Source organism: Magnolia sinica, chromosome 14, assembly GCF_029962835.1.
Source record: "Magnolia sinica isolate HGM2019 chromosome 14, MsV1, whole genome shotgun sequence".
NCBI classification, from domain to species: domain Eukaryota; kingdom Viridiplantae; phylum Streptophyta; class Magnoliopsida; order Magnoliales; family Magnoliaceae; genus Magnolia; species Magnolia sinica.
Window position 1 is genome coordinate 74,033,088 of NC_080586.1, and position 144,179 is coordinate 74,177,266.

At 40.2% G+C, this 144,179-nt stretch overlaps 6 protein-coding genes and 1 long non-coding RNA gene across 22 annotated transcripts in view; 4 read left to right on the forward strand and 3 right to left on the reverse strand.

Annotated features, from left to right (window-relative positions):
- LOC131226194 (protein DMR6-LIKE OXYGENASE 2-like) overlaps nt 1–5,575 on the reverse strand; it is a 10,040-nt gene extending 4,465 nt beyond the window's left edge. The window contains exons 1-3 of the mRNA XM_058221953.1: nt 5,305–5,575; nt 3,419–3,666; nt 983–1,301 (exon numbers count right to left, since the gene is read on the reverse strand). Coding sequence (XP_058077936.1) covers nt 983–1,301; nt 3,419–3,666; nt 5,305–5,574 — 837 coding nt within the window. The 5' untranslated portion in view covers nt 5,575. The remainder of the gene's footprint in view (nt 1–982; nt 1,302–3,418; nt 3,667–5,304) is intronic.
- Nucleotides 5,576–15,774: 10,199 nt separating this feature from the next.
- Nucleotides 15,775–19,866, reverse strand: LOC131226195 (protein DMR6-LIKE OXYGENASE 1-like). The gene is made up of 4 exons (XM_058221954.1): nt 19,672–19,866; nt 18,648–18,886; nt 16,961–17,279; nt 15,775–16,017 (listed from the first exon to the last, which is right to left on the reverse strand). Exons 1-4 carry the CDS (start codon nt 19,864–19,866, stop codon nt 15,775–15,777), a joined length of 996 nt encoding a protein of 331 aa, XP_058077937.1.
- Nucleotides 19,867–21,701: 1,835 nt separating this feature from the next.
- On the forward strand, nt 21,702–27,949 carry LOC131226198 (uncharacterized). Its single transcript, XR_009161674.1, has 3 exons — nt 21,702–22,573; nt 27,023–27,254; nt 27,491–27,949. It is a non-coding gene; the product is annotated as an uncharacterized LOC131226198 (long non-coding RNA).
- On the reverse strand, nt 27,534–51,005 carry LOC131226197 (protein DMR6-LIKE OXYGENASE 1-like). Its single transcript, XM_058221955.1, has 4 exons — nt 50,811–51,005; nt 49,429–49,667; nt 47,784–48,102; nt 27,534–27,692 (listed from the first exon to the last, which is right to left on the reverse strand). The coding sequence occupies exons 1-4, from the start codon at nt 51,003–51,005 to the stop codon at nt 27,534–27,536; spliced, it is 912 nt and encodes a 303-aa protein (XP_058077938.1).
- A 3,931-nt stretch (nt 51,006–54,936) lies between these two features.
- On the forward strand, nt 54,937–81,911 carry LOC131226200 (SUPPRESSOR OF ABI3-5-like). 14 transcript variants are annotated; one of them, XR_009161678.1, is made up of 5 exons: nt 59,774–60,380; nt 60,804–61,003; nt 64,237–64,436; nt 76,647–76,746; nt 80,115–81,911. XR_009161678.1 is itself a non-coding variant. In XM_058221962.1 (4 exons), the coding sequence occupies exons 2-4, from the start codon at nt 76,744–76,746 to the stop codon at nt 81,659–81,661; spliced, it is 330 nt and encodes a 109-aa protein (XP_058077945.1). In that variant the 5' UTR covers nt 54,957–54,977; nt 76,647–76,743; the 3' UTR covers nt 81,662–81,911. The 14 variants fall into 14 exon arrangements, 5 of the variants coding, with proteins under 5 accessions (XP_058077945.1, XP_058077943.1, XP_058077940.1 ...); XM_058221962.1 differs by lacking the exons at nt 59,774–60,380; nt 60,804–61,003; nt 64,237–64,436 and adding an exon at nt 54,957–54,977 and having other exon boundaries at nt 80,143–80,364; nt 81,557–81,911; XM_058221960.1 differs by lacking the exons at nt 59,774–60,380; nt 60,804–61,003; nt 64,237–64,436 and adding an exon at nt 54,959–54,977 and having other exon boundaries at nt 80,140–80,364; nt 81,557–81,911.
- On the forward strand, nt 54,984–58,468 carry LOC131226199 (pentatricopeptide repeat-containing protein At5g40400). The gene is made up of 2 exons (XM_058221956.1): nt 54,984–57,081; nt 57,505–58,468. Exon 1 carries the CDS (start codon nt 55,132–55,134, stop codon nt 56,989–56,991), a length of 1,860 nt encoding a protein of 619 aa, XP_058077939.1. The 5' UTR covers nt 54,984–55,131; the 3' UTR covers nt 56,992–57,081; nt 57,505–58,468.
- Nucleotides 81,912–84,443: 2,532 nt separating the features above from the next.
- LOC131226201 (uncharacterized) lies at nt 84,444–109,937 on the forward strand. 3 transcript variants are annotated; one of them, XM_058221963.1, is made up of 8 exons: nt 84,447–84,596; nt 85,785–85,879; nt 88,709–88,828; nt 88,930–89,008; nt 100,859–100,945; nt 102,918–102,980; nt 109,480–109,577; nt 109,732–109,937. In XM_058221963.1, exons 2-7 carry the CDS (start codon nt 85,824–85,826, stop codon nt 109,555–109,557), a joined length of 483 nt encoding a protein of 160 aa, XP_058077946.1. In that variant the 5' UTR covers nt 84,447–84,596; nt 85,785–85,823; the 3' UTR covers nt 109,558–109,577; nt 109,732–109,937. The 3 variants fall into 3 exon arrangements, with proteins under 3 accessions (XP_058077949.1, XP_058077946.1, XP_058077948.1); XM_058221965.1 differs by having other exon boundaries at nt 109,753–109,937; XM_058221966.1 differs by lacking the exon at nt 100,859–100,945 and having other exon boundaries at nt 84,444–84,596.
- Nucleotides 109,938–144,179: the final 34,242 nt, after the last annotated feature.

A 144,179-nucleotide genomic window follows, 5' to 3' on the forward strand; every position in this document is an offset into this window, starting at 1 on the left:
CCGCAAGAGGTCTCTCCAAGATATCCTTCAACATATTGCTTCAGAAATTTTCCACTGAGGAATGTTCTATGAATTATACAGGTAGGTTGGGAACCACACCATGTTCCGTCTATAGAAATTACAGGATCTACGACAGCGTTTAAATTGTAAGTTACTTTACGTAAGCTACTTATACCTAAGGTAATTTCATCTTAATTTATACTTATTCAGATAAATATATTAAATTTCTACTCTTAACATTTTGAATTAGCCCAAGTTTGTATTTTTTAAACTTTCCAGCTATGACATGGACCAATATAAGACCCACTTCAAAAGGTTTGCCAAATCATGGATGGACCACCCTAATTTTTATATAGATGATCATAAGCCCTCAGAAAAAGAGCCTCATATTTTTTGTCTATGGATTGAATTGCTGGAATTATTTGTAGATGCTGGCACTATTTCCATGGTTTATACATGGTGGGCCTACCTCAATTTCAGTCCTAGGCAATACCAAGTTGGGCCCGTGATGGACCAAAAGATTCCTGGATGTCTTGGCTAGTTATTATCAAAATGCAAGAAGCAAATGAATTCCTGAAGAAATCAAGGAAATTGTTGGGATCCCTGTGAGATCAATTCGTTCTTTTTTCTTTGACAGATGGGCAGAACCTCATCTGAGATCGAAGGGCTCTTAGCTATAGCCTGAGCTTGGCTTGGAATAAACAGGCTAAGATTTTAGGCTTGGATATATTCCATAGGCCTAACATTTCAGACCAAGCCAGCCCAAAAACCCAGCAGCCCATCAGTGAGTCCTTCTATGGTGCATAAAAGGATGGACCCAACAGCAAATAACATGGGTGTTTTGTTTTGTATTGAACCTCCCCACATGATATCGATCCAACTGAAGATTTTGATTCCTGTTCACTAACCATGTAATTTAGATTGAGAGAGAGAGAGAGAGAGAGAGAGAGAGAGAGAGAGAGAATAAAAGTAGTAAAAGTACCTGCATCTGTTGGCCTAAATTCACCACAAAAGCATTGGGAAGAGCCTCCACAGCCATCCATTCCCCATCCTTGAAGACTTGGAGGCCACATACTTCACCTTGAAGAAGAAGGGTGATGACATTTGGATCACAATGCTTTGGAAGACCCAAAGTCAAGGTTGGATCTGGGCATTTTGGGTAATGGTTTATCGACATCAATTGCGTGCTACCAAGTCCATTGCTGAAGTAGTCCCTTTCAAGTCCCAATCCTTCACATATTAGCTCTAAAATCCTCAAAGCCAGTCCTCTTACCTCTACACTATATGTTCCAATCACATCCCTGGAAAAAAAAATGATGGTTGAACAATCTTAACATCTAATTCATCCATGCTTGTCCTTTGAAATACGGCCATTGGGTATTTTTCATTTTTAACAATCCAGTAAGGAGGTGTTTGGATCGTAAGTTACTTAAACTACTTATATATGACTTAAGTAGCTTATCTTGATTTCTTCTTATTAAACTAAAGTGATCAACTAACTTCTTCTTTTTTTTTTTAAGCTACTTATAATTGATCATAAACTGAACTTATTTATATCAAATAAGTCACGTATCTACTCTTGTAAGTGGAAAAAAGGTGGCATCCAAATGGGCCTTAAAGGGGTGTTTGGATGTTAAGTTACTTAAGATAAGCTACTTATCCCTCGAGTAGCTTATCTTGATTTTTACTTACTGAAGTGATTAAGTAACTTTAAATAAAAAAGCTATTTATAATTTATCATAAGCCAAATTTATTTATCTCAAATAAGTTACTTATCTACTGCTATACGTTTGAATTTTTATTTTTTTATTTTTATTTTTTTAAGTAACTTATTTGGTGGTATCCAAACAGACCGTCTTCCAAGTTAATAGTGAGGTAATCAAATAAGCATAATTTATAATACATACATCAAACTACTACACATAATTTGGACAGTTTAATTTAAATTACCTGTCTGACATGTATATGAATCTTAACTAATGTCAAAGTGCCTGTGTATCATCCATCACACGTGGGTAGAGGGTCAAAGCTTTTCTCCTAATGTAGGCTATCATGCTTGGGTTCATCCAGGAGGGAAAAAAGAAAAAGAAGTTCAAAATCACCCAAGCTGGAGGATTTTTAGTCCATGAGTGGTCCATCTTGGGTTCATGATACAGAAATATTTTGATACTCCGGCAGAGTGTGATGGATGATGATACGCAGGCAGTTATATATTACAGAGAAATCCACTCTGTCCATCAGTTTTAGAACCTCACAATATTTTAGAAGAAGTTCAAATATGAGGCAGATCAAACACTCAGGTAGGCCACATTGAGAGGAAACATTGAGAATGGAAATGCGCATTGTTGAAACCTTCCTAGAGCCCACCATGATGTTTATATACCATCCAAACCGTTCATAGAGTTACTACCACTCGAAAGAAATATAAGTACACATTATCCTGATCCAAAACTTTTGTGGCCCCACAAAGTGTCCAACGGTGAGCATTTAGTCCCTAGTTTTTTGTGTTCCATGGTCCATTAGTTTCAAATCTGCCTCATTTTTTGGACTCTTATTTTATTGTGAGCTGGGAAACTGATGAATGGAGTGGATTTCCCGTGGGCATCTCAGTCAGCCCCACATAGCTTCTCCATATTGACATGGAGAAAATACATTTTAAACAAAAAGTAACTTATTTCCATTGATATTACTTGTTAGAGATTTCCTGTTGAAAAATATTTTCCATAAATAGGTAAATCGAAAATAATCAGGACAGACTGAAGCACGTATAAGCATGCTGTCCTTAAAAACATTATTTGCCTCTATTTAAATACATTGGGTATGCTGAAAGGTTCCAGGCAAATAGCTTTTAGGATACGACGAGCTTGGTATGGATCTACGTTCAGCAAAAACGAGGATCCACTAATGGAACTCTTCTATACAAATTTCTAGTAGAAATTAAAAAAAGAAAAATCTCGTAATCAAAAAGAGAAAAGAGGTTATAGACCACAACACGGTCTATTCTTCTGGATAAGGTTCAGATGAATAGTTTTAGACCACAATAGTATGTTTTTCAAGCTAAGGTTCGGATGAACCTTGCTAACTTGCTAGAGTCACTTGTTACTATTCTTCTTTGTGATTCATATGAGTACGATTGAGTGTGTTGGTGATGGATTACAAACACATCTGGCACTGTTTATATAGGCTAGGATGGTTGACAGTTTTGGCCCAGAGCCATTAACCCATATGCTCGAGCCACAGTGCACGCAAGCCCGATACACCAGGGACTAAGCATATAAAACATAAAGGTACTCCACCTTTATCATATAAACTCCAAAATTTCCTCAGCTTTTATATAATATGTATATATTTTTTAATATTAAAATATATTTAAAATCGACGTTTTTACAACATTTCCTCGGCTTGGATGAAGGATTACCGATATCTACTTGGCTTTTCAGGCCATAAATGCACGAATTTCTCAAGAGGATGGCAAGGGTGCCGCAGATTTTCCCTCCAAAAATGCACATCTTCATTGTTGTAGTCGATGCTAGTATTAACTCTCACGATCTGGTTTCGATCATCTGAGTATAGCTTTGCTCTTTCCTCAACCGGCATCTCGAAAAATTCCTCAGCAACGCTCATCACGTCGTGGATGGTCTTTTCAGGGACTCCATGATTAACTAGCTGCATTAGAAGAACAGGTACATTTTTTTATTTTTTTATTTTTGTGTATTAATTTAGATTTCAAAATCAATGCTCTTGGGTTACTTTCCTAAGCAACTTTCATGAGATCCACACCATCCATCAGGTATGCTGTCTTACTATAACCATCTAGAATTCATGATAATTTAAAACTTGGATAGGCACACCACAGGGAGACAGTTGGGATGGGACACCGGCCTTAAGTTTTGTGAAGGGCTGTCTGTGGTGTTTATATGCCATCCAATTCATACATCTGATTTGCCTCATCAGGATGAAAGAATTAATTAGAAAAAAAAAAAAAATCAGAGTATTCCAAAACTCAGGTGGGCCATGTCACGTGAATTTAGAAGTTTTCGGTCTCAGTTTTTGGGGTGGCCCATCTGCGTATTTAATCAGCCTGAGGTTTTGGATGTAGCCAAACAAGGGTTGCTGTACCCGATGGACGGCGTGGATTTCATGCACGTTAAGTCATTCCTACCACGTTATTGAAAGTAACCCCTACCTACTCACTACGCTTAGTGTACTGAGTAAGCTCTGTGAGGTCCACCATGATTTATGTATTTTATCCGCACCGTCCATCCATTTTAATAGATGATTTTAGGTATTGAACCCAAAAATGAAGTACATATAATGTTCAAATGGACCACACCACAGGAAATAGTTGAATTGAACATCTAACGTTGAAAAAAATATTGGGGGCCACAGAAGTTTTGGATTAAACTTATATTTGCATTTTACCTTCATCCATATATGTATGATCTTATAAACAGGTTGGATGAAAAATTAACATCGCTGTGGCGCCTAGCAAGGTTTCAACGGTGGAAATCATTATCCCCACTGTTTCCTGTGGTATGATCCACTTGATATTTGGATATACTTCAATTTTGAGCTCAGCCCCTTAAATTAGATCGAAAAACACATACATTCAAGGTGGGCTCAACTGAGTTTACTCAGTACGATCACTGAATAGGCCCACGAGGACTCTCAGGCCTAAAAGAAAATTTTGAACGGCTCAGCTTGGCCGATTTCGCTGGACCAACTCAAATCTTGGCTTTTTCTTAGACCAACCAGACCCTCCCCAGCCTAGATCAGGCCAATGATGTGAGCGCGGCTTTCGGTGGATCTCCAACTGTGGGGCCAGCTTTGATGTATGTATCCACACCATCCATCCGTTTTGACGGCTCATTTTGGGGCATGATCCAAAAAATGAAACAGATCCAAATCTTAGGTGGACCACACCACGGGAACGGTGGTGATTAAATACCAACCAATAAAAACTTCTTAGGGGCCACCGGAATGTTTATTTGCCATCCATCCTACTGATAAGGTAATAAAGACCTGGATGGTTGAAGGAACAACACAAATATCATCTTGATCCAAAACTTTTGTGGCCCATAATAAGTTTTTAATGGTCAATCAACACTGTTTCCTGTGGTGTGGTCCATCTGAGATTTGGATCCACTTCATTTTTTTGGATCATGTCTTAAAATGAGCTTTCAAAACGAATGGATGGTGTGGATGTAAGGCACATAGATCTTGGTAGGCCCCACAGAGAGAGAGAGAGAGAGAGAGAGAGAGAGAGAGAGAGAGAGAGAGAGCTAAAAATGGAAAGTAGAGGACCTGAAAGAAACCAAATTCTTCACTAGCTCTCAAAATTTGGTTGATTACTTGAGCCTGATCGCACCCGCGGCAGTGGACCCCACCCAGATCAACGACCGGGATCTTGTTGGATGTAGGAACAGCCACATCGCTAGGCCGTTTTTCCAGTGGAAATATGTAAGATTCCGGCACTGACTGATTGTTGACCCAGGAGGAAATGAGCTTCTCCATCTTCAAACGGCTAATACACCTCAATGACATGTGATTTGTTGAATTTATAAGGGAAAGCATATTAAAATAGCTCTTGAGGTTGCTTGTAGCTTCACTTGATTTATCAGTATAAGCAAACATGCATTAAAATATATTCTAGTGGGCCCATTCTAATATGGTATTTGGTATAATAGTGTAATTGTTTCATTTAATTCCAAAGAATACTCTTATGGATAGGTCTTATTAGCATAGGACAAGATGATCCTCATCACAATCAATGAAAATAGATTCCAAGATGCATGAACATAGAGCTTAGCCCAAGTTCAGATAAGTATTGAATAATGCACTTTAATAGGTGCATATATTCACATGTGCCTTGAAGGTGTACATGCATGTTGGGGTAAAAATAGCAACAGTCACCTAACTAATTGTCTCACTTACAAGGCTACCCTAAATGGTAAGACACGAACTCATGTCTTTAACTGATCACGGGCACCTTTATTATTTTTAATTATTTTATTTTTTTACACACATCCCACATACCTCACATGAGCACTCAAACACATGACCTCAATTTTGAAACGCAGCGTCTACCATTGACCCATACATTGAGTGGGGTGAGGCCACTCGAACCCATGACCTCAATGTTGAAACTTGCACACACCTCTAAGCATTAGCGTGAGGCCATTTCTTGCAAGCACGGGACATTGCCCAAGTCCACTCCGCACACTAATGAGAATTGGCACAGGCGGTGAGGCATGATGCAGGGGAGGATGTGTTGAGGTTGAGCACCCTCTTCCTCGGAGGGATAACTATTCCGAATCCACGGAACTTCTCTAGATATACCTCAAATCCACGAGGCAAAGAAGAAAATAAAAGATAATTTATAGAAATTCCAAAATAATTGATTAATGCTAAAAAAAATTTAAAAAAAATTTTAAAAAAAAAAAGAAGAAGAAAAAAATGAGTTTACATCCCTTTAAATAATGTTATAAACCCTAGGGAGAAGTTTCAGAATCAAACTACAACTAAAACTCTCATAAATCATGACTTACTATAAATAGTAAACTTAATATAGCAAATTTGTCGTGGGCAACCCTACGTAGTGGGTTGGGTGTCTAAAGTAGCTTCTCCTACCCCAAAATTATAAATGGCACGTCCAATAACTCATTCCGATTTGCGAGTTATGCCCGTTTTAAGGTTCTGACGGTCGGTTCATTTCTGTCACTGACCGAGTCTTTTTTAGTCTATCTTGGCCATGAAATTGTCTGCGACCGGCTCTACATCAGTCTCCTCCACTTCAAAAGAACTTGTCCTCGAGTTTTCGTCTTACTTTGGTTCGTGATACTTGGTCAAGTCCGTAATGTTGAAAGTACGTGAGATCCCCATCTCATCTGCAAGATCAACAATTTAAGCGTTGTCATTGATCTTACGGAGCATCGATATCGGTCCAATCTTTTTATTCTTCAACTTATTGTACGTCCTGGTTGGAAATCTCTCCTTACATAGATAGACTATAACTTGGTCGCCCACCTTAAACACTTTTTGTCGCTGATGCTCGTCAGCTTGTTCCTTGCACTTGTCGTTCGAGGCATGTAATTTGTTTTGTACCTACGCATGAATACCCATGATTCTGTTCGCCATATGTTTTGCTCCAACGCTCATGCTTGGGAGCTTGAGTAAAGGGACTAAGTCAAGTATGTGGCAAGGCACTCGACCACAAATAACCTGAAACGGGGACTTCCTTGTCGAATGGTTCACCATGTTATTGAATGCAAACTCCATTTGAGATAAGGTCAAATCCTACCACTTCAATTTTTCTCTTGAAAATACATTGAAGGAGGTTCCCCAACGTGCAATTCATAACTTCAGTTTACCCATCGATCTATGGGTGGTAGGCACTGAATCCATGCCACGTTGTATTCGTAGGAGACCCAGCACGAAGTCCATAAATAAGTCCTCCCAAGGGTCCTTGAGTACAAGTAACAAGATGTAGAGACCCGTATTCTGAATTGCCCGTTAGAGACCTAGCAAACATGACAATGCTGCACTGTTTTACCCACGTCACGTGCTGACTGCAGCTAGTAGTATCGTTCTTCAATAAGAGCTCGCAACTTATTCCGTCCAAGGTATCCACTAAGGCCACCTCCATATATCTCTTGGATGATATGCTCCCTCAGTGAGCTTTTGAGAATGCACAGTCGATTCCTTTTGAAAAGGAACTCGTCTTGTATATGTAAGTCATTGGGGTGACTTTCTTGGCATCTAACCCATGCGTCCTTAAAGTCATTGTCATCAGCATTTATATCCTTGAGGCACTCGAATCTGACAACCTCATTACTCATAATGACCAACAAAATTACACGGCAGCTTAGCGCATCAGCCACTTTGCTCTGCTGCCCAGACTTATATTTCAGCACAAATGTGAATTATTGCCAAAATGAAATCCACCTAGCATGCATACGATTCATGTTAAATTTTCTATTAATGAATTTGAGAGCTTGATGGTTTGTGTAAAGAATGAACTCTCTTTGAATTAATTAGTAATGTCGCCAATGTTGCAGTGCCTGGACCACTGCATACAATTCGACCTCATAGGTTGACTAGTTTTTACATGCATCAATAAGTTTTTCATTGCAGAAGGCTACCAGCCTACCTTATTGAGACAAAACTCCCCCAATTTTGACATATGAGACATCACATTTAACTTCAAATAGTTTATCGAAGTTGGAAAGTATAAGAATCGAGGTTGTGGACAACCTATGCTTAATTTTGGTAATGCTCCTGTCGACTTCGTTAGTCCACTGAAATTGTCGCTTATTCATACAGTATGTAATTGGTGACACAATGGTGCTAAAATTCTTCACAAACTGACAATATAATGTCATCAATCTATGAAAACTTCGTACCTCATGGATGTTTGTTGGAACCAGCCATTTTTCGATGGCTCTCACATTTTCATCTTCCACTCGAATACCCGTGGACGTTACAACAAAGACCAAAAACAACAAGCTATCGATCAAAAGACTACATTTTTTTAAATTGATATATAACTTATTTTCAGTGAGCACTTACAGGACCTTCTTGAAGTATGCCATATGGCTTGCTTTGTCATGACTATATATCAAAATATCATCGAAGTAAAGCACGACGAACCGCTGAATAAACGGTTTCAGAACTTGTTTCATTAACTTCATGAATGTGCTAGGCGCATTTGAAAAACTGAAGGGCATGACCATCCATTTATATAACTCTTCCTTGGTCTTAAACTCCGTTTTCTACTCATCACTCGGCTGTATTCGAATCTGATGGTAGTTGATCCTTAAATTCAATTTAGAAAATAATTTCGCACCTCAAACATGTCCAACATGTCATCCAGCCATGGTATGAGAAATTTGTACTTTATGGTAATCTTGTTAATGGCACGGCAGTCGACACATATGCGTATACTCTCATCTTTCTTAGGAGTTAATAGAGCCGATAGGATGCATGAGCTCATGCTTTCTCGAATAAGACCCTTACAGATCAGTTCCTTCACTTGCCCTTGCAAAATATTGCACTCCTTCGAACTCGTCCGATAGTGAGGAACTCATACCGCTTCAACAGCTACTTCCTTAGTGGTTTGTTCATCTTCATAAGATTCAAAGTCATGTCAATGCAAAGGTTTTGTAGCTCACAAGAAGATTTTTAATAGTCAATCACCATTGCTTCACGTACTATTGTCCATCTGGAATTTGGAACTGCTTCATTTTTGGATCATGCGCTAAAATTAGCTTTCACTACAGATTAATGGCTTGGATGTAGTCATATACATAACAGTGGGCCCCACATTCAAGGTCCCACCCACCTCAGTCGGTCCTGAATCTCACCTAATCCGCTCTAGAAGCGGATTGGCTAGTGTACCTCACACCACCTGGTGTGCTAACATCACCAAGTTTTGTGGGTCTCATCCTGAAGTATGTGTTATATACTTTGCATATTTGACGAGCTCCTCCTAAGGCTTGAGCCAAAAAAAAAAAAAAAAAACAAATCCAAAAATCAAGTAAACCACACTGCTTTAGCAATGGGGGATTGAACGTATACCATTAAAACCCTTTTGAGGGTAACAGAAGTATTAGATTAATATGATATTTTCTTTTCCTCTTCATCCAGGTCTATATGACATTATGAACAGATTGGATGGAAAATAAATGTTATGGTTGGCCCTATGAATATTTTAACAATGAGAATCATTGTCCCATTGTTATCTGTGGTGTGGTTTACTTGAGCTTTAGATATGGCTTATTTTTGGGCTCATGCACTAAAATAATCTTTTCTTGGCCTGTTTCATTATATTCTTTTTACTGAGAGAATCCAATCCTTACTGTCTTCCACATGCTGGAAAACATATATATTTACCACTTAATCAAGGCATCAAGAGTGCCTCCCAAAGTGTGTTCAACATCATCTTCAAGACTGAAAAACTCGTCGTCCTCATCGATCACTTCAATCATACTACAAGCCATCATCTTTTCTATTGAATCCTCAATGTATACAGCTACTGAGTTCATCAAGGCCACTCCTACAAGCATCACCTCTACCTCGTCGTTGATTGTTAAGACAATGTCGGCACCTATTGAGGTGGTGTACACGTAACACATGAGATGTGTTTCCTTATATATATGGAAGATGAATTGAGATGTAATTCGATACCCCTTATGGAGGTGCACTGTCTCTATTTATAAGTTGTTATAAGAGATATACATAGTAATTAAATATTGTTAGGCTAATTACAATTGTGTACAGTTGGAGCAAGCTTATCTATAGACACCAGGGTAGGCACGATCACTAGTTGCCTTATGGGGTGGATCCATGAGATATTCTCCATGCATGCTATCTTCTCTAACACCCCCCACAAGTGAGACGGTTCGGAAAGAACCAAGAGCTTGGACTTGAGAAGAGTGAAACGAGCTGAACTTAACGGTTTAGTGAGAACATCAGCAAGTTGGTCTTCCGTGAAGACGAATCGGACATCAAAGGCTCCTTTGGCCACATGATCACGGACAAAATGTACGTCGATCTTAACATGTTTAGATCAAGTGTGACAGGCTGGATTGACCGATAAGTAAGTTGCTCCAAGGTTATCATAGAGCACTATAGGAGTGGATGGGGGAGTCCTAACTCACGAAGGAGAGACTGAAGCTAGAGAACTTCGGCGGCTACATTGGCAACTCTCTGGTATTCGGCCTCGGTGGTGGATCGTGCCACTGTAGTTTGTTTCTTTGAACTTCAAGAGATAGGATTTTTGCCAAGAAAAACACGGTACCCATTAGTGGATTTTCGATCATCAATAGATCCAGCCCAGTCCGCATCAATGTAGGTGGTGAAACCTAATGTGGATTGAGTGGAGTAATAAAGACCATGCGTAATAGTAGATTTGAAATAACGGAGAATCCTCTTGACTGAGCACCAGTGATCCTCTATAGGAGATTGCATGAACTGGGCAACCTTATTGATGGAGAAGGCAATGTCTGGTTAAGTAAAACTAAGGTATTGGAGGGCCTCAATGGTACTCCGAAAGAGGAAAGATCTGGCAAAGGAGTACCTCCAAACTTCGATAGCTTGCAGGACATGGCCATGGGAGAGTTTACAGGCTTCACACCATCCATCTTGAGTTTGAGTAAGAGATCACAATATACTTCTATTGAGATGAGAACATACCAACTGGAGTATGGTGACACTCAACTCCCAGGAAATAGTGAAATGGGCCCAAGTCTTTTAAGGAAAACTCCAGGACAAGATCCCTGATGAGATGATCTACTGAGTCGGAGTTATCCCCTATGATGACAATGTCGTCCACATAGATGAGAATCAGTAGGAGATTGGGCCCAGACTGTCGGATAAATAGAGAAGTATCGAACTTGGATCTCACGAAGCCCATGTGAACTAAGTAACTGCTGAGACGAGAGAATCAGGCCCACGGGGCCTGTTTAAGGCCATAAATGATGCGATGGAGTATATGGTTGGGCCGAGCCCGGTCGACAAACCCTAAAGGTTGTGCTATATAGTCGACGATCTCTGCAAGAAATTCCTATAGAAAAGCATTATTAACATCGAGTTTGTGCAAAGGCCAGCCTTTGGACACGGCAAGGCTGCAGACAATTCTGATGGTGGTTGGTTTGATGACAGGGTTGAACGTTTCTCCATAGTCAAGTCTCGATTTTTGCTGAAACCCCTTGGCCACAAGATGCACCTTATACTTGTCCACAGAACCATCCGGGTTGTGTTTCAACTTAAAGACCCACTTGGCAACCGACGAGGTTCATATCAGGATGGAGGGAACAAGAGACCAGGTACCATTCTGGAGAAGAGCATTTATCTCGGTGTCCATGGCCTGACGCCACCAAGGATCATGGTTTTCCTGTGTGAAACAAGTGGGTTCGATGGGCGAGGTGTGCAGATCAATCATGAGACAGGTGGGCAGTGGGTACCGGGTGGCAAGCCCAACCTTAGGTATTCTGGTGTTATCCTGTGACCATTTGATGAGTTCGGATGAGAGGCGGACTAGTAGGAACCACGGGGGAGGGAGATACTGAGGAGGGAGTATTATCGGATGGGGCATCATGACATGGGGTAGGAGATGGAGGGGACAAACTGGTGATAACAAGATTAGGAAGGGACTGGTGCGGAGGAGAGACATAGGGATCAACAGGACTGATAGAGGGCGCTAGTGCTGGAGACTGAATGGAGACCGAGATAGGCAGTGGACCAATGGAAGTTGGAATCGGTGAGTAGGATGGGGACAATGGAGAAGAGAGTTTGGTCTTGAGGTCGAGGAATGGGAAAGAGCGTTCATCAAATACAACATCCCGGGAGATGTACACATGCCTAGTGGGGATATGTAAACACTGGTAACCTTTGTGGGATGTGGAGTACCCCAAGAAGACACATTGCACAGAGCGGAAGTTAAATTTATGTGTATTGTAGGGGTGAAGATGAGGGTAGCAAGCACAGCCAAACACCCTCAAGGAGAGGTAGTCAGGTGATTTCTGAAACAATTTTTGGAAAGGAAAAAAGTTGTGCAGGACGGTGGTTGGTAGTCAGTTAATAAGGAAAGATGTTGTCTGAAAAGCATATGGCCAATAAGAGAAAGGGACATGGGACCGAACAAGGAGGGTCAAGTCAGTCTCAACGAGATGGCGATGCTTCCGTTCCACGGTCTCATTTTGGGTACTAGTGTGCGGGCAGGAAACACGATGAACAATACCATGAGAAGAAAGAAAGGATTTAAATTTTAGGAACTCGCCACCACCATCAGTCTGCAGGACCTTAATTGAACGGCCTAAGAATTTTTTAATATAATTTTTTAAAGTGACAAATACCGAAAAGGTCTCGCCTTTATTTATTAATGGGTAAAGCCAAACATATTTGCTATAGTAGTTAACAAAGCTAACGTGGTAGCGATGACCACTTATAGAAGGTACATGAGATGGACTCCAGAGATCTGAATGAATAAGTTCTAGAAGAGCAGTAGCAACCGAAGATGAAGGGGAAAAAGGTAGATGATGACTCTTCCCTTGCTGACAGGCGGCACAAACCGAAGGACCCCCACAGTCATGAAGAGAGGGCAACTTATGCTGAGAGAGTAAACTGGAGACGACACGATTAGTAGGATGACCAAGGCACTCGTGCCACACCGAGGAAGAGACATGTTCACCAAGAAGAGCCTGAGGAGAAGCAGCAAGACTCTTATCCCCTAGAGAGAAGGCATGTAGACCATTCTTAAGGTGTCTTTGCAGTAGAGTCCAGGTGGAGAGATCCTTGACAAGATAAAAGTCAGGATGAAATTCAAGTAAGACTTTATTATCAGTAGTGAAACGACTAACAGAGAGAAGATTTTTAATGATATTGGGAACGAACAAGAGGTTATATAACGTAAATGAGGAAGATGGAGAACTCAAAATAGAATAACCAGTAGAATGAATAGGTAGACCTGTCCCATTACCCACGCGAATATTGTTAGGGCCATGATACTTAATTTGAATTGCCAAGTTTGCCATATCAGTGGTTAGGTGATGTGTAGCACCAGAGTTAATTAACATACCAGTTAGGATCGAAGGAGCTGCTGCTACCGGCCGAGTGCAGGAGAGCAGTCGGGTTGGAAGGTAGGGTAGCTTCATCATAGCGGTTGTAGCAATGGTTGGCGTAATGCTCGTACCAGTCGCAGATCTAGCACTGTGGGCGACCACCAACTGTCTGATACGGGGGGCCACCCGAGGTCTAATGTAAAGAGGGGAACCGACCACGCTCACGACTGTGCTCCAACCTTGACCTCGACCATGCCCACGAAAGGAAGATGAAGGCGAGGCGGAGTAGAACCTCGGAGTCCGGGAAGATGTGTGAACCGCAGGGGCAGGAAAGATGAGGCTAGTGGAGTGCCAGTGGAGTCAGAGGTTGGGAGGGAACGCCCACGATGTATCTCCTGACTGAGCATGAAGCCGATCAGTTCTTCAGAGGAAATAGGGTCGACTCGTGTGTTGACGGAGGTGACGAACGAGTTATATTCAGGAGACGGGCCACTGAGGAGGGTGGACACGAGGACGGAGTCGGTGATGGGATTTGCCATGGCCGCTAGTTTTTTTTTTTTTTTTGACTTGTTAGTACACCCACTGTCAATTCACACTTCACTACTATAGCCGCTAGGTTGTCCACAATAGACTTTATAAACTGGATGTATTTAGACATAGGGGTAGCACCCATTTTGATAGTGTGCAACTGATACTTGAGTTTTTGTACACGAGCTCGGGAGGACGACGCAAAGATTCTTTCCAGAGCACACCACACATCACGAGATGTGGTGAGGCCGACAACATGGGCTAGGACCGGTTCAATGAGGGAGGAGATGAGCCAGCAGAGGAGCATTTGGTCTATTTTGGTCCATCTGGTGTAGTCAGGATTGAGGGTAGGCAAGGTATCCTTCTCAGTTGAAGGGAGGAAATGATCTAGACATGGAGAGGTGCCATTGACAAGGCCTTCAAGATCATGGAGTTTTAGTATGGGTAGGAATTGGGAACGCCATACTAAAAAATTGCATTTGTCAAGTTTGATGTTGAAGAAGTAAGTGATGTTAGAGACAAATGACGACAAGGAGGAAGATGAAGTGCTCGACATGGTGGATGCCCTCGTAATAGCTTTGATACCAAGATGAATTGAGATGTAATTTGATACCTCTTATGAAGGTGCACGATCTCTATTTATAAGTTGTTACAAGAGATATACATAGTAATTGAATATTGTTAGGCTAATTACAACTATGTACAGTTGGAGCAGGCTTATCTATAGACACCAGAATATGCACAATCACGAGTTGTCTTACAGGGTGGATCCATGAGATATTCTCCATGCATGCCATCTTCTCTAATAATGGATACCATTGGAGTGATGAAGTCCCTTGATATACATTGATACACCACACTCTGACAGCTTAAGCTTTTATTGTAAATGGTTGTTTAACATGATATTAGATTGGAAAATCCCATGTTCGAATCTCGAGAGCAACCAATATGCATCGCTAATATATTATTCTCCCACAGGGTCAGAAACAATCAAGCATCATCTCATATGGATCATCTCATATGGCGGAAGAATAAGAGAGAGAAGCCTTGCATTTTTTATTACTTTTTATTTTACCGAAGAAGTACCTTCATATTGTTGCCCAGCCCTTAGACATGCATGTATGCCTAACCACGTAATTTTTGTGCCTTCTATCTTTTGTTTTTCTATTTGCGTTTTGGTTTTGGCTTTTAGCTTGAATCTTTTCTTTATGATTTTGCTTTACTTGCATTAATAATACGGGTGTTTTTTCTGTACATTGCCATGCAGGCATCTTTGCATCTTCTCCATTTCTCCTGTTCCAAAGCTGTTACATGAAGTGACAATGACGTTCCACAACAACATAAAGAAACCTTTCCTCATAGCATGGAATAGAGTAAATGTCATCTATGACATCTTTGCACGCTTCTAAAGCCACTTCACTGACACCATCACATCACCCTTCAATTCATTTTAACACTTCACCAAGGCAAGCATACCAACAGACGAGGCCATGAGTGTGGAGATGCTGCCACATGCTTCCACACTAAAATCAATTGTAATAAGAGTTGCTAAGCTACTTCAGATCAATAGCTTATATATGCAAAAATACCTTCTACTTCTACAAGCCCTTATAATGTTCGTGCATACATAATAATAAGCATTATTTGCTTTTAAAATAGTATTAAAAAGATATTGTTATCTTTAATTTTAAAGCTTAAAAGATTCGAGTGTGCTGGCTTTGTTGCCAGATTTATCCAAATAAGTGTTAAGGAACTCTTGGAATCTGAAGGGTCGGTAGAGCGGCAGGCTTTGTACATTGACCAGTGTTGGCGCAGGCTCCATGATGCTGTCCATGTCAGGATAGATGAAGGTCACGACGGTTGTTCTAGCCACGGTGGAGTTGGTAACGGCGCGGTGCTCGACACTCTTCAACTGCCCATTACTGATAATCTAAATCACAAATAAAAGAAAAACATTAATATAATTCAATGAAACTAAACTGTAGAAACAAACTACATTTTAAATGGGATAGCAGTAGGTAGACAAAAATGTAACTTTATATATAAATGCCTTCGAAATTCGTCTCCTCTTTTTGTTTGTTTGTTTGTTTTTCCTCATAATAAATGCATCCTATAAGCATTAGGAGGGGTGAGCTCCCTCCTCCCATTTTTTCGGTTTGTTTAACAGTTGTGAAGGGTTCCGTGGTCTTGAGATCTTGGGGTGTTTAGTTGTATATGGTTCATACAATAGGTGGGTTTAATGCATGCATCCATTTTTATATAGGGGTTGTTTGGATTTGAGCAAAGTTATGTCATGACAAATAGTTTTTTTTTTTTAACTGCCTGTGTATTCATTCTTTGGGAGAAAACTTACATGGCGGATACAATATTTCGGGTTTCTTGTGAGCGCAAAAAGACCTCTAGGGCCACCTATCATAAAACTTATACATATTCCAATTCTCTAATGGCACCAGAGAGTCCCAAGCCCGCCACATAACAATTATAAATGACCATGGCTCGAGCCCTGCAGGAGTCTAAGCACAGCCGCGCACTTTTGTGTAAGATTTGGATTGCTTATTAAGTATGCATCTCACCATGCATGATATATGACCAAAAAAAAAAGGGGGGGGCCTTTGAAACCCAAAACGACAGCTGATGGGATCTTAGACATAGCCTGAGCTTGGCTTGAAATAAACAGGCTTATATTTTAGGCCCTGATCTAGTCCATGTGGCGCCAACTTTCCATTCCAAGCTGAGCCTAAAAACCCAACGTCCCATCTCGGCTCATTGACAATCCTAGTGGAAATGGCTCATGTCCAAAATTTCACTAACCATGTCATTATATTGAGAGAGAGAGAGAGAGAGAGAGAGAGAGAGAGAGAGAGTAAATGTACCTCCATCTGATGCCCTAAATTCACCACAAAGGCATTGGGAAGAGCCTCCACAGCCATCCATTCCTTATCCTTGAAGACTTGGAGGCCACATACTTCACCTTGAAGAAGAAGGGTGATGACATTTGGGTCACAATGCTTTGGAAGACCCAAAGTCAAGGTTGGGTCTGGGCATTTTGGGTAATGGTTTATCGACATCAATTGCGTGCTACTAAGTCCATTGCTGAAGTAGTCCCTTTCAAGTCCCAATCCTTCACATATTAGCTCTAAAATCCTCAAAGCCAGTCCTCTTACCTCTACACTATATGTTCCAACCACATCCCTGGAAAAAAAAAATGATGGTTGAACAATCTTTACACGACCGCATTGGGTAATTTTCATTTTTAACCATTCAAAAAATATTTATCAATGTAATAGTAAGATAATCAAATATAATTTTTAATATATGATATGCCAAAACTGCAAAACATAATTAATTTTAACGGTACTCTCACACGTCATGTGTACGATTTTTAAGTATTCTCTAAGTGTCAATTTATCATCCATCATGCTCTACTAGAGTATCAAAGTTTTTCTTGTAAGGTCTACAAGCTTAAATTTTGGTGTGGCATCTAATGGTTGAGTGAATTTCATATAATCATTGCGGTGGGCCTATAAAAGTCAAGGGTGGATGTGCCTCTCCTAACTTCTTACTTTGACCCATTTGAATCACAAGTCAACTTTTTTTTCCCGAGACTAACATGGAATTACACAAACGAAAAGATCTCACATACACACAAGATGGATCCTTCAAAAACCAAGGGTGGGTGTCACTAAAAATTCCCTCACACCACCCTTGATTTTTTTCAAGGCCCACCATGATGTGTATGTGAAATTCATTCCAACTATTAGATATGTGATCCTATGTTAGGTCTAAGGCCAAAACATTAGGCTGACCTGTTATTCAAGTGGGGCCACACTAAAGGAAATGATTGAGAGAGATGTCCACTCTTGATTTCTACTAGCTCACCGTGGTGTATGAAATTCGCTCCAACCATTAAATGTCATACCAAAATTTATGCCTGAACACCAAGTTCATTCATGATTTAGGTGTGCCATACCAAGGAAAATAATTTGTTGGGTGACGATTACCTGCACACTGTTTTCAATCATGTATTCCACCCAAATCAAGGATGCGGCTAAATTTTTTGCCCTGGACCTAACATGGGGTGATGCACAAGGTTGGGGTAGATTTCACATGAACATCACTCCTTTGCTTGCATGGCCGACCCAACTTCCCTTGAACAAATCTAATCCAAAGTTACTCTAATGATAAGTTGGACATTTTATTGAAAAATAATAACAATTGAGAAAGGTACTGGAATATAAATCCTGTATTAAGTTAGTAGATTTTATATGGAAAACAATCAAATTTCATGAATTCCCGCTGTGTTGATCATGGAATCCCACGTTTTCATGGGGTGCCATGGATTCATTGCTTGAGCTACCTGCAGTATTTTTGTTTCTTTTTAGCCATCCGTACGAGTCGCCACAACTACCCACATCTTAAGATGAGCTAATGTTGGACAGTCCCAATTGCCCAATGGTTCGGTTCCACCACTGGCAACTTTGATATGGATGGTTTGATATTTAAATGTTCATGCATGCATGAATACCTCAGAAACACGTAATACTATGGATGAAGGGTTACCTATATCTACTCGGCTTTTCGGGCCATAAATGCATGAATTTTTCAACAGGATGGCATGGGTGCCGCAGATTATCCCTCCAACAATGCACATCTTCATTATCATAGTCGAAGCTTGTATGAACTCTCACAATCTGGCTGCGATCGTCTGAGTACAGCTTTGCCATATCCTCCACCGGCATCTCGAAGAATTCCTTGGCAACGCTCATCATGTTGTCGACAGGGACTCCATGATTAACTAGCTGCGTTAGAACAGATATATTTATTTTTTAAATCAACTCATTTCATATTAATGGGCCAACTGCTCTTGGGTTACCTTTGTAAACGGATTTCATGAGATCCACACCATCCATCAGGTATGCTGCCTCATTTTAACCATTGAAGCCAAAATTCATGATAAACTAAATCTCGGATAGGCCACACCACAGGGAGACATTTGGGATGGAACACCACTATTAGTTTTGTGGACCCATCATGGTGTTTACATGCCATCCAATTCATTCATCTGATTTGCCTCATTAGGATGAAAGAACATGGGAAAAACCAGTCATTGCAAAACTTAGGTGGGCTATACCAAGTGAATTTAGAAGTTTTAGGTCTTAATTTTCTGAGGTGGCCCATCTGAGTGTTAAATCAGACTGAATTTTTGCATCAAAGACAAACAAGGGATAATGTACCTGATGGACGGTGTGGATTTTATGCAGGTTAATTCATTTCTCCTATGTCATTGAAAGTAACCCCACTAGGTCGGTAATAGGCCTCAGGACTCTCAGGTTGATGTCCAGCCTATTGTCCGGCTGACAATACAAAATTTGAACGGCTTAGGTCCGCCTATTTCGCTGGGTCAATTCAAATCTTGGCTTTTTCTTAGACCAATAGGTCCATTGCCAACCTAAATCAGGCCAATGATGATGTGGTTACTGATATGATTCAACCAATGTTATTTTTGAGATGTGGCCCACCTAACGAAGAAAGAAAAGGAGATTTATACAGAGAGCGAAAAATGTTTAAGGGAAAGGAGGAGGACATGAAAGAAACCGAATTCTTCGCTAGCTCTCAAAATTTGCTTGATTACTTCAGCCTGATCACCTCCAGCCAGATCAATGATCGGGATTGTGTTGCAAGTACGTACGGCGACATCGCCAGGACGATTTTCCGGTGGAAATACATAAGATTTCAGCACTGATTGATTATTGACCCGGGAAGAAATGAGCTTCTCCATCTTCAAACCACTAATCTACCACATTGATAGTGATTTTGTAGAATTTATAATGAGCCACAACCCCCAACCAGTGATAGAAAGTGACAAGATGGACGTGATCCTCAAGATGCGAAATTGCATTAAAATAACTCTTGGGTTGCTTGTAGCTTCACTTGATGTGTCAGTATAAGCGAACTTGCATTAAAATAGTTTTTAATGGGATAAGAAGAAGTTCCATCATTCCATATTAAATTGATATGGAATTTGGGATAATAGTATAATTGTTTCATTCTCAAAAGAATTTTCTTATAGATAGGTCTTATTAGCAAAGGACAAAATGATTCTCATAAGAATCAACGAAAATAGATTCCAAGATGGAAGAAAATTGTGCTTGGTCCAAATTTAGATGAGTAAGAGCTGAATAATGCATTTTATGTGAGTACATTCATGTATAGGCATGCTGTCTACCCTTTAGGTTATTTGCCAAAAATCACTTACTTTGAAATTATTTTTATATAATTGGATGCCTTTTTACGATATGGACACTCAGTTATCTGTGTTGAGTTTGATTAACTGACAATTCAAAAAATAATAATTGAATGCAAATGTTTAGAGTACTTTTGTGCTTGGATAATCATCAGTTTTAGCCTTTAGGATTGGGAATCGGTTCTCAGCTATGCGTATGCTTTGGCAAGATATCTGCCCTTGGATTTGTTAGCATGTTTGGACAGCAATGTTGAATGGGATGGAATAATATTAGATGGAATTAACATCATTTATTGTGCAATGATTACATGTCTGGTAATACCATGGTATTTTCACCTTCCAAAATCATACTTGGGATCTAACTCTTCCCTTGGGAAATACACTATATTATGTGAAGTCTGTGTTTGGTGGACCATGGAACTGTAATTAGAGTTGTGCATGAGTCGAGCTTGGCACAACTTAGCTTGGCTCAGCCAACAGCTAACCCCAACTCGAACTCGGCTCAACTTGATCCTCGAGCTTGACTAGCCAACTCGGGTCAGTTCAATCAACAGCTCGGGCCAACTCAAGTCGAGTTCGAGCCTATGCAATATTTTCTTAGACGCAAAGATTACAACTTCAATTTCCCACAGTTTGAATGCAAAATTAGTAAGAGCACTTTGCAGGCATTTTATCAAACACTCAGTGAGCAGTATCAAGATCAATATATGAAGGCAATCCTATAATATAAATTTTTCTTCTTTGTGGGGGTTTATTTCTTTAATTTTCCCTCGAATATCAATTTCGAGAATACCCTAATATAAGGGCAGTCCAAGAAACAACACTTCATTTAAGCATTTTATCAAATACTCAGCGAACAACATCAAGATAAAAAATAATCGAGTCACTGAGTTGATTCGAATTGGGGTTTGAGCTGAGTTGAGTCAAGCTCAGGCAAGCTCGAACTCAATTCAAAAAACTTTCCAGCTTCAAAAACCGACTCAACTTGGTTTGAATCCAATTTCCAGCCAAGGTGAGTCGAACTTTTTCGAGTTGAGTGAGCTAACTCAACTCGTGTGTTGCTCTAATTGTAATCAACAAACCACATTTCACAACTGAGTTTGGTCACTTGTGCGTATATGCAACTTGAATATGACGTGTAGAAGGCATGTATGGATGGATGGCTTGGATAAAATAAAATACACATGTCAACATGCGGTCCACAACTGTAGTGAATTTCAAAATCCACTGAAAATCCCACTGGATCCACCACTGGCATTGGAACATGTGATACAATCATTCATGTTATTATCAAGAATCTGCACAGGGCCAAATGCAATTCCATACCACCGAATCTCATCTAATACAATGCACACCAAACAGGGAGGCTCCAACGCAAGGTCTGTGGCCCACCCAAGCGGGTCAAAATCTTGAGTGGGTGCTGAACCCCTCAGTGTATGTGGTGCTGAACATGCTTTGGTTGAAAATGTTCAAACCGAGTGGTGGACCCACTTTTTATGTTGAACATAGTCCACTGTCTTTTGTTTTCAAGCCTTCTGTTCTTCTCATACATGTAGCCCTCCAGAAGCGGGTACCGGCCTGAATTTTGGCCTAGTTCTAGCACACGTATGACAGGATGGTGTGTGCTGTGATACCTCCCTTCTGTCTCTCACAGGTTACAACTGTGATGGTAGCAGAGTTCAACTTAGGCAGACATTGGATGAAACTGTTAGGCAGCTGTTTGATCGAATGCTAGATCGGGATTTGTTCTCTTGGAATGTTATGATCGATGGGCTTGCAAAATGTGGGCTGGTTGTTGATGCACGGACGTTGTTTGACGAAATGCCTGTGAGAGATATCGTGTCGTGGAATAGTATGATTTCTGGGTATGCTAGATGTGGGAGTGTGAGAGTGGCGAGGGAGCTGTTTGATGAGATGTCACTGAGGGATGCAATTGCGTGGAGTGCTATGATTGTTCCCTACATAAAGCATGGTGATATGGGAATTACTCATTGCTTGTTTGAGAAAATGCCTCATAAGATTTCGATCAGTTGGAACTCTATGATCAATGGGTATGCCAAGTGCTCATGCTTAAAGAGCTGATGCTGCAGAAGAACTTGACCTTGTGGAAGGCTTTATGCTTATGCTAAATGTGAGAGAATAGAAGATGCACGTGAATTGTTTGATGAAATGCAATTTCAGGATATTTTCTCTTCGAATATTATGATTGATGGATACGCAAGAGTTGGGTGCATGAGACCTAGTAAGTTGAAGATTTTCACTTGGAATATAACTATGGGTGTGGAATTTAAAAGCCATTCGTAGATTGGATTGTTTTATGTTCTTAGCATGAATTTAAAAATAACAATAGTTGGATTGTGGATTGAATGCAGTGGATATATGGCACCAGAATATATCATGCATGGGCAGTTTTCAACTAAATCAAATGCTTTTAGCTTTGGCGTTTTAGTTCTTTAGATTGTAGCTGGGCAAAGAAATACAGGTTTTCCTGAGTCTGGACCTGTGGACCTTTTTAAGCTATGTAAGTGTGATTTGACAATATAATTTTCTTTAGTGTGATTAGAGGTTTAGTAATCCCATAAGTATATGAACTACCTCTACATGTGCACAAATTTAAATGTGCAAATGTGTCATGTGCGGAACATCTAAGGTGTCAATTCAGCGGGCCCAAACCATGTAGATTTGCTGGCCAAAACATACGAAGGTCCAGCATTCATGTAACAAATAAATGGTGAAATCAAGAAGGTTTTAGCTACACGTTTTTTGTAGTGTTGCCCATTTGATGAGTAAACTAGCCTGTTTGGCGGGCCAGGGCATCTACATTGTAAGGTCCACCTAATGCACGATCCTTATATTCTAACTGTGCGCCATGTTGGGACATGTGGAGGCATGTTAGAAAGGTTATTATACTAGTATATTTCTATCTTTTAAATCATGGAACTTACCTTGTGCATGTTATTTCAAACTCTCATCTAAGTTTGGAGTTTAGAAAGTCACTATTGTCTGTTTTTTGGCTTGTTGTATGCAAATACTATGGAACTTCTATAAAATCGCGTCAGTATAAGCTTCAATATGTACTTCAGGTTTGAAATGTGTATTTATTGCATATCCGCACTAGGATTGTCAAATAACATTATATGTGTCTACAAGCATTCCTTCAGATATAAGGGAACTGTTGTGCTCGCACATGTCAGAGATTTCGCTTTACATGTGAATATTTTGTTGGAAATTTTTTATTTGTATGAAGTTAACTTAGACATGTTAGTTCAGTCATGGATTTCTCCTGTGCTTGTTACATTTTTAAGTTGGTGATAGTACATTCTGCTAAAAGAATCCATCTTTTGCAAGACAAAGGTGCTCTTCTCACCACGTTTGCTTGATTTGGGGCATTTGTCCATTGGTGTGAAGATGTCCTAGATCAAAAAATCGGTCAGGTCTATGCATACAGTTCTGTGCCAGTGCATTAATAATGGAAGATGTATCGCTGAAGAAAGGGTGGTGAAAGATATCTTCGAATGCGAGTGCGATTTTGTTAGCATTGAACCCATAGTATCGACACGTGGTGACTTCTCACTAGTCCACGTCAGCGAGCCAAAAATGGGTGTAAACAGTACCATATGCCATCATCTTTGCCATTAAATCCTCAATGTATGTAGCTTGTAAGGTCATCAAGGTCGCTCCTACAAGCATCACCTTCGCCTCATATACATGTATAACCATGTAGAGAACTCTATTGTCTCGTGAATCATACCAAGTTGCATAGTATGGCTACACCGAAGTATGTATAACCAGAACCAAAATCTAACCATTTGCACATACTTTCATATTGTTTTCATCTCAACAAATAGGTGATCTTCCTAATTAAAAATCCTATGTTACTATGTAGATTATTTTCATTTGATTATTTCCTGTGTATGGTAGATTGGACTTATTCGATTATTGTTATGAGTTGTAGATTGATTTCACTTGATTAATTGCTATGTATTATGGATTTAATTTATTTGATTATTGTTATGAGTTGTTGATTGATTTCATTTGATTATTGTTATGCACTATACCTTGAATTTAATTTATTACCGTTATAAGTTTAGATTGAATTTATTTCATTATCGTTACATGTTGTAGAATGGATTTAAGTTGTGGGTGATCTGCCTAGGGTCATTCTGGAAGGATGTTTATTTTGTGCCACACTTGTGAAATTTAGCATTTGTGAACATTCAATTCTTGGTCCATGTTCTAGGACGTGTGTTGTATATGAATATTCAATCCACGATACATGTTCTAGGATGTAAGTCATATTTTCTTTATGTAAGATTAAGTGAATATACACGAGTGCTCTGCCCGGACTTCCTAAAATGTTGTATGCATTGTGCCCTACCCTGGGAGATCCAAAATGGTTGTACACATGGTGCTCTGCCCTAGGTTCTCTTCCCTAAAATAGTATACATGGGTGGTCTGCCCTAACTCCCTAAAATGGGTGCACAAGTGCTCTGCCATGAAATAACCCAAAAAGGGTTGGAAGATTGATTTTATTTTAGTTTATTTCATTATTTTAATTATAATTGATGTTATGGAAATGTTGACAATAATTTATTGCTCCCCTATATTTGAGATTGTAGATGCATAAATATAATGTAGGTATACAAATTCGTAGGCCACGGTCTCCAATAGGTATTGGACTATTTAACATCAAGAGTCTATCATCCTATAATCACTTCGTATGTAAGTATAGGACTAATGTGGGTTGTGGACCTTGGTGTGAGGTCCATATCAGCCCATGATACTACAAACTACAACTCGAACCTTCATTATTTATTCTTTACTCATTTTATCGAGCTATATCTGATGCCAGCGTAGTGTTTTTAATTTTGGGAATGATGTGACCATACGAGCCGTCGTGCTCACACCCATTATTTTACAGGATTGGGGTATGAAGAGCAAGTTGGACAATATTGAAGAATTACCTTCTGTTATTTTAGGATTAGTTTGAATTGAAATTTATTTTGTAATTATGCTAGTGATGTGGACATCTGAGCATCATACTTGAGGAGGAGGGCTGGGGCAGTCTCCTTATGGCTAGACGACCATTACATGGGGTCTACTTGGCCCAATTCACATTCCTAGCCATGTTGAAGGCCCCATGTGCATGTTCGTGCATCTTTGAATACCCCCACATTGGGAAGATGCACGTGAGTTGCATATAGGAGCTTGATGGACACATCAGATTGTTGGATTGGGTGGACACAATGATTGGACCGTTAGATTATCATAGGACATCTTGATCGTGGACCCCATGGGCAATGAAATAGTTTAGTTGTTTAGATTGTTTACATGCTTCATTAATTTTTGTATACCTTATATTTGTGTTGAGATTAAGGAGTTATGAACAACTTTTAATTTATTTAGCGTCTTTATGTTGAGAATCTATTTGAGAGCGTCTTATTATAGAAGGTCTTTTCTAAGACTATAAAAGAGAAAGATGGGTATGTGAAACCCTAATGTTATTATTTTGCAAAGAAAAAAAATATATATAGCAGTGTTTTCTCTTCTTCATGTGATTTGAAGAATACTCCATGTAATTTGGAGCTTGGGTGTGGTGTGATTCCATTCCCCATTCAACGGAGGTACGAGGTTTCCATCTATCATCTTCCTTCTCTTCCTTTCTATCCAAAAGATGTATTTTTTCAAAAAAATTTCTCTCTTCTTCCCTTTCTATCCAAGACCATTCAAATCATCATTTTCTTCAACTTTCAATCATTCAACTTCAACTCCAACCGAAATCAACCATTGAGGACCAAAAAAATCCTAGCCAACGACCCACACATGCAAGCCCCTAGGCTGACCGTATGGACAACCGCTCAATCATTTGATTTCCCCTTGCTTCCCCCATCAAAACCCCTTGATTACTCATCCATAACCCTACCATAAATCCTCAATTTTCTATTTTTTCCGATTTCTAAAAACTTTAATTCCAAAATCCTCAATTCCCATAAACCTTAATTTTTCAAATTTCAGATTTTCACATTCCTAACCTTAATTATAAAACCGACAAATCTGTCCCTTGAGTGTGGAATGTGCATATGCTAAATTGAAAGTTCTATCCTTCCATCGAACCTAGTTTTATTGATTTATGTGATTTCTTAGCATGCGTGCATGTGCTTTAAGTTAAATCAGATTTTATTGTCTATTGTTTATTCTTGATTACTTGATAGGTTAGCATCTTTTGCTAATTGAATTACTTTATGGACTCTTTCATAATCTCCACGTCGTATGCTAGCATTAAATCTTGTGTCCTGCATCAACTAGTTTATTTTGAATTTCATTATAACAATGAGAATTAGTAAAAGTTGAGAATGGATTCATAAGCACTTTTATTTATGAATAATTTCAGTTGTTCCCTATAGGCTCTATTTGCCCATGAAATTGAATGGAAACTATATGATCACACGACTTCGGAAAATCATAACTAATTGTGAGATTTCTTGTATAGTGAAAGAATGAGACAGAGAGGTAAGCCTTGCATCTTTTATTACTTTTATTTTATTGAAGACAGATGTTCATCTTGTTGCCCATGTAGACATATGTATATACGTATATTGCCGCACCACATAATTTTTCTCTTTCTCCTGTTTCTCTTTGCATTGCTTGCATTAATTGTGTCGGTGTTTTTTTTCTCTATATTGTCATGCAGACATCTTTGTATCTTCTCCTCTTCTCCCACTCTAAAGCTGGCACATGAAGTGACTATGGGGGTCCACAACAAAACAAACAAACCCTTCCTCACAGCATGGGGCAGATTAAACATCATCTGTGACATTTTTGCGTGCTTCAAAAGCCACGTCCCTGACACCATCACATCAACACCCTTCAATTCATTTTAACACTTCACCAAGGCAAGAATACAAACAAACAGACGGCCATGGGTATGGATATGCTGCCACACATATTTTACACTAAATCAACTATATAACAAGAGTTGCTAAGCCCATGTTATTTCGGATCAATAGCTTATGCAAAAATAACTTCTACAAGCCCTTATATATAATGTTTGAGCACACATAATAATGAACATTATTTGCTTTTAAAATAGTAGTAAAAAGATATCATTATTTTTAATTTTAAAGCTTAAAAGATTCAAGCGGGCTTGCTTCCTTCTCAGATTCATGCACATAAGTGTTAAGGAACTTTTGGAATCGGAAGGGTCAGTAGAGCGGTGGGCTTTGCACATTGACCAGTGTTGGCGCAGGCTCCATGATGTTGTCCATGTCAGGATAGATGAAGGTCACAACAGTTGTTCTAGCGGCGGTGGACTTGGTAACGGCGCAGTGCTCGACGCTCTTCAACTGCCCATTACTGATAACCTAAATGACAAATTAAAGAAAAACATTGATATAATTCAATGAAACTATATTGTAGAAACAAACTACATTTTAAATGGGATAGCAATAGGTTGACAAAATTTAACTTCATATATAAATGCCTTCTAAATTAGTTTCCTCTTTGTTTCTTTGTCTGTTTGTTTGATGATGTCAGCAAACTCTAGTGTTTATTTTACGGGGGTTGTTTAGATTTGAGCAAAATTATGTCATGATAAGCAATTGGAACAACTGCATGCACATGTTCATAGTTTGTCAGCCCCATATGCACAGCAACCAGTGAACTTTTGTACAATTAGTCGCAAATATATAACTGTTCGACTACCATTAGGGGTCGTTTGGCACCATGGATTTGGGGGGTTTGAGGGGATTTCAAATCCCCTGGTATGTTTGGCACCGTAAAGTAACACAGGGGGTGGCAGCCCTTTTTTTAAGCAGCTGCTCACTCTCCTTGAATCATATATATCGTCTAAGTGGGAGTCACCTAATGAACGAGTTTGATGCTATATAAACATCACGGCGGGCTAGGAAGGTTTTAAGAGTGTCTATATCCCTATTATTTCCCATGGTTTGATACGACTCACTTGAGTTTTAAACCTGCCTTGTTTTTTCGCTCATGTATTGTAATGAGCTAACAAAATGGATGTACAGAGTGAATATAACACAGTATGTGTCTCTCGGAACTTAAGATTATAAGGAAGCGACAACCCTTTTAGTATATAAACCATACGATATTTTTCCATTTTCTCAAGATGGGGAGTTGACTAAGGCTTGTTTGGCAACATGGAATTGGAGTGATTTGTGGGGATTTGCTGTGGTTTTTTTTTTTTTTTTTTCCCTTCTTCTTTTGATAGCTAGGAATCAGGGGGATTTGAATTTGAGAAGAAATATTCAAATCCTCCAAACGATCTCTTTTTAAACTCCCACCTCAAAACTCAGTACAAATATACTCCATTCCGTATGGACTAAAATTCACTTGAATTTACATGAGTTCAAACGTAAGCTGCCGAACCAGCTACTTTCTCAAAATGTTGTGCCTCACACTACTGACCTCCCTGGTATGTTGACGTCATCAGGTTTTGTGAGCTCTACCGTGATGTATAAATTATATCCACACCATTCATTCATCTTGCAAGATTATTTAATGCATGTGACAAAAAATGAGGAAGATACAAAGCTCAAGTGCACCCACCATGGAATGTATTGGGGATTGAACACCTACCATTGAAAACTTCTTAGATCACAAAAGTTTTGAATGAAGCTGATATTTGATATCTTTGTTTTCCATTCATCCAGGTCTATATGACCTTATGAATAGATTAGATGGCAAGTAAACATCATGATGGGCCCAAAAATAATGTTTCAGCTTTATGTGGTGTAGTCTACTTAAGCTTTGGATCTGCATTATTTTTGGCCCATGACATAAAATGATCTCCCAAAATGGATGGATGGTGTACTATAACACATACAACTTGGTGGGTGTTACCCTAACCGTGCGAGGCCCGCCTTGATGTATTTTTTGTATGTCCACGCCGTCCATCTATTTTTCTCAATTTAAAACCTCAAGAAGATCCAAATCTCAGGTCAACGATACCTTTAGAAATGGTTATAAATAGCCATTAAAAACCTTTTGTGGGCCACAATATTTTTTGATCAAATTGATATTTACATTTTCACTTCATCCAAGTCTTCTTGACTTTAACAACAGGTTGGATGTTAAATACACATTATGAAAACCTTATGATGGGCCCTTTGGAATTTTTAATGGTGAGGCATTTAGTCCACCTAAGATTTGGATCTGCTTAATTTTTGGGATCATGTTTTAAAATAAGCTGGAGAAAATGGACGCAGTGGATATACAACACATCATTAAGGCGGGCCCCATCGTAAGGTTAACACCCACTAAGGTGTTATACGAGTTAATGGTGGCAATTAAATCCTATCATAGAAAAATACTAAGGCCCACTGTAATTCTTTTCTTGCCATCCAACCTAATCATTAGGTGATGTGGACCTAAATTAAAGGGCCACTATAATTCTTTTTTGCCATCCAATATGCTTAGGCCCTGAGAAGTTATCAAGGCTAGGTGTTCAATCCCTTCCATTTCTTATGGTATGGTTCACTTGAGATTTGAATTTGCCCCATGTTTAAAATTACCTTGCAACATGGATGGATCGTGTGGCTGTACCACATACATCATAATGGGGCCACAACGTTTTGAAACCTCAATGGAGAATGCGGTGCTAGAGGAGCACCACTTGAGCGGTGATCGCGGAACAATGGGTGTGGATTTCTTGTGGTGGAAAAAAAAAAAATGAGTTAGATCCAAGACTTAAGTGGGTCACACAACAAGAAAACAGTGGTGATGGAATGGCCACCATTAAAAACTTCCTAAAGCCCGCTATAACATTTATTTTCCATCCAAAACTTTTGTGCCCCTAGGAAGTTTTTAATGGTGGGATTCAATCACCACTGTTTCCTATGTTGTGGTCCACTTGAGATTTGAATCTGCCTCATTTTTGGGCTCGTTCCATAAAATGGTTTAGAAAAATGGATGGACAACGTGGATAAAACACATGCATTATGGTGGAGCCCACATAGCATTGTCCAATAGCTACTTGCTACTTACAGCATTGGCGGGCAATCCACATCCCAATCTGCATCCTTCCAGAACTAGCGATGTGGGTGGGACGTGATTGTAGGCCCCACCTTGATGTATGCACTATATATCCATGTGATAGTGTGGCCCTTGGAAGGTTTCATGGATGGGTGGTGGTGTGGCCTTAGAAAGGTTTCACCTGTGGGTGTCATTATCCCCCACTTTCCTAGGACGGAGTGAGAGGGAGGGAGCCTTGGGACTAAGGTGAGATCATGGGAGGAAGGGAAAGGGAGAGGGAGATAGGGTGGCAAGCTTGGTGCATTCAGGCGTTCAGGCATGAGAGAGGGAGCACAAGACAGCCTAGACGTGGTTTTTTTTTTTTTTTTTTTTTCCAATGGTAAAAATGTAAAACTATCTTTTAAAAAAATATAGCATTCCTATGTAAACGATATAAGACGGTAGGCATTTTTTTGGCAAACGACGGAAACCTTAGATGGGTTTTAAGAAAAAGTTTACAGAAAATCTTATTTTGAAATTCAACCAAAACATAGGTGTCTGTATAGCATTGTCTCTTTTATGTTTGGGAGAATTTTTCATGGAAAGTTCTACTTATATATATATATATATATATGCGCATCCACACCTTACACACCCACACACTCACACCACAATGGCTTTTCATCACAACGGGTACTTGAACCAATGACCTCATGTTAAAACTCTTGTGACTCTACCATTGAGGCATCAGTAAGGACCCAAGGTCCCACTTGCTCGAACCCATAATCTGGTGTTCATGGAAGGTCCCACTTATTGAATGGGTTGTAACTTAACAAACGCCCAATTGGCAAATGTTCGCACAAGTCATCTTTTTAGGACATGAACTCACCTTCGGTGGTGACCCCTCTGGGTTACCGGTCGGTGTTGATAAAGCTCTTTGGGCCTGTCATGATGTATGTATCTTATCATGCGGTTCATTCATTATGCCAGCTCATTTTATGGCATAAGCTCAAAAATTAGGCAGATCTAAATCTCAGGTGGACCACACCATAGGAAGCGGTGGTGATTGAATACTTACCGTTGTAAACTTCCCAGTGCCTACTGTAATGTTTATTTACCATCCAACCTGTTGATTAGTTCACACAGACCTGGGTGAAGGGAAAACACAAATATTATCTTTTCATATTAGCATTAATTAGAGCACTTAAACTAAAGAGTTTTAAAATTTTATTTATCTCTTCACAACACTCACTTGTATGTTAAGAGTAGTAATTTTGCTTCGCATATGAAGCACGTGCATAGATATTTATGGCATAGGCTCTATAAATAGGGATTTAGCCATTAGCTTACGGCATGAAGTGAGAGTGTGGGTCCAGTAGAGTTTGAGTGTGGGCCCACCCTTAGAATCATAACAATAGTTGATGTGTGCATGGTGCATGTGTGAATAAATCAAGACTCGATTTTAGAAACTGTGTACATTGAGTGTATACGTCAGGTGTTGACTGCATAAGGTTTGGCCCACTATTTCAAATCAAGTAGGTGATCTTAATTTGAAGTTTAAAATTTTTGAGTTAATTGTTATATTATTTTATTACAAAATTTAATAGTAATATTGCTTAAATTAATTATTAATGTAGTTGATCTTTTTATTTAAAATTTATTTAATTATTTAGCTTAATTATTAAAATTTTGAAATGTAACTTGAAACAATTGTTGAATTAAATCGGTTTGGTTTATAGTAAAATTTTATTTTAATATTCAAATTATATATATATATATATATATATATATATATATATATATATATATATATATATATTAATATTATTAAATTATTCACGGCCCTTACAACCTTCATTGATGATAATATGTTTGATCATGCTTCTTGGACGTAAATATTAGCCATTAAAACTTTACTTTTTAATGCTCCATATCCATCTCCATACACAAGCATCTCTTTAGCAAATGTTTCTTCAGATGGCCCCTGTAGCCTAGAATTTGGATTCAAATGATAAATAAATCCTTAAATTATAAAAATACTTTATATAAATTTATTAAATTTTAATTTAATATTAGAATTATATATATATATATATATATATGTTAAGTTTATGTGATAATTAAAATAAATTTTAAAATTTAGAATTTAGTGAATAAAAATAATAAATATTTTTATGCTAATATTTAATATTATTTAAGTAAAAATATTTTGATTTTAATTAAAGTTAGAATTTAAAATAAAATTTCTTATTTATTATTAAATCTCAGTAATTCTTAAAAATAATATTTTATTTAAATATATTAATCATTAAAGTTTCAATGAAATTATATCTAAAATTATTAATTAGAAATAAAAATTTATAGTTGATATTTTTAATTGCGAAACAATAATTTATTTTACATGCATGTATAACATTCATTAAGCATCAATATTAATATGTTGGATATAACGTAAACAAGTAGGGCGATCATGTCCCTTGGGTGCAAGACCCTAAAGCCAATAAGTAGGGCGATTGTGTCATTTAGGTGAAAGACCCTATAATCCATTGGATCCTTTAGAGTCTCCTTTATGTACGACGTATGAGTACAATTGTATGCGCGGACATACGTTGAAGGTACAACTGGAGCAATAGTCTGACCAGCTAACGTATAAACGGGTCTCTCACCACGAGGTACCCGTGCGTGAGCATTAATGCAACTTGGTCATCCACTTTGGTACGGTGTTGTAAGAGATGATATATATAATTTATGAGAATTCACGAAAATTATCACATGCATAACATTTTTACAATTATATTACTTAAATTCATGCTTTCTTATTATCCATATTCTTTTTTTCTCTCTTGTTTATAAAAAATTTGATATAATCTGAACATTTTAAATTTTGAGTAAGAAATAACCCTACTGGGCTGTTATGTTCACCCTACTATAAAAAAATGCACAAGTGCAGAGCTGGAATCCTACGAGCAGGCGGGCCTCTACTATTAGTTTTTTATTTTTTTAGAAAGTTAGGTCTAGTTTATATTTCAATTTAGTTTTTATTATTTAGGTTTAATTTAAATTTCAAATTTCGATGTATAAAATAAAACTATCAAGAGAGTAAAATTTAATAAACATTATATTATTTCAGCAGTATTTTTCTTTTAGATGACTCTGAATGTATATTAAATTTGATGGAATTATGTGAATTGTAATGAACAACAATATATTAAAACTCATGAACTTGGAATTCGGGTCCCGAATACCTTATATAAGTACCCGAATGTTGGGGTGTGACAAATAGGTCACACAGACCTAGATGAAGGGAAAACACAAATACTATCTTGATCCAATTACACGTAGACCGTTAGAATCTAACCTAATTACACCCTCGAATCAGGAAAAATTTCCGACACATGTTAGTGTACTTGTGACCCTGATCGAGTATCGGTGACCGTTGAACTGAAACTGATCCTCCATGGTCGATCCATAAATCCGATCGGACCGAAAACTTAGCCTGACCTAGATCCAATGTCAGGGAACTTCTCCCGGACCGTATGCAAAAAAGGGGCCTCCAGATGTGCTCCGTTGGACCGAAACGGCCACCGTTTGGCTATAACCTAAGTATACCATGGCCCTGGGGCCATTCCCATAAGTCCCGGGCCTATATAAGGGCCTTAAACCCTCTCTCTCCCTTCACATACGAATTTGCAACCCTAGGAGAGAGAAGAGAGCAAAGAGAGAATGAAAGAGAGAGAAAGTGAGAGAGAAAGTGGGAGAGAGTTCCTGGGATTCGATCCCATCGCTCCATGTGCATAACCACCCTGTCTGTATCGCTATTCCGGCGATTCCGACTCCATTCTTAGGTAAGAAATCCTAACCCTAATCTGTTTTAGGGATTCAAGTAGAGTAAATGGTGGAGTAGCTAACCTATTTCATGTTATAGGTTGTCATTGTGCCGTAGGCGAGGACGAAGTGTTTAAACTGAGTTCGTTATGAGTCTACCGGCGAAAGGTGCAGACTATAAACGTTTAGATTATGGTTCTCAAGGCTTTCGATGTCAGTAATGGTTTATGACTGACTTGATTGCTGTCACATGTGCTTAAATATGATGTTTTTCATATATTACATATAGATATAAACTATGTTGAGTATAATGCATTTTATGTGTTTGTTGAAATGTCTGAACGACTATGAAAATATGATTTCTGCTTTTCATGCTTGTAAATTGAGAATATATGATCGTTGTATGAGTGACAGCTCCTTTGTGAAAGGATTTGCCCTAATGTCTGTTGGAACTAGTATATTACACGTATGTGTAATATGTAGTTTTAAGTGTTTGACAAAATGCTTGTATGAGTAATTGGTTGATGCTTTGTATTTACGAGGGTTGTTGAGATGGCATTCTCAACTACCTTAGCTACATGTATACTTTTCTTCATGTAGCTTTAATTTCAAGTGCTTGTTTGTGTAGCAAATGTATATGTAGAATATCATGTTATATGTGTTGAATAATATGCTCAAATGATATGTACATTGGAATTGGTTGTTAAATGTCGTATGACTATCATGTATGCTTACTTCTAGCATTTGACTGTGATCGGGACTACGACGTATTCCAGACAATCGGTAACAATTCCTTTTTGAGTGATCGAGTTAGTCTCATCACATTTGATGCGTTCGGGGAATCCAAGTCGTACGATGGTTGTCGACAGTGGTTAGCACTCCATGTCAATTAATTCAGTGTACGCTCGTACCAATCAAACTTATAAAGTAACTCGATTTGCCCACTGTGTGTTTAGCATGTATGAACACTACTACTTGAACCTAAGGTACCCCTTATCAATGTAAAGACTTGTCTCAACTATGGTACCATGATCCGCTAAGACTCATGAGTCGGGCATGGTGGTATGGGACACCGTGGTCGAGCTGTCGGCCTACGCTGGGGCGACGAGCCTCCCCGTAGTGACTAGTGAGCAACCCAAACTCGTGAGCCAAATACGGTGGTATGAGATACTGTATTCGAGCTATCGGCCTACACTGGGGCAGCGTGGCTGTGGTCCCCAGTCAGGTTGATGACGAGCCTTTGAAAATAGACTGCCAGTTGGTAGGGCGTTGGTGGAGTAACCTCGAGTATGAAAGAGGCCTACCCCGGCACAGCCTGGCTGTGGTCCCCAGTCGAGTAGGTGATGAGCCTTCAAAAATAGACTTCCAGTTGGTAGGGCGTTGGTGGTAGTGACCTGAACTTGCTTATCGTATGTGATTAACTAGGATTGACGACCCTAGATGGATCATTGTTTGGGTAAATGATACAAGGGAGGTACCTTAGCTTCTCAATCCTGCTATATGAATATATCTAATTACGAACTTGGCTAACACGACCATGCATCTCATTGCACGGTGTTTTGGCGATGAAGTGTACAGAGGAAGGGGTGCATACCGCGATCGTGAGATGATGTCGCTGAGGGAGTGTAGGCGAGGGCATGCATCATTATGGCATATCATTCCTGCATTAACAAGAATACTTAGGACTTGATTGTTGTACTGCTTTATCATTACTGCTTGACTGAATTGATAACATGTTAACCTTTGCCTTATAGCTCCACTGAGTTGATCACTCGCTCTCATGTTCTGGGAATATGTTTTAAAACATCAACCAGACCCTGTTATAGTTGCAGATGATGTTGAGGCTTGCGAGATGGAGCCTACCTTCTACGACAAGGAGAAGGAGTTCTCCTACATGCAACTCTCTAACGGGTCTATATAGACCTGGAGTTGCGAATCGGGGCTAGAGGGATATGGATAGATGACATTACACTTTATCATTTTTTATAGCTTTTGGAGTTACACTTGTATTTATTAACTTGGAGACGATCATACTCTGAAGACTTGCAATCACTTATATGCTTTATATATATATAGTGTTCCGCTTGCGTAATCTAATTGTCTCTAAAGTATGATATGCTGATTTAGTGTAATCTCACTTATGTTTAAATGCACTAATATGGACAACATTCGATCATCATTATCTATGTTGCATAAGTGATGTACTGGAACTCGAGGGCTGAGCTTCTGCTCGACCCCCGATTTTCAAGGCGTTACAAGTTGGTATCAGAGCGTGATTTGGATTAAACTGGACCTAGGTTATGGTCACATGATGCCCACTGACATACTTTGACTTAGGAGGGTGCAATAAAACGTAAAAATGGTTATAGGATTTTCAGTTTCGTCGATCATTGGATTCGACCGAAACTGACCATCGTAGTTCACCCTGTAGGCACCTTTGATCATGTGAAACGATCCTAATCTTCCTCTAGTCAGTCAATTGACAAGTATGGGCGTCAATTCAGTCAACCCCACGCGCAAAACATGTCAAAGTTGTGAATACTCGCAAGATGAGGCTTAAAGGTGTCTCGAACGAGTGCGGGGGGCTATACACCAACCTTCGATGGGATTCGAGGTGGGTCCCATGCTTTTTCAGCACCCCAAGGGGGGGTGGTGGACACCGCCCCCATGCAGAGCCACCGCCAGCCAGACAGACCCCGAGCGGAGCCTCCGCCAGATCGGTGAGGCCCCGCCCGGACATACAGCGCCCGGGCGGATCCTCCGCCCGCCAGGCCGGGCCCCGCCAACCAACTGACTGTGGGGTCCTCCACACACGTGTAGGACCCCTCTCCTCCCTTTGAAAACCCATTTTAGGGTGTTTTTGCAAAATCTCAACCCCCTCCACTCCATTTTCTCTCCCAAACCCCTTAAATCTTTCTTCCTCTCTAACCCATTGCACTAAACCCATCTTCAAGATTCAAATCTTCTTCTTTCATCATCACTACCTCCCTATTTCTCTTTCCAAGTGATTCAAACCCCACTAACTTTTTCAATCTCTCTCAAATCTTCTTCCATATCTTCCAAACGCCACCTTTTCCTTCATTTTTCACACCATATCCCTCTTTTCTTCCCATTTGAGTACACAAACCCACTTGTGTGTATCAAAACTCCAAGACCCACCAACCCATCCTATTCTCAATCGTCATCTTCTTCATCGCTGCGCTCTTGTCTCTCATGACGAGGAAAAGAGCGGCCCCGGATGAGGCCGGGTCAAACCGACCACGTCGTCCTACGAGGAGGGCGGACGCCGAAGCAAGTACTAGTGTCGAGCAAGAACAGAGGTCCAAGCGGGACCTCGATCCTTGGATTCTGTTGGAGAGATCCCTACTACCGAACATCGAACTCGGTAAGTTCCGCAAACACTGTGCGCACTTTTTATGCCCTCATTCGGAATCCGATATATAAGCCCCTCCAGTTTACTATTCCTCTGGGTAGGCGGGAGGTAACGATTGATGTGGATGATATTGCTCATGTCATGGGTGTTGAGAAGGGATCGGTGCATGCTAGCGAGAGAAATTACGCTAGTAAGCAGGAGAAGAGACTCCGTACGCGGTTCCTCTGTGGCCAGCTCGAGCTTGTAACGCCCTGAAAATCGAGGGTCGAGCAGAAGCTCAGCTCTTGAGTTCCAGTACATCACTTATGCAACATAGATAATGATGATTGAACGTTGTCCATATTAGTGCATTAAAACATGAGTGAGATTACACTAAATTAGCATATCATACTCCAGAGACAATTAGATTACACAAGCGGAAGACTATAATATATATAAAGCATATAAGTGATTGTAAGTCTTCAGAGTATGATCATCTCCAGGTTAATAAATACAAGTGTAACTCCAAAAGATACAAAAAAATGATAAAGTGTAATGTCATCTATCCATATCCCTGTAGCCCCAATTCGCAACTCCAGGTCTACATAGACCCGCCAGAGAGTTGCATATAGGAAAACTCCTCCTCGTCGTTGTAGAAGGTAGGCTCCATCTCACAAGCCTCAACATCATTTGCAACTACAACAGGGTCTGGTTGGTGTTTTAAAACACCATCCCAAAACGTGGAAGTGAGTGATCAACTTAGTGGAGCTATAAGGCAATGGTTAACATGTTATCAATTCAGTCAAGCAGTAATGATAAAGCAATACAATAATCAAGTGCTAAGTATTCTTGTTAATGTAGGAATGATATGCCATAATGATGCATGCCCTCACCTATACTCCCTCAGCGATATCATCTCATGATCGCGACATGCACCCCTTCCTCTGTGTACTTCCTCGCCAAAGTACCGTGCAATACGATGCATGGTCGTGTTAGCCAAGTTCTTAATTAGACATATTCATACAGTAGGATTGGGAAGCTAAGGTACCTCCCTTGTATCATTTGCCCAAACAATGATCCATCTAGGGTCGTCAATCCTACTTAATCACATACGATAGGCAAGTTCAGGTCACTACCACCAACGCCCTACCAATTGGCAATCTATTTTCGAAGGATCATCACCAACCCGACTGGGGACCACAGCCAGGCTGTGCCGGGGTAAGCCTATTTCATACTCGAGGTCACTCCACCAACGCTCTACCAACTGGTAGTTTATTTTCAAAGGCTTGTCACCAACCCGACTGGGTACCACAGCCAAGCTGCGCCGGGGTAGGCCTATTTTATACTCAAGGTCACTCCACCAACGCCCTACCAACTGGCAATGTATTTTCGAAGGTTCATCACCAACTCGACTAGGGACCACAGCCAGGCTGCGCTAGTGTAGGTTGACAGCTCGAATACAGTGTCCCATACTACTGTATTCAGCTCACGAGTTTGAGTTACTCACTAGTCACTACGGGGAGGCTCGTCGCCCCAGCTTAGGCCGACAGCTCGACCACGGTGTCTCATACTACCATGCCCAGCTCATGAGTCTTAACGGATCGTGGTACCATAGTTGAGACAGGTCTTTACATTGGTAAGGGGTACCTTAGGTTTAAGCAGTCGTGTTCATACATGGTAAACACACAGTGGGTAAATCGGGTTACTTAACAAGTTCGATTGGTACGAGCGTACGCTGAATTAATCGACATGGAGCGTTAACCACAATCAACAATCATCGTACGACTCGGATTCCCCGAACGCATCAAATGTGATGAGACTAGCTCGGCCACTTAAACAAGAATTGTTACCAATTTCTTGGATTACGTCGTAGTCCCGATCACAGTCAAATGCTAGAAGTAAGCATACATGATAGTCATACGGCATTTAACAACCAATTCCAACGTATATATCATTTGAGCATATTATTCAACACATATAACATGATATTCTCAATATACATTTGCTACACAAACATGCACTTGAAATTAAAGCTACATGAAGAAAAGTATACATATAGCTAAGATAGTTGAGAATGCTATCTCAACAACCCTCGTAAATACAAAGCATCAACCAATTACTCATACAAGCATTTTGTCAAATACTTAGACTACATATTACACATACATGTAATATACTAGTTCCAACAGACATTAGGGCAAATCCTTTCACAAAGGAGCTGCCACTCATACGACGATCATATATTATCAATTTACAAGCATGACAAGCACAAATTATATTTACATAGTTGTTCAGACATTTCAACAAACATATAGAATACATTATACTCAACATAATTTATATCTATATGTAATATATGGAAAACATTGTATCTAAGCAATGTGACAGCAATCAAGTCAGTCATAAACCATTATTGACTTTGAAAGCCTTAAGAACCATAACCTAAACGTTTATAGTTCGCACCTTTCACTGGTAGACTCGTAACGAACTCAGTTTCAACACTAAGTCATTGCCTACGGCACAACGATAACCTATAACATGAAATAGGTTAGCTACTCCATTTACTCTACTTGAATTCCTAAAACAGATTAGGGTTAGGATTTCTTACCTAAGAATGGAGTCGGAATCGCCAGAATAGCGATATAAACAGGATGATTATGCACGTGGAGCGATAGGATCGAATCCCAGGAACTCTCTCCCACTTTCTCTCTCTTTCCTTCTCTCTTTGCTCTCTTCTCTCTCCTAGGATTGCAAATTCGTATGTGAAGGGAGAGAGAGGGTTTAAGGCCCTTATATAGGCCCAGAACTTATGGGAATGGCCCCAGGGCCATGGTATACTTAGGTTATAGCCAAACAGTGGCTGTTTCAGTCCAACAGAGCACATCTGGAGGCCTCTTTTTTGTATACAGTCCAGGAAAAGTTCCTTGACATTGGATCTAAGTCAGGCAAAGTTTTCGGTTCGATCGGATTTACGAATCGACCGCGGAGGACCAGTTTCAGTTCAACGGTCACCATTACTCGATCAGGGCCACGAGTACACTGGCATGTGTTGAAAATTTTTCCTGATCCGAGGGTGTACTTGGGTCAGAATTTGACAGTCTGAAACCTCAAATTTGGCCTACAAGAGAACGGCTCAATTCACTTAAGTTTCAGTTCATTTCCTAAAGATATTCGCGTTTCTCACACACTTCGCTCTGGGCTCAAGTTGTGCGTTTTTGGACACTATTAGGACATGATTTCTGAGATGGTGCTCAAGTCCAACAAGGCAGTTATAACCGCATAGTTTCGCGGTCATCGGACTTTCAACGCACGGTTTAAGTCTGATACAGAGTTTCAATGCGCTCCCGAGAGCAACTGGGTTTTGAGATGGATCCTAGGTTTTTAGGTAGTGTAGCGTTAGCGATTCTAATTGTTTTGGGTCTTGTAGTTCATATTGAAAGCAGTTCAATCTAATTCCATTGGTTATTTAGTTTAGCATTTAATAACTTTCATCTAATTTCTAAAGGATTCGGTCCTTAGTAATTTCTGCCTGAGGTGGTACTCGGGTCTTTGTACGGATTTTTTCGAGACGTTACAATCTACCCCCCCTTAAAGAACAATTTCATCCCCAAAATTGCATAAGGATAATAAGTAAAGGTTTTACTATTTCATTTGCTTAATTTTATTGGTTTCGGGTTTATATAAATGTTAGGCTATATAATACTACATCAACTTAGCTCATGTTGTTCTACCCCCCTTAAAAGTTTATACCTTTGAGGTTTGAAAATAAATGTCCAAATCTTTATTATCGTGCTAAGTGTTTGATGATAAAGTTTACCTAAGGGTGGTATAATTTACTCTTTATGATAGAGCTAATACAGAAAGACAGTTGTGGTAGGCTCAAATCTGATACGTCGATTGTCTGCCTGACCAGGGCAAACAACCTGTGGTATCCCTTTCCAATCCTGATGGATCCTAGTCTTTTGCTCAGTCAAAGCAGTGAGTCCTTTGGTAATCACCCGGGATTGAGAATTGAGTTAAGCCGCGAATGCCTCGTAGGGATATGGCTCTGAAATTTTGAAACCTGATCATCCTAAGTATTTAAGGAGTATTATAATTCATTATGAGGTTCAAGCCTCATGTGTATAAGGTTGTCCTTTAGATCTTGTTCAACGAGAGTTCTTGTTTACCCTAAGTTTAACTTGGTAGACAATAAGTTCTTCCATGGTGCTCATAGTCAAGGAACTATACTAGAAGGGTTTTCAATCTCCTAAAATTATATTTGTATGTCACCGTTTCAATCATATAGCTAGGGGGTTATGGGCAGTTTGGACTTTGGTTACATTAACTTCGGGAGGGAAGGAAGAGTCAAGAGTTCTAAAATATCTCAGAGGTTTGGGATGTTGGCAACATAAGACCGAGGGCAAGGAAAGAAGAGGAAAACCTCCTTAACGCGGTATGAACCTTGACTTTACAAGGTAATAAGAAACTTATAATATTTACTGTAGTCCGCCTCTAACATGAGCTTACGGAGTATTAAACTATGAAACTCAATCCTACCCGAGAGTCCTAATTTAATTGTATAAAAACAACTATATATATATATATATCTTTACATATAATCAAATTTAATCACAGGACAATTCCTAGTATGATTATGAATAATTCCTAAATAGGCACCACATACTAAACTTTAATATGAAAAGATATGACCAATTTATTGGCAACTCGAAGTTGTAGAAATTTTTCCGTTTCGACCCTTCTATTATTTATAACATATTTGCCACCTCTAGTTACCATATTATTTTTATAATCTTTATAGTAATCCATTGTTAGGCCTATTCTTTCATATGAATTGGTTTAATAGACCTAATGCCTACTAATAGGAATGCAGGTATACCTTGAATGTGGGCAGTGACCTCAAAGGTCAAAGGCGCTGCAATTGCTGACTCAGGTGTTTCAGCTGTAAGTGCATGCACACGGGCTTGTTGAGGATGATTTGGTTGCACTGCCATAGATCATTCAGGCGGCCTATCCCGAGGTATAGGTGGTTGGTAAAATGGCTGCGTGGTGCATATCGTAGAGGTGAAGTCATTATACCACGTGGTGGCTGACGGTCGATCTTCTGAGGTGGCGTGAGACCGTTGTCTTTCATCTTGGTAAAACAGAAGGGGTCAGTGTATCCCCCGTTGTTGCAATATGTACACCAACGGCCAGCTCGTCTCTGCTGGGTCGACGGAGCCATGGGCCTGGGAGCGAGTCTACATGTGGCCTCTTACTTAGGACTGACCAGTGCTGTAATTCGGGACGAGGTCTCGGGCTCATTGGTATACGTGTCTGAGAAACTCTGTCTCCATCTTGCTCAACTCGTAGAGACATGTTGACTAGCTCAACGTAATTGGGAATGCCAGCGCAACACATCCTAATGCGGATATTGGGCCGCAACCCATCTGAAAAACACCACATTTTCATCGATTCATCTGCTAGTATCAAAGGGGCATATCTGGCTAGCTCCATGAATCTGTTCTCATATTCTGACACGGTCATCTCTTCCTGTCAGAGGCGAAGAAACTCACCCTCCTTTTCACCATAAACTAGCCTCCTTCTCGAACATATAGGTGGCTAGCTCAACTTGTTCTGCCTCAGTGCAGTGTAACGGCTTCAACATCTTAGAGATGCGATCTAGCCAATAATCAGCCTTCTCGGGTCTATGAGTACCAACAAAAGTGGGAGGACGGAAACGCTGAAAGCGCTCAAAAAGTCCGCTAGTATTCATGTTCCCAGCAGGGTGCGTAGGTGATGCAGGCGGAACCATACTCATATTCTAGGCAAGGGCCCTTGCTATGGTGGTGAAAAACTGTTGCTGCTGCTACAACAAGAGTATCATCTGCTCTAACCTATCAAGAGGAGGAGCCACCTGAGGTATGTATGGCGTCGATGTGAACGTACGGTTCTATTTGGGAACCGGTGGTGCATAAGGTGTTGGCCCATTCATCCCCATATTGTCAAGCATGCTTGCATTGATAATATGGATTAGGGCGACGTCATCCATATGGAGTCGGAAGTTTTAGCGGCGGGCGATCTTACAAATCAGTTGGCCGAATGGCAGTGTGGTGCTTTTCCTATTGGACCTTGCCGCTTTGATTATCTGCATCCGGACGAGAGGGGACAGACATACTTTGTCTCATTTTCCAACTCGAAACAAGAAGTCCACCATGAACCTCATGCACTCGGTGCGGTTACTTGATCGAGGATACATGTTATACGTGCATAAGTTGTAGATAGAGCTGGGCATCGGACCAAGTCGAATCGGATTGGGTCCAACTCGACCCTGTCCGTGTTTTGCATGAACTGACCCGAACTCGGATAGATCCGGGACCGAGTCTAGGCCATCTTACCCGATCCGACCCTACCACATGCTTCCCTAGACCGATCCGAGTCCGACTCAGTCAGGAAAACCGAGTCAGATCGGATTGGGCAAGGTTCGGATCTTTCATTTCCTTCAACGGTGTAGAAATCATTATTATCAGTGTTTCGTATGGTGCGATCTACTTTATTATTAAATTTACTTAAAATTTAGTATCAACCTCTAAAATGATCTGAAAAAACTGATGAACGGTGCAGATAAACCAAAAAAATTCAAGATGGACCCACATAATTTACTCAGCAGGATAAAAACGTAAAGGTATACAGTGGACGCGTGGTCTAGGTCCAATATAGAGTTTCAATGCGCTCCCGAGAGCAACTGGATTTTGAGATGGATCCTAGGTTTTTAGGTAATTAATGTAGCGTTTACGATTCTAATTATTTTGGGTCTTGTAGTTCGTATTGAAAGCAGTTCAATCTAATTCCATTAGTTATTTAGTTTAGTACTTAATAATTTTCGTCTAATTTCTAAAGAATTCGGTCCTTAGTGATTTCTGCCTGAGGTGGTATTTGGGTCTTTGTACAGATTTTTCCAGGAAATTACAATCTACCCCCCTTAAAGAACAATTTCGTCCCTGAAATTGCCTAAGGGTAATAAGTAAAGGTTTTACTATTTCATTTATTTAGTTTTATTGGTTTCGGGTTTATATACGTGTTAGGCTATATAATACTACATCAACCTAGCTCATGTTGGTCTGCCCCCCTTAAAAGTTTATACCTTTGAGGTTTGAAAATGAAAGTCCAAATCATTATTATCGTGCTAAGTGTTTGATGATAAAGTTTACCTAAGGGTGGTATAATTTACTCTTTATGATAGAGCTAATACGGAAAAATAGTTGTAGTAGGCTCAAATCTGATATGTCGATTGCCCGCCTGACCAGGGTAGACAACTCATTGTATCCCTTCCTAATCCTGATAGATCCTGGTCTTCTACTCGGTCAAAGCAGTGAGTCCTTTGGTAATCACCCAGGATTGAGAATTGAGTTAAGCCGTGAATGCCTCGTAGGGATATGGTTCTGAAATTCTGAAACTTGATCATCCTAAGTATTTAAGGAGTATTATAATTTATTAGGAGGTTCAAGCCTCATATATATAAGGTTGTCCTTTAGATCTTGTTCAACGAGAGTTCTTGTTTACCCTAAGTTTAACTTGGTGGACAATAAGTTCTTCCATGGTGCTCATAGTCAATGAACTATACTGGAAGGGTTTTCAATCTCCTAAAATTATATCTGTATGTTACCATTTCAATCATACAGTTAGGGGGTTATGGGCAGTTTGCACTTTGGTTACATTAACTTTGGGAGGGAAGGAAGAGTCAAGAGTTCTAAAATATTTCAGAAGTTTGGGATGTTAGCGACATAAGACCGAGGGAAAGGAAAGAAGAGGGACATCTCCTCGACGCAGTATGAACCTTGACTTTACAAGGTAATAAGAAACTTATAATATTTACTGTAGTCCGCCTCTAACATAAGCTTACGGAGTATTAAACTATGAAACTCAATCTACCCGAGGGTCTTAATTTAATTGTACAAAAACAACTAAAAATATATATATCTTTACATATAATCAAATTTAATCACAGGACAATTCCTAGTATGATTATGAATAATTCCTAAATAGACACCACATAGTAAACTTTAATATGAAAAGATATGACCAGTCTATTGGCAACTCGAAGTTGTAGAAATTTTTCCGTTTCGACCCTTCTATTATTTATAACATATTTGTCACCTCTAGTTACCATATTATTATTATAATTCTTACAGTAATCCATTGTTAGGCCTATTCTTTCATATGAATTGGTTTAATAGACCCAGTGCCTACTAATAGGAATACAGGTATACTTTGAATGTGGGCAGTGACCTCAAAGGTCAAAGGCGTTGCAGTTGCTGACTCAGGTGTTTCAGCTATAAGTGCATGCACACGGGCTTGTTAAAGATGATTTGGTTACGCTGTCATAGGTCATTGAGGCGGTCTATCCCGAGGTACAGGTGGTCGATAAAATGGCTGCGCTGGTGGTGCAAATCGTAGAGGTGGAGTCGTTATACCACGTGGTGGCTGACGGTCGATCTTCTGAGGTGGCGTGAGACCATTGTCTTTCATCTTGGTAAAACAGAAGGGGTCAGTGTGTCCCCCCTTGTTGCAATATGTACACCAATGGCCAGCTCGTCTTTGTTGGGTTGGTAGAGCCATGGGCCTGGGAGGCGAGTTTACATGTGGCCTCTTACTTAGGACTGGCTGGTGCTGTAATTCGGGATGAGGTCTCAGGCCCATTGGTATACGTGTCTGAGAAACTCTGTCTCCATCTTGCTCAGCTCGTAGAGACATGTTGACTAGCCCAACGTAATTGGAAATGCCAACGCAACACATCCTAGTGCGGATATCGGGCTGCAACCCATCTGAAAAACGCAACATTTTCATCGATTCATCTGCTAGTATCAAAGGGGCATATCTGACTAGCTCCATGAATCTGTTCTCATTTTCTGACACAGTCATCCCTCCCTGTCGGAGGTGAAGAAACTCACCCTCCTTTTTATTACGGTATGCGAGGGGAAAGTACTTCCCATGAAAGCGTATCTCAAATGCATCCCAGGTCCACACGTGTCCTGCGGGAACTGTTCATAAGATGTTGTCCCACCATAAACTAGCCTCCTTCTCGAACATATAGGTGACTAGCTCAACTTGTTCTGCCTCAGTGCAGTGTAGCGGCTTCAACATCTTAGATATGCGATCTAGCCAATAATCAACCTCCTCGGGTCTGTGAGTACCTGCAAAAGTGGGAAGACGAAAATGTTAAAAGTGCTTAAAAAGTTCGCTGGTATTCATGTTCCCAGCAGGGTGCGTAGGTGATGCAGGCGGAACCACACTCATATTCTGGGCAAGGACCCCTGCTATGGTGGCGAAAAACTGTTGTTGCTGCTGCATCAAGAGCATCATCTGCTCCAACCTATCAGGAGGAGGAGCCACCTGAGGTATGTGTGGCGTTTATGTGGACGCACAGTTCTGTTTGGGAACCGGTGGTGCATAAGGTGTTAGCCCATTCATCCCCATATTGTCAAGCATGCTTGCATTGATAATATAGATTGAGGCGACGTCATCCATATGGAGTCGAAAGCTGTAGCGACGGACGATCTTGCAAATCAGTCGGCCGAATGGCAGCGCGGTGCTTTCCCTATTGGACCTTGCCGCTTTGATTATCTGCATTAAGACAAGAGTGGACAGACATACTTTGTCTCCTTTTCCAACTCAAAACAAAAAGTCCACCATGAACCTTGTGCACTTGGTGCAGTTACTTGATCGATGATACATGTTATACATGCATATGTTGTAGAGCAGACGGAAGTCATTTGTCATCTTGAACGTCCCGGAAAAATCCGTACAAAGACCCAAGTATCACCTCAGGCAGAAATCACTAAGGATTGAATCCTTTAGAAATTAGACGAAAATTATTAAGTGTTAAACTAAATAACCAATGGAATTAGATTGAACTGCTTTCAATACGAACTACAAGACCCAAAACAATTAGAATCGCTAACGGTACATTACCTAAAAACTTAGGATTCATCTTAAAACTCAGTTGCTCTCGGAAGCGTGTTGAAACTCCATATCGGATCTAGACCACGTGTCAAAAGTCCGATGACTGCGAAACTATACGGTTATAACTACTTTGTTGGACTTGACCACCATCTCGGAATTGCACGGAGGTCATCACCTACACTCCCTTGCCTACACAAACCCTCAGCGACTATACGGTTTGTGTACTCAAAGTGGTCTGCCTCATTTTTGGGCTCATGTTAAGTACGGAGGTGTGAATAAAACACAGACATCATGATGGGGCCAGAGAGAGAGAGAGAGAGAGAGAGAGAGAGAGAGAGAGAGAGAGAGAGAGTAAATGTACCTCCATCTGATAACCTAAATTCACCACAAATGCATTGGGAAGAGCCTCCACAGCCATCCATTCCCCATCTTGGAAGACATGGAGGCCACTTACTTCACCTTGAAGAAGAAGGGTGATCACATTTGGGTCATAATGCTTTGGAAGACCTAAAGTTAAGGTTGGGTCTGGGCATTTTGGGTAATGGTTTATGGACATCACTTGCATGCTACTAAGTTCATTGCTGAAGTAGTCCCTTTCAAGTCCCAATCCTTTGCTTATTAGCTCTAAAATCCTTAAAGCCAGTCCTCTAACCTCCACACTATATGTTCCAGCCACATGCCTGAAAAAGAGAGGATATTTTTCATTTTTAACCATCCAATAAATGTTTAGCAATATGATAGTAAGATAATCATAATTTTTTAATACATGATACTGCAAAACAGCCACACATTACTGAACCATTTAATTTAAATTACATGTATATCATTTATATCATTTTTAAGTAATCTCTAAGTGCCAGTGTATCATCCACTACACTCTCTGAAATATCAAGGTTTTTCTTATAATGTAGTCTACATGCCTAAATTTTGGCATGTCATTTTAATGGTCAGAGCTAATTATCACGGTGGGCCCTGTAAAAGTCAAAGGTGTACGTCCCTCTCTTAATTGCTTACTTTGATGTGGCTCATCTAAATCACAAGTCAACTTGATTTTGTTTTTCCATGGACTAACACAGGATTACACATCTGAGTCAATCTCAAATACACATCAAGGCGGACCCTTCAAAAACCAAGTACAGGCAAACCTAAAAATTCATTTGATGCTACCTTTTATTTTTTCCAGGCCCCACTGGGTTGTGTATATGAAATCCACTCGATTCATAGATGTGTGATCCCATGTTAAGCCCAGGACCAAAACATCAGGTTGACTTGTGATTCAGGTGGGCCACACTTTTGATTTCTACAAGGCCCACTGTGATGATTATACAAAATTCACTCCGCCCACAAAATGCCACACCAAAATTTATTTTTGAAGCGGAGCATCAAGCCCATCCATAAGTCAGGTGGGCCATACAAAGTAAAATAGTTCACAGAGCGAAGATTTCATGCACACTGTTTCCAACTATGCCATCCACCTGAATCAAAGATAGGGCTGATTTTTTTAAACCTGAGCCTAAAATGGTATAAATTTTACAAAAAAATTATGGTAGGACCCACCCAAGTCTTGTACCCCTTGGCTTGCACAGATGACCCAACTTCCATTGAAATTATCAAATTGGACCCAAATTCCATTGAACGAATTGAATCGGAATTTTTGAGCTCACACCCACACACACCACAATGGGCACTCAAACCCATGACCTTATTGGTGAAACTCTTCTGAATCTACCACTAAGCCGTGAGTGGAGACTTATGGATCCATTGCTTGAGTTAGCTTAAGTATCACTCATGTGCACCAATCATCCACAGCACTGTCGTCACCATTTTCTGTTTAATTTTAGTCTATGAGTCGCCATAACTAACTGAACCGACCACATTGTAAGATGAGCTAATTTTGGGTGGTCCCAATTCAACTTTGATATGGATGGTTTGATATTTAGATGTTCATGCATGCATAAATACCTTAGAATCATGTAAATAATGTAATACTATTGATGAAGGATTACCTATATCTACTGGGCTTTTCGGGCCATAAATGCATGAATTTTTCAACAGGATGGCATGGGTGCCGCAGATTATCCCTCCAACAATGCACATCTTCATTACAGTAGTCTATGCTTGTAAAAACTCTCACAATCTGGCTGCGATCCTCTGAGTACAACTTTATTCTATCCATAACCGGCATCTCGAAGAATTCCTTGGCAACACGCATCATGTCGTGGACAGAGACTCCATGGTTAACTAGCTGCATTAGAACAGGTACATTTATTTTTTAGTATGCTTTTTAATTCTATTTTTGTGTTACTGAAATATTTCCAAATCAACTCATTTCATATTTATGGGCCAACTGCCCTTGTGTTACCTTGGCAAACAACTTTCATGAGATCCACACCATCCATCAGGTGGACTATCCCATCTTAGCCATTGAAACTAAAATTCATGATAAAACAAGTTTCGGATAGGACACACCACAGGAAGACAGTTGGGATGGAAAGCCAACCGTTAGTTTTGTGTAGGACCTACCATGGTGCTTATATGCCGTCCAATTCATTCATCTGATTTGCCTCATTGGGACGAAAGAACTAGCCACCAATCATAGTCATTCCACAACTAGGGTGGAGTATACCACGTGAATTTATAGGTTTTAGGTCTCAGTTTTTTGGGTGACCCACCTGCGTTGAATCAAACCGAGTTTCTGCATCAAGGCTAAACAAAGAGTGGAGTAGCCGATGGACGGTGTGGATTTTATGTACGTTAAGTCATTTCTCATGTTGGTGTCCTGCAGAGGTGGGTGGGATCAATGATCGTGAGCCAACCTTGATGTATATTCCTTATATCCACGCCGTTCATATGTTTTGAAAACTCATTTTAGGGCATGATCCTAAAAATGAAGCAGATCCAAATCCCAGGTGGACCATAAAAAAGGAAACAATGGTAATCGACCATTAAAAGCTTCTCATAGGCCACAAAAGTTTTGGATCAAACTGATATTTGTGTGGTCTCTTCACCCAGGTATTTGTGACCATATCAAAGGGTTGGATGTCAAATAAACATTCTTTTTAATGGTGAGGATTTAATCACGACTGTTTCATTCTGTATGGTCAACTTTCTGCATTCTTAGATCTTGCCCTAAAATGAGCTTTCAAAATGGATGGACGGTTTGGATGTAAGGAATATACATAACAGTGGGTCCTGCAGTTAGTGATCCACCAAAATTTGAAGGGCTCAGATTGGCCTATTTCGCTGGGTCAATTCAAATATTGACTTTTGCTCATATGAACCGTCCATTGCCAGCCTAAATCAGGCCAATCATGTGATTAACGATAATAATTCCATCAACGTTATTTTTCGTGATGTGGCCCACCTAAGGTATAGAGAGAGAAAGGACCTGAAAGAAACCAAATTCTTCGCTAGCTTTCAATATTTGCTGGATTACTTCATCCTGATCGCTTCCACCCAAATCAATGACTGGGATTGTGTTGCATGTAGGAACGGCCACATCGCCAGGACGTTTTTCCGGTGGAAATACGTAAGATTCCGGCACCGACTGATTGTTGACCTGAGAGGATACGAGCTTCTCCATCTTTAAACCGCTAATCTAACTAGCTACCACAATGACATATGATTAGTTGAATTTATAAGCGAAATTGTATTAAAATAGCCATTGGGGGTTGGTTGTAGCTTCACTTAATGTGTAATTACAAGCAAACATGCATTAAACTATATTCTAGTGGGCCAATTAGAAATTCCATCATCAATATCATGGTGCTTGGTCTAAATTCAGATGTAATGCACTTCATATGCATGTATTCATATGTGCATAGAAAGTGTTTTTATGGGGTAGGCATGTGGAGGATTTTATGGGGCCCAACTTTATGTATGCGCGTGATTGATGATGCTGTCCATCCATTCTGCCATCTCATTTTAGGCCATAAGCCCAAAAATGAGCCAGATCTTAAGCACACATGGACCCTGCCATAGGAAACACTAGTGATGGAATGCCTACTATTAAAAACATATTGGGGTATAGAAGTTTGGATCAAGCTGAATTTTTCTTCCCTTTTTCTCTGTCTGTGTGGCCTTATCAACAAGTTGGATGGTCTTAATAAACAACAGGGTGGGCCTTGTGAAGTTTGCAGCAGTGGGTGTAAAAATATGAGATGTTGCTAGAGTATAGGTGGGTAGAGCTAGGCATCGAGTAGAGTTGGACCGAGTTAGGGTTGACTCAACTCGATCCGGTTTTGAAATATGCCTGACCCAAACTCGATCCGACTCAATACTGAGTCTAGCATGCTTGACTTGATCCGAGTCCAGTTTGGCCTAGACTGATCCGGACCGAGTCCGATCCGGTCAGAAGTACTGAGTCGAGTGAAGTTGGCACCTAGTCGGATTGATAGATGAGGAAGGGAGAGACTGAGAGAGTGGAGAGGAGAGAGATAGAGGAGGAGGAGGAGGAGGGTGATGGTGGTGGGTGGTTGTCGGGCTTGGAAGATGAGGAGGATGAGGGAGGGAGAGAGAGAGATTTTGGGATCGGGTCAGGGTAGGGTTGGAGAGTCGGGTTTTAGATCAAGTCGGCTCTAACCGGATTGAGTTTCAGGTCAAGTCGGGTCGAGCTACTAGGTAACTTGAACTCGACTTGGTTTGAGTTCGGATTGGATGAAGCTTACTCGGTTCGGACTGACTCACCCATTTGGTTCGGGTCGAGTCCTGAACGAGTTGGATGAGTTGAGTTAGCTAAATCGAGTTGTCCGGTGCCCACCTCTACAGGTGGGGGTAAGGAAATGATAAAAAAAAAAGAAAAGAAGATGATGATGAGCATAGCAAAAGTGAGGCATTAACCAAAGAGAAGCCAAACCTTGCACAAGATGTCCATCCAAGAGGAGATAGTGGTTATGCTGAAGAAGTAATGGCTGCTATAGTGTCACGACGAGTATGGGCTAGCTCTCATTAACCCCCACAATATAAGGTTAGACCCAAGGCCTAATTCATCCATCGATCAAGTGGGCCACAGTACACAAAGAAGTAACAAACAATCTACATGCAAGATGCATGTGTTGCTTAACATCGAATTAGAACAGCATATGAAGTTTGGAAGGGTGGGATTGGGTTTAAACTTCTCAACCCCATGCCCTTCGCCCAACTCCAACCCACGGTCCAAGCCTAACTGGGCTGCACCACCCAGCATGACAGGCCATCCTTAACTCAAACGTGGGTGGCACTTAATGAGATCCAACCCATCAACCAGGTGTGCTGCCTCATATGTCTTCCAACCAAAGCCCAGGTGCGGAATCAGGTGCAGATTCGGTGAGACCATGACATGGCATGATTTGATTGAGCGTGGATTAGGTACTACCTCCACCTATTAGGAGTTTTAGGAGTTTGTCACAGGGGGAGGCTCCGAGGGCCTACCCTTATGTATGGATTTTATCCACACCGTCCATTCATTTTTTGATATCATTTTAGAATATTAAGCTAAAAATAAGGATGATCCATGGCTCAAGTGGACCACACCATAGGAAACAGCAGTACTAATGACACACACCATTGAAACCTTCTTAGGCCCCACCGTGTTGTTTACTTTCCATCCAACATGTTGATATGGTAATACACAACTGGATGAAATGAAAAGACAAATATCATCTTGATCCAAAGCTTCCGTAGTCCCTAAGAAATTTTCAATGGTAGGAATTTAATCCCCACCGTGTGGTCTAGTTGAACCTTAGATCTTCCTTATTTTTAAGATTATAATCTAAAATGATATGGAAAAATAGATGGACAGTGTGGATGAAATTCATACATCAAGGAGGCCCCTCGGAGCCCCGCCTGTCCCAAGGGCGTGGATTGGATACTGACAAGGTCAGTAGCCAGATCGCTACTGAAGTAACGTCACCAAACTCTTTGGACCCCACCATGATGCATGTGTTGTATCCGTACTGTCCAAACATTTTTAGAGATCATTTTATGGCATTACAAAGAGAATGAGATAGATCTATATTTCAAGTGGACCCACCACAGAAAACCGTGGAAGCCATCACACCTACCGTTGAAACATTTGTAGGGCCCACAGTGATGTATTTTTGAAATCCATCCTATTCATGAATTAAAATAGAGATAGATGAAGTGAAAACAAAAATATCAGCTTCATCGGAAACTACCGTGGCCCCTGAGAATTTTTGAACAGTGGATGTCAACGTCCCCACTATTTTCCATGGTGGGGACTTTAGATCTATCTCATTCTCTTTGCAATGCCATAAAACGATCTCTAAAAATAGTTGGACGGTATGGATACAACACATGCATCATGGTGGGTCCATAGAGCTTGGTGACGTCACTTCAGTAGGGATTTGGCTACTGACCTTGTCAGTATCCAATCCGCGCCCCCGTCTGTCCCAGGCTCGGGACAGGCGGGTGTAGTACCTAATCCGCGGTCGTCTGGTATGCATTTAACAGTTGGGTGCGTGGCTCGGAAACGGATTGGCTACTAACCCTGCCACTAGCCTATGGCTAGTGGTCGGTGTTCCGTGGGCCCAACATAATGTATGTGTTTCATCCATTCCGTTCATCCATTCTTCCAGATTATTTTATAATAGCAACCCAAAAATGAAGTCGATCCAAATCTCAAGCGGACCGCACAACGTTGATTGAACGGCCACCATTAAAAGCTTCATGAGGGCCACAAAAGTTTTGGATCAAGATGATATATATTTTATCCCTTCATCCAAGTATTTATGACCTAATTAAAAGGTTAGATGTCAAATAACCATTACAGTGAGCCCTAGGAGGTTTTTAACGGTGGAAATTCAATAACTACTGTTTTCCAATGGTGTGATTCACCTGAGATTTAGATCTACCTCATTTTTAGGATCAAACCTAAAATTATCTTTCAAAATGGATGGACGGCAGGGATAAAACACATACATCATGGTGGGGTCCACATACCACCGACCACTAGCTACCTGGCTGGTGGCAGCGTCACTAGCTGATTGGCAAATCAGCCTGATTTTTGGGGTCAAAGCCTAAGGGATGGCATACCTGATGGACGGTGGATTTCATGCCCGTTGAAGTAAACCCAAACAAGTGCTGAGGCAAGGTGGGCAAGTGTTTTCCTACGCAATGAAGCTCATGTACATGCCACACATGTGCTAGTATGCCATGATAGGTAGCAGATCCAATCCATCTATCTGAACCTTAGCACTATATTGATGCGCTGGCCCAAGGATCAGTTTGATCCAACGGTCATGTTGGCGACGGTGTATATAACAAATGTACGGTTCTGAAAAAGGTGGCTGATGTTAGCTAGCCCATCTGTCTCTTTCCAGTACTGGGGCTCACATGCTGATTGGACTGGAATTACAACGTGTATAAGGTCAGATCAAACTGATGGATGGATTGGATCTTGCACCTATGTGCCATCTATGTGCCGTTCTGGCACACGTGTGGTGTGTCCACCAGCTTTTGCTGCAAACGCTCCCTCAACCCCCCTCCTCTCTCTCTCTCTCTCTGTCTCTCATCCTTCTCTCCCTCTCTCTCTCTCTCTCTGCGAAAAACCAAGCATGTAAGTTCCCTTTCACACCATTTTTACAGTTTTTTCGTTTCCTGATATTTACAGAAGTAGCCCTCACTAACATTCATACTGCAATAGAAAAAGACCCTTTTGCCCTTTCAGAGTCTCTCTCTCTCTCTCTCTCTCTCTCTCTCTCTCTGAGCAGATGCATCGCAATTCCATCACCTCAATCCGCCTAATCCTGCTAAAATCAATCCACCCTCCATTTCTACCCGCTTCCACAACCCCCACCAATTCACTAACATCCACCACCTCCTTCTCATCCCTTCAACCACAACCAAAAACACCCACTTCAACCTATCTCTCCTCCTTCCTCTCCCCCACCCAAACTCCCAATATAGTCACTCTCATCTCCTCATCCCTTAAACAGAACAATGGAATCTTCTCACCCCATGACAAACAATTCCTTCCCCAGCTGGGCCCACCTGAAATCTCAAAAATCTTGCTAAGGTGCCAGTCTGACCCTCCCACAGCCTCCAGTTTCTTCAATTGGGTGATCAAATCTCAACCATCCATCAAACCCACCTCCCAAAATTATTGCATTTTTATCCACATCTTGACATGGTCTCGCAACTTCGCTGGAGCAATGAAATCCCTATCGGAATTGATTGGATTGCATCCAATTGGAAACCCGGTTGATGGTGTTTTCCGGGATTTGGTTTCATCGACCGATGGGTGCAATTGGGATCCCGTCATTTTCGATATGCTTATCAAAGCATATGTTAAGAACAGGCGGGCCCGAGAAGGGTTTGAAGTTTTTAGAAAGACTGTAGAGATTGGGTTTGTTCCCGACGTCAGTGCTTGTAATTGTCTTTTAAATGGTTTGCTGAGGGCGGGCCTTTCCAATTTGTGTTGGGTGGTTTATGAAGAGATGGGGCGAATTGGGGTTGGCCCGAATTCATATACTTTCAACATATTGACTCGAGTTGTTTGTAAGGATGGTGATGTAGATAAGGTGGGAGAGTTCTTGGAGAAGATGGAGGAAGACGGATTTGATCCGGATGCAGTGACGTACAATATACTAATCGATACCTATTGCAGGAACAGGAGATTGGGGAATGCTTTCTATCTTTATAAGATCATGTACCGGAGGGGTGTCCCGCCAGACCTGGTTACGTATACCATTCTGGTCAATGGATTGTGCAAGGAAGGGAAGGTGAAGGAGGCCCATCAGCTTTTCCATCGGATGGTTCATAGAGGGTTGAATCCAGACAATGTTGTGTACAATTTCCTTATCTCAGGCTACTGCAAGGAGGGGAAGTTGCGGGAATCAAGGTCATTGTTGGATGAGATGATCCAGAATGGGTTGATGCCTGATACTTTCACTTTGGTGGCCCTTGTTGAAGGGTACAAGAAGGGTGGCCGGTTGCTTTCGTTTTTGAATTTGGTTGCGCATTTGCAGAGATTGGGTTTTTCAATCTCTGTTGAGATTTATAGTAACATTATCAAGGCTCTGTGTGAGGAAAATAAGCCAAATGCGGCAAAAAATCTCTTGGACAGAATGTTTCAAGATGGGCATGCACCCAATCTGGAGATTTACAATGCACTGATCGAAGCTTTTTGCACATGCAATGGTGAAATGGAGGCAGTTGGATTGAAGGATGAGATGATTGATAAAGGCATTAGACCTGATTTGGCTACATACAGGGCTCTTATTGCGTGCTTGTGTGGACTGAGTAGAAGCATCGATGGAGAATGCTTGATGAGAGAAATGGTTGAATCTGGCTTAGTGCCCGACTCGGTGATTTGCGCCGTCTTGATAAATGGGTATTGTAAGGAAAGAGATTTTAAGAAGGCGGAATCCCTTCTGTGCTACTTCGCAGAGAAATTTCATTTGTATGATATTGCAAGCTACAATGTGATTATCAAAGTATACTGTGATGAAGGCAGTGTGGCCAAATCATTAGAGCTGCAGGATAGGATGTTGAAATTGGGTTATGTACCAAATAGCCAGACGTGCAAGTCTCTGATCGATGGATTGTTGAGAAGTAGAGGACGTGGATAGTTGGCCCTGCTCATATGAATGAAAACCTCTCACCATGACTCTGCCTCTTACATACTCTAGAGCAAATGATTGTGGGATCCTTGTAATGAGGTATGTTATTCTTAGAACATCCAAGAACATTTGGAACTGAAATCTGTATTTTTTGATCAAATACAGAAGTTTGGAATTTCAGTTTTTGATTACTGGTATTGAGAACTTGAATGAATAATTGAAAATTGTACCATATTACTCATCTAAAATTAGAAAAAGTAATCCATATCGACTTCATGAAACTGATGTTTATCCAGTTTGGAAACCCAAAAAAATCTAAATTGAGTACTTGGAAATTTGATTTAGTTCTTAGTAAATTCAAAAAACTAAATTGGGTTGTGTCTGTAAAACAAAAAGGGAAGGAAAAAAAGAAAGAAAGAAAAAAAGAGAGGAAAAACTCAATTGGATTATGGAGAATTAGATAGACATGTGATGCACTACAAGATAAGATTTTCAGACTCGTAAAGCTTCATTTTGTACTAGATCCAGTTTCAAGTCAGCATTGGGTACTATCTTCCTCAATGGGCAAACAGTTCTTCTGGGCTATTTAGTGGCCGTCTATCTGCAAATTGAGATCTTTAACTTTGTATGGTGATCTTAAAAATAAAAAAAATAAAAAAAAAAGCTCAAACAGTGAAGAGAAACAAGTGTGAGAAGAAAACCGTACTGCTAACCTACTTCAGGTAACTTACAGCAGATGTTTTGCTAATCCTTGATGCATGTATAGCCAATGCTCCAGCACACATTCTGAGCCGGCAAATGTGTGAATATCTGAGTGTATTCTCAACATTCAGATAACCCGGCTTAAAATAAGGGTTGTCAGATGTGTATCTAGATCTGTGTGTACCAAAAACATCTGATCCAATTTAATTTGGATCTGGATCCAAAATTTTGGACTTGATTAATAAATGGGTTAGTTTCAGGTCCAACAACTCCAATTAGGTTAGAAATTGGTTTACCTACCCTTTTAGGTACCTGAATTTATGATTTTTTTAGTTTAGTCCTTTATTTGTTTATTGTGTTTAAAACCTTACAACAAGGATATTTCTTGTGTGGACATGAATATGGATCTAAGCCAATTCTAAAGCATAATTCATTCTCAAAATTAGAACCGATAGGACCTGATGGTATACCCAAATTTGGCTTGATTTGGATATGATGCCTCATATATGTTACCATATCCAAACATGATAGGGCCTGTGATCTCAACAACCCTACTCAAGCCCGGTGTGAAAATGTCCCTGCATTAATCACTCCCGGTGAGGAGTCTCCAACATGAGACCTCCCGCTCTGATACCAATTTGTTGTAGCACAATTAACCACTTGCTCTAAAAGCTCGAATTGTTAGAGCATGGTGAATCAATCCCTTTATCTTATAGCCCAGGCCCCACATCTCATGGGTTACAATCTTAGCCGAATCCCCCTCATGGGCCCCAAATCATATGGGTACTACCTCACATGAGCCACCCGCCTCACATGGGTGGGGCCCACCTCACATGAGCCACTTGCCTCACACAAGCCATCCACCCTGAGTGTGCCCTTGCTTCCCACAAGCAACCCCACTTGAGCACGGTGTGAAAATGCCCTCTGCATTAATTTCATTCTTTATTTATACTTATTGTTTGTGCCACGTGTAAGTAACAAGTGATTGGCAAGTGCTCAAGTATTTAGTGCTCGTGTGTTGATGACGTGGAGGGGTGTTAGACTACTATTTGGTTGTATGAGTTTGAAACAGATAACTTATATTTTGCACACAACCTAGGGGGACAATGAGCCAGGCTAGGGCCAAGTTGGAGTTGGCCTTGGCCTAGCCCTAATCCCCTAAACCTCGACCCTAACCCTTGGCCTTAATCAAGCTAAAAGGGCCCCAACCCTGGCCCTATCCCTATAGGTCTAGCCCGAACTGGACTAGTGCTGGCCCTGTAAGGAAAATAATGACATGATCAAAGGTTTGAAATTGTTTGAATTTAAGGTTTTTTTTTTTGGCAATATCCCCTGCATTGGTGATGAGTTGCATCATATAAATGGTTTCGATCATAGTAATGTAACTCTGAATCTAGACGTGCTTTTAAAATACACATCCATATTGAATGGGACCACTCACAAGTGTCTTCAAATCTTCCATTATTTTATATAACAGTGACCCACTTGATGATTGAACTAGGGCAACAAGCCGGGCATGGCCATTCATCTTTGGCCCTAGATTGGCATGGCTTGGACACCAGACCTAGATTTCAAGCCTGAGCCCATCCCTCAGGTCAAGTTTAGGGACCCAAGCCGAAGCCCTATAGGGCTGGGTTGCCAAGGCCGGCTAGGCAGTCAGCCCAATACGAGTTTATGACCCCTTCCTAACACACCATAGAAAGGAGCGTTCTGTATGAGTGATGGAAAAACATGGTTTTGTTGCCCAAGTTAAGCCTTGGTAGGCCGCAAGTATAGCATCTTGCTTCTAGTCTAGTAACACATAAAAGGGAATACAAATACACAATTAGGATGCCTTGTTGGGTTATGGCCAAACAAGCACTCAACGTGGCCGAGTGGGGTCCTGGTGCTGGAGTTGTGCTAAGGGAAACTTCACATTTATCCTTACTAAACAAAGGAGTATAGAGGGTTCTTGTTTACAAGGAGGGCAAAATAAAAGCGCCTGAATCAAGAAGTTGAGACGAGGTGTAGTGAATGCCCCCTATTTATAAGCAAGGAACCTCATATAGGTAAACTTTGTATGGGTTTATGATCCAATTAGAGGAAAAAATCTCTTGGACAGAATGTTTCAAGATGGGCATGCACCCAATCTGGAGATTTACAATGCACTGATCGAAGCTTTTTGCACATGCAATGGTGAAATGGAGGCAGTTGGATTGAAGGATGAGATGATTGATAAAGGCATTAGACCTGATTTGGCTACATACAGGGCTCTTATTGCGTGCTTGTGTGGACTGAGTAGAAGCATCGATGGAGAATGCTTGATGAGAGAAATGGTTGAATCTGGCTTAGTGCCCGACTCGGTGATTTGCGCCGTCTTGATAAATGGGTATTGTAAGGAAAGAGATTTTAAGAAGGCGGAATCCCTTCTGTGCTACTTCGCAGAGAAATTTCATTTGTATGATATTGCAAGCTACAATGTGATTATCAAAGTATACTGTGATGAAGGCAGTGTGGCCAAATCATTAGAGCTGCAGGATAGGATGTTGAAATTGGGTTATGTACCAAATAGCCAGACGTGCAAGTCTCTGATCGATGGATTGTTGAGAAGTAGAGGACGTGGATAGTTGGCCCTGCTCATATGAATGAAAACCTCTCACCATGACTCTGCCTCTTACATACTCTAGAGCAAATGATTGTGGGATCCTTGTAATGAGGTATGTTATTCTTAGAACATCCAAGAACATTTGGAACTGAAATCTGAATTTTTTGATCAAATACAGAAGTTTGGAATTTCAGTTTTTGATTACTGGTATTGAGAACTTGAATGAATAATTGAAAATTGTACCATATTACTCATCTAAAATTAGAAAAAGTAATCCATATCGACTTCATGAAACTGATGTTTATCCAGTTTGGAAACCCAAAAAAATCTAAATTGAGTACTTGGAAATTTGATTTAGTTCTTAGTAAATTCAAAAAACTAAATTGGGTTGTGTCTGTAAAACAAAAAGGGAAGGAAAAAAAGAAAGAAAGAAAAAAAGAGAGGAAAAACTCAATTGGATTATGGAGAATTAGATAGACATGTGATACACTACAAGATAAGATTTTCAGACTCGTAAAGCTTCATTTTGTACTAGATCCAGTTTCAAGTCAGCATTGGGTACTATCTTCCTCAATGGGCAAACAGTTCTTCTGGGCTATTTAGTGGCCGTCTATCTGCAAATTGAGATCTTTAACTTTGTATGGTGATCTTAAAAATAAAAAAAAATAAAAAAAAAGCTCAAACAGTGAAGAGAAACAAGTGTGAGAAGAAAACCGTACTGCTAACCTACTTCAGGTAACTTACAGCAGATGTTTTGCTAATCCTTGATGCATGTATAGCCAATGCTCCAGCACACATTCTGAGCCGGCAAATGTGTGAATATCTGAGTGTATTCTCAACATTCAGATAACCCAGCTTAAAATAAGGGTTGTCAGATGTGTATCTAGATCTGTGTGTACCAAAAACATCTGATCCAATTTAATTTGGATCTGGATCCAAAATTTTGGACTTGATTAATAAATGGGTTAGTTTCAGGTCCAACAACTCCAATTAGGTTAGAAATTGGTTTACCTACCTGAATTTATGATTTTTTTAGTTTAGTCCTTTATTTGTTTATTGTGTTTAAAACCTTACAACAAGGATATTTCTTGTGTGGACATGAATATGGATCTAAGCCAATTCTAAAGCATAATTCATTCTCAAAATTAGAACCGATAGGACCTGATGGTATACCCAAATTTGGCTTGATTTGGATATGATGCCTCATATATGTTACCATATCCAAACATGATAGGGCCTGTGATCTCAACAACCCTACTCAAGCCCGGTGTGAAAATGTCCCTGCATTAATCACTCCCGGTGAGGAGTCTCCAACATGAGACCTCCCGCTCTGATACCAATTTGTTGTAGCACAATTAACCACTTGCTCTAAAAGCTCGAATTGTTAGAGCATGGTGAATCAATCCCTTTATCTTATAGCCCAGGCCCCACATCTCATGGGTTACAATCTTAGCCGAATCCCCCTCATGGGCCCCAAATCATATGGGTACTACCTCACATGAGCCACCCGCCTCACATGGGTGGGGCCCACCTCACATGAGCCACTTGCCTCACACAAGCCATCCACCCTGAGTGTGCCCTTGCTTCCCACAAGCAACCCCACTTGAGCACGGTGTGAAAATGCCCTCTGCATTAATTTCATTCTTTATTTATACTTATTGTTTGTGCCACGTGTAAGTAACAAGTGATTGGCAAGTGCTCAAGTATTTAGTGCTCGTGTGTTGATGACGTGGAGGGGTGTTAGACTACTATTTGGTTGTATGAGTTTGAAACAGATAACTTATATTTTGCACACAACCTAGGGGGACAATGAGCCAGGCTAGGGCCAAGTTGGAGTTGGCCTTGGCCTAGCCCTAATCCCCTAAACCTCGACCCTAACCCTTGGCCTTAATCAAGCTAAAAGGGCCCCAACCCTGGCCCTATCCCTATAGGTCTAGCCCGAACTGGACTAGTGCTGGCCCTGTAAGGAAAATAATGACATGATCAAAGGTTTGAAATTGTTTGAATTTAAGGTTTTTTTTTTTGGCAATATCCCCTGCATTGGTGATGAGTTGCATCATATAAATGGTTTCGATCATAGTAATGTAACTCTGAATCTAGACGTGCTTTTAAAATACACATCCATATTGAATGGGACCACTCACAAGTGTCTTCAAATCTTCCATTATTTTATATAACAGTGACCCACTTGATGATTGAACTAGGGCAACAAGCCGGGCATGGCCATTCATCTTTGGCCCTAGATTGGCATGGCTTGGACACCAGACCTAGATTTCAAGCCTGAGCCCATCCCTCAGGTCAAGTTTAGGGACCCAAGCCGAAGCCCTATAGGGCTGGGTTGCCAAGGCCGGCTAGGCAGTCAGCCCAATACGAGTTTATGACCCCTTCCTAACACACCATAGAAAGGAGAGTTCTGTATGAGTGATGGAAAAACATGGTTTTGTTGCCCAAGTTAAGCCTTGGTAGGCCGCAAGTATAGCATCTTGCTTCTAGTCTAGTAACACATAAAAGGGAATACAAATACACAATTAGGATGCCTTGTTGGGTTATGGCCAAACAAGCACTCAACGTGGCCGAGTGGGGTCCTGGTGCTGGAGTTGTGCTAAGGGAAACTTCACATTTATCCTTACTAAACAAAGGAGTATAGAGGGTTCTTGTTTACAAGGAGGGCAAAATAAAAGCGCCTGAATCAAGAAGTTGAGACGAGGTGTAGTGAATGCCCCCTATTTATAAGCAAGGAACCTCATATAGGTAAACTTTGTATGGGTTTATGATCCAATTAGAGGGTTGACACATGTCATATGTTATTGAATTCTCTATACCATCTAATTAAATGCTCCTAAATCCCCCATACATGCCTTGATATTTTAATCATTAAATTTTAATGAAGACCTGGGTTGTTGTCGATTTCCTTGGTTATGGTGTTGATTAGAGTATGGGACCTCAGCATTGTTTTAAGTATCGACGATATTGGCCAATATATCTCACGATATATCATGTATCCCACTCATGCAATACGAAATGCATAAGTAGTGGGAATATCCCACATGTTCGATCTGGTGAGCATTTTCAATTTTTGAACCCTTTCTTTTTTTTTGTAAATCATGTTAAATCAGTGTCAAATTGCTACAAATCCATGATTTTTCATGTGCATAAAAAAAAATATCATGGATTGAGAGCTTCAATTTTGAGATTTGGTGGAGATGAGACGAGTTGTAGAAAATTGAAAAAAAAAAAATTCAAAAATTCTCTATTTCTCGCAAATCGGTTGCAATCTGTGTCCAAACATAAAATCAAACATATATGTAACCTGATCTAGTGATTCTTCTTTTGCTTTTGAATGTATTGCTTGTGTTTTCACATATCTTCTTACATTTATAAATTATATGAATATACTTTGAATATATTCGCATCAATTCAGTTAGACAACACATAGATTACGACCCCATACAAAAAAACCTATTATGTGCATTGTTTTTTTTGTAACATTTTGATTTATAAGTGTGTATTGATGTCTTTTTCAACAATCACTGAAATTTCATTGAAAAAATCGACCAATTTCCCAATGTTTCCCCATGTTATCAATAACAACGATACATTAGGCGATACAACCGATATATCCCATGTGATAACTAATACGTATTCGTATCCCAAGGGTGCGACACGTAACGCGATACCGATATTTCGAACATGTAACAGGCCAAGGAGATTATCAAGTTACATGGTATTGAAGGAAATTCATGGGGTGCTATTACTAAGGATTTAGCCTTGCTAAAAACCTTGAAAATCTTCCTCTTAGAATTTCTGTCCTAAAACATCGGTCGTTTTTTTTTAACAAAAAGGGAAGGAAAAAAAGAAAGAAAGAAAAAAAGAGAGGAAAAACTCAATTGGATTATGGAGAATTAGATAGACATGTGATACACTACAAGATAAGATTTTCAGACTCGTAAAGCTTCATTTTGTACTAGATCCAGTTTCAAGTCAGCATTGGGTACTATCTTCCTCAATGGGCAAACAGTTCTTCTGGGCTATTTAGTGGCCGTCTATCTGCAAATTGAGATCTTTAACTTTGTATGGTGATCTTAAAAATAAAAAAAAATAAAAAAAAAGCTCAAACAGTGAAGAGAAACAAGTGTGAGAAGAAAACCGTACTGCTAACCTACTTCAGGTAACTTACAGCAGATGTTTTGCTAATCCTTGATGCATGTATAGCCAATGCTCCAGCACACATTCTGAGCCGGCAAATGTGTGAATATCTGAGTGTATTCTCAACATTCAGATAACCCAGCTTAAAATAAGGGTTGTCAGATGTGTATCTAGATCTGTGTGTACCAAAAACATCTGATCCAATTTAATTTGGATCTGGATCCAAAATTTTGGACTTGATTAATAAATGGGTTAGTTTCAGGTCCAACAACTCCAATTAGGTTAGAAATTGGTTTACCTACCTGAATTTATGATTTTTTTAGTTTAGTCCTTTATTTGTTTATTGTGTTTAAAACCTTACAACAAGGATATTTCTTGTGTGGACATGAATATGGATCTAAGCCAATTCTAAAGCATAATTCATTCTCAAAATTAGAACCGATAGGACCTGATGGTATACCCAAATTTGGCTTGATTTGGATATGATGCCTCATATATGTTACCATATCCAAACATGATAGGGCCTGTGATCTCAACAACCCTACTCAAGCCCGGTGTGAAAATGTCCCTGCATTAATCACTCCCGGTGAGGAGTCTCCAACATGAGACCTCCCGCTCTGATACCAATTTGTTGTAGCACAATTAACCACTTGCTCTAAAAGCTCGAATTGTTAGAGCATGGTGAATCAATCCCTTTATCTTATAGCCCAGGCCCCACATCTCATGGGTTACAATCTTAGCCGAATCCCCCTCATGGGCCCCAAATCATATGGGTACTACCTCACATGAGCCACCCGCCTCACATGGGTGGGGCCCACCTCACATGAGCCACTTGCCTCACACAAGCCATCCACCCTGAGTGTGCCCTTGCTTCCCACAAGCAACCCCACTTGAGCACGGTGTGAAAATGCCCCCTGCATTAATTTCATTCTTTATTTATACTTATTGTTTGTGCCACGTGTAAGTAACAAGTGATTGGCAAGTGCTCAAGTATTTAGTGCTCGTGTGTTGATGACGTGGAGGGGTGTTAGACTACTATTTGGTTGTATGAGTTTGAAACAGATAACTTATATTTTGCACACAACCTAGGGGGACAATGAGCCAGGCTAGGGCCAAGTTGGAGTTGGCCTTGGCCTAGCCCTAATCCCCTAAACCTCGACCCTAACCCTTGGCCTTAATCAAGCTAAAAGGGCCCCAACCCTGGCCCTATCCCTATAGGTCTAGCCTGAACTGGACTAGTGCTGGCCCTGTAAGGAAAATAATGACATGATCAAAGGTTTGAAATTGTTTGAATTTAAGGTTTTTTTTTTTGGCAATATCCCCTGCATTGGTGATGAGTTGCATCATATAAATGGTTTCGATCATAGTAATGTAACTCTGAATCTAGACGTGCTTTTAAAATACACATCCATATTGAATGGGACCACTCACAAGTGTCTTCAAATCTTCCATTATTTTATATAACAGTGACCCACTTGATGATTGAACTAGGGCAACAAGCCGGGCATGGCCATTCATCTTTGGCCCTAGATTGGCATGGCTTGGACACCAGACCTAGATTTCAAGCCTGAGCCCATCCCTCAGGTCAAGTTTAGGGACCCAAGCCGAAGCCCTATAGGGCTGGGTTGCCAAGGCCGGCTAGGCAGTCAGCCCAATACGAGTTTATGACCCCTTCCTAACACACCATAGAAAGGAGCGTTCTGTATGAGTGATGGAAAAACATGGTTTTGTTGCCCAAGTTAAGCCTTGGTAGGCCGCAAGTATAGCATCTTGCTTCTAGTCTAGTAACACATAAAAGGGAATACAAATACACAATTAGGATGCCTTGTTGGGTTATGGCCAAACAAGCACTCAACGTGGCCGAGTGGGGTCCTGGTGCTGGAGTTGTGCTAAGGGAAACTTCACATTTATCCTTACTAAACAAAGGAGTATAGAGGGTTCTTGTTTACAAGGAGGGCAAAATAAAAGCGCCTGAATCAAGAAGTTGAGACGAGGTGTAGTGAATGCCCCCTATTTATAAGCAAGGAACCTCATATAGGTAAACTTTGTATGGGTTTATGATCCAATTAGAGGGTTGACACATGTCATATGTTATTGAATTCTCTATACCATCTAATTAAATGCTCCTAAATCCCCCATACATGCCTTGATATTTTAATCATTAAATTTTAATGAAGACCTGGGTTGTTGTCGATTTCCTTGGTTATGGTGTTGATTAGAGTATGGGACCTCAGCATTGTTTTAAGTATCGACGATATTGGCCAATATATCTCACGATATATCATGTATCCCACTCATGCAATACGAAATGCATAAGTAGTGGGAATATCCCACATGTTCGATCTGGTGAGCATTTTCAATTTTTGAACCCTTTCTTTTTTTTTGTAAATCATGTTAAATCAGTGTCAAATTGCTACAAATCCATGATTTTTCATGTGCATAAAAAAAATATCATGGATTGAGAGCTTCAATTTTGAGATTTGGTGGAGATGAGACGAGTTGTAGAAAATTGAAAAAAAAAAAATTCAAAATTTCTCTATTTCTCGCAAATCGGTTGCAATCTGTGTCCAAACATAAAATCAAACATATATGTAACCTGATCTAGTGATTCTTCTTTTGCTTTTGAATGTATTGCTTGTGTTTTCACATATCTTCTTACATTTATAAATTATATGAATATACTTTGAATATATTCGCATCAATTCAGTTAGACAACACATAGATTACGACCCCATACAAAGAAAACCTATTATGTGCACTTGTTTTTTTGTAATATTTTGATTTATAAGTGTGTATTGATGTCTTTTTGTAACAATCACTGCAGTTTCATTGAAAATTTTGACCAATTTCCCAATGTTTCCCCATGTTATCAACAACAACGATACATTAGGCGATACAACCGATATATCCCATGTGATAACTAATACGTATTCGTATCCCAAGGGTGCGACACGTAACGCGATACCGATATTTCGAACATGTAACAGGCCAAGGAGATTATCAAGTTACATGGTATTGAAGGAAATTCATGGGGTGCTATTACTAAGGATTTAGCCTTGCTAAAAACCTTGAAAATCTTTCTCTTAGAATTTCTGTCCTAAAACATCGGTCGTTTTTTTTTTTTTTTTTAAATGTCTTTTTTCCCATCAATATAACCCATATCCCCGCTAGCAAACATAATCAATAGACTTTTCTCCTTCCCCTCCCCCAAACATAAAAAAGAAACTATCGACAAATTTTGGCAAGACCTATGAAACCCCGAACAAAAGCGAAAAAATAATCCCAAAATCTTTTCACAAAAGGACAGTGAAGGAAGAGATGATCCATTGATTCCTCATTTTGCATACAAATGAGGCAAACAATCAGAAGAATGAATCTTCTTTTACGAAGATTGTCTATAATAAGAACTTTCTTCCTCCCCGCTAGCCACGTTGACGCCGAAACCTTTGGGGGAGCACCATAGCGCCAAATAAATGATGTTGAAGTAAATTCTCCACTAGTGTCGACCCCACTTATGAACATGTAGCAAGATTTAACCGAAAACCTACCAGACTTATCTTTTAGCCATTTCATAAAATCCGTCTTTGAAATTGCTAGAATCATTAAAAAAAATAAAAGTCCAATAGACGAATAAATTCTACAAGTTCTCCACCATCCGAATTCCACCTACATGGCGGGGCCCATACTACCTCCTCTCCTACTGTTGATGCAGTTTTCCTGTAGACCCTCCTTCGCGAACCCTCAGGGCCCTGCACAGAAGAAAGTGAGAGACAAAGGAGACCCTGGCTAGTATAGGGGAGCCTCCGATGCCCAAGTCAGGAACTTGGGTCTTTGTAGGAGATGATCTAATGGAAAAAAGTCATCAGTCGTGTATGTGATTGAGTATTAGGAATGTAACTTTCACCGTCTAGGGGTCCCTTTATATAGTCGAGAGGGAAGATCACACGAGCGTGAAATCTTCTCTATTTAGTAGAGAAGATAACGTCGTTGGAAGTCCTCCTCGTTTAGGACTCCTGCTATGTAGGAGATCTTCCCACACGGGTATTCAGATCTCCCGGGGATTTTCCTAGGATTACGGTTGTCCGGGATCTGATCTTATCTTCTGAAGATCTTTGGGACGTTGGAGAGATTCTCGGACTATTTGTTCGGGGTAATGTCGGGCGGTGGAGGCACCAGATACAGTGGAAGTAGATAATGCTAAGCTTCCCGATAAATCAACATTCACCTTATCAGAGGTTATGCCGACCTATGGTTGAGCCATAGTCATTCTGTGAGTGTTCGATAGCTCAGCATTCACCTGAGATCGTTCGACAGATCAACATTAACCTTAGTTGAACCCCGGTGGTCATTTAACTCTGTTGGAGACAGTGCTGACCTATGGCCGAGCTATATCCGACCTATGGTCGGGTTGACCTATAGCTGAGCTATAACCGACACGTAGTTGTGCCGATTTATTCAATAGGTCGGCCGTTTGTTGAGTGGACTTATGGCTATGCGGACCTACTATGTGGTCGGCCTTTCTTTGCCAGTAGATGCTTCGTAAGTGGTTTAATCCATTGGGTCTGTGTTGGTTGTAAAGTCAATTCCCTTTTTGTAGGTCATATTATTTTTCCCCCAACAGTAAGCCCCCCTTACTTTCGAGTCGATCTTCGGAGGCTTGGAAAGTAAGTTGAATGTAGCTTAGGTCGGGTTATGCTGTCATAAATGCCAAGTATGGCGGCCAGCATAGGAGTCGAGGCATGTCAGTAATCATATATGGCGTAGTCGAGGTGGCGTATTGTGGCTCGAGGTCACGTGGTCTGTCAGGCCGCCATTTTTGTGTCAGACCAACGAGAAAATGACGGATGACTAATTCTCAATATTAATGTCGACTGGTACATAGGGTCGCGCCACGTGTTGGGACGGGGTAGCCGAGAGGACGTTGTACGGAACCCGCATTGATGGGCGCACTCAAGCGTTGCCACGTGGCTCTCCTATATAAGGAAAACCCCAATGTGTTTCAAAGGGTCTGTTTGCATTTTTCCCTTCCAGTCATCTTCCTTAACTCGCAGAAGCGATTCCGGTGACTGTTCTTACCAGCGGTCGGACGTCATTTCTTCCTTGGTGAGCTCCATTCTTCACTCGCCCCCTCCTTTCTTTTTCCTTTGTCAGCAACTCTCAACATCTATAAAAGCCACCATGTCTGACTCTTTGAGCTCATTGGAGGGGGTTTTCGATGGCAACGGCGGGGCGAGTAGCCTTCGTCCCATGTCGAACCCACCGTCACTGTTAGTGATGATGGCCAACGCCGATTTCCGGGCGTCGCAGTCGTTGAGGGCGATGAAGAGGTCACCGGTAGACAGGCCGGTTAGGGTGGAACGTAGCCTGTTTGGTGAGGAGGATGATCCGGAGGAGTCCTCTTGCGAGGAGGGTCTAAGAGGTCCTGTGGCCTCGACCCTTACTGAGGTGGACTTAGCTCGGCTTAGGCTGGGGTACCATATCCTTGAGTCCGTGATCCTCCGAGTTCCCTCGCCGAATGAGCTTTCTAATCATCCTCCAGAGGGAGCAGTTGTCATTTTTCAGGTTGCCATTTAGTGCGGCCTTAGGCTTCCTCTGCAAAGTCTAGTAAGGTGGGTACTTGCTCGCCTGAACTTGGCTCCGGGGCAGATGATCCTCAACGGGTGGAGGGCATTGATCGGCTGTGCGGTCTTATGGTTCGAGCTAGAGTAGCCCGAGCTCACCGTCGAGGAGTTCCTCTATTTATACCAGTTGAAGCTGAATAAATTCCACCCTGGCTGGTATTATCTCTCTGCCTGGCGGGGGACTGGAGGAAGCCTTATTACTGACCCCCCATCATCCAATAAGAATTGGAGGGACAAGTGGTTTTGGGCCTCTGGATGTTGGGAAGTGGCCGACCTAACGTTCCATGAACACTTGGTCGCCACAGCATTTACTGAACCAGGTCGATATTCCTCGGATGTAGCTCATCCTGAATTGGTCGGTCTGAGTGTCTTAGTTCTTCCGTAACTGACTTATCTGAACGTGCCTTTTCTCCTTTCACAACTATTCCCAAGTACCCTTCCATGCTGGATGCTGGAGCTCTTGCTCGGATCAAGGAAGCAAGATCACTAGGGAAGGAGGAACGATCTTGGAGAGTACTTCTCCAGCCTGAACTGCTGCTCAAGTCGAGCTTAGACCTCGCCCTCATCGGTAAGAGTTTCGGTAAGAACCCTGACCGACCTTTAGGACCTAGAAAATCTTCATGGAATTTCATAATTGAGTTTCTTCGTGTTTTGATGTAGAAATGCTTGAAGCTTGTCTTCTGTCGAGGCCCATCTCCAAGTGCCAGACACTGTCCCTGGAGGAAGTAGTGGCGCCAAAGAAGAAGAAGGCGAAGACCTACTCTAAGAGCAAGGGGAAGGTCGGTCCTTCTTCTCCCCTTGTCGTGGAGGTCGGAGATGAGGGAGTGGCAACAGAGCCCGCCCCTGATGCTGCTGCGGTGACGGTCAAGACGACCGTTCGTGAGGAGGCTCCTTCTGCGGAAGCCCAGGAAGCTGCTGAGCCTTCCGTGGAAGCTTGGCCTATGGAGACTTGGAAGCTCGACCTGTGGAGATTGAAGAGGCTAGTCGACCTTCCGCTGAGGTAGATGAGGGAGTGGCAACGAAGCCCACCCCTAATGCTGCTGCGGCGACGGTCGAGACGACCGTTCGTGAGGAGGCTCCTCCTATGGAGGCCCAGGAAGCTGTCGAGCCTTCTGTGGAAGCTCGGCCTGTGGAGACTGAAGAGGTTAGCCGACCTTCCGTTAGTCCTTCAGAGGTTTAGGAGGAGGAGGATCAAGGCCTCTACGGAGCTATTAAGGAGCTACTGCCTTGGGTGATGCAGGACAATAACCACTTGCTCTAAAAGCTCGAACTGTTAGAATATGACGAATTAATCCCTTTATCTCATAGCCCAAGCCCCACATCTCATGGGTTAGGACCTCGGCCGAACCCCCCTCGTGGGCCCCAAATCACATGGGTACCGCCTCACACGGGCTGCCCACCTTGAGTGTGTCCCTGCATCCCACAGGCTACCCCACTCGAGCCCGGTGTGAAATGCGCATTAATCACCCCCAGTGAGGAGTCTCGAACACGAGACCTCTCCTGTGGGCCTCGCCCACCCCGAGTGTGTACCTGCATCCCACAGGCAACCCCACTCGAGCCCGGTGTGAAAATGCCCCTGCATTAATCACCCCCGGTGAGGAGTCTCGAATAGGAGACCTCCCGCTCTGATACCAATTTGATGTAGGACAATTAACCACTTGCTCTAAAAGCTCGAACTGTTAGAGTATGACGAATTAATCCCTTTATCTCATAGCCCAGGCCCCCCATCTCATGGGTTAGGACCTCGGCCGAACCCCCCTCGTGGGCCCCGAATCACATGGGTACCGCCTTACATGGGCCGCCCACCTCGAGTGTGTCCCCGCATCCCACAGGCTACCCCACTTGAGCTCGGTGTGAAATGTGTATTAATCACCCCCGGTGAGGAGTCTCGAACACGAGACCTCCCCCGTGGCCTCGCCCACCCTGATTGTGCCCCTGCATCCCACAGGCGACCCCACTCGAGCTCGGTGTGAAAATGCCCCTGCATTATTGGGCTGATCGGAATGTGCCCAAGAAGGAATTCCTCAACTTTTTGGACTCTCCCGCAAGTGTGATCCTCGCATCTGTGGCAAAGAGCCTTCTTGGGGTAAGTGCGTTTCCACAAGTAGCTCATTTTTCTCCCTGATCATTCGACTTTGCTCATTCTTTCTTTCTTTTCCTTGACAGCTTGTCCCCTGCATGCTGAAGGTGCATCGCAACATCACTCAGCTGCAAGGGTAAATGTGCGAGACCAATCAGAAGCTCGCGTAGAAGGAATTTCATGCGTCACAATCCCAAGTCGTGTTTGTTGCTGCAGAGACTCGAGCTTCTTCTGTAGAGGCCAAGCTGGATGTTATGAAGAAGTCTGCTGCGGAGGCTTCTAATAAGTCGGCTCGCCGGGAGGCTGAGCTAAAGGCGACGCTCGAGGGCGTTGGGGCAAAGCTTGGGGAGATTGAGGCGAAGCTCCAAAAGATTAAAGTAGAAACCCGAGCAGCTATCGCCCTAGCTCGGGAGGACGCTGTCGAAGAATATAAGTCTTCATAGGCGTATAAGGAAGACGTAATTTTTTTGTACCGGCTAGGCTTCTCGAAGTGCGTCGAGGAGATCAAGGAGGCCTTTACGGAGTTAAGACCTCTTTGGTTTCGAAGATGCTGACTCGGGCTCCGACGCATCTGGTGATGACGTACCTTTCGAACAGGCCCTACGACATATAAAAAGGGAACTGACTCTACAACCAGCACGGACCCAATGGGTTAAACCACTTACGAGGCATCTACTGGCAAAGAAAGGCCGACCACATAGTAGGTCGGCATAGCCATAAGTCCACTCGATAAACGCCCGACCTATTGAATAAATCGGCACAACTATATGTCGGTTATAGGTCGGCTATAGGTCGACCTGACCATAGGTCGGATGTAGCTCGGCCATAGGTCAGCACTGTCTCCAACGAAGTTAAATGACCACTGAGGTTTAACTAAGGTTAATGCTGATCTGTCGAACGACCTTAGGTGAATGCTGAGCTATCGAACAGTCACAGGACGACTATGACTCGACGATATGTCGGCATAACCTCTAACAAGGTGAATGCTGATTTATCGGGAGGCTCAACATTATCTACTTCCACTATATCTGGTGCCTCTACCGCCCGACCTTGCCTTGGACGAATAGTCCGAGAATCTCTCCAACGTCCCAAAGATTTCTCCTAAGATCTTCAGAAGATAAGATCAAATCCTAGTGATCCCGAACGACCATAATCCCAGGAAGATCCCCGGGAAATTTGAATACCCGTTCGGGAAGATCCCCAGCATAGCAGGAGTTCTAAACGGGGAAGACTTCCAACGACGTTATCTTCCCTACTAAATAGAGAAGATTTCACACTCGTGTGATCTTCCCTCTCGACTATATAAAGAGACCTTTAGATGGTGAAAGGTACATTCCTAATACTCAATCACATACACGATTGATGACTCCTTTCCGTTAGATCATCTCCTACAAAGACCCAAGTTCCAAACTTGGGCATTGGAGGGTCCCCTGTACTAGCCAAGCTCTCCTTTGTCTCTCACTTTCTCCTGGGCAGGTCCCCGAGGGTTCGCCAAGGAGGGTTTACAGGAAAACCGCATTAACAGTTTGGCTCCTTCTGTGGGAATAGATAATGCTGAGCCTCTCGACAGATCAGAATTCACCTTGTCAGAGGTTATGCCGACCTATGGTCGAGCCATAGTCATCCTGTGAATGTTCGATAGCTCAGCATTCACCTGAGGTTGTTCGACAGATCAACATTAACCTTAGTTGAACCCCGGTGGTCATTTAACTCCTTTGGAGACAGTGCTGACCTATGGCTGATGGTCGGGTCGACCTATAGCCGACCTATAACTGACACATGGTTGTGCTAATTTATTCAATAGGTTGGCCGTTTGTCAAGTGGACTTATGGTTATGCCGACCTACTGTGTGGTTGACCTTTCTTTGCCAGTAGATGCCTCGTAAGTGGTTTGACCCATTGGGTCCATGCTGGTTGTAGAGTCGGTTCCCTTTTTATAGGTCGTATTATTTTTCCCCCAACACCTACTATTGAGAAACAACCAGCTACCCCTCAACCTACCTTAACTACAATCCCCACCAGCCGTGGAAAAAGATCACTTGCTTTTCTTTTTTTTTCCTTTTCTTGTTTAAAATCTCCCACCCATCTATCGTCCCAAAATCTATTATTCTTCCCATTCCCCAACAAGAAATCAACCCCTTCTTGTACTCTATGTTTTCTCGACACCACAAATTTCCATAAATGTGAAGCCCTGTAAAGAGCCGATGACCTAGTCCACCACCCCATTTCTTCGACACCGTATTTCCTACTGATCACCCCTCTCCACTAGGAGCCCACCTTTACCCCAAACTACTAAACCCATTTTCCTAATGAAGCTATATTTATATTCTCCGGCTTCCTAAAACGTGCTCTCCCCTAATCCCAAGGCTTACATACCTCTTCCCACTTCATAAGGTGAAACTTGTGACTACCTTATGCTCCTTTCCAAAGAAAATCCTAACTAAGTTTGTCCAATTTTTCCATAGCTAACTTCGGGTATTTGAAAAGAGACATAATAAACTGGAAAGGTTATTCATCATTGCCTTAATCAAAGATACTCCCTTCCAATGATAACTAACGAAACTTCCACTCTGATAGCTTTGATTCAAATGTTTCAACCACTCTATACCAAAGATGTTTTGCCGGTCTACCAATACATATAACAGGAGACCAAGATATGTAGTAGGGAAGGAACCCTCCCTGCTTCCAAACACTATAGCAAAGCTCTTTAATTCCTCCTACGAGATCCCCACCCCCAAAATCTCACTCTTATTAATTTTAACTTTTATCCTCAATACCACCTCAAAACAAATAGCAATCGAATGGAGATTTTCAACATACTTAGCATCTGCCTCATAGAAAAGAAACATACTGAAAATCTGATTTATCCACCCCGAAGCCTTTCACCAGATCCTACTCTAGCCTTTTTCTATCATTCTGCCCAACGCTTCCATCACCACCACAAGTAAATATGGTGAAAAGGGTTCCCCTTGCGGAAGTCCTTTGGAAACTGATAAGAAACCATTCAGGGATCTGTTCGCCAACACTAAAAACTCTGCTGACTTCATGCATTTCTGGATCCAGACTCACCATTTAAACCCCACATTCTAACCTCTTCAACATATAATCCGAAAAGTTTCAATCCACATGATCATATGCCTTTTCAATGTCTAGCTTACAAATGAGGCCTTTCGACCCTCTCGTTACAAGAGTGAATACATTCATTTGCCACAAAAAAAATAAAAATAAAAATAAAAATAAAAAATAAAAAAATTTCCACAATTTGTCTTCCCTCTACAAACGTCCCTTGTGATACCGAAATGACTTCACCCAACACCGCCCTAAATCTTGAAGCTAGGACCTTTGCCAGAATCTTGTATGGGCTTCCTAATAAGCTAATGGGTCTGAAATCCTGGAGACAAACCATGTCATCAAGACTTATTAATTGAAAAACCTAATAAAGGCATGATTCTGGTATGGGCCTGAATCTAGATGTACCCAAACCTGAAATCAAACCTTATCCTAAACCTAGTTCCATAACCAAACTCCATTCCAAGTCTTAATTCATGCTCAAAGTTAGATCGAAAAGACCCAATGGGATACCTAAATCTTATCGGATTTGGTACCTCATATATGATACCCACATGTGAAACTGACTGGACCAAAACCTGACCCATTGACAAGCCTACAAAAGGTAAGGTTTGTCCAAGGCTAGTTCATCCATCCAGTGGAGTCACAATGTGTGAAACAAAGAATGCAAAGAATTTCCAGACTACCCTTACAAACTTTGCAATACAAATCTTAAGGTTACGATTTCTGACAGAAAAGTTTCACTTCTGTGTTTTCATTACGTCCTTGATGCCAATGGAAGACTCAATTCTTCTTCTATTGAGGCAAGACCAGCTAATACTATATATATATATATATATATATATATATATATATATATAAGACTAAAATTGTGAAGAGATTTTAAAAGACATAGTGTATTTTGGTTTCCCTTTTTTGTTTTTTGTTTTTGTTTTTGTTTTTGTTTTTTTGTTTTTTTGTGTTTTTTTTTTTTTACCATGCAATCTCAATCTAAAGGTAATAATATTTGGTCCAATGATAACACAACTAGGTTGAGTATAAAACTCTTCGTGAAGGTTAATTCCATTGAGATGGTTTCTGGAAGATTAATAATTGAAGGTTGTTAAGAACATGATTTCTTGGGTGTAGGTCAGAAATTCCAAACCATTAAGTCCCTCCATCTTTTGATTAAATCCATGATATTTGAAGTGGGCTAAAAGTTTGGATTCTCATATCTATAGAGGAGCAAATGATTCAATGTGGTGTGAGAAGGGAGAAAACTTTGTTTTGTGAATGCATCTCTTTTTTTCTCTGTCTTAATTTCGACAAATCTTTCTTATCTCCATCATCATCTTCATCTAAGCCTTATCCCAATTAATTGGGTTTGGCTACCTGTTATTATCTATAAGAAAAGCTTATCTTTGTTAGTCGTGAAATAACTAAATTCATTAATGTTTAATGTTTGACAATGTCGCCCATTTCAGGCCACCTCGAAGAGACAAAGGAAGATCCAAGTCCTAAAAAAGAAGTTTGAAAACCTGATAGGAAGAGGACAAGGCAGTGGCACTAATAGGTGTTGAGATGGTAAGTAAACTGAAAAAAGATAGGACCAACTCACCTACTATATTTTCCTCCATTTTCTTCTGTGGTGATACTTGGGTAATTTATTTGCACTAGAACTTTCTTTGGTTTTACCTTAAATTTGCCCAATACAGTGTGATATCTAATATCTTAGGCAATAACGTTTGGGAATATGTAACATCGTTGTAGATCTTGAGATTGGAGTAGAGATGGAGAGAGGAAAAAGAGAAAGAAAAAATGGTTGACTTGAATGGAAACCAGCTTCCATAGAAACTGAATATTTGTTAGTGCCTATCTCCAAAAAGAATTTACATGCCCACTTAAAAAGTCTCATGCCACCTCTTCCAAGAGAGAATTCCCCTACTAATAATAACCATTCAAAAGAAACCCAAAAGATCTTACTGCTAATAATGACCAATTAAAAGAGATTCTAGTATTAAAAACTTAGGAATAGGATGCTTGCTAACTTAAGATTTCTACTATCCTAAGTAGAACTAGGCATCGAGTCGAGTCAGACTGAGTTAGGGCCGACCCGAACCGACCTGGTTTTGAAATAGACTTGACTTGAACTCGACTCTAGCTTGACCTGACTTAGTACTGAGTCCAGCATGCTTCACTCGATCTGAGTCCAGGCATGGCCTGTGCTAACTCGGACCGAGTCCGACCCGGTTACAGGGACCGAGTCGAGTCGAGTCAGCATTGAGTTAGGTCGAGTTGACCTTTTTTTTTAAAAAGGGTTTAAGGTTTAGGGTTTAGAAATGGGTCAGCCCGAGCCAACCCGACCGCACTCGAGCTATCTCAGACCAAATACAAGCACCCAACCCATTCTAATTTGTCCATTCAACTCTACCCGATCCCAATTTCACAAAACCCCCAAATTAGAATACCCTAGCATGATGTATTTCACAAGAATAGATGAAAATCATGAAATAAAAGTCTTTCTGAACACAAAATTACCTTTATTAGTTGATTTGGAGAGCCGGGTGGCTGTCGAGAGTCAACGACAAGCGGGTAGGCTGGGTGAGTGCTGCCAAGCCGCTCAGTCGAGACGAGTGGCCAAGCTGGTGGTTGTCAGGTCGGGACCGTCGGGTGAGAGAGAGAGAGAGAGAGAGAGAGAGAGAGAGAGAGAGAGAGAGAGAGAGAGAGAGAGGATGGCTTGGTGGTGGTGGGTGGCTGTCGGGCTCGGGAGAGGAGGGAGGGAAAGTGGTCAGGTCAGGTATGTGTGTGTACACACACACACACACACACACACACACACACACACACACTATCTGAACCCGAGTCGAGTTGTGTTTTGGATCAAGTCGAGTTGGTATCGAGTCAGATTTTGGGTCGAGTCGAGTTGAGTTACTAGGTGACTCGGACTCGACTCAGTTTGAGTTCGGATTGGGCAAAGTCTACTCGGTTCGGATCAACTCACCCACTCGGTTCGGGTCGAGTCAGGTCTAAACGAGTCGGACAAGTTGAGTCTGCTGAGTCGACTCGTCCCGTGCCTAGCTCTAATCCTAAGCAACACCACGCTTACCAACTGTAGAAAAAGACCACACATGCTACCCATGGGGCCACATCAGTTCATCAGTTGTGCCCGACAATGGATCAACCAAAGCTAAAAAATGCACTAATCGGATGATGCCAACCCTATCAACGAAGGACTTTTGCCCATTTAATGTGGGCCTCATGATGGATCTTTGGAAGCTTGAAAATAAACCATGTGGATATACTAACACTTCGAGCAGGGGTGTTATTGCCCATTTAATGCGAACCCACAGTGGATCATCTAAAGCTCAAAAACTACATTATTTTGACGATCCTAACCGACCAATCAAAATACTTTTTCCCATTTAATGTTGGGCCTATACTAGGCTGTCCAACCTTGGTTTTTCAACAACAAATTTCTTGTGCTGCAAAGAAAAGATGACTTGATGTTAAACTCGGGCTCGACTTTAATCCACTGATTACACTAGGAGATGTTTGACTGTAGCAGACTAAAGCTAATACAGAAAGAGACGTCAACGTTACATAATTGCATTTTGTTTAACATGTGTCAGTCTCATCTGGCACCTGTTTGGAGCTGTGCGGAAATCTTATTATGATCCATGATTCATTTCAATAATTGTGTTCTGTCTTCTGAGGAATTAGTATTTTTCTGTCTCTTGGTAGCTGAAGGTGGGCCCCACCAATAGGTGTTTATGCATCTCTTTAGGTTAGAGGAAGTGGGCACCATATTCATTTTCTTCTATTTCCTCGCAATGGAAAAGACAAATGCATTTTGATGGAAGGTGATTAGTGCTAGCATTTTCCAATGCATTTTGACCGTTAATTATGTGGATGAAAATTGGTCACTGTAGTTGGGATATTTTCATCATTTCGCAGCACAGTTTGAAAACAAACTTAGAATGATGAGTAAAACTTGCATACTTTGGTAGAGTGTAATAGATGATATGCAGACACTTAGAAATTACATAGAAATTGTGTGCATGGCTTAGAAGCATGGTGTTAAAAAACATTTACCTAACAGTCATAATGTCCATTATGTAATGGTAATGGTGGGAGTCATTATGCGTTCGGGGTTGTAAGTTGTAATGGCTGTTCTAAGAAAAGGCCCGTAACAGCCATTATGTGCCTCTAATGGGCCTATACAGGCCTGTAATTGTTTGATATGGGGCTGATACATTTTCTTCCTTTATTTATTTTATTTTATTATTATTTTTTTTAACCATTACAGGGCTGTAATGGCTGTTACGGTCCATATCGTTATGGTTATAAATCTGGCGTTATGGCCACCGTTACTATTATTGAATACCTTTCTTACAAGTCAAACTAAACATTCTAATTATGGTACCCAGTGTAGATGTATCATGAACAAAAATTAAGCTTATTTGATGGATATCCATCAGATTTGTGGGCGTTTAGCCGTTTATTAAAAATGAAAAGTATCCAAAGGTCCTATTTCGATAAACAAGTGTACACGAACCAGAGGTTAAGATTGTGCAACCAATCTGATCTTGGGATTGTGATTTGGCGATGGTGGGCTGCACAATCTAGCCAATTTTATTTGAGTTGATATATGCCACATATACAATCTCTGAGTGCCTGTGTGTCAAGCATCATATGCAGCCTGAGTATTATATTACTCCTCCAAACTAGTGGCAGCTTGGATATTTTCACTTTGTATTTTATCATTTACACCATCTTTCAGCTTTTTCTGAGCTTGTGGAATTTGGGTTCCCCACGGAGGCATGCTCTGCCAATGATGCTATCCATGTCACGTGTAGAAACTCTTGAAAGAGGGCTGAATATACTTTACTCTTTCAATCATATCTAGTCTATCCTTATCTGCTTCTGTTCTAATGATACATCTTCTTTCTTAGATCTCACTTCATTTGACATTACCAGCAGAGAGGGCGTTTGCACAGAGATGGAGTTGCTGAGAGAAGAATTCTACATGGTGGTTTTGGAATAGGCCCGGGTGAGAAGACTTCAGCAAATGATGGTAGGGGTGGAGAAGTGCCTTTCTCTGAATCTTTGTTTATGGAAGAAGCTGCAGATGAAGCCATGAATATGTCAGTTGGAGCTGTTTGTCATGCAAGAAGGATTTTAGAAGGAATTGGGTGGAAAGAGGTCTGTATGGAGTGAACTCATTTATGGTCTCCTAAAGTTCTACATACGGTTTGTTGGGATGCGAGCTGGATCGATTGACTCAGATAGGATTAGCCCTTTCCGGTTTGTTTCTAGAAGCAGATGAGAGGAAACCGAATTACTGAGAGGGTATTTGGGAAGTGGCCCTGAAGTGACCTGCATCATCACAGCACCTGTTATAGGCAGCGGGTAAAATGCTCCATCTCTGTGAGAGCACCGTGTTGCGCATGTGACATCCACTCCATTCATCAGGTGCGGGCCTCAAAATCAGGCCCTGAGGACAAAAATCAGCCAGATCCACAACACATGCGGGCCACACTACAGATATCATTGAGAGGGGAACACCAATCATATGTTTGTTTGTGGGTCCTACCATGGCTGCATTTTCCATCTAACATGTTCATCTGGTTTGCCCCAGCAGGATGAACAAAACACTCCAAAATATTAGTCTGATCCAAATCTCAGGCAGGCTACAGAGCTTGCATGTAGTTGTAGGCATGTTTTTACAATTTTCCCCAGTGGTGTAGCCCACTTTTTTTTTTTTTTTTTTCTTTCTTTCTTTTATTTTTTCATGAGACGATATTTGATTATGAGCACCTGATGGATGGATTGGATGTCACACACAACATGGTGGATCCCACAGAGCCTGTGTGTTTTACCCGCTGCGTACAACATGTGGTACAGAGCATCTCTTGCATGAGTGCCACTCATATCCATCCAGCTGCATACGGAATGATCTGAATGGTTCATGTAGTAGGCATCATCATGTGTGGGCGGTGGGCCACTGTCCTAAAAAACACAACTGGAAATTTTACTCTCTTCTTTTTTTATATTTTTATTTTTTATTGTACACACCCACACCACATGGGCACTCGATCTCATGATCTGAGCATTAAAACAGAGTTTGTCTACCACTGACCCATGGAGTCAGACCCCAGCGAGGAGGAATTTTTATTAGTTTTGTTTAATATCGTATTTTGATGCTCTTAGCCGGATAGTCTGCATCATCAATCTACATTATTTTTGGACCACAACCCATCCACAGTAGTGCCCACAAGATGGGCTGTTTAGATCACTCAAACATGCAGCAATGTGGGCCCCATAAACCATGTGTCACCTCATTTGTTTTTGTGTTTTCATCTGGTAGTAACTCCACTTTCTTTACTCCATTCAGGGGGAGGCTCTCGGGAACAACACAAGGGGCTTGAAAGAACCATTGCAAGCAGTTGGTAACAAAGGGTGTGTTGGATTGAGGTGGAACAACCATGACAGACTCTGATCAAGCTACAGCACAATCAGTATGGGTGCGTTTGGATGCGCAATCGAGGCGGATTGTTTTTAAGTATATGGCCGGTTCGTAAAACTTATTTTGGAAGGATGGTGATTTGATTGGATGTTGTTTGTTAATCGAATTTATTCTGCTACAGTCGCGGTGTGGATTATTTGCTAATCGGCCCAAATCAGTGAGGATTGGTCAGCTGCTGTAGTGATGTTTTTGTGAAAATCTAAAGCTATTTTTACAGTTTCAAGTCATTGGGTTTGATGGATTTTAGATGAAGTTAGATGAAATTAGTGTCTAAAAAAACTCAGCGAATCGACCCGGGGCTTAGTCCAATGTAATTCAGCTCGATACAAGACCATCAGATATTTCTTAAACATGCTGGAGTTTCCCTCTAACTCAGTGGACCTTCTGAGTTTTTGTAAAGCAACTCTACTGAGTTTTGTATGACTCGGCTCACTGAACGTGCTTGCCATTTACCAAAGTTCCATAGAGCACAGAAATTCTCCAATGCTCTCAGAGCACCATAAGTTATAGTGCTCCTAATTGCATCCGTTTACTTGGACAGTTGAATTGATGGATCTGATCTGTCTATTAATTCCAGAACACATGTTGTGGACGATCATGCAAAAATCAAAACGGTTGGATGGTCCAACCCGTCCTTGATTTGTCTGTATTTTCTATAGCCACCCCTTTTCCAAGACAGGGATGGGGTGGTTATGGTTGCCTAGAAAAAATGATTTTCTAGAATTATAAGCAATCCATGAGGGGCCCTAGAAAATAGACGGATCAAATTGTTGATTGGATCTGTTTTTGTAAAAACAATAAGGACCGTCCATACTAAACGACACTGATCAAATGGTTAATATTTGTTGAATTGGTGTGATGTTTGCATGGCATACCAAGAAACGTCCGTCGGACCTAATGAACAGTCTGGATTAAAGGATTCTACCGTCTAATTGTCCCAATGCAACCAGGAGCATTATCATGCTATGAGAGCACAGAAGCATTTCTCTTCAACATTTAATCAACCACAGTTTGCTATATATATATATATGGAAAAGGTACTATGCGCTCGACCTCCCGACTCCGTCCCATGAGGTCGAGCTGTGTGGGCCCCACCATGATGCGTTTTGAACATCTACCCCATCAGTCAGATGCACCATTCCATCGTGGGCCTAGGTCTCAAAAATCAAGTAATCCGTGACTTGTGTGGGCCACACCACATACAGAAGTGGAGAGGGGCCGTGCACCATTAAAACATTCATAACCATTTTTTGGGCCCACCGAGATTTGGTTTTCAAATCCAGCCCATCCATTATGTGTGTCCCACTTGGATGAGGGTTCAGACCAAGTTTCAGACACATGTAAATTTCAGGTGAGCCCCACCAAGTGCTTTTATATGTTTTAACGGTGTCTTCACATGATTTTAGATGATATGGCCTACCTGAGTTCCGTATACAGCTGATTTTTGGGTTATCCCATAATTTAAAGGGGACCCATCAAATGCATGGTGTTGATGGTCGACACGCATCACGGTGGGGCCCACACAGCTTGACCTCACGGGAGCTTATAGTGAGGTCGAGTGCATGGTACTTTTTTCCATATATATATACACACACACTCATGCCTGGGTGGGATTTCACCGCCTATGGATACTCGAACCCTTGACTAAACTCCCGTGGGTCTACTACAGTTTGCTTTATATGAATAACATACTAATCCAACTCATTACTTGCATATCCACCCCATGTGAATTATGCCTAGGATGATCGAAACCGTTGATCTAGTAGGCCATTTTATGTATGAGTTGTAGTCTCAGACGGCCACAGAAGAATTGCTAAGCCTATTCCATTTAGTGGGTCCCATTTGGATGAGACCCATCGCTGAATGTACCAAACTAGAAGTGGATTACAAAACAATATGTGCGATGGAAAATGCACCTTGATCGAATGGTTAGGGATTATCTAAGCGCTGTGAATATGGTGGGACCTGCCAGGTTGACATTACTGTCCATTCCTCACGTGAACCGAGGCTACAAATGCGTTATTTTGGCCGTCTGTCCTTACAAGCATCCTGACTCACTGAGTCTGATTCAAGGACAAACGACCCGCTGTTTCGCCGCTCCACCAATTTACATTCGACTTCAATCTCCACCGTACATGGACTAGGAAGTTTTTAACGGTAGGAATTCAATATCTACTGCTTTGCTGTGGTGTGGTCCACTTGAGCCTTCAATCTGCCCCCTTTTTGGGCTCATGCCATAAAATGTTCTGTCAAAATGGATAAACGGCGTGGATAAAATATATACATCAGCGGGATCCCTCTCTAGCTTGGTCGTGGTGGGGGTTGGGCCCACCGTGATGTATATGTTTTATCCACGCCGTCCATCTATTTTGACAGAACATTTTATGGCATGGCGTCAAAAACGAGCAGATCAAAGGCTCAATTGATCCACACCACAAGAATCAGTGGAGGTTGGAAGCTTACCGTTGAAAACTTCTCCGGAGGCACAGAGGTTTGGATCAAGCTGATATTTATGTTTTCCCTTCGTACAATTCAAAGTAACCTTGTGAATATCACGGTGGGCCCGAGGAAGATTTCAACGGTAGGAATTCAATCTCCTCTGCTTCCTGTGGTGTGGTTCACTTGAGCCTTCAATCTACCTCCTCTTTGAGCTCATGTCCTAAAATAATCTTTCAAAATGGATGGACGGCGTGGATAAACATATACATCATGGTGGGCCCCATAGATCCCCGGACAGTGCCGTCCGTCTCTAGCCAGGTCCTGCTGGGGTTTGTAGTCAATCCGCGCCCCAGCACCACACCGAAACTTACAGGGGTCGTCTTCCAAACCCCTGCACCCTAAAACCCCCCCCTCTCTCTCTCTCTCTCTCTCTCTCTCTGCAAGATAGTGTATTGATTCCTGCAAGCTGGTGAGTTTTCCACACGAATTCTTTCGTCTTTTCTATTTCTTCTTCGCGAATTAACAAATACAGTTCACATATGCCACTTTGTCTCCCGCCAATGTGTCATTTGTGTAGAATTTCCGAGCCGTGCAAGATATGGGCCACACCATAAAGATCACCTGGGGTGAAAACCAGGGTGTGGTCCACTTATCAGGCGAGCTACCCGACGAAATCAATGGACAGAGGATGGTCTGACTCAATGTACGGGTTTCGCCCCCCGCTGATGAGTGGATTGGTCTGATTTTCTCCCCAGGTGTTGTTTATGGTGAGGCCCGCCTTTTCCATGGCTCAGATGTTCTGCAAAAGTGCCATGTTTGATGGAAGGAAATCATTGTATGTGACAGTTCTCATACAACTTTGTATGTGAAAATTTCTCTGTATTGACTGTTTGATCACTGACGGTGCCTAGAAATTATTTTTTTCCATGGATTTTTCCTTCATTGATTATTTTTTTAAAAAAATAATTTTCAGTAATTTGAGAGTTTGAGAACGAAATTTGATGGCATTGTTACTATTCAAATAATGAAAGTTGATTGAAAAATAATGTAGGCTCTTTGCTGTTGAATTTGAATTAGTGCTGGGAATTTGTGGGCCCCGCAGCAGACATAAAATTGTCCACCACTGCCTCGGATTCTGTACATGTGGGGCCTGTTTGGTGGTCCAGACCGTTGATCTGCTGGGTACCACTATTAATGGGGGATTCCCTCAAATTTCTCTTCAACTAATTGAGGCTTGCTAGTCCTGTATGCACCTTGATGAAATATATCTGAGCCATGTGCAAGGTGGGCCCTGCCAAGAAGATTGTCTAGGTTTAAATCAAGGCTAGTCCACTAATCAGGTGAGCCATCCCTAGCATGAAAACAATGGACGGTTTACTAGAAAATGCCAATGGGCTCACATTCAATGTGTGTACGGTGCCCACCTATTGAGTAGTCTGCTACGATTTCAGTGCCAGGTCATCTTCACGGTTAGGCACACATGATTTTGGTTGTGTGTGTGTGACTAGTGATGCTCATGTTATTTTCACAAGCTTGAGGTCATTGGTGGTTTGTTTGCACTTGTTGCATGCACTTGTACCTTTTGTTCTGTTTAGGTGCTTAACAAGGATATTTTGCTAATGTCCATGGATTGTAACATTTATGTGGTACTTATCAGGGAAACTTCAAAACACTTAGATTGGCATTCTGAATTGAAATGGAGGAACCATCATTTTTCGACAGGATGATTAGCCACCTTCGCTCAACCAGCAGGTTCGGTCATTCAATTGACTTCTATGCACTTGTGTGACATATATTGCTATTTACAATGCGTCCTTCATGAAGCTCTAGTGTCTCTTATTTTTTGTTGCGGCTTGGATCTTTCATCCTTGTTGAGATGGATATTTTCCTTCTATGAGCAAGCACAGTTTCATGGCTTTTGGTATCAATGGATGCTCTTGCTCATCATAGTTAGTTCTATGCTTGTGATACTATGTGATTTATTAAGGAGATGTTAAGTCATTAATTCAAGTTGTTGTCTGTTAAATTTTAATTTTTTGTGATGGAATTGATGATTAAAGAAGAAGAAGAAGAAGAAGAAGAAGAAGTGGGCAGCTGATTATCAGGCGACAATGCATCTTTCTATGTATTGCTGATATGGAAGTCACATGCATGCACACATTAATGTGAGCTGATTTTGACTTTGGCACCTGAATGATCAATATCAACACCTTTTCTGCTCTGAATAGGTATTGCTAGGCACACTTTCTGTATCTGTACTGTTGTGTAGATATGGCTGTCAACGGGCTGGCCCCAGGCCAAGATTTCTATGTATTGCTGATATGGAAGTCACATGCATGCACACATTAATGTGAGCTGATTTTGACTTTGGCACCTGAATGATCAATATCAACACCTTTTCTGCTCTGAATAGGTATTGCTAGACACACTTTCTGTATCTGTACTGTTGTGTAGATATGGCTGTCAACGGGCTGGCCCCAGGCCAAGATTTTCTTTTGAGAAGGGCAGCCTAATCAGTTCAAAATACATGCCTCCAAGCCAACCTCAGGCTCGGTCTGTTGACACCCTATATGGGGACCTGCTGTTAGGCTTTTTCTAACATATTGCAATAAATCTTAATGGTCCTTTCCGGTGACACTGACTGATTTTCGTTGGTGGAATATAACTTGGCTGCTTCTTTTACTTATTGATGTTATTTTGGGAATTCTTACAAAATGACCTTTCACACATAGCCCCATTTTGTGTCAAACTATCTGTTGAACGGCTACATCTTGTTGATCTTAGGGGCCAATGAGGACTAACGAAGAGAAGAAGAAAGGAGTAGAATGGGGGAGATGGGAGAGAGAGAGATGGATGGGAGAGCTCTTGCAAGAGAGGTGAATGCGAGATGAAGTGCTTAGGGTTATGAAACCCTAACATCCTTCTCATATTTATAAATTAAATAGGTCTAAGCCCTTAGTGAGCTTTATTACATGGGCTTGGGCCCAATAGGCCTTATTCAATTCTTAACCTTTCAACACTTTCACTTAAGCTGGAGAATCTTATGCTAATGATGCCTAGCTTGGAACAAGAGCTAACATAATCTTAATCTAAGAAAGAAAGAAATTCTCTAATATCCCCCCTCAAACTTAATGTGCTCTAAAAATAGGTACTTGGGTTTGGAGAGGCACATGCAACATTTATTTAAAAGTAAAAAATAGAAGATAATGTGGTAGTGGAGAAGAGTGGCACAGGCTGTGATGAGAGGCGAACAGACGAACGAGTAGTTGGAGCTATGGGATGACAAATAACTTCAAGTGAGCAGGCATTTTTGTGACTTTAGTGATTTGAGCAAGCAGACCAGCTATCTGGCACAACTGAGACTGGACCAACTGTCCAGTATAAAGACGAGTCTGAGCCAACTACTTAGAGTCAGTGTTTTAAGTATCGATGATACCGGCCGATATATCCCACGGTATATCTTGTATCCCACCTATGTGATATGAAACACACAAGTAGTGGGATATATCCCACATGTTCAATCCAGTGAGCATTTTCGGTTTTCGATCCTCCGTTTTTTTTTTTTCCTATAAATCATGTTAAATTGATGTCAAATTGTTACAAATCCATGATTTTTCATGTTTTGCATGAAAAATCATACATTGGGAGCTTTAATTTTGAGATTTGGAGGAGATTGGTTGAGTTCCAAAAATTGAAGGAAAAAAAAAAACCAAAATTTCTCAATTTCTCGCAAATCGGTTGCGATCTTTGTGTCCCAACATAAAATCAAACATGTATGTAACCTGATCTAATGATTCTTCTTTTCCTTTTGAATGTATTGCTTGTGTTTCCACATACCTTCTTACATTTATAAATTATATGAATAGACTTTCAATATACTTGCATCAATTCAGTTAGACAGCGCATAGATTAGGACCTTATACAAAGAAAATGTATTGTGTGTACTTGTTTTTTGTAATGTTTTGATTTATAAGTGCGTATTGATGTCTTTTTTAACAATCACTGAAGTTTCATTGAAAAATTCGACCAATTTCCCAACGCTTCCCCATGTTTAACGATGCATTATGTGATACGACCAATATATCCCATGCGATAACCAATACGTATCCGTATCGCAAGGGTGCGATATGTAACGCGATACCGATATTACGAACACTGCTTGGAGTAAACAATGTTGGAACAACCACCCAGTCCAAACACAAGTCTGGGCCAACTATCTGCCCTGTATAAATTCTAGTCACATTGTGGCAAAAGAAAGCTTGAAACAAATAAGTTATTACATCGTTGAAGGAGGTGATGGAGAAGGAGGGAATAAACAGGTAACACATTGATGGGGAAGGCATGGTTGTTCATGTGAAAGGTTCTCATGTAGTTGCCAATCAAAAGAGAAAAAGAAAAAAGGTTCACTTACAATGTTTGTGTGTAACAATTTCTTGATAAGAAAACATGCATTTTTTAGAGTGCCACTGATACTCAAAAAGGAATGTGATTATGAGGGGATAATGACGGTGTCAGGACAATATGGGAACACCAGATAATTTTTTTCCCTTGATGTTGTTTTTGGTTTCTGACAAAATGCAGGTATTATACTGGTTATCCAAAGGATCTTGGGCCTTCACGGATTATTCATTTCACTTCTGAGCGTCAGTTTGTCCAGCTCCTACATGAAGGTCACCCTGTGGTGGTTGCATTTGCCATCAAGTAACTTAATCTCGTCCATTTTTTTAATTTTCTGATTGATGATCAATCCATCTCTTTCACATCCCAAGGCTCACATCCCTTTGTTTGAATGTTCTTCACAGGTGTACTTATGCAAAGCACTTTGATAAAGTATTGGAGGAAGCTGCTGCTGAGTTTTATCCAGATATAAAATTTATGCGTGTATGATCCCAATGCTAAAGAAGTTTGTGCCATAAACTATTCATCAGTTAGGCCTCGTATTGTACTATTTCCAAGATAGATGTTAGCTTTTATCCCTTTTGGATCAGTAAAAATAAGTTGTATTAGAAGGAAAAAAGGCCTGAGGGCACCGACAGAATTAGAGTATCGCAGAACCCTCAATTCTGACATTAGGGCCAACAGCCGAAAGCTACAAGGTACAACAGTTTGGGATACTGATTCACATGCCTGTTGGATTGTGGGAAAAGAAAGAAAAGAAAAGTCTAATGAATATCTAATGATGGATTCCCATGAATTCCCATTTTTTCCAATTTTTTTTTGGGCTCTTGTTTTGATAGCAAGTGGAATCTCGCATTCTTCTCACAATGGTCACCTTGTAGTTTGTGCATGAGAACTTAATTATGGAAAAGGCTGATGATTGCTATGTGGAATCCACTATTTCCTTTGCTATCCAAACAACTCAAAATGTCTAAACCATGGAAAAACCCTTATCTTTTATTTATTTATTTATTTTAACCACACAATCTGGCCTTTGTTAGAGGTCCTCCTATTACTCTCTTGCAGATAGCCCATAGATTCCAAGAAAACAGAGCCTCCATAATGCCTTCTCAAGATGTTAGCCTCCATTGAAATGCAACTGTTGTAGAACCTTCTCCTTAATAGCCTGCTGAAAGGCGGTCAATGGACTGGGCTCTGGCTGGGCAAGGGTCTGCTCAAGCCAGCCTGCAACATGAAACGGGCCCATGTCAGGCTGAGATAGACATTGCTGAGCCTAGCCCTTGCTAATACTGGTAGGCCGAAGCCCAAGCTTTAGCTGGGATACATTTCCCATGGAAATTTCACACATACGAGATTATTGTTGTTCTCAACCGTTGATCTTTTGGGCCCTACAAATATCATAACCCTTACATGAAGGGGCTGCAAATACATTAGGTTAAGAAAATACAACAACCATGGATAGGGGTTAAATAGTCCAATGAATATTGGGTTAGGATCTTCCAGTCAACAAGATTTTGGGGTCATCTACGGTAGATCAGCTGTTTGGATCCCTAAGCTACTATGCCTAACAACATCCAAGACCCCAATGGCAGTTTGTTCATGCTACTCACATTTTGATTCAGATGCTTCCCCACTTCTACATTCAAATTTACTATGCTATGTAGTGTAGCTTAGACTTAACGCTATGTAGCGCATGAAAATAGCTTAAGTCATGTGTATCCTACACTACATGAGTAATTTGCACATGCTCCACATTACATAGAATATGTTATATGCTATGTAGCTCACATTATAAGTTGTTTTTCACTACAACATTAAAATCAATTAATGTTTTCAATGATTTGTTACATTTTTTTTTTCCAATAAAATTAGTTAATCTTTTTAATGCTTTTGGTAATAGTATTAAATCAGTTTTGTTGTTCTTTCCTTATGTTTATACTTTAATCATTGCCCTTTCCTATTACTTTAGGTTGGGTTTGGTTGCACCAAATATCATGAAATTGTGTTAAATTTCGTTATTAATCAATCTAATTTGGTGCGGAATATTATGAAATTGGTGCAACCAAGCGCAAGCTTGATTAAAAATCTAGAAGTAGCTTGTAGCTTATGTTGCACTCTATGTAGCTTATGCCTCGCACTTAAGAGGGGTGAACGCTGTGCTACACACTATTTGCTATTTAAAACACCAATTTATGATGACCTTCCACCCAAGTGCTGCTCCTGCTTCAAACCATGCTTCAGACTTCCTGACTGTTTATTGAATCAGATGCTTACCCTGCTTCCGCACTCGAATTCGTTGCTGCTTCCTTTCATGCTTTGTGCGACCATAGGCCATGTGCTCTTGGGAGTCTTGACTCATGAACTTATCATAAGATCAAACCGGTTGAAGTTGAATTGAAGAGAGTATGGGGTCAATTTGACTGTACAAAAGATTTTGATTTATGCACCATATTCATTATATGATTTACTTCAAAAAAGTAAAAAGGCTGATGGAACAAATCAGGCAAAATTTCTGCTCAGTCTTTCTTCCAAAAGCTGTCTAGAGACAGATCTACCCACTTCCTCTCAATTGTTTGGTTCCCAGTTGCCCCTCTCTGCTTGTCAGAATTTGTCTGGACGGCTGTCAAAGAAAAGATCCTCATGGTTGATTTCCTATAAAAGAGAAGGTTTGTATCACCCAACGGATGTGTAATGTGTAAGAGGAAGAGTTGGTGAATCGTCTCTTCATTCACTGCTCGTCTGTGGAGTTTGGAATGATTATTTTCATCTGTTTGGCATTCAGTGGAAGTCTAGAGGCAAGCTGATGGAAAATTTTAATAGCTGGGGAGGGGTTCATTTGTAGACAAAGGCAAAGTTCTATGGAAGTTGCTACCTTTGGCAATTTGATGGGAAGTGTGCCTTGGAATAGACAGGTCTTCAAGGTTGAAGATTGTTCTTGTCAGCAAGTCGGAATAAAAGTGAAGGCAAATTAATTCTTTGAGACTTAAAATCACAGAAATTTCAGAGGGATGGCGGCTGAGGTCCTTTGCAGCGGGTGGAGTGTGGTCATTTGGGGTAAAAAATTCGGCATGTGGTGAGGCCAGGTCACCATGGTTGTGTGGCGGTGGCTGCGGTTTGAATTTAAGGGGAGCCAGCGGCAGTCTTTTATTTATTTATTTAATGTTTGGGTTTGGGAAACCAGCCTGTCACTGATCTCTTGTTTCCTGATTTTTAGGGATTTAGTGTTCTATCAGCAGGTTGAACGTTTTGTTTGCCCTTGCAAATCTTGATTCCAACTCCCTAGTTTTGTTTTGGGCACCAACGGGTGCGTGCAACCTTTTGTATCAGGGAATTGTTGCCTTAGCTTTTGGTTTTAATAATATTTTTAGCTTTCAACAAAAAGGAAAAGAAAAAAAGAAACGCAACTTCCGTTCTATGTCAATGTAACCAGTTGTTTTTTTCCACCGTCTATATTCAGTATTCCCTTTGGTTCTATGTTATAGGGTGCTCTGTCACGCCCCGAAATTTGGGTACCCGAATAAGGTCTTCAGGACCCGAATCCCAAGGGGCGTGACCGTTTGGTATATAAGAGGTGCATAAATTCGATGTTATTAAAATTTAGTTTCTGAAATTTGTTAAAATATCAAGCTGTTTTCTGTAATAGTGTTGGAAAATTTACAAGAACTCCTGAAAATGCTGGAATACCAATTTTGTCTCAAAATTTGAATTTTGAATTTATTTACTTATTTACAATGTAAATAAATTATTTTATTTAAAATTTAAATTCCTATTTATTAATTTATAAAAGTTTAGTTGTACCTTATATTTAAATTATTATTATTATTATTATTATTATTATTATTATTATTTTTATTTTTATAACTTAAACTAGTGTTTAAATTAGAATAATAATTAGAAGTTCGAATTAATATCATATTAAATTTCAACTTAATTAATTTAAGAAATTATACAAGTCAGAGTTCATAATACTTACCAAATAACTAAAATTTTGAATTATAATTATTTATTTTTAAAGCCTTCAAAGTCACCTTAAATTTAGATTTACATTAATTTAATTCTTACAACAAAAAATAATAATAATAATAATAATAATAATTTTTAATTCCCAATTAGTATAATTAATATTAATTCTCAAACTCTAAAAATTAAAATTTTAATTTAACAGCTTGTTAACAATTTAATTGTAACCACTTTACTTTAAATTAAATTAATAAATCATTTTAATATTTGAAATTTCACTCGATCTAGATTAATTAAATTAAATTAATTATTACTTATGAAATTAAATACATATATTAAACAAGACTTAAAAATTACAAATTAATTTAAGTTATTAATTCTATTTTTTTACTAAAAATAATTCTGAGTTAATTTAACAATTCCGATATAAAATAATAAAATCTATCTGCATATACTATATTACATCAAACTTAAAAATTCATAATTTTATTTGAACATATTCTATTTTTAATAATTTATCTTTATATAAATGAATTTTAAAAATTTAGGAATTACTCATTTTAATTTTAATATTAATAAATATTTTTTCATATATAGAATTTCTAAATTAAAATATAAACTTAGATATTAAAATTCATATATATATATATATATATATATATATATATATATATATATATATATATATATATATATATAACATCATGTATAAATAAATTTGATAATTCTATTTCTAAGAAAATTATTTCAACATTAAATATCAGAAATATATAAAAATAGAAATTCATAAATGAGTAGAATTCCTTACATAATAATCAACTGACAATAATATTCCTATCAAAATTTTGGAATAAATAAGCATAATAATTAATTGAAAATGATAAACTTTAAGATAAGATCACCTACCTTAAAAGTCTGATGATCCGGCCCCGCTCTAATCTCTTTCTCTCTTGATCTACAGAGCTCTCTCTCTCCCTATCTCTCTTGATCTACCGGGTTCTTTCTCTCCCTTTCTCCCTTTTCGATATGATTTAATTTTTGTTTATATCTTTCCTTTCTTTTTAATGGATGTGAGGAACGAGGCGGAAGAGTGGGGAATGTGGGCAGTTTCGTCTCATGGGAAGGTTCGGTGCCCTTTACCGTACGAAAATGAAGGAAGAATGGAGAAGGTGGGTTAGGCGGCGGAGACATGCGGAATGGGCCACACAAGCGGACGGTGGGGTTGGTTCCTAAAAAATGGGTTATTACATTCTACCCCCCTTAACAAAAATTTCGTCCCCGAAATTTAACATACCTATCATATGAAGAGATGAGAGTACTTCTCTCGGATTTCATCCTCTCGCTCCCATGAAGCTTCGTCTTCGCCATGATGCCCCCACTGAACCTTCACAAGTGGAATTGTTCTTGTTCGAAGTACTTGCTCCTTCCTGTCGAGGATGCGAATCGGTTGCTCTATGTATGAGACGTCCTCTCGGATTTCCAACGGCTCCCAGTCAATGATATGCATGCGTCTCTCTCGTACTTCCGAAGCATAGATACATGAAATACGTCGTGAATGCCAAAAAGCTGAGGAGGTAAGCCTAGTTTGTAGGCTGCGAGGCCTACTCTCTGCAAGATCTCGAATGGTCCAATGTAGCGTGGTGCCAATTTTCCTTTCTTCCCAAATCGCATAACTTCTTTCATCGGGGATACCTTCAGGAACACATGATCTCCTATGACGAACTCCAAGTTCTTTCGGCGATTGTCGGCGTAGCTCTTCTGGCGACTCTGAGCGGTACGTAGACGTTCTTTGATGACGGCAATCTTCTCGGATGTCTCTTGCACTAGTTCCGGTCCCAACAATGTTCTTTCGCCCCACTTTGGTTCAACAATTTGGTGCCCTGCAAGGTCTTCCGTATAAAGCTTCAAATGGCGCCATGCCAATACTGGACTGAAAACTATTATTGTAGACGAATTCTACTAAATAGAGGTGGTCGTCTCAATTTCCCTTGAAGTCAAGAATGCAGTTGTGAAGCATGTCTTTTAGGATTTGATTTACCCGCTCCGTTTGCCCGTCAGTTTGCGGATGAAAAGCCGTGTTGTAGTTTAGCATCGTTCCCAATGCCTTCTGAAGACTCTTCCAAAAGCGTGATGTAAACCTGGGGTCTCGATCGGATACTATGGACACAGGAATGCCGTGAAGCCTAACGATCTCCTTGATATACTGTTTGCTTAACTCGTCTAGGGATGAAGAAATACGTATAGGAAGGAAGTGTGCTGACTTTGTTAGCCTATCCATGATCACCCATATAGCATCATGATGACGGCTTGTTTTCAGTAGTCCGACAATAAAATCCATCGATATGTGCTCCCACTTCCACTCTGTGACCTGTAACGGTTGTAAAAGTCCCGACGGCTTTTGATGCTCCGCTTTAACCTGCTGACAAGTAAGACACCTTGCAACGTAATTGGCTATCTCCCTCTTCATATTACTTCACCAATATTGACGTCGTATATCACGGTACATCTTGGTTCCTTCTGGGTGGATGGTGAATTTTGTGCGATGCGCCTCATCTAAGACTTCTTGCTTCAATTCAGATATGTCTAGAACACATAACCTCCCTTGAAATCTGACCCCACCATCAGAGCCTACTCGCAACTCCGAGTTGTCCTTTCCCGCTTCTTTTGTTATTTTCTCTTATAGCCATGCGTCCTTCTTCTGCGCTTCTATTATTCGTCGTACCTAGAAAAGAAAATCCTGAATAACTACATCCTAATATAAGAATTAAAGGGCTAATCTAAATGGATAATTAAGAAATTACTAACCAGAGTGGGCTGCACCACTGAATTATCGATATAAGCCCGAGGTTCATCGATATGAAGTCTAACTTCAAAATCTTTAACTATATCAAGCATCTCCCGTTCTTTAATCATTAAACTCGCAACCAGCTCGCGCGTCTTCCTGCTTAACGCGTCGGCGACGACATTCGCCTTACCTGGATGATAATAGATGTCGAAATGATAATCCTTCAAGAATTTCATCTATCTCCTCTGCCACATATTTAGGTCCTTTTGATAAAAAAGATACTTTAAATTCTTGTGATCCAGGTACAGTTCAAATTGCTCACCATAAAGATAATGCCTCCAAAATTTTAAGGCAAACACTACAACTGCAAGCGCTAAGTCATGAGTGGGATAATTCTGCTCATGAGGTTTCAACTGCCTTGACGCGAATGCTATTGCTTTACCACTCTGCATCAGCACGCATCCCAACCCTTTATAAGATGCATTAGTATATACCACAAATCTTTCCCCTTCTGCTGGTAAAGAAAGTACTAGGGCTTCCGTTAATTGCTTCTTCAATTCAGAGAAAGCTTGCTCGCAATTTTCATTTCATTTAAATGAAGTGCCCTTCTTGGTCAAGTTAGTCAATGGCTTTGCTATCTTAGAGAATCCCTTAATGAACCTTCTATAATAACCAGCTAATTCGAGAAAACTGCGCACTTCTATCACATTGGTGGGCTGCTCCCAATTTAACACTGCTTCGACTTTCGATGGATCTACCAACACTCCTTTTTCCGATACCACGTGCTCCAAAAACTTTACTTCATTCTTCCAAAAGTCACATTTTGAAGCTTTGGCATACAATTGATTGTCCTTTAGAGTTTGAAGAGCTATTTGAAGGTGAGCGTGATCTTCTTGCGTCTTAGAGTAAATTAAAATATCATATGTGAACACTATCACGAATCGGTTTGAATACGGTTTGAAGACCCTGTTCATGAGGTCCATAAATACTGTTGGAGCGTTCGTTAGTCCGAAGGGCATCACTAGAAATTCATAATGGCCGTACCGAGTCCTAAAGGCAGTCTTGGGTACATCTTCATCTCTAATCCTCAACTGATGATATCTAGACCGTAGGTCTATCTTTGAAAAATATTTAGCTCCCTTTAACTGATCGAATAAATTATTTATCCTCGACAGCGGGTACTTGTTTTTGATAGTCGCCTTATTAAGTTGACGGTAATCAATACATAGCCTCAATGATCCATCCTTCTTTCTTGCAAATAATACTGGTGCACCCCACGGCGACGTACTAGCCCTAATGAAGCCTTGGTCTTGGAGCTGCTGAAGTTGCTCCCTTAATTCTCTCAATTCAACAGGTGCCATACGGTATGGTGCTCTGGAGATTGGTGCAGTTCTAGGTACCAGATCGATTGTGAAATCAACATCTCTCTTTGGCAGTAATCCAAGAATATCTTCAAATACTTCTGGAAATTCATTAACAATCGAAATTTGTTCTACTCCTTGAAGTTCAACTTTCGAGATGGCTGACAAACTAACCGGTTCTCCTTTCCTTCGCGTCCCATGGAATTGTAACGGTGCTCACCCATCGATATTTAATATGACTATCTTCCTAAAACAATCGATTTTTGCCCGATATAAAGATAACCAATCCATCCCCAATATAATATCATATTCTCGCATCGGCATAACTATAAGATTAGCTTGTAAATTTATGTTCTCGATCATGATTGGACAGGATTTACAAATCCGACTTAGGTCCACTGAATTACCAAGGAAGATTGCTACCGTTAACTTTTTATATAAGGGAGTAGGAGATAACTCAAGCGAGCATAAAAGCTAGTAAGAAATAAATGAATGCGATGCTCCAGAGTCAAATAACGCTCTAGCTAAGGACAAATAAATGATGATGGTACTTTCAACTACATCGCTGCTAGCCTCGATGTCAGGCTGAATAATGTCATCTGTTGGCGGTGCTAGATCCTCATATATGGGTGCAACATCATCATAAGTCTGGGTCGCTCCATCTTCAGACTGTTGGAACATCATAACTTTGAATTGGGCCCTCGTATTGTTGTGCCAAGTTCTTGTACGACTGCACTGTGTCGTCTCCTGACTGTACTAGGGCGTAGACTCGGCCTTGAGCTTGTGGTCGTGGTGCCTGAACTCCCTGCCTCGACTACTGGTACTGCTGAGGTGGTCTCTGATATACCGATGAAGGTCCTTGCTGTGGTGGCCTCGGGTACGACTGTAGCGACCTCTGTGGATATGGCTGAGGTGGTCTCGAGGATGGCTGTGAGGTGGAAGGATGTAATGGAGGTTTCTGTGACATAGACGGCGGCGCCTGTTGCTGGGGAGGCTTGAAAGACTGATGTGAAGGTCTTGACCTTTGTGGATATTGAGTGTGCTGTGGTCTGGAACAAAAACGAGAAGTGTGGCTCTCGAGTCCACAATTAAAGCAAAATCCCGAAAATCGTGGTGCAGGAAGTGCTGTCGTCGGTCTGGCCATCGATGTCGATGTTGTTCTGTCTCTTAGCCGCATCTTACTGGGCTGGAGATATATGTGTAGCGGTTCTAGCACCACTCTTTACGTTCTTCCTTTGATCATGATTCTTCAAATATTCGTTGTTGTCTTTCTCCACTACTAAGGCACACTCCAACACTTCGGCACAGGTTTTCTATACGAAAGGGGCTAATCGGCTACAAATAGAGGCTCTCAGACCTTCCTCAAATTTTTGTGCCTTACGGGTTTCATCGGACACCAGAAAAGTTGCAAATCGCGATAGCTCTGTGAACTTAGCATCATACTGGCACACTGTTATATCACCCTGCTCTAATTTCATGATTTCTCTCGCCTTTTGATTTTTCACATATAAGGGAAAGTATTTATCATCAAACTTCTCACAAAACTGGGCCCAGGTCCAGGCTTCTACTCTCGGGTTCATCCTAACGACTGAGTCCCACCAATGATCTGCCTCCGCTTTTAGCGTGTAAATAGCCAATTCTGTTTTCTGGTATTCATCACACTTCATAACCGTGAATATCTTATCAATCTGTTTCTTCCACACCTCGGCCTCAGATAGGTCAGGCCCACCCTTAAATACAGTCGGCCTCTGTCTTTTGAACCTTTCCAATAAAGTTTCTATCCCTTCGTTAGCTACGTGAACAGTTTGGGTTTAACCTTGCGCTTGAGTTTGTCTAATCTGATAGCCCACAAGAGCCATAAGATCTCCTATGGCCCTAATAATTCCACTCATAAGTGACTTGTTTTCAGTGGTATCGGGACCAAGAGCTCCTGATGTGGCTCCGACATCAATGTTTTGATCCGCCATAATTTATGATTAATTAAACATGTAAGCTTAGCGTGTGACAACCAAGGTAGGTTGTAGTAACTAAATTGAATTCTAAGTATCATTAATGGAGTGCATACTATTTAAGGCATCTAGGAGCATGAAAAATTTATTAGATTGCAAGAAAGATTTGATGATCTAAAAGACTAACACATGAAGATTAAGAGAATTCAGGCAGTGATATGTATCAAGGTTGTAGTGCAGAAAATTCAGATTCTTAGGATACTATTCCCGTTAATGTTTCTGATACTTATAAGCATCGGATTGATCTAAAATTTTTTATGAGGATACATATATGAGTCTACTATAATTCTATAAAATTTCAGCCTAATACAAAGTCTACAGAAAATTCTAAAATTCGGATAATTAGGTCAGTTCAGAAATAAACGATTTCTAACTAGTATACACATAACTTAATATTGGTAAAGGATAAACCTAGATTTACATTTTTGAATTATTTTTTACTGAAACTACACTTGTTAATCTACGACTGAGATTTTGTATCAACTTAAAAGGAGTTTTAATTAATTAGTTATAACTTTTGTAAGTTAAGTGTTTTCTGCTTACTATTGCTGTCCAATTTACCATAGTATGCAAAAAAAAAACTCTAAAAATTTCTTAGGGTCCAGATTTTGGTTATTAGTTCAATGTCAAATCTAAATAAGATTATATATGATGTCAACATAATGCAATGGTTCTCAAGTTTATATTTCTATTTTTCTTATCATAAAAGCAAATGGATTTATGTTTGGGTTACTAATTTTAAAGACAACCCTAGGTCCACAATTTTCATCTAACCTGGCTCTAATACCAACTTGTCACGCCCTTGGGATTTGGGTCCCGAATACCTTATTCGGGTACCCGAATTTCGGGGCGTGACATGCTCACCATTTTCTTTTGATAGTGATGTAATTGAAATTTCCATGTTTTAGAATTAAGGGCTGAGTTTCTCCCATTGATGCAGGACAATTAACCACTTGCTCTAAAAGCTCGAACTGCTAGAGTATGGCAAATTAATCCCTTTATCTCATAGCCCAAGCCCCACATCTTATGGGTTTAGGACCTCGGCCGAAACCCCTTCGTGGGCCCCAAATCACATGGGCCACCCACCCTGAGTGTGTCCCCGCATCCCACGGGCTACCCCACTCGAGCCTGGTGTGAAATGCACATTAATCACCCTTGGTGAGGAGTCTCGAACACGAGACCTCCCCCGTGGGCCCCAAATCACATGGGTCACCCACCCCGAGTGTGCCCTTGCATCCCATAGGCGACCCCACTCGAGCCCAATGTGAAAATGCCCCTGCATTAATCACCCTCGGTGAGGAGTCTCGAACACGAGACCTCCCTCTATGATACCAATTTGATGCAGGACAATTAACCACTTGCTCTAAAAGCTCGAACTATTAGAGTATGGCAAATTAATCCCTTTATCTCATAGCCCAGACCCCACTTCTCATGGTTTTAGGACCTCGGCCGAACCCCCTTTGTGGGCCCCAAATCACATGGGCCGCCCACCCCGAGTGTGTCCCCGCATCCCACGGGCTACCCTACTCGAGCCCGGTGTGAAATGCACATTAATCACCCCTGGTGAGGAGTCTCGAACACGAGATCTCCCCCTTGGGCCCCAAATCACATGGGTCACCCACCTCAAGTGTGCCCTTGCATCCAACAGGCAACCCCACTCGAGCTCAGTGTGAAAATGCCCCTGCATTACCCATTTTTTCTTGTATTAATATCATCCTCAAAGACGGGTCCTTGCTCTTACTCTGGTGGTAGACTCTCGAGAGTTTCAACACCGGGTCAAGGGTTCGAGTACACATAGGTGGTGAAATTCCACTATGGTGTGAGTGTGTGCGTCTGTTAAAAAAAAAAAAAAAAACATCATCCACAAAGACATTTGATCTCCAAAGCACCTTCTTGGTTGCTAGCATATTGCATCAAAAGCACCTTTTTTTTTTTTCCTTCTGGAAAGCAACTGAAGCAATGGTTGAGGTTACTGGTTTCAAGATCAATGTATAGACCAAAATACTTTCTGCTGTCTCATTAAGGTGCTTTTCCATACCTCATGGTTTGATGCAGGCATGCAGCTGGTCATATTCTTGTTGAAAACTTGATTTTGTTTTGGTGTTACTATTTATCAGCATCATTTGTGTTGGCACATGAAGTTGTGGTCTTTTCTAGACTGAGCTTGCATAGCATGCATTTTTTTTTACCTAATGGTTGTTTCTGTGATGCAATTCAGGTTGAGTGTCCTAAATATCCTGGATTTTGTATAACACGGCAAAGGAAAGATTATCCTTTCATTGAAATATTTCATAGTCCAGCACAAGTAGGTTTGCTTTTTGTTTTACATCATTTATGTTCTTTTGATTTTATTTTTTTTCGGTTATCTTTTAACTATGTAACAAGGAGACAACATTTCTTTTAAGTTGTGCATTGCTGGCATGTGCCTGACACTCATGGACATTATTCAAATATAAATAAAGAGGTTTCAACATATAGCACCCCCTCTTTTGGCCCAAAGAGAAGTAACACCCTCCCTTGGGCATTTTCTCAAATAACACCTTCTATTTCTAAATATGGTCAAAAACCACCATGGCATTATTTTTCTTGATGGAAAAACCAACCATGATTAATCACAAAATCTTTTTAAAAATTGACAATATTACCCTTCCCCCAAATCCCCTAAACCCCAACCTTAACCCTACCCCATACCAAACCAGGGGCAAAAGGGTCTTTTTTGTAGTCAATGGTGAACTTTAATGGCTCTGACATGTTTCCATCATGCTTTGCCGATGGATGTTAACCACATGGTGGTTTTAGACCGAATATGCAAAGTGGATGGCATTATTTGGGAAAATGCATAAGGGAAGGTGTTAGGCTTTGAGCCAAAAGGGAAGGTGCTATATAACAAAATGTCAAAAATAAATTGTGCAATTATCACTAACATTTTAAATTTTGGGACAACTTGTACATATGAAATAATTATTTTTTATGTTTATTGTTATTATTTATTTATTGGGATTTTCTTAAATAGAGATAATTACAATATACTGTTAAAGTATAATGGTTTATTATTTTATTATTCATATGGATTCATGTAGCCGACTCCAATTAATTGGGATAAGGCTGATGATGTGAGTCTAACTTTTAAAAGCTGCCATGTCCTTAACCTGGTAATTGTGTCTGACACCCAAAGTCTATGTCTAAGCTCTGTAGCTTGTTAGCAATGGCACAAATTGTCAGTTTAGATTTAGAATGACTTCAAAATTGCTCTTTTGATTTCAGAATCAGACTCGGTTGAGTTGGTGTGACTTACATATCTTTTGTGAAATCTCAGTTTTCAACTCGATACTAAGTGCCAACCTACTAAACTGAGTTGACTTGGTCTGAGTTATGGATTGGCTAGTTCTAGAACACTGGTTTATCTTTCATAAGAAAAACTTTGATACTCTTGCGGTGTGATGGATGATATGCAGGCACTTAATGGGTCCAAATAATGGGTCCCATTTCAGATGTATCATTAACCAAAAATTAAGATTTTCTGATTATCTGACTATCAGATAAGTGGACCTTGATTGCACAGCTAAAAATGCCAAACATCCAATGGCCGTGTTTTAACAAACAAGTGCTCATGAATCAGCGGTTAGGATTGTTCGAGAAATCTGATTTTGCGACTGTGACTTGGGGACAATGAGTTCCAAAATTTAGTTGGTTTAATCTGAGTTAATGTATGTCACATCTCACATTTACACTTTCTGCGTGCCTGCCAAGGTATTCAATAATGGTAACGGTGGCCGTAACAGCCACCGTAATTACTGCTACAGTACGGACTGCAACGGCCAATTTTTCTTTTCTTTGTTAAAAAAAAAAAAACTGTATCGCCCCCCTTAAAGGCCGTTGGGGCCTTTTTTTTTTTTTTTTCCTTTTCCTTTTTCTTTTTTTTTTTCCTGTAAAGGCCGTGACAGCCCCATGACACGTAATAGTTCCCACTTCCCATCGTTAATGGCCGTTATGTAACTGTTTTTTAATACCTTGGTGCCTGTGTTCCAAGCTTCGTACACTGCCAGAGTATCAAATAATTCACCATCGTTTATTTCTTTGGATTGCTTTGGCTTCTGTTACCAGGACAACAGTTCCTATGTATTCCCGATTATGTAATTCTCCTTTTAAATCTGATAATGTTTTGTCTCTCTTTTGTGTGTTAGTGAGTGATTAGAAAGAGTCATTATTTCCTTTCCAATCCACTGCACTTTCAGCTCTCATAATTGACTTTTTTTTTCCCCCTTTGTGACTAACAGGCAGCAAACCAGGGAAGGGTTGCTGATCCGAATATAACCAAATACTCGGTCAAGGTTTTGCCGGTAAATGCTGAAGCTTGTTTATCAATATCTTTTGTTAAATTTGACAGATCCATATTTATGATCGTTTTGACTATTCATTTTTATGATATCCATGCCGTGTTGATCGGTCATACTCTATTGTTGATTACATTATGCTGCATCATATATGATCCTAACCCTTTGATCCAAACCATTGATAAATCTAGGTAGTTTGTCTCGATTATTGGCAATCCACGGTCAGCCCATGAAGATGATATTACTTTGATATCTCATCACGGACCGTCTCTATTATGTATGATCCTAACTATACATATGTTTGGACCCTTTCAACTCTTTTATTGTAATCAACTTATGTAATAGACTATTACATAGCGCTCGATTGTAATCAACCTATGTAATAGTATATTACATTGCGCCTTGGGAATTTTATGCTCTCATTGCCGGGCCTTATCCTGAATAGAGGAAGATTGTGTCAGGATGGTAGCCAGTGTCAAACATAAGCCTAAGGCCCTGAACTTCCAGCATTGAATCAGAACAATATGACATTCCAAACTTATGCTAGGGCGTTTCTTGTGAGTGACATGTTGATCGGAACTGGCTGTAGTGAGAAATGGGCAAAGGGTTGGCGAAGGCATCTTCAAAATGCGATGCACCACAACAACGCTTAGTTGCTGTGATGTAGGCATTGTTCGAAGTATCCCTTATATTATCCTTATCTCCAGCTCGGCGATTCTGATAACACTGGTAGTATAAAAAATTCTAGGTATCATCAATGTATTGCCATGTATTGCCAATGATCGATATAGCTAATGTATTGCCAATATTTTCAACTATGTAAATTCTAGGTGTTGCTAGAATTGCCAATGTATTAATATCGCCAATATTTTCGACTGTGTAAATTCTAGGTGTCACTTATATCACAAATGTATTGGTGATATTTTGATAATATCGCAATATCACCAAAAATCCGCTTATTAAAAAAATTCGTTACATAGTTTTTTATGGGCACATGGTTGTATGTAGTGTTCAATTTTTCATTGATAATATTGATAATATTTCGATATTATCGTTACCGCAACATGCATGATATTGAGACCATAATCTTTCATTTCCTTTCCAGTTGTTGATGTTTTCTTGGCAAAATATCATGTGTTGTTGATATTTTGAAATATCCATGGATGTTTGGATGAAAGGTTGGATGGTTAGATGGGATGGTTGGAATGGTTGCACTGATTTCTTACAATGACACATGCTTTTAGGCCCCCATTAAATGGAAACTTATTATATGCATTTTTTTATTTCGTAAATATGCAGATATGTGTATTTAGCATCTCCTGAAGTTCCACTGAAAATTCCATAGTTTTCCCCATGTTTCCCCGTATTCTAGTTATCAGCAATATTATCGACGATATTGGTGTTGTTTCCTTATCCCCAACCGACAAAACTTGTAGCGATACTGATACTTCAAACACTGCATACGAGCCACATGTAGGGTTAGAGTATAGAATCAAGAGAATTCTAGGATGATATGGATGAACTCATGCAAGAAATTCTGAACAGAGTGGATATTTGTAGAAGGAGACTTCAATGGTCATGTAGAAAAGTTAAGTAGAGAACATGAGAGGGTACATGGAGGATATGGTTTTGGGAGAAGAAATGAGATATGGGAAGCTATATTTTATTTTGCTGTGGCATACAATCTAGCTCTAGGAAACATATACTTACAAAAGAGAGATGAACATTTAATAACTTTTAAAAGTGGATCATATACAAGCCAATAGATTTCTTTCTACTTAGGAAGACAACGGTCAATATGTAGGGACTGCAAGGTGACACTTGGAGAAAGTTTGACTGCACAACATAGGTTAATGGTTATTGATGTTTATATTAAGGCATGGAAGAAAGTGAATGAATTAATAGGTGTCTAGGTGGTGGAATTTAAAAGGTGAGAAAGCAATGTTATTAAAAAATAAATTAATGGAAGAACGAAAGTGGATTGTTGAAGAAGTAAAAGTTTTGTGGAATAAGATGGTTGAGTGCATTAAGAAAGTTACAAAAGATGTTTTGGAAACTAATCCAAAAAAAAAAAAAAAAAACAAAGAAAAAAAAAAAAACAAAGAAAAAAAAAAGAAAAAAGAAAAAAAAAGGCTATATAGAAGGATCTATTGGGAAAGGCCAATCATATAACAAAACTTAGGGCCTATTTGTTTCGCCGATTTCCCTAGAAATGTAATGTAAATGCGGCATCATTACAATTTCACAGTGTTTATTTAAACATTTAATTTGGCAGGTAATTCAACGGTCAAATGCAGATGTAATAGGAAACGGGTAAAGGAATTTGTAACCATTACAATTTTACATTGTATCACAATGGAATCTCCAATCCAAACAACAATATCAATTTATTTTGGTGATGATTTGACATTAAAGTAATGTAAAATTAACATAATTGCGATTTTACCGTGGATAAATCAAACAATGTAAAATTGCCATCATTGCGGTCAAATGTAGCTAATGTCAGGAGATAAGTAATTTGTAATCATTGCCCATTTCTTTTACATTACTGTTGTAATTGTTGAAACAAGCAGGCCTTTAGTAGTGGAATGATAATGATCTTTATAATAGATTGAGGATAATAGAGGATGAGAAAGATTTCTCCAAACTTGCAAAAATGAGAAAGAGGAAGAGTATGGACTAAGATCATGTTAAATGCATTAAAAGCGATGATAAAGGGGTACTACTACTAGTCAATGACAATGAGATCAATGAAAGGTGGAGATCTTGTTTTCAGAACTTGTTAAATGATAATCACTCTAAAAATGTATAGAGATAAAAGAAACCATAAACTCAAATGACGTCAGAGTCCATAGATACTTTCATAGGATTAGGACATCTGAAGTGAAAGAATTCTTTAGAAAGATAAAAATAGGAAAGGCCCTTGGACCATATGGTATGCCAATAGAAGTTTTAGAAGTGATTGGGAGATATTGGGTTGTTTTGGTTGACAAGGTTGTTCAACAAGATTGTAAGATTTTTTTATTAATCTATAAGTTGAAGGTTTAAGGAGTTGGAGCCATCATCTTCAAAACACTACCCGAGCTTGAATCCTAGATCACTCATACACACGCACTCTCTACCGGCTCATATAACGAGTAAGAGACAATGAGATTGTAAGATCAAAGTAAATGACAAGCGAATGGAGGAAAAGTACCATATACCTATTTATAAGAATAAAGGAGACATTGAGCTGCACTAATTGTCGTGGGATTAAACTTATGAGCCATACTATGACACTTTGGGAAAGAGTGATTGAGCAAAGACTAAGGTATGTGACGAATGTATCGGAAAATCAACTTGGTTTAATGCTAGGGAGATCTATCACTAAAGCTATTTTCCTATTTGGACAATTCATGGAGAAATATAGGGAATGGAGGATATCCACATGGTCTTTATTTACTTAGAAAAAGCTTAAGATAGGGTCCCTAGAGAGTTAATCTGGTGGGTGTTGGAAGAAAGGAGTTTCAAGAGGATATATTGACATGGTTAAGTACACTTATTAGGTAGCAGTAACAAATGTGAGGACTACTAGTGGAGAGACAAGTGACTTCCCAATTATAGTATGTTTGCACTAGGGATCAATTGGTTATGAATGAGTTAACGAGGAAGAGATCCCATGGTGTATGTTGTTTGTAGATGATGTAGTTTCGATTGACAAAATGAGGGAGGGTGTAAACACAAGTAAATTTATGGAGAAGCGCTTTAGAATTTAAGGGCATGTTCATTTTACCAATTACAACAGTGAATGTAAATGAGCAATGATTATAAATTATCTATCTAGTGACATCAGTTGCATTTGACCGCAATAATAGCACCAATTACATTGTTTGGTTTATCATGGTAAAAATGTAATGATGACAATTTTATATTACTTTAATGTCAAATCAATACCAAAATAAACTAATGTTGGTGTTTGGAATGGAGTTTCCACTATAATACAAGTAAAATTGTAATGATTACAAATTTCTTTACCCGTCTCCTATTACATATGCATTTGACCGTTGAAATATGTGTCATAATACCTGTTTAAACAAATGTCGTGAAATAATAATGATGGCCCATTTATGTTACTTTACCACGGAAGTTGGCGAAACAAACACGCCTTAAAAGGATTGAAAATTAGGTGGACTAAAATAGAGCACGTGGAGTGTAATTTTAATAACAATCGGAGCGGGAATGAAGAATTTGGATAGATTCCTGACTCAGAAGTTTTTTCCCAAGATGACTACTTTCGATATCTTGGGTCAATGATTCATGAGAGTGGAGAGATTGAGAAGGATGTTTCCCATAGAACTCAAGCAGAGTGGAAGAAATGGAGATGTGCCTCTGGAGTTTTATGTGACCATTGTGTACTACACGAACTAAAAGGGAAATTTATAAGCTAGTTATATGACCCGCCGTGCTTTGTGGGACAGAATGTTGGGTAGTTAAGGAGCATCATGTCTATAGGATGAGTGTTGATGAAATGAGGATGTTGAGATGGATGAGTGACAAGACAAGGATAGAAAAAGAAACGAACGCATTTGAAGGAATTTAGGAGTAGCACTAATAGGTAACAATATGACGGAAAGTAGACTCAAATGGTTTGGTCATATGCAACTGAGACCAAGACTTGTGCTGGTTAGGAGTGAGTTGCTATAATTTGAAGGCTCTAAAAGGGCAAGATAAGGCAGGATAGAGAAAGAAATGAATGCATTTGAGATGGACAAGCGGCAAGACAAGGAAGTATAAAAAAAGAAATGAATGCATTTGAGGAATTTAGGAGTAGCACCAATAGGTAACAAGATGAGGGAAAGTAAACTTAATGGTTTGTTCATATGTAATTGAGACCAAGAATTGCACTGGTTAGGAGTGAGTTGGTACAAGTTGAAGCTCTAAAAGGGCAAGGGGAATGCCTAAAAGGATGTGGGTGGAGGTAGTAAGAAAATATTTGATGACCTATGGACTGACTAAAGTTATGGCCCTTGATAGACTGGAATGGCAGAAAAGGATTCATGTAGCCGACCCCAATTAATTGGGATAAGGCTTAGATGTTGATGATGTCGATGGTGAGAGTTGGAACCCTTTCAATCCTAAACATTGATCTAGAAAATTTTCTAGGCCTTCACCTATTCACAGCAGGACCCATCAGATCAACAGTCTGGTTCATTGAACGTGGGCTCCCACATGTCTAGAATCCCGCACCTCATAAAGCCTACATTTGTCGATGCTCAGCAGTGTTGTCAAAATCGTACAATTTACGATTTGAATTGAAACTGAAGCAAAACAATTTGAATCCCACCATGAATCCCTTTTTACATGAATTGTATGATTTTATGATTTGAATTCTACGATTTACAATTCAAATTACACTTGTTCTCTTCCATTTTAAGCTTTAGTTGGCTTTCATTTCTTTGTTTTTAAATTGGCAGCGGATTTGAGAATTGTTTAGAAAAGGTAAATTATTTTGTTTTGTTCTTTATAAGAGATTAAATGATATATATTCTCTTCAACATTAAACCATGGAGGTTTTTTTTTTTTTTTTTCTAAATAATGATTTCTTTCTTCTTAATGGGTCAAAACACCAAATTGATGCATAACGTAACTGAAATGTTTTTATGTATGGTTGTGATCATGTTGACTTACATGTCTTGTAGAATAATGGTCAGTAATCAAATGCCACTTTTTCAACGTGATTCTACATTCAAGAAAGGTAACAAAGACATAAATTATGAAAGGATCCTTGTATGTTTGTTAAGGGAAATTTCTTAAAAGACGAAAAAATAAAGGAAACATAAGAAATCCTTTAACACAGTCATGAGATGGTATGACTTGGTACATATTGATGGCAAAAGGATGATTGATGAGTTTTTAATTTTTTCTTTCTTATTTATTTGTATTTTCCATTTTTTTTTGTCAGAATTTCAAGAAAATCATTAAAAAAAAAAATCTTACGATTTTTGATTCAATATGATTCAACCACTATTACGATTTGCATTATGATAATGATTTTGACAACATTGATGCTCAGCACCTTATGATCCTCTGGGTTGTTTGCCTGCAAGGATTTCGATTCTGACTTAAGAATCCAAATCCTGGATTTTGCGTTCTTTCAGTTGCATTTGGCAGCCTGCATTTTCAATCCTGTGTAATCTAGAAATTATGTTTGGCAGCCTGGATTTGGGGCCTTAAGAGAAGAGTGGTTACGACAGTTTTGAGGTGATTGAAAATCCAGGATTTTGCACCCTACCTTTTTCTCTTGGATTTAAAATGGGCCCTTTTGAGGAAATCTAGAATTTTTGGGGGTGACAAACATGATTTGAATTAAAAAAATCCTGGATTCCAATTCCGAACTGCCCAAAATACTTGCCGCCAAACGAGCTATTTTTTTCAGATGGGGCATTATGAAGTAGAGAGCATTTGCGCCTAGGGCATTTCCTCAAGGCCAGCTTAGCTTATCCTTTGTTTTCATCACCTGATGCAGTTCAACTATGATGTTAGTGCATATGGGTTTCGGGAGTTCTTTAAGCGGCACAGCTTACGTCCATCAGATTCAAACTGATGGTTGGTTACTAAGTCGGGGTAAGAATATCCTATATATTCATTTCTTTCAATTTGACCAGAACCCATTTTCTCTGATGGCGATCGACAGTAAAAGCTGTTGAGGGAACTGAAAAATCATGGTGGCTTCTGCCACAATAACTCCAATCTAAGATCTGCCATGTTCCTAAAACAGCATTGTGGAAACACACCACAGGGTTGTCGATACTGGTTAGGAAGCTTCTGGTGGAGTTTCAGACATCTGAAAAGCTCAGTTTGTGGGAGAGAGGCTATGGAGAGAATGTGCTGTAAGCAAAAAGCTTCAAGGTTGGTTTTCAAACTGTGTACACTTGTATGAAATTCCAGACTAATTCTATTTTTTGCCGCATTCGGTTTTTAGCATTCTGTGGATCTCCAAATAGCAATTTCAATTATGTGGAGAGGACTAGTGCTGATTTGTGGCTGACTCAAATCTGCACCGTAGTTCGGAAACCTGAAAACTCAACTCAACCAGACTCAATTTTCAGACGGGTCAGATTGACTCGATGATTCGACCCAACTGGACTTGATATATAATAACAAAATACAAACACTGTCATCAATCTAAGCAATTTTGCACTGGTTAAATTCGTCTGCTTTGTTGCAGAGCTTTTGGTTCGAATGGTCAAGTCCACTTGATGGGCCGTCTGGAGTCTGGATCGAGTCGGACCAAGAACCGAGTTTCTTAGCGAATCCGCTTGAAATCTCGCCGAGTGGAGTTGACTCAGCTGAGTTTTGAATCGACCCAGTGAGTGGAGGCGGATACTATCCATCTATCTAATGCATCCCCCCAGGCTTGAAATCACACTCAACTATCCCAAGAAACAATCATGGATTTTTATTTTTTTTATACTCGAAAGTGACTTGTCTGAGTCAAGTCGACTTGGACTCGGTTGAGCTTGTCTGGTTCGGCATCATGAGTCAACATTGTAGATGTATGCCCAATTCAGGTATTGAGCCTGACTCGGCCAGGTCCTGACTACTGAATGAGTCGTCCCAGTCACCTGAGTCTTCAATCGATTGATCCCATGGCTTGTGTGGATGTGAGAGTCGTATGTTCATCATTTCAGTGGTTCCCTACATTGGATTTGTGAGAAGTGGTTCCTAACCGTCCATCAGATGCCTACAAAATGGACAGTTTAGAAAATAAGATAGGCTACTACATCTCATTGAACAACGGTCAAGGATTGCATGATAGGATCTTCCAATCAGGGAGATCTTTTTGCATGTTATACCCCTTTCGGGGCCCATCAGATCAATGGCTCGGACCACTAAGCCATGGGCTCTACTCATATAGACTCAATGCATGCCGATGGTACACCGCAGTTTCTAAGGGCTTAAATCTTATAATCCCATTGTAGCTAGGACACGTGAGATCCCCGAATGTACGTACGCTTATCATGCATCTGAAATCAAAACCGTTGAAATGGCAGGATCATCTGTAGATGGACTATAACACCGAAAATTACACTGCAAGCATGACCGTGACTAATAGTAGTTTGAATGAAGGGTCCAGATTCAACAAAAAAGATGCTCACTGATCATGGGTCGTTCAGATTGTCTAGTCAATATGGGGGGATTTTTTTATTTTTATTTTTATTTTTTTATTTTTTTTGAAATGGACGAGAAATCTAGAGTGGGCCCACTACTTCGACGATCTAGAATCGAGCTCCATTTTAAGAAAGTTCGAAGGCTACTCGCAAGACCAGAGTATCAAATCCTACTCTCCCACCTAAAGGGTCACAGGTTTCAATCCGCTGACGTGGGCCCAACTCTTTTAACGCTATCAGCATGTGATGGGCTTGGGCATTGAGATGGCCCACTTAGAACTCTAATCCAGTTCTCTCATAGCACTGTAATGCTGTTTGTTTCGGTCACATGTACAGTTTGATCAATTGATCTGGACCGTCCATGTAATCCTATCACCCCTTAATAGGCTACAGAGAAATTCTAACCACGCGATCTGCAACCTACACAATGAACGGACACAATAATTTCAGTCACATGGACAGTGATCAATTGATCCGGACCGTCCAAACAGTGCAATTTTATGTGGCCCCTCAAAGTTTCCAATGGCGGGCGTTCAAGTCGGGTCCAGTTAGTTTTAATAGTAAAATTGCATATATTTAATATATATTGATTACTCTAGCAAAACAAGTGAAATTTCTGAAGCGATGTATTTACACACCATGCAAGTGTTAAAGTAACCCATGTTTTTGCAATCTAATCCATCTATGACATGGGTTCAGCCATGAAAATGAAGATCATAGCTTTTCGAAGAAAACCATAATCGAAGATTAACGGCCAAAAGAGGCTTGATTAATTTTTGTTATTAATAATCTTGTATTACAATGTTGTTGTACTTGCATCACTTAAGTTGTTTCCAGTGGTGTGTTCCACCTGAGATTTGGATCTGCTTAACTTTTCGGATCACGTCCTAAGATGAGCTGGAAAAATGGATGGACGGCGTGGATATACAACATATTCATCAAGGTGGGCCCCACACAGTAAGGGCACATCCCCACCACAGTTGGGCCCACCTCATCGTGCGCTCAAGATGTTATCATAAAAATAAAAGAAAAATCATAAATACTCTATTCAATAAGAAACCCTGACTGAGACAGAGATGCTGCACGTGGGGCCCACTGGGGTTGTCTACACCATTCAACCTGAATGTCAGGGTCGCTCAACCATCAACGTTGGATTACCCAAAATCCAGGCCGATCCAACCATTGAATTTGGTCGTTTTCGGTTGGTTGTCTGTTGGTTTTTGTGGTGGGGCCCACCATCTTGTACATTTACCATCCAACCATGCATTACTGATCCCCAAAGTGAGGTGAATGATTTTAAAATATTTCGTCCTACATATTAATTAAAATCTGTAATTAGGGAAATTTTAATTATAAAAATAAATTATTAAAATTTCCATAACTAAATTTATTTTATTTTTATAATTAAAATATTTATTGAACACATACATTACTTTCTCTCCTCAATTAAAATTTTTTGATATAGATTTTAGTTGCGGAATTTATTGAATTTCTCTTCATAATTAAATATTTTTATGCAGTATTTTGAAATTACTGTACCACTTACCTCCAAATAATAATAAAAATTATTTATTATGCAATATTTAAATGTTGTATAATATTTTAAAAATTGAAAATTTTAATTATTTTAAAATCACAATATATCTTGAATTTTAAAAAGCATGAGGTATCTCAAATTAAACTCTACAAACAGTAGCTCATTATAGATTTATATAAAATGTACATCGAAGTATAACATGGTGGGCCCTCAAATGCCATCCAACCCATGCATCACATAAGCTGCCAGAAAATCAAACCTATAGATTTATCATGTAGCCCCCACCACAAGAAATAATGTACAACCATCCAAAAACCTCAAAAATAACATGGGGCCCACATGATGGCTTGATTGGCTTTGATTTTTGGGCCGTCTAATTTTCAAGGTGGGGTTTGGACAACCTATACACACCCAGCAGGCCCCACCTGGTAGAGGTCCCCTGGAATAAGCTTTTTCCCATATGTAATGAGGTGGCTTAAAAAAAGAAAAGAAAAAATAAAAATAAAAAATTTAAAGTAAAAAAATATAAATCTAATTTCTTGTAATTATCTATAATTTTATAGGTGGGCCCTGCTGTGATGTTTCTACGAAATCCACTCCATTCATCATATGAGCTGCCTCATATTCTCGTCGAATCCTAAAATCAGGCTATATAAAGCTTAAGTGGGTCACACACTCACACTATATAAAATCATGCCTAAAATCTCCAAAACCATATTGTATAGCTAAGTTGTGGAATGACCTGATTTTTAGGCTTGGAATTCATTCTGGTGGGTCGTATTTTATGGATTGATTTGATCTCATATGTAATGGTGGGCGTCCCCATACCAACGGTTCCACGTAGTGTGGCCCATCTGTGTTTTGGATTGGCCTAATTTTTGGGATATTGAGTAAAATTGAAGGGCCACATATTGTGGATGGGGTGGATGTGAACCCCACATCACGGTTGATCCTCACGCAAGTGTACAATAGGCCTTTACTGAACTTTTAAGAATATGTGAAAAGCTATGATGTTTGCATGACATCTAGTCCTTTCAATACATTGTCTGCACACTCATGTTGTGCAAAAGGCAACAACATCCATCCATCAGGTTGAGGAAACTTATATTTTGTTATTTATCACTGGTTAGACATTGTTTTCTATGGTGTGGGCCACTTGATGAATGGATGAGGGTTATTTTTATCCAAGTTGATCCTCACAGAAGGGCCAGCCTATTAGAAGGGTTGGATGCCACACACAAATGATAGATTGGAAGTTACCAACTGGATGGAGGGTAACTTGTGGTCCTCATCACACACAAGTGAGTGTGGGGTGCCACCATGGTGTTTGTATACCATTCAACCCATCTATTGAATCTATCCCACCATGAAAATGAAAGATTCTAAAAATCAAGTCTATTTTATTATCAGGTGGACCACATCATATAAAATAATGAACAACTATAAAAAAGAACTTCAGCATTTAAGTTAGAGTCATTTAATGGTTGGATTGACTTGATTTTGGAGCTGTCCCTTTTCTAGGGTGGGATGACTTTATTGGAGGGGTAAGATGTCATATAATTGCTACAGTGGGCCAACTATTGCATTTGAGTGTCTCTATATATATAATACACACACACACATTTTATATATATATATATATATATATATATATATATATATATATATATATATGCGTGTGTATGTATGATATACGGTATCCCAAGTGCTGATTCGGTGGTTGCCATGTGAATGGTGCATACATAGAAAAGAGGGAATAAATTGGAGCAAACATCCAATTCTACCTAGAAAAAGGAATAATTAGATGGACAGTCAACATCCTATTGGAGGATTGAGGGACTCACAAGGACTTGAGGTTCATTTTATCTAATATGTGTAACTTTTGGTACGTGGCTTGTATGCTGATAATAAATATTTTCCATGTGTATTATAAGTACAACTGTATAGAACTTTCAGCATATTAACATTCATACATGACCCAAGTTGTTTGGCAGTTGGTCCTCAAAAGTATTGTTAGAATTTCTTTTGGGACTGTTTGGACTTCGAATGGCCTTTGATTTTATATTTTTCATCAAATTTGCGAAGGACTTAAATTTATAGGAAAAAAGCTGCTCCATCCTAATCCAGGTACCCTAACTGTCTAATCCCTTTCACTAGTCATGGACACCAACCTTAGGCTATTTCATGCAGCTCTTGGACATAGTGCATTAGATCTCAGCGATCGGATGTTCATCAAGCATAATTTAAAACAAATTAACAGTTAAAACTCAAAGTTAACAGTTGAAAAATTCATGATGAAGCAATTATAAACTCAAAAAGTGCTACTTGATAAAGAGTCCAAAATTCAAAATCAAGCTACATACTAATGTCCCGAGTGAACCAAATGGAATGCTTGTTAGACAATGTGAAGCTTTATGAATGGTTAAAGGACCAAATCAACTAATCATCTATAACTCATTCACATTCTCACGTGGAGTAGGGCGAATGCACACTGACACCAAGTCTGATCAAATGGTAGAGATTGTCTATCCTAACATAAGATAGTCCCCATGCATCAGATAACTAATATATAGTGTGAGTGCGTTCAAACACTTACATGGTCGTGGCTAAGGCACTAAGATCCATGGGCCACATCTTTCCTTGGTTGTGGAATGATTCGTCCAATCTTAAGAGTACCTAAGTATAATGAATACACAACAATAAACATAATCCACACACAATTATACTAATTAGTCAATGGATACATAATCATACATAAAAGGCCACGGAGCAAAATAAATATTGGTTTTTCAAAATTACTACCCTAACAATAAACCTACTGAGGTGAGGCTAACTTAATGGAGAGATATTGAACAATTAGATGTTAAAGAAAAGAGAAATCTTCCAGACAAAGAATAAGAGTTAACATATAGATCAAAGAGTGCCTCTTAAAGAATCCATCATTAGATTGCTTGATGGATCCACTTGTGGATTAAATGCTCTAAATGTGTATAAATGCTCTAAATGTGTATAAACATGTTACATCACACTAAGAGCAATCCACTATCGAATTGCATTGTGGATCAAGGGACCAATGGATTAATGATTTGTTTAAAAAATGTTACAAATGAATCTAAACATCAGTTGTCAGATGAAACAACAATAGCAATTAATGGATCAGTGGATGCAGACTACTTGATCATTAAGGAGATGGTTCCTTTCATGGTCATCCTGACAAAATCTATAAAAGATCAACACCCTTATACCTTTCAAACAATAACGAAAGTGTACAATCAAGGGCGAGGTAATTAACAACAAACACCATCTTAGTTAATGAATGTTGAGCGACAAATGAGCTATTATCATTCTAAACCAAGGAATATGATTCTAATTTTTCATGTGAAAGGGGCTGATGTAGGACAAGTTCAAGTTTAATTTCATCGACGGCTAGGATAGAAAGAAACTGGGTCGAGAAGTTCGTTCCAAGGGTCAAGCACACACCATAGCTTCCGATAGGCATATTGGTCCATTGAAAAGCTATCAAGGTGCTCTACAAATTCCAATCAATTTAGGGATTAAATCTTAGTGCTAGTGTGTGGGGTGGGTGTGCTTGTGCATGTGTGTGAGGGTGTGTAATTAAAATAAAAAATAAAAAAAAAATACTATTTTTAATAAGTTATGGCTTTTGCTATTTTTAGTCATTTTAGTTTCAAGATTCTTATAATTGTTTGTCATCTATATTTTGAGTCTTCTAAGGAGAATTTGGGTAGGATTATTAGGCGCCATTTACTAATTTAGTTTTATTTTTATTTTTAGGAAAGTGTATATTTTAAAAATGATATGAATTTAGGGCTTATATAAACTATGTTAATTGCTTTGTAAACATATTTTATTCATGGTTCTCAATAATACCTTTTCATTTAGAGATTTTTTAAACCTTATTGATTCAATTCCATCATGCACTTGCTTTGCCACATTTGTTCTGAATGAATTGCAAATGTAGTAGTTTGGGGCATTCTTGCAAAGGTAGTTTCTATTTATACAATTTTATTTTATTTTGGATTGAATCAGAGAAAAGGTGTTTATCCCTCTACTCGATGTAATCTTTTCATTTATCTAATAACAATGTGGTGGTATTGTCCACCTTATCAAAATAATTAATATAAGAAAAGTAAAATAGATAAAATGAAATAAGTTGATCGATGCCGTTTGCACCACGGGTAAATGCTTGCTCCTTGAAAAAGAGTTGAGGATTTACAGTCTCTCAATTCACCTATTCTCCATTTGCTAAATGCTGACTTGACCAGCGAGTGACTCAACTGAGTCTTTGTAACTCGCTTTGAAGGTACCAAATCAGTGAGCTAACTCGATGAACCTAGGCAAGTTAGGACTGAGTCACTCTCAAGAGCAAGGTTTTCAACTATGACGTAAGTCTTCAGTTTGAGTTTTAGAACTTTACGTGGCACAGGGTATGTGGCCCTTTATCTTTAATGCAGACCAGACCATCTACAGTGGGACCCACGATATGGAAGTCTGGGATCACTGTACAATGAACCTAGGTGTCGGGATGAAACCATAGCAAGAAAATCGTACCTTATCTTATTCATTCTCATCGAGTATTGTATAAATACCTCCAATGATCTTTACCCATTAGATTACCAGCCTACAAAATTGTCCAAGTAAGAAAAATTATAACAAAGAGCAATCGTCTTCACTAGATGAAAATTACACCTATTGAATGTCTAGATTCTAGAATTCTAAGATCATATTAACTTCAGATGTGGGGACATGCAACCATGCGTAACGACGTGTGAGCAGATATTCTCGAACATGGCGATGTGTGGGGAAGCTAGCAAGGTTAGGTTAGAGGCGTCAATGGGTTAGGTGGGCCAACAATTTCCTGAGCCCTGGCCAACATACGTTGGGTATGAGTGTAGGTAGACGAGTGCGTATATGGGTCTATATTTTTTTTTAGCCCAACTAATAATTGAGTTGGGTGTGAGTATATTCCAATCCATAATTGGACCCTACAAGTATTCATTTATTTATGCATTGCATGCATGCATGCATGATATACTATTATATTAATTAGTTACGCAATTGTTGGTTTTTTTTTTTTTGTTTTTTTTTGGTATTACACGCACTCACACACCGCACATATGCCCATGCACTCACACCACAATGGGTGCTCGAGCCCATGACCTCATGTTGAAACTCTTATGAGTGTACCGCTAAGCTAGGGTTGCATGCAACTGCTGGTTTGTTGATGTAAGATCATGCAGTAATATGTTTTTTGTTTTTTTATATATATATATATATATATATATATATATATATATATATATATATATATATATATATATATATATATATATATCATTTAATAATGGATACCCTATATTCAAATGAGTATACGTATGTCCTAAGAGGTAATATAGGTGCTAGTCAGTGCTACCGACTTTAGTGGTGTGTTGACATGGTAAAGTTTTATGGCTCCGTGATGTGTGTTATATCTACACCGTCCTTCCATTTTGAAAGGTCATTTAGGGAATGAGGCGGATCCAAACCTCAAGGTGGACCACACCATAGGAAGCAATGGGGATTGAACACTGCTTTCTATGGTGATAGTTGTTTTTTCCCTCCATCCAGGTCTATGCAATCTTATAAATAGATTCGATGGAAAATAAACATAATGGTGGGCATTAGGAAGGTTTTAAACTATGGGTGTCATTCTTCCAACTGCTTTCTATGGTGTGGTCGACTTGAGAGTTGGATCTACCTCATTTTTAGGCTCATCCTCTAAAATGACCACAAAAAATGGATGGACGGTGCAGATATAACACATGCATCATCATAACGCCCACTGAACTTTGCCACGTCAACACATCACCAAGATCGCCGGTGCGTGACACACCACGCAATCTGGTCCCCTCATTTCAAGCCGGGCATGAGTATAATGACTGATATTCATTCACTGCTCATCAGTGAGCACCGGTAGCAGTAACCATGTACCAGTCCAGATATGGCCCATTTACACCCTGGTTGAAAGAAATTTGTTAGAATACGAAGGTCCCATTATTGCAATAGGCTAGACAGAGACTTAGCCATCAGGTCCTTTTCAATGACCCAAGTTGTTTACATCAAGGGCCCCACCCTAGACAGTTCAAGAAAGTCTCCCTCCCTCACCAATATTTTTTACCCTTTTATTATTCAAAGTTCAAGGAGACCGTAAATACTTGAGAGAAAAGAATCATACGGTCAATGGGTTAAAATACTCCAAATCAAATATCTTTTTTTTTTTTTTTTTTTTTTTTCTGTCCCTATCTCCATCCAAAGTGAGGGGATCATATCAACAGTCTGGATCATTGAAAGACGACAGAAAAATGCCCCGGCGTATGGTAGACGACATCAACTAAAATACAACATAGTCGTAGTTTTAAATGTGGAAGTATCTCATGGAACTAGTTGGACAGTGAGCTATCGTCCGACTAACACGAAATTGTATACCTATAATGTCTGTACGCAATCCAGTCAGTTGGAAAGATTGGGCCCACCTTGGATAACACATGAATCAAAATTACATCTGCATCACTAATTATGATATGTACAAAATAGAAAACAATGTGTAGTTGATGATATAAACCAAAGTGACACCTTGCATGTGGGTTGGCCGGATTCCTGTGTAGATCATCTTCATCATGATAGGGCCCACCTTTTGGACGGTCTTGATGTCATTAAGGCATAATATGATGATATGTTGCAAATTAGGTGCGAATCGGAGCTTGACTTGATGGTCCAACTACGTGTGGAGGGGATTAAGTCTTACCCGAATAACACGTTAGTGGGTGTTTCCATGACCGTGGGTCCCACCTTGATGTATGTGTTGTATATCCGATCTGTTCATCAGTTTTTCTGGATAATTTTAAGGATGGTCAAAAAACTAAAATGAAGAAGATCTAAACTTCAAGTGTACTATAAAAGTAGGGATTGAATGCCACCATTAAAACTTTTTGGGGGCACAGAAAAGTTTTGGATGAAGCTGATATTTGTTTTTTCCCTTCGTCCAAGTCTGTGTGACCTTATTAACAGGTTTGGATGGAAAATAAACATTATAGTGGGCCTGGAAAGTTTTTAAGGGTTGGCGTTCAGTGATGAACCACCGCGTAGATATACAACACATTGATCAAGGTGGGCCCCAAGTTGAGGAAAACACCCACTAACGTGTTACCCAAGTAACACCCAATCCACGAACATGTTACCCGTGATCTGCACCCCAACCAGATCGTCAGAAGCATCCCTCAAGCGTCAGATTATGAGGAATCATACTAAAAAACAGAAAAATAAAAAAGTCAACAAGCGTATCAAAATTGCAAGAAGCGAACCCTGTGATCAAATGATCGATTTCATTAAGCAAAGCCCAAACAAACACAGCGCTGTCTGAAGAAAAGATCGACAAACAACCGTTTACTCTAAAAGCTAAGCTGTTAAGAGTGTGGTGTGTTAATGTATATCAAGGGAATTTATTACCCTGTCAATGTACATCAAGGGAATTTATTACTCCATTGGAGTGACGGAGTGATAAAGTCCCTTGATATACATTGATACACCAAACTCTGACAGCTTAAGCTTTTAGAGTAAATGGTTGTTTGACATAATTTCAGAGCAGATTATTCTCGGGGAGATGTGAGTTCCGCCAGCGCAGCACCACTATATCTGTCAGCCGTTGCATCACCACCACATTCTTCTCCACTGTCGCAGCACCATTGAAACCGGCAACTTGTTCTTCAAGCACTAGATTCGGGCATTACAACCAGATCCCTCTCTTCTTCTCCACACCTCTAAATATGGCGGCACCACCATGGCTTAGACGGTAGGATCTGAGCCTCAGCTGGCGGCAATAAGCCATTCTTCTTCCCACATCTACAACACCACCAATCTTCATAGCCAGCGTTTGCATCACTTGCTTGCATCCGACACCCATGTACCATTAAATCCATCCACCACAACAGATCCAACATCAGCGATTGCAGTCATTTTCCCCGACGTCGGGTCTATTTTCTGTATCAAACCCAAATCCGGCTGCAACTCAGTCTAGATCTGAACCCCCATTCTCTTTTCTCTCCCCTTCGTCATTAGCCGACGTCAGCATGCTTATTACTTGAGAAAAAAAAATTGGTTCCCCTCTGCCTTGATATTTTTCCATGGCACCGTCAAAGGACTCTGACGATATTTCGTCCTCTCATGATGTGGATCTCAAACAGTCTGAAAATTCAGGTCTGAAGATCGCATTCTTTCCTCTTACAAGGCCCAATTTTCTCCAGTGGTAACAGGCTATCCGTATTTTTATTGGTGGCAAGCGGAAACTTGGCCACATCATGAGGACCCTTCCTTGTCTAGCCAATGGAGACTTCAAGAGAATAAAGTGGGAATCTAACGATATGATTGCCATATCATGGTTATAGAACTCCATGGCTGATAATGTTCGGAGTGGCCTTTTTTTTTAAAAGACGGCGAAAGAAATATGAGACATGGTCAACGAACTCTATAGCAATGCACACAATATGTCACGCATCTTTCAGTTAGAGAAGGAGATCTCTTCTCTCTAACAAAACGACAAGAGCCTCACAGAGTATTATGCTAAACTCCGAAGTTTATGGGAGGAGCTCGCTTATCATGACGAGGAAGATACATACTGTTCTCAAGATGTGATTCTTATCAAGAAATGGCAGGAGCGACGCCGAATCTTTAAGTTCTTAGATGGCCTTAATAATGAGTACGAGATACTTCGACAGTAGGTCATCTACAACGCTGAGACGATGACCTTGAATCAGGTTTATGATCAGGTTGCAAGAGAAGAAAAATGGAAGCAGGTTATGATTCCACCCGCCTCGATCACGTAGTCTGCCTTACAGGCTGATGCTCCTTTTTCTGATGATTGGGGCCGTGGTTGTGGTTCTCTTTTTTGCACTCATTACAAACATACCAACCATATGGTTAACACTTGCTGATCAAACATGGTAAACCTACCATGCGGGGAGGCTTCTCTCGTGGACGTGGTCGTTCTTCGGGTGGTCGATGGGTCAATTTGTTTGCTACTGAATCTAAAGAGATACCGTCTGCTTCCTCCACTACTATGGTCTAGATTTTTCAAGAAGAATATGAGAACCTAATTGCCCAGAAGGCTGGCGTCTTAGTCTTAAAATCTATGGCTACTTCCAGTTCTTCGATGCCAGGTACATCCACTCCTGCCTCCTCCTCTTCCCAGTCCTGAGTCATAGACACCGGGGCCACAGATCAGATGATTGGAATGTCTCATCTTTTTTTGTCTTTTCATCTCAGTTCTACTTTAGGATCAGTAAAGTTAGCTGATGGAAACCTTACTCTCATTGCGGGGTCGGAAATTGTTCCTCTAACCTCTATTGTCTCCCTCGACAAGACCCTTCTTGTCCTGGGTCTTGACTCCAACTTGTTTTCCATTAGTACACTCACCAAATAATTTAACCGTGCTGCTATTTTTCTTCTATCTCACTATATGTTTCAGGATCTCAGGACGCAAAAGATGACTAATGGTGGGCTTAAACATGCTGGTCTTTACCGATTCGATGCTGATGTTTAACTTAGAGCTACAACCCATCTTTTTTCAGTCACTCAGGAGGATTTTTATTGATGGCACTATCGTTATGGTCATCCCGCTTTTTCCATTTTATGCAATTTATTTCTTGCTTTCGCTTCCCACAAAGATGTTAAGACCTTTTAGTGTAGTACTTGTGATTTATCCAAGAAGAAACGTATTTCATTTCCTTTAGTCTTGAATAAATACTCTGGTTCTATATTTTCTATCATTCAATCTGATGTTTGGGGACCTACTCTTATTCCCTCCTCCAAGGGATTTCGATATTTTGTGTCTTTTATGGATTGTACTACCAAGATGACATGGATATCTTCTTAAAAATAAAAGTGAAGTGTTTGAAGCTTTTAGATCTTTTCATGTTTGGTTGATTAATCAATTTGATGCAAAAGTCAAGGTCCTTCACTGTGATAATGGTGGCGAATCCCTTTCCACTGTTTTTCTTTCGTACCTTCATCAGCATTACATCGAGTCAAACACTACTTGTGCTTCCACTCCTCAACAGAATGGGATGGTAGAGAGAAAAAACTAACAATTGTTGAATATCATTTGTTGCTTCCTCACTGAGATGCATGTTCCCAAACGTTATTGGGGAGATGCAATTTTCACCGCATGCTACTTAGCCAATCGACTGCCTCATCTTGCTTTAAACTTTCAGACTCCAATTTCCTTATTTAAGAAAGTCCACCATGTCACTGATATTCCTCTTCTCGTTTTCGGCTGCACTGCTTATGTGCATCACTTCTCTCCCTCTCGAACAAAGTTATCAGATATATCCATCGCTTGCATGTTTATTAGGTATTCACCTACTCAAAAAAGGTTATAAATTTGTGGATCCTCATACTGGTCGTCACTATGTTACTCTATATGCGACATTTTTTGAGTCTCTCAGTTTCTTTTCTCTGAAGACTTCATCTCCTCTCTTATCCTCACATGTTACTCATATCCCTTTACTAGACTCACTGACCCCTACCTCACTTCCTCCACCATCATCATCATTCTCCTCCATCTCCAGTAGTATCTTCCTCATCTGCGTCATTCTCTCCGCCATCACTTCACCCACCTCCACCACCACCACCACCACCATGCCGCTCCACTCGCCCCAATGCTCGACCTCTCCATTTACAAGACTATGTTTGTACTCAAGCCTCATATATCTTGTAGCACAGAAAAGGGAAAACCAATATGTCACTGACTCTACTATTATCAGGTGCTCCGAGGTCTGCTCCTGACTCGGATCTTTTTGCTTTTTTGGGCAAAGGTATTAGTCCTTATACATTTCATCATATTCTTCATTTTGTTTCTTATCAATCATTATCTCCATCCTACATAACTTTTATTCCTAATGTTGATTATGTCTCTATTCCTACATGAATGGGTGTGGCCTTGACACACCCTCATTGGAAGCATGCTACGCTTGAGAGGATGAATGCCTTGCAAAAAATTAAACTTGGGAGCTTGTTGATTTATCGGCTAGAAAACATATGTGGGCTATAAGTGGGTTTACACTGCAAAGCATAAACCTGATGGTACCATTGATCGGTACAATGCACACCTTGTTGCAAAAGGTTTCACACAAACTTATGACATTGACTACACATTGCCTCGATTGCAAAAATGAATTCTATTCGGGTCCTCTTATCTATGGTTGCAAATTTGGGTTGGCCACTGCATCAACTTAATATCAAGAATGCTTTTTTTTTTTTTTTTTACATGGAGACCATCATGAAGAAATGTATATGTCCTTACCTTATGGGTTTCGTCGTAAGGGGGAGGAACATAACGTTGTTGCCTTCGCAAGTCCATCTATGACCTCAAGCAGTCACCACGGGCGTGTTTTTGACAAATTCACTCATGCCATACAGGCTACCCACTTTCACCAATGCAGCTCCGATTATTCTGTTTTTTGGAAGCACACCACCAATGGGTTCACAGTGGTCTCGGTCTACATTGATGACATATTCACACCCCAAGTATAGGGTTGTGATGTAGTAATAATCTCGGTAAGATTGAGGTTGAATCCACAGGGACTGAACCTTGTATGTAATCTGAAAGTAACCAGAACTAGAACTAGAAGAAGATGAAATCTAAATCAAGTGAATATGAGGAATAATTGTGAAATATTAATCTAAAACTTGTAAATTTAAAGGTGAAAAACTAGAGTGCTAAGGATCCACTTGTAGCAATTAGAAAGCTACCTAGGAATAATTCAAGGACACAACTGGAATCAGAGTTCTATCCTATCTAGTTGGTAAGAAGAGATTTGTCAGATCTCTGAACTTCTCATGGGTCTAATTATTAATAGATAAGAATGACGAAGATTTAGAAGTGATTCTGTCACGTAACCATGCCCAGGAGACTGTCAAACAACAACAATTTACCAATCTCACAGCCAATCATGAGAGAATTGTGAAAGTTAGGAAGGGTTCCATCACCCAACCATGCTCATGAGACGATGGTGAATAACAAGGTTCCCAAGTTCACAATCTCAATACACGAAAAGAGAATATCTCAAGCTATCGCAGATCTATTGTAATTTGAGTCACAATAAACCATTAAAACTAAAAACATTCCTTATAATCAAACTAAAATCCATGAAAGTTCAATAAATATAAATCAAAGCAAAGCTAATATCCCAATCATGCTACAAGCTTCACCTCTTAGCCCTAGCTAAGAGGTTTAGCCTGACATGGTCATGCTACAACCAGGAAAAGCATGAACAAAGAAAAACAAAGAAAGAGGAAAGAACTCCTAAAAAATCGGTTGTACTCCCCGTCTCTCTCTCTTCCCTTTCTTCACACGTCCAGATCTGCCTCCACGGCTGCCCAGGATCTAGGATATTCTCCTCTCTCTTTCTCTCTCCCTTTATTATAGACAGCAGGGGGCGCCAGCTAGCTGAGGCTTGCAGAAGTTGGTGATGTTGCGTGCGTTTAGGCAACAATTGGACTGTGCAAGAAGGAAATCGTAAAGCGTCTTGCGTTTGGATGGGAGTTTTGGGACGGATGGCCATCTTATCTTCGTTTTAGCCCTCTTTGTAATGGATGTGGCCCCTGTTGATGAGTTTGAATGGTTTGGATCACTGATTCAACCATCATCAAGATCACACAACAGCTGGAGAAGCTGGGTGACGTCTGGATGCTTGTTCGTGCGTAAAATCAACGTAGGAGCTGTGCGAATGTATTCGGTGGGCCCCACAATGATGTCTTCAGAGAAATCCACCCCGTTTATTGGATTCCTGGCAAAAAACCAGTTGGGAAAGAATGGTTTTTATTGGGTTTTTGTGTGGTCCACTGTATTAAACCAACTCACCGTTCATCCTATGTTTTCTGATGATCCACGTGAATAAATTTGCAATGGGTTAAAAGGACACCTAGGTGAGGGTCACGCCCTACCTCTAGATCGAATGGATGGTCCAGATCAATCATCTGGGCCAAGATGGTACGAATGTTATTCTCACGCCGACGCTGGCTCAGGCGGGCTCGGTCAGCCCTTTTGTTTGATCAGACTCTTCGTCCAGTGCACATCTTGTCCACGTGTACCCTCTGTACATACAATGTACATGTGGGGTCCATTATGATGTGTCTTTGGAATCCGTTCCGTTCATCCACTTCCCTGTCTAATTTAAATGGTTGAGTCCAAAATTGAGGCATATCTAGAGATCAATGGGCCCCAAATTGATGATTTATGGGCTGATATGTCCTTTGGGCCACTTCCACAAGGGGCCAATAGCTGAAATTTGATGTGCACGGTTAATTTATGGTCCTCAGGCCAGATATAAAGTGTCGAGCCGAACAGTTGGTGGGAACCCTTTGATCTTGCATTTTAGACGATTTTCAGGCCCGTTTAACGTGAATGACTTGATTTTCTCGGATCTTTGGCGTGTAATTTCTTCAATCTCGGTCCCCTGGGGTTCGTCCCTTGCCTTGGTAATTTTAGAGCATTAAATCCATGCTTTTAATACCCTTTTCAGTCCAAGCTCTTTAAATTCACCTTGCAACAAAAATACGATTAAAATATGGCATTAAATAATATTATGTTCGTAAAAGTAGGTAATAAATGGGGTCTAATATGCAATATTTGACCCTCAACGCAACCCCCAACTAGCATTTTGCTAGTCTCGAGCAAAGTATGTAAAAAATAAGTTGAGAATTAGAGGACAATTTCTATGTACTCGAGTGAATTTTGCAAAATAATCCAAATACGAGAATTCTAAGATTCATGAATATTGGGCATTACTTTCTCCTAGATTGAAGAGCACGGTAAACTTCATAATCAAGTTCAAAGTATTAATCCATCAATTAAAAAAAATTCTATACATTGAGTTCCATGGGTGTATAGTGTAACCTCGACTTATTACCCTAAAAAATTCAATTCTCTACTTCATGATATCATTGGTAACCAACAAGAGTATTCAGGACACCTAAAACTTAAAACAAAACTTGCTTTATAAATCATCTTTTTCATTGGCGGCTTTCATGTCGTGTCAACCTTGGGGAATCGAACCTTCACCTATAGAGAGCAAACCTATGGTGAAGACCATTCGCGTAACCCTTTCCATAGGCAACTGTTTTAGAGTTGGGTATTTATTTCTTTTTCTTTTTCTTCTTATTGAGCATGATGGGAAAATTTCTCAGGCTGGTTCCTTCCATGCTTAATAATTACCAAGTTAACCTTTTGATATCGAACTAAAACCTTAATGTGTAAGCGAGATGTGACGTGTGAAATTATGAATCAATCAATGTTTAAAACTTCTAATTATGAATTAACAATTCAAACTTAACTGTGAAATCTAACAGATGACTGAATCCAAGAGTACTAATTTACCAACATTACGTATCTTATAATCTAAATCGAAGATAGTCCTCAAAATCACTTCAAATTCACAAGAATTTTCAGAAAAATTTTAAAAAAATTTCACTTTCCACAATATTACTCTAAGACCAAGAAAATATTGATTAGGTAATCTAATCTCCCATCCCCAACCTAAAATTTACATTATCCTCAATGTAAAAGATATAAGCTTGCAATGCATGTGAGACAATGAAATTGACGGAGAAGTGATGGAAAGACAGTACCCGATGACGGAGTTCAGAGGCTTCTTTCAAAGAGATCTCTGCGTGAAAGTGACTCAGCACAAGAGTGAAACCAACGAAAGAAACCTATTCTAAAACAACTTAGAAAACAAATTAACCTAACGGCATAAAGCCGACTATCTTAGAACGACGTAAAGCAAACCACCCTAGTCCTATGAAAGCAGGGGAAAAGCTACTTAGTCTGCCGCAAGGTTCCTCTTCCGGCCAATATTTGGATAAATTTCTCGATAGGTTTCTCAACAAGATCATCCAAAAGTCCTTTTTGCAATAGGCTTAGATGCCCTGGAGCATGAATGCATGTCCAAAGAAACTTATGTACCTTAGTAAAAAAATTGTCGTTCAATCACTTGAGATATCCAAAGTATATATGATTTACTTGTGACAGAAAAAGTGTCAAAGTTAGTATCCCATGGTGAATCAGAGACTACAAGTAAAGAGAATTTAGAAAAATTTTCAGAAAGTGATGTAGTCTCAACACAGTCCGAAGTTTTAGACTCTGGTTCAATTCTCAGCTCCTTCTTTAATGGTAAGCGTTCAAGATCTATGGAGGGAAGGATTTCAAAGTAAGAGTTTCCCTCGGTCCATGACAACCATCGAGGTATTGTTTTGTAAGGCATCCACTATTTCTTTTATCATGGGATCGTTTGAATCTACAAAGTGTGCCAAGCAATTATCCAAAGAAATGGAAAATTCAGCTGAGAGTAGCTCGTTTTCCATATTGAAGCCCGTGATGATCTATCCAAGGATTCCATCGTCTCTGAAAGTGGATGGATGCATGCTCTCTTGCTCTTGCCCTGCATAAACAGATTGAAAATCATTAGGGGAAGCATTGATGTGAACGCTCTGTTCATTGAAACTACTCATTCAAGGTATTGAATCGTTAAACGTGTACAGTTCAGATAATGACCTCAACTGGGTGGTTTCAAATTCTAGAGTCGTATCAAGCAACTCGTCCCTCTCTCGAATCATATCATCATTCAATTCAGGGGAGTGGTCCAAACATGTCCCACACGAGTTAGAAGGGTTGGTTGTAAGGGGCTCATCCTCCATATTTAAATCATGCATGTCAGATGAGTGGAGTAGATCCTTATGACCGATCACTTCGTGTACTTCTTGATCATTGACCTGGACCATACTTGAGATTGATTCCAGGGGAATTTGGGCTAAACATTCATGATTGTCATCCCAATACGCATCATTGTCTAATTCCTTACAGTGCACACTTAGGATAGGATCGCTTTCCTCACATTTTATTCCTAAATTAGGTTGAGGTTCGAATAAACTAACCTCTACCTTATCATTGAAATCCTGTGTGTCATGTGAGTGAAGTATATCACAATCATTATATTTGAAAGACACCCACGTCTCTTGACTATTCTCTTGGACCGTCATCGAGATCGACTCTTTGGGAAATTGAACCATATGCTCAGTATCACAATCCAACTTTTCATTCTCAATAGCAATATTTTCCATAATCACATCACGTGAACTCAACTATTGAATATCTTTTCTACGTTCTTGCAGTCTTTGGAGTGTATTTTGTTGGCTGAGCTCTAGAGTTTGGAAGGAATTTGGAATTGAATTCTCTTGGATTGTTTCTGGTTGGATTTTAAAGGTAGAGGACCCAAGAGAATTATCACTTGAAGTAAGTGCTTCTAAAGTTTTTCTAATTTCTGCAAGACAGATCATGTTACGCTGAAATGAATCATCTTAAATTGTTTCTGGTTGTATCTTAATGGTAGGGTATCCAAGAGAATAATCATTATAACATGTTATTGGTTCATCTTTTCAATTTTGATGTTTCCACTGGTTATAGTGATACGGATCATATGTAGGAGAATGTGATGGTTGAGAATAATCCTCATTCCCATAATTATCACCGTGTAAGGACTTATTAACCGATGAAGCATAATATTCCAGTCAGTTCTTGTAAGACCTGTATCTTAGTCCGTACAATTTAGTAGGCTTCCGCGATCCTTCCGGTCGAATTCTGGTAATTCTCGACCCGTATCCGATGTTTATGTATGATCTTAAGCCGGGTCTCGCATACCGAAGTCAACTCGAACCGAAACTTGTACCTTAGCGACTGCGCCGTTGCCGCAATTCTAACACTACGACTCGGGCACCGATCCGATACCCATGCTAGAAGTTGTGGGCCCGCGTTCACTCCGAAGAAACACCGCGCGTTGTGAATTTTGAGAGAATCTCTACGTCATGTCCCATCAATCAATCAATCACCCAAGTTAAGTACACACCATACCCTAAGTAAAATAACTCATCTCTCCTTTTCCATAAGTCAACTCTCTCTCTCCCCTAACCATCACTTTTTTTACAAATTTCAAACAACACCTTACTTCCCCATCCCTTTTCCTTACACCCACCACTCCATCCATCCCTCTTATTATTTTGTTTCTTTCATTTTCTCGAACACTCTCCCAAGCAATAAATTCCATACGTCCAAGCTCCCTTTCACAACAACAAGTGTGACCCACTTTCTCACTCTCTCATCTCACATCTCAACCATTCATCCATCATCTACCTCCATCAAACTTGAAGGCAAGGAGCTAAGGAGGCTAGGGGAGCAAGAAGAAGGAAGATAGGTGGGTGATCCACAGTTAATTCTCATTTTAGGGCCCACTTGTTGATGGGACTCATTTTGATGTATGTGATGTTTCCATGAGGGGCCCATAGTGGCGAGGTCCCTCTATCACCGTCTCTCTCGTCTCTTTCATAATCCTCCCCCTAGAATGATGTGGGCCCCACCGATTTGTGTTAAATCTACTCCATCCATCAGACGGTGTGGCCCACCGCAATTTAGGAGAGATCCACCGTTTATATAGTATATATGGTATATTATATTTATATTATCATAATATTATATTAATATTATATTAATATATAGATATATCTATATGCATGGTGGGCCACGTACATGTGGGACCCACCACGACACTTGCGTTATATCCATGCCAGGGGTGTGGCTAACATGGAGTGCGTGCGCTGACATGGGTGTGTACTAACAAGCTAACAAAAAAAAATTGAGCTTTTGGGGTGGGTTGCTCATGCAGGCCCCACCTTGATATATGGGTCCAATCCACGCCGTCCATTCCATTCCCCATTTGATTTTAGGCGTTGAGCCGAAAAATGAACCTAATCTGATTTTCTAGCGGGCCATAACATAGAAAATATTGATCTTTACCGTTGAAAATCGACTATGACCCACCTTGAACCAAAACATACTAGATATTGGACTTGTTTGGTCCATCATGAGCCATAGAATCCAACCAGTGGAGTGGATTCACCTAATGTGGGTCCCACTTAAGAAAATCTGTAGAAAAATAGAAAAAATAAAAAAAAATATATCAAACATGTATGCAGCCGGACGCTGCTGCTGCCTGAGGATGCGCAAGCAGCGTCTTGCGCTGCTTGGCATGAATGGCCAGGGGACCGTGGGTCCAGCTGTGGGCCCCACCGTGATTTGTGTTGACATCAACACTTTGCATTTAGTGGGCCCTCTATTAGTCTTGGGCTGCCCCAAATATCAACCGTCTGTGGAACTCGGGTGGCCCACCTCGCATGAAACAGTGAAGGTGGAACGTTTGCCATTGAAATCCTTTCTGGATTCACAGAAGTTTTGAATCATTATGAAATTTGTTTTCCACTTCATCCGGGTTGGTGTGACCTTATCAACAAATTGGGTGGAAAATAAACATTATGGTGGGCCCCATGTGGGACCCACTGATGTGTGTACTCCACACCTTCCATCCGTGGGGTCCCCACCATGAGCTATGTGTTTTATCTATGCTGTCTATCTATGGGACCCACCATGATGCACGTGTTGCATCCAAGCCATCCAACCATTTTGAAAGCCCATTTTAAGGTTTGAAACTAAAAATAAGACAAATCTAGGATCAGGTGGACTACATTTCAGGAAACAGTGGGTTTAAACGTCAACCATTAAAACCCTTGCACTACAAGGTTCAGACCAATATGATATTTGTTTTTCCCTCTTAATCCAGGTCCTTAAGACCTTAGGATTTGATTGGGTGGGAAATAAATCTTATGGTGCGCCCCTGTGAATTGTTTAAACAGTGAAAATTATCTCCACTGTTACTTGGGGTATGGTCCAAATGATCCTACAATATAGCTTCTTTTAGGTATGTTGTTGAGGCCCACTTTGATATATATGAGGCCCACATGATGCAGCACATTTGATGTATTTGACTCGGCCCACTTGACTTGGCATATTCAACTCGGCCCATTCCATTCGACTTGGGCCAGTTGATTCGGCCCATTTGATTAGGGCCAATGTGATATATGAGGCCCGATGTTAAGGCCCACCTGGATATATATGAGGCCCATGTGATGCGGCCCATTTGATGTATTTGGAGCCCTTGGGTTAAGGCCCAACATGATGTACATAAGGCCCATTGCAATGTGTGATTCTACCAGGGTTTATGTAATGATGTTCATGGCAGGCCATGCCTTGGGAGCAATGATGGTTTAATGTTCACATTGCAAGGATGATGTTGGTTAAATGTTCGCATTGTCACTCTCCCTAGGGCCCATTGATATGCACATACTTGTAGTGCGTAGGCCGTCTAGGCCCATCTTCGTTATGAACAGAGCCCATCATCATACAACATATTTAGCATAGATCAATGATTCATGATCATATGCATTATATGTATGCTTGATATGAGGAGTGACTGATCATAGCATATGCCTTCGGGCAGTTTGTTTATGAGCTCCCTGATAGGCGGAGTTGCCCCATATGAGCGCTCGGTACGCGCAAGATTGTTGCATGTCTGGTAGGGTGATTCATGCACTTCGCATTTATATAACATGATTCTATACGCCCTAGCGGCATCAGGGCCATAGCCTCCACAGACATATCGTGGGTGGCTGGATTGGATACCAAAAATATTGTTTCTAGCATTGGGGTACCATAGATGTCCCTGGGTGAAAATTTCTAAACTCGATGGTACCAGAGGATGACTTCAACGTCGAGACCGAGTGGATATATGAGCGCATGAGGGCCGAATACCAGGAGGCCGCATCTCTCACTGTGTCATGGTCGCTTGAAAAGGGGTGTGGCCTTACTCGCCCGAGGGTAGGGGCAATACTAGGCTGAGTTTGACCAGCTCATGAATGGGTATGCTATCGACGTGCCGGATAGGTATTGGCAAACTATTGGCCAGGCGGATGGTGAGGTTTCTTACGCTCACTTGGACTGTGCGGCTAGGAGAACAACAGTGTCATTTGGAGTGTACTAAACCCCGGTGATTATCCAGAATAAGAACTGTACTGATATATGATGAGGATTGGTATGCTTGAGTTGCATCTCGCATCGCATGGCCGTGTTATGGCCGATAGCATTCATATCCTGCACCACATAGCTTTGGTACCGCTAATTGCATTCATGTACTCACTAGCATGATTTCGCATTACTCTGACCTTTCATTCTGAGCACGCTTATATTGCGCACACACTTACACCACTCTCTAATCTTTCTATAAGCTTTTGCATGATTGATGCGTGCAGGTGACGCTAGGACGCAGCCATAGCCTCATTGCTGTTGAAACGTACAACCGAGCTTCTGGAGTTTTTGTTACTTTCATTATATTGTATTTCACTTTCATATGCATTGTACTCAAAGTTTTTGATCATAGTGGATTTTGTGATAGTGTTCTTGTGGTTATTGTTCATGGATTATGCTTATGATTATGCTTATACTGAATTAAAATCATGTTTGAAATCCTCCTTGTAGGATCCCAGGATCGGAACCTAGTGCATAGATGCCGAGAGTCGAGAATAGGGTACTACGGATGCTGTCGGCGCCAGATTTGGCGATCGAAAATTTTGTGAGCCTAGTTTCCGAGTTTGGGGCATGACCGATGATAGTTTGAGAAAAATCTTAAGATATATGTTGAATTACATCATAATCATTATACATCCCTCCCCAATATCTCTTATCCATCTCAGCATAGTGACGTACTCACTCTTCCATGGTGAAACCCTAACTCTGAATCTAATCCTAAAAGAAAATAAAAGAAAAATCCTACAGCAATATGGAAAGTAGGTAAAGGAGAAGTTAGAAAGAAGTTACCAGATTGGAGTTCCTACATTAAAATCTTACAAAACAAAATAAAAGAAATTAGTTTTTAAAAATAGGAATCCTAAAGTTAGAAAGTTTAAAAAAAAAATGGAAAGATGAGTTAGTTTCTAAAAAAAAAAAGAAAAAAAAAGAAAAGAAAAGAAAAGAAGAAGACCTAAAATTAAAAAGTTTCTAAAATAGAAAACTTAAATCTAAAATTAGAAAGTTTCTAAAAATAAACTAGTTCCTAAAAAGGAAAGTTTCTAAACCCTAAAATTAGAATGTTAGCTTCTAAAATTAAAAGAAATCCTAGAATTAGAAAAATAAACCTAATCCTAAAGTTAGAAAACCCTAATCTTAACCTAATTCTAAAACTAATCAATTTCAAAAAAATGTAACCGTCAATCCCCGGCAACGGCACCAAAAACTTATTCACACCCCAAGTATCGAGTTGTGATGTAGTAATAATTTCAGTAAGACTGAGGTCGAATCCACAGAGACTGAACCTTGTACGTAATCTAAAAGTAACCAGAACTAGAACTAAAAGATGAAATCTAAATTAAGTGAATATGAGGGAATAATGGTGAAATATTAATCTACAACTTATAAATTTAAAGGTGGAAAACTAGGGTGCCAAAGATCCACTTGTAGCAATTAGAAAGCTACTTAGCAATGATTCAAGGACACAACTGGAATCAAAGTCTTATCCTATCCAGTTGGTAAGAAGAGATTTGTCAGATCTCTGAACTTCTCATGGGTCTAATCATCAATAGATAAGAATGGTGAAGATTTGGAAGTGATTCTGTCACCTAACCATGCGTAGGAGACTGGCAAACAATAATAATTTACCAATCTCACAGCCAATCATGAGAGAGTTGTGAAAGTCAGGAAGGGTTCCATCACTTAACCATGCCCACGAGACGGTGAACAATAGGGTTCCTAAGTTCACAATCTCAATACATGAAAAGAGAATATCTCAAGCTATCGCAGATCTATTGTAATTTGAGTCACAAACAATCATTAAAACTAAAAACATTCCTTATAATCAAACTAAAATTCATGAAAGTTCAATAAACATAAATCAAAGCAAAGCTAACACCCCAATCATGCTACAAGCTTCACCTTTTAGCCCTAGCTAAGAGGTTTAGCCTGACATGGTCATGCTACAACCAGGAAAAGCATGAACAAAGAAAAACAAAGAAAGAGGGAAGAACTCCTAAAACACTGGCTATACTCCACGTCTCTCTCTCTCTCTTCCCTTTCTTCACACGTCTAAATTTGCCTCCACGGCTGCCCAGGATCCAAGATGTTCCCCTCTCTCTTTCTCTCTCCCTTTTTTTTTATAGATAGCAGGGGTCGTCGGCTAGCTGAGGCTTGCAGAAGTCGGTGATGTTGCATGCGTTAACGCAGCAACTGGACTGTGTAAGAAGGAAAATGTGAAGCGTCTTGCGTTTGGATGAGAGTTTTGGGACGGATGGCCATCCCATCTTCGTTTTGGCCTTCTTGGTGATGGATGTAGCCCTCTATTGATGAGTTTGGACGATTTGGATCACTGATCTGACCATCATCAAGATCACACAATGGCTGGAGAAGCCGGGTGATGTCTGGACGCTCGTCCGTGCATAAAATCAACGCAGGAGCTGCACTGATGTGTTCGGTGGGACCCACAGTGATGTCTTCAGAGAAATCCACCCCATTCATTAGATTCTTGGTGAAAAACCAGTCAATAATGAGTGGTTTTTATTGGGTTTTTGTGCAGTCCACTGTATTAAACCAACTCACCGTTCATCCTGCGTTTTCTGATGATTCACGTGTATATGTTTGCATTGGGTCAAAAGGACACCTAGGAGAGGGTCACGCCCCACCTCTGGATCGAATGGACGGTCCAGATTAATTATTTGGGCCAAGATGGTGGCCCACAGAGAGTCGTAGCGTCCGCACCTTGCGGACGCTGTTCTCGCGCGGACGCTGGCTCGGGCTAGCTCGGTCATCCCTTTTGTTTGATCGGACTCTCCGTCCAGTGCACATGTTATGCACGTGTACCCTCTGTACATGCAATGTACATGTGGGGTCCATTGTGATGTATCTTGGGAATCCGTTTCGTTCATCTACTTCCCCGTCCAATTTAAATGGTTGAGTAAAAAATTGAGGCATATCTAGAGATCAGGTGGGCCCCAAATTGATGATTTATGGGCTGATCTATTCATTGGGCCACTTTCACAAGGATCCAATAGCTGAAATTTGACGTGTACAGTTAATTTATAGTCCTCAGGCCATATATAAAGTTTCGAGTCGAACGGATGGTGGAAACCCTGTGATCTTGCATTTTGGACAATTTTCAGGCCCGTTTAACGTGAATGACTTGATTTTCTCAGATCTTTGGCGTGTAATTTCTTCGATCTTGGTCCCCTGGGGTTCGTCCCTTGCCTTAGTGATTTTAGAGCATTAAATCCATGCTTTTAATACCCTTTTCAGTCCAAGCTCTTTAAATTCACATTACAATAAAAATACGATTAAAATATGGCATTAAATAGTATCATGCTCGTAAAAGCAAGTAATAACTGGGGTCTAATATGCAATATTTGACCCTCAACATGACATCATTGTTATGGGTGATAATTCTACTACTATATCCGGCATTAAATCACATCTTGCTATCACCTTTGAGGAAAAAGATTTGAGCTTCTTGTATTATTTTATCAACATTAATATTGCTCGTTCTCGATATGGTATTTCCTTATGTCAAAGAAAATATGCACCGGACTTACTTAATGAGACAGGTATGCTGGCTTGTAAACCTGTTGCTACTTCTCTTGAAGTTAATCATCATCTCACCTCTCTCCATGGTGAGTCTCTCTCTGATCCTGGTCCTTATCAGCAACTCATTGGCTGACTTATTTACTTGACTATTACAAGACACGATATCTTTTATACTGTGAGTGTGCTCAGTCAGTTTATGCACTCACCCCAGGCTACCCATTTGGATGTTGCCTATCGTATTCTTCGTTATCTCAAAGGCTCTCCCAGTAAGAGCTTTCTTTATTCCAAACATGGACACTTGTCTATTTTCACTTTTTTTTTTATTTAGACTTGGCTAGTGCCAAAGATGACTGAAAATCTACAACCAGTTACTGCTTGTTTGTGGGAAAAAATTTGGTTACTTGGAAAAGTAAGAAGCAACCAGTTATTACTCGATCCAGTGCTGAGGCCGAATTAAGGACTATGACCCATACCACTTGTGAGTTACTATGGCTAAAGAAATTACTGACCGAGCTTGGATTCTTTCCTTCTATACCTATGCAGATGATGTATGATAATCAGGTTGCCATTCACATTTCTAGCAATTCGGTCTTCCATGAGTGCACAAAGCATATTGAGGTGGATTGCCATTTTATTCGAGAGAAAATTGAGTCTCATCAAATTGTAACTCCACATGTTCACACTGGGGACCAACTGACAAATGTTTTCACTAAACCTCTTTCACGTGACCGGCATGACGCAATTACTTCCAAGCTTGGCCTTTCGAATATCTTCAGACCCAGCTTGAGGGGGAGTGTTGAGGGAACAAGTCCAATGTCGAACCTACCGGACTCGTGATATGAGGTCATCCATTCCAACTCATCTGATCTTCCTTTTTCTGCATTACAGCTCATATGTATTTTCCTTCTTATGCATTGTTTCTATTTTTATTTTTCCTCCATTCTAACATAAAAAAATGTTGGAGTGATAAAGTCCCTTGATATATATTGATACATCACACTCTGACAACTTAAGCTCTTAGAGTAAATGGTTGTTTGATATGGTACCATAGCGGAAGGTCCTATGTTCGAATCTCAAGAGTAGCAAATATACCTCGCTAATATATTATTCTCCCAGGGGGGTCAAGAAAATCAAGTCTGGCCCAGGGATCGGAAAATCAGGCTCGACCTATTTATGGTTTGAGTGTCCCTCTACCCTTGTCAATCTATTCCCGAAGGGGGGGATAAAGTCCCTTGATATACATTGATACACCACACTCGTAGATCATGACTGTAAGACCTGTAACCTTGCGACCACAACACCCTGAGAAATCGCGAGAGTCACAATTAGAAGTTGCAGTTTTGACACAATCCGATGTGGGCCGCACAACGTATGTGAGACTTGCACAAATCCCAAGGTTGTTAAATTAATCAAATCCATCAATCCATCATTAACCAATTCATCAATCAAGCCATCACTTCTATCTACCCATTAGTTAAAGCAACCTATGCCTTGCCCATGCCTAGCCATCCCTCTCTCTTTATTTCTCTCCCCATTCCACCCCTCAATCGTCCTTTAATTCCCTCCATATCCTAAAAGTTCTACCACAAAATTTCTTAATTCCCTTTCATTTCTACCATTTGCTGGCAAGAGAGCAGAAAGAGATTAAGAGAAAGAAAAAGATTAAAGAGAATTAAGGAGAGATTAAGAGAGAAAGAAAGATTTGTAGATGGTTTAAGAGAAAAGAGAGAGCTTGAGAGAAAATTAGGAGAGATCAAAAGGGAAAGAGGAAGAGACATGAGAAAAGAGAGATTAGAGGAGATAATGGGTGGATAGGAGCTTGGTGGACCGTCCGATCGACGATCTGAGCTGATCAACCATTCATCCATTATTGTGAGTGCATGTGAAGATTTTGATCCTCCATTTCTTTGTAATTTATCCAATTTTAGTGGGCCCACAAAGGTGAGACCCATCTTGATCATGTGTGAAGTGTATGGTGGATCCCATAGTGGCAGGGGCCTACTCTGAAGGTTGGATCCTTTCCTTGCTTTTCTTTCCTCATTCTATTCTTCTAGCTATGATGTTGTGGGGCCCACAAGTGGGCCATGCTTTTTTACAGTGTACCTCGCACGTTATGACAACATTTTTTTTGTTATAGCATGAGCCACCTTATGTGGCCCACTATGATGTTTATTTTCCATCTAACCTATGGTTTGTATTACAAAGATTTTGATTGTAAAAATGCCTCAAAATCATGTTGATCCAAAGCTCCTTGGCCCACCATGATCAGACCAATCTAATGGATGGAGGAGATTCCTCTAGGAGGAACCCACCACCCTTTAAAAGCAAAGTGAGAGAGGGAGGGTGTGGCAGCCACTGGGCGCAAACAACAATCCAGGGATGTAGCTGCCCAACAGCGTGCTCACCTTGGAAAGGCATCATGTGGGCCCACTCATGGGTCCCACCATGATGCACATGTTTCATCCACACCGTCCATTCGCTTCCATAGATCATTTTGGCCATTGGGCCCAAAAATGAAGCCGATCCATATTCCCAGTGGGGCACACCGCGAGGTCCAAGGGTGTTGGGAAGCCCCTGCGTCAACGACGCTTTGCATGGGAAAGTTTGGGGTAGGTTTCCACTCTTGGGACCCACCTTGATTTGTTCATTAGATCCACACCATCCACCTCTTTACCTAGGTCATTTTGACTGCTAAGCCCAAAATGGGGCACATCTAACCATTAGGTGGACCTCATTACAGGTGATAGTGGGCTTGGGAACACCCCCTCACATCACTGCATGCATATGTGGGGAGGAGCGTCCCCACTCGTGGACCCCACCTTGATGTATATGTTTAATCCACTCCGTCCACCTATTTATCCAAAACATTTTAGGCCATGGGTTGAAAAATGAGATAGATATGAGTCTCGAGTGGACCACACTAAGGGAAATAATGCCCCACTGTTGAAATTTTTTGAGGCCTACCGTGGGATCCCTGTTCATTCAAACCAGTCCTAGTCAAATCTATTGGACCTCGCTCGAGCAAGAAAACACAGTCAATGGAGTAGATCACCCACTTAGGACCCACCTTGATATTATGTCCACACACACACACACACACACACCTACACACACACACACACACGTGAAGAAGCACCTCATGAAACCCTCCGGGCTAAATTTTCACTTTGATCCAAAACTTTGGTGGGCCATGAAAAATGAAAACAATTTCCTCTCTTGATTTGCATTTCTCTTTGCTATGGCCCATCAGAATTTTATATCAGGGTGAAAATTTGTCCCTTGGGGTTTCATGGGATTCCGTATCACATGGACCGTTCACATTAGACACCCATGACATGTGTGCAAAGGTGCACATGTGCGTAGGTGAGCATGACTCTCTCTCTCTCTCTCTCTCTCTCTATATATATATATATATATATATATATATATATATATATATAAGATTTAAAGTAGCCAGTAGCAATGCTGCTACCAGCGTTTAAGTGGGCAGACGCCCAGGCAGGGGCATGGAGTGGGGCCCATTCGTGATATCCCTATGATGTATGTGACTTATCCACTCCGTTCATCCATTTTTCCAGATCATGTCAGGCCATGACCAAAAATCAGAACAATCCGAATATCGGGCGGACTACATTGAGGGAAACATGGGCAAGGGGTGGCTACCCCTTTTTCAAGGATTGGGGTCCCACTCATGGGAGTGGGACTCACCTTGATGTTTATGTGCCATCTATGACGTTTATCCTTCTCTTCATATCATGTTAGGCCAGGGGTCCAAGGTTCAGGTCGATCTAGATCTTATGTGTGTCGCACCATAGAAAATGGTGGGGGTGGAAATCCCTTGGACTTGGAATCGTTGGATATGGGATCCCTTGGATTTGAGAATTCCTGGGTTTGAAATCCTATGGACTTGGGAATCCTTGAATTCAAGATCCCTTGGATTTGGGGCTCTCTTGGACTTGGGATTCTTGGACTTCTAGAATCTCTTAGGTATGTTTGGTACACTGGATTCAGAATCCCTATAATCTTAAGTTAAATACGAGGAGTATTTGCAAGATTTGAAATTAATTATTAAATCAATTTAAAATCCCTAATTAGTGTGTGTATGTAATGTTGACACTATGCTTGTATTAAATTCGTTGAGGCATATACATTGCCTGAAATGATGAAATCTCAAGACTCAGATGGACCACAAGCACAAGATTACATCCTAGTGACTAACTAACGATTTATAATTGTAGATTACATCAACAATGTTCAAATGGTGCAGCTCATCCTATTGATGCCAACGATGATCTTATCGTTTTGGGATATCATCAATGGACCATGTGCCCAATAGATTGATAGCCTAGTGGCATACATGTTGCACATATGAGTGTCCACTTGGGTCATTCCTAGTGGACCCCACCTTGGCATATGTATTTTATCAATGCCTTACATCCAGTTACTAGATTTTTTATGTACAAGCTACATGAGGAGCCAATGTTAATCTAACGTGGGCCACACTAAATAGACTTCTATATTTCTAGTGGGGCTTTCCGTTTGGTTCCCACTCTCTATGTATGATGTGCTAATTAAGGTTGATTATATCATGATATGTCTGATAACATGTTAGTGTGATTGGCCTGATAGGACACACTGAAACATGCTTAGTGTAATGGATATCATGTCCAATTATATGCTTGTACGCATCATTTATATGCCTGTTGTGGATGACGATTGTTCATAGCATATGCCCTTCGGCTGAGACACTTAAGGGACTCTATATGAAATAAGGTTGTCCCACATAATCGCGCGGTATACATAGGTTTGGTGTATGACTTGGATAGTATGACTTATACATTTCATATCTTGCATTTCATAATCACTTTTACACTCTAGTGACATCGAGGTTGTGGCTTTCACAGGCATATCATGGATCGTCAGATTGGATAATGAAAATATGTGTTCTAGCACTTCGACACTATGGATGTCCGTGGGTGAAAGTCCCTAAACCCTTGTGGTACCAGTAGGATGCTTCAATGTCAAGACTAAGGCCCCGTTTGTTAAATCTAAAGTCTAAAGCCTGAATCTGAAATTTGAAGCCAGAATCTGGAATCTGAAGCCTGAATCTGAAATCTGAAGTGAAAAAACTTGTTTGGTTGCTATAGTTGAAGTATGAAAATTAAGTACTGAATTTGAAACAATCTGTTTGTTAACAAACATCTGAAATATCTGAAATATGTTAATTTGACAAATTTGCCCCTATATATCTTCTATTTAAAAATGTTTTACATTATAAAGAAATTATTTTTTATTAAATGAAAATAAAATTATTAAGATATGAGGGTAGTTACACTTCATTAAGTCATTTCATCAAACATTTGCCTAGCAGCATCAATATTAAGACATTAGACAATGGAGATTTTGAGGACGCGATCCATCCAGCACAGGACTTAAAAGACCAACGGTCTCGATCCCCAGTCACGATCCCCACTTGTATGATCAAGATCTGGAGCATACTGTGAGGGATTTGGGTTGTTACCATATAATTTCTCAAGATTAGTGGCTAGGATTTTCCAAAATTTGGAGCACAATCACTCCAGGACAGGGTTTGACAGATTAATGGTCCAGATGCCGAGCCTTGGGCCCAGCTTTCATAACCGAAACCCGGATTATATCATGCAAAGCCACATGTCAGTAGCTGTATAATTCCTCAAGAATAAAACAGCTGCGGTCCTCGTTCAATATGCGAAAGTCATGTGATCGGATAGCTAGAGCCATTGGACCTATTGTGAGTTCATTGACTGTATCAAACATATTATTTGCTATATATCAATGGCTATAAATTGTTTTCATGGTGTGGCCCACCTCACTCGTAGATGGGGCTGATTTTTAAACCACGTGATCTTATGATAGGTGCAACGTATTGAAAGGGTTGGAATTCACGTGCACTTAGCAGGTTGAAAGTTATCCAATGGGTGGACTGTAGCTTGAGGTCCAACTGGTTGGACTTGAGGCCTCCTCAATAAAAAACTTCCCAGCGCAAAAGGCTTTTGTAGGAGATCCGCGTCTGATACGGAAACGGATTGGCTACTCCCCCAGCCATTGTGGTCGGTGATCTGTTAGCCCCTCCATGATGTATGTGTTTCATCCATTCTGTTCATCCATTTTTAAAGATCATTCTAGGGCTTCAGCCCAAAAATTAGAGGGACATGAATCTCATGTGGACTACACCATAGGAAAACAATAATGATCGGATATGCACTATTAAAATACTTCTAAGGCCCCCTATACTGTTTATTTGACATCCAATCTTTTTATTAGGTCATACAGGCCCAGATGAAAGGAAAAAACAAAGATCGGCTTGATCCAAAACTTTTATGGCCCCCAAAAGGTTTTTAATGGTCGGCGCTCATTCAACACTGTTTCCTGTAATGTGGCCCACTTGATATTTTGATATACCTAATTTTTTGTCTCATACCATGAAATGATCTGAAAAAATAGATGGATGACATGGATGAAACACATACATCATGGTGGGGCCCACAGAGCACCGACCACAGCCATTGGCTGGTGGCGGTGGGAGTAGCCAATCCGTTCCCGTCTTGTGTCCGAGACGAGCGCCAAGTTGTACGAATGGTTCAAAGAGATCAAAGTTATATGGGCCCTACAATAATGTCTTTATTATATCTACACCGTTTATCAATTTTTTGAGATAATTTTAGAGCATTATCCAAAAAATGAATCATATTCAATACTCAAATGGACCACACAAAATAGTAGTGGGATAATGATTTTCACCGTTAAAAAATTCACAGGTCCCATTGTAACGTTTATTTTCCATCTAATCTATTCATAAGGTCAAAAATATCTATATGAAGTGAAAAAACAAATTTCATATTGATCTGAAACTTCTGTTACCCAAAAAGGGTATCAATGGTAGACGTTCAATCCCCCTCTGCTTTTTGCAATGTGGTCCAGTTTTTCTTTAGATCTGTCTTATTTTTCGGCTCAAGCCTTACGACGAGCTCCAAAAATGGATGGACGGTTTGGATATAATAAATAAGTCATGATGGGACCCACAACTTGCAGACGTCAATACACCAGCCAATCCGCTTCCCAAATCCCAATCCGTCGCAGGCTCCAAATCCGCTTCGAACGTGGATCGCGTCCTACCCTCGCCGGGACAAAGATCTGTAGGGCCCAGCGTGATGTAAGTGTTTTATTTAAGCCATTTATTATTTTTCTTATATTATTTTAATATTTGATATGAAAGATGAAGCAGGTCCACAGCTTGAGTGAGCCACACCAAAGGATGCTACATTGATAATGACATCCATCGTCGAAACCTTTCTGCCACTGTGATGTTTTTTTTTTACCATCCAACCTATTCATTAGGTCATGTAAACGTGGATGAAGTGAAAACACAAATATCAGCTTGATCTGAAACTTCTCCAGCTCTCATGAAGTTTTTAACGGTGGACGTTCAATCCCCACCTTATGGTCCAATTAATCATTGGACTTGCTTCTTTTCTTGGCTCACACCTTAAATTATATGAAAAAGTTGATGGACGGTGTGGATCAAACACATAAATCATGATTGAGCATAAAGAAGTTTCACAGCTTAAAAGTTGATTTTGTATTGCGCAAACAATTTAAAAGAAAAAATTGCAGTAGTAACTTGAAAAGGGGTACTTTTGGAAACAAAAAAAAATTGTTTAATGAAAAATCACGGAGCGCATTCCGCGTTCACCATTAAGCCAGACTCCTATCACGGAAAGAATTCAGTGAAAAACCACTTAGCGCTTTCCGTCTTCCGCGTTAACAACGCATTAACAAACACCACTAAACACGAAAAATTTTCCCCATTCCGTGTTAAGTGCAAAAATTCAGTGTTAACAAACATGGCCTAAGTGGAAAATATGAATGCCTGAGTGCCAAATACCAGTAGTCTACATCTCCCACTGTGTTGAGATCGGTTG

Bases quoted from the DNA above. Each gene is read 5' to 3' on its own strand.
- LOC131226195 (XM_058221954.1), bottom strand. From the start codon at position 19,866: ATGGAGAAGCTCATTTCTTCCCGGGTCAATAATCAATCAGTGCTGAAA. The intron at 18,887-19,671 runs GTCCTCCTCCTT...GTTCTAACGCAG, and splicing joins AAGAATTCGGTTTCTTTCAT to CTAGTTAATCATGGAGTCCC. The intron at 16,018-16,960 runs GTACATTTACTC...TTTGTGATTTAG, and splicing joins ATTTAGGGCATCAGATGGAG to ATTATCAGTAATGGGCAGTT.
- LOC131226197 (XM_058221955.1), bottom strand. From the start codon at position 51,005: ATGGAGAAGCTCGTATCCTCTCAGGTCAACAATCAGTCGGTGCCGGAA. The intron at 49,668-50,810 runs GTCCTTTCTCTC...GTTCTAATGCAG, and splicing joins AAGAATTTGGTTTCTTTCAG to CTAGTTAACCATGGAGTCTC. The intron at 27,693-47,783 runs GTACATTTACTC...TTTGTCATTTAG, and splicing joins ATTTAGGTTATCAGATGGAG to GTTATCAGTAATGGGCAGTT.
- LOC131226199 (XM_058221956.1), top strand. From the start codon at position 55,132: ATGCATCGCAATTCCATCACCTCAATCCGCCTAATCCTGCTAAAATCA.
- LOC131226200 (XM_058221960.1), top strand. The intron at 80,365-81,556 runs GTCTGTATGGAG...TACTCCATTCAG, and splicing joins AAGGAATTGGGTGGAAAGAG to GGGGAGGCTCTCGGGAACAA.
- LOC131226201 (XM_058221963.1), top strand. From the start codon at position 85,824: ATGGAGGAACCATCATTTTTCGACAGGATGATTAGCCACCTTCGCTCA. The intron at 89,009-100,858 runs GTATGATCCCAA...GATGCAATTCAG, and splicing joins CAGATATAAAATTTATGCGT to GTTGAGTGTCCTAAATATCC. The intron at 102,981-109,479 runs GTAAATGCTGAA...CACCTGATGCAG, and splicing joins ACTCGGTCAAGGTTTTGCCG to TTCAACTATGATGTTAGTGC.